This window comes from Pogona vitticeps, chromosome 1, assembly GCF_051106095.1.
Source record: "Pogona vitticeps strain Pit_001003342236 chromosome 1, PviZW2.1, whole genome shotgun sequence".
NCBI classification, from domain to species: domain Eukaryota; kingdom Metazoa; phylum Chordata; class Lepidosauria; order Squamata; family Agamidae; genus Pogona; species Pogona vitticeps.
Window position 1 is genome coordinate 61,849,593 of NC_135783.1, and position 132,339 is coordinate 61,981,931.

Consider the following 132,339-nt stretch of genomic DNA (forward strand, 5'->3'; position numbering starts at 1 on the left):
CGGAATTAAGATTGCCGGAAGAAATATCAACAACCTCCGATATGCAGATGATACCACTCTGATGGCAGAAAGTGAGGAGGAATTAAAGAACCTTGTAATGAGAGTGAAAGAGGAGAGTGCAAAAAATGGTCTGAAACTCAACATCAAAAAAACTAAGATCATGGCCACTGGTCCCATCACCTCCTGGGAAATAGAAGGGGAAGATATGGAGGCAGTGTCAAATTTTATCTTCCTGGGCTCCATGATCACTGCAGATGGAGACAGCAGCCCTGAAATTAAAAGACGCCTTCTTCTTGGGAGGAAAGCGATGACAAATCTTGACAGCATCTTGAAAAGCAGAGACATCACCTTGCCGACAAAAGTCCGAATAGTCAAAGATATGGTTTTTCCTGTCGTGATGTATGGAAGTGAGAGCTGGACCATAAAGAAAGCAGACCGCCGAAGAATTGATGCCTTTGAATTGTGGTGCTGGAGGAGACTCTTGAGAATCCCCTGGACTGCAAGGAGAACAAACCTATCAGTTCTAAAGGAAATCAACCCTGAGTGCTCACTGGAAGGACAGATCTTGAAGCTGAGGCTCCAGTACTTTGGCCATCTCATGAGAAGAAAAGAGTCCTTGGAAAAAACCTTGATGTTAGGAAGATGTGATGGCAAGAGGAGAAGGGGACGACCGAGGATGAGATGGCTGGACAGTGTCTGCGAAGCAACCAACATGAACCTGACACAACTCCGGGAGGCAGTAGAAGACAGAAGGGCCTGGCGTGCTCTGGTCCATGGGGTCACGAAGAGTCGGACACGACTAAACGACTAAACACACATATATTCCAAATAGGTACACAATCCTCTTCATGGATTGCTGCCTTGTCATGGCAAAGGGGCTTGAGTAATTCAGAGAAGCTATGAGCTATGCCGTGAAGGGACACACAAGACGGACAGGTCATAGTGGACAGTTCTGACTAAATGTGATCCACCTGGAGCAGGAACTGGCAAGTCACTCCAGTATCTTTGCCAAGAAAACTCCATGAACAGAAACAAAAGGCTAAAAGACATGATGCTGGAAGATGAGCCCCTCAGGTCGGAAGGCGTCCAACATGCTATTGAGGAAGAGTGGAGGACAAGTACAAGTAGCTCCAGAGCTAATGAAGTGATTGGGCCAAAGCCGAAAGGATGTTCAGCTGTGGACCCACCTGGAAGTGAAAGGAAAGCCCAACGTTGCAAAGAAAAATACTGCATAGGAACCTGGAATGTAAGATTTATGTACCTTGGCAAGCTGGATGTGGTCAAACAGGAGATGGCAAGAATAAACATTGACATCCTGGGCGTCAGTGAACTAAAATGGATGGGAATGGGTAATTCAATTCAGACGATTATCATATCTACTATTGTGGGCAAGAATCCCGTAGAAGAAATGGAGTAGCCCTGATAGTCAACAAAAGAGTGGGAAAAGTTGTACTGGGACTCAATCTCACAAATGATAGAATGATTACAATACGAATGCAAGGCAGACCTTTCAACACCACAGTAATCCAAGTTTATGAATCAACCACCAATGCTGAAGAGGCTGAAATGCACCAATTCTATGAAGAATTACAAGACCTTCTAGAACTGACACCAAAGAAAGATGTTCTTCTTCATTATAGTGGACTGGAATGCTAAAGTAGGGAGTCAAGAGATGAAAGGAACAACAGGTAAGTTTGGCCTTGGAGTTCAAAATGAAGCAGGGCAAAGGCTAATAGAGTTTTGTCAAGAGAACAAGCTGGTCATCACAAACACTTTTTTCCCAGCAACAAAAGAGGCGACTCTATAAATGGACATCACCAGATGGGCAATACCGAAATAGATTGATTACTGTAGTGTCCACCCTCGTGCCCCTTTGCTTGACCTTCAAGCCTCAGAGCACAAGAAGGCAAACAATCTCTCTTTTCACTGCTGCCACCAGGCAATCTCTAAATCATCATTACCTCAGAAAGATTCAGGTCCACACTTCAAAGTCTTTTAAATAAAACTTTGGTTCATTGATTACAGAGATTGATTCATGAATGTCTTCATTAGCTAATCACACCTCAGAAGAATTTCCCAAACTCCACATTCTATCTACTTCTCCCTCTTATCATTGTTCACTCTCTGTTACTCTCTCTCTCTTACTGCCTCTTGCTGACTCAGGCTCCGCCTCTTATAGCATCTCTCTCGGCTCCGCCTCTCAGCAATATGAATGTGCATGAGCTATTACATAATATAAAATGAATCATAGACCTAATAAAATGGGGAACATTACAATTACGTTCTCTGCAACCAAAGATGGAGAAGCTCTATACAGTTGGCAAAAACAAGACCTGGAGCTGATCGTGGCTCTGATCATAGCAAAACTCAAGCTTAAACTGAAGAAAGTAGGAAAAACCACTGGGCTAGGCAGGTATAATCTAAACCAAATCCCTGAAGAATACACAGTGGAAGTGAAGAACAGATTTAAGGAAATAGGTTTGGTGGACAGAGTGCCTGAAGAACTATGGACGGAGGCTCGTAACATTGTACAGGAGGCAACAAAAACCATCCCAAAGAAAAGGAAATGCAAGAAAGCAAAGTGGCTGTCCAATGAGGCCTTACAAATAGCAGAGAGGGGAAACAAAATGCAAGGAAGATAGGGAAAGTTACAGAATATTGAATGCAGATTTCCAAAGAATAGCAAGGAGATACAAGAGAGCCTTAAACGAACAGTGCAAAGAAATAGAGGAAAATAATAGAAAGGGAAAAAACAGAGATCTGTTCAAGAAAATTGGAGATATTAAAAGAACATTTTGTACAAAGATGGACTTGATAAAGGACAAAAATGGTAGGGACCTCCCAGAAGCAGAAGACATCAAGAAGAGGTGGCAAGAGTACACAGAGGAATTATACCAGAAAGATCTGGATGTTTTGAACATCCAGATACTGTGGTAGCCAGACATCCTGGAGAATGAAGTCAAGTGGGCCTTAGAAAGCATGGCTAACAACAAGGCCAGTGGAGGTGATGGCATTCCAGTGGAACTATTTAAAATCTTAAAAGATGACGCTGTTAAAGTGCTACACTCAGTGTGCCAACAAGTTTGGAAAACTCAGCAGTGGCCAGAGGATTGGAAAAGATCAGTCTACATCCCGATCCCAAGAAGGGCAGTGCCAAAGAATGCTCCAACTACTGCACAATTGCACTCACTTCCCACGCTAGCAAGGTTATGCTCAAAGTCCTCCAAGGTAGGCTTCAACAGTAAGTGGACCGAGAACTCCCAGAAGCTGGATTCCGAAAGGGGAAAGGAACTCGAGACCAAATTGCTAACATATGCTGGATTGTGGAGAAAGCCAGAGAGTTCCAGAAAAACATCTACTTCTGCTTCATTGACTATGCAAAAGCCTTTGACTGTGTGGACCATAACAAACTATGGCTGTATATTGTCTCCCTGCTTATGTAACTTATATGCAGAATACATCATGTGAAAGACAGGACTGGAGGAATCCCAAATTGGAATTAAGATTGCCAGAAGAAATATCAACAACCTCCGATATGCAGATGATACTACTCTGATGGCAGAAAGTGAGGAGGAATTAAATAACCTATTAATGAGGGTGAAAGAGGAGACCCCCAAAAATGGTCTGAAGCTCAACATCAAAAAAACTAAGATCATGGCCACTGGCCCCATCACCTCCTGGCAAATAGAAAGGGAAGATATGGAGGCAGTGACAGATTTTACTTTCATGGGCTCCATGATCACTGCAGATGGTGACAGCAGCCACAAAATTAAAAGACAACTGCTTTTGGGGAGGAAAGCAATAACAAACCTCAATAGCATCTTAAAAAGCAGACATCACCTTGCCGACAAAGGTCTGCATAGTCAAAGCTATGATTTTTCCAGTAGTGACGTATGGAAGTGATAGCTGGACCATAAAACTGCCAAAGTATTGATGTTTTTGAATTGTGGTGCTAGAGGAGACTCTTGAGAGTCCCCTGGACTGCAATGAGAACAAACCTATCCATTTTGAAGTAAACCAACCCTGAGTGCTCACTGGAAGGACAGGCTCCAATACTTTGGCCATCTCATGAGAAGAGAAGACTCCCTGGAAAAGACCTTGATGTTGGGAAAGTGTGAAGGCAAGAGGCGAAGAGTCCTGTCTTTCACATGATGTGCAAAGGACGAGGTGGTTGGATAGTATCATTGAAGCTACCAACATGAATTTGACCAAATTCCAAGAGGCAATTGAAGACAGGAGGGCCTGGCATGCTGTGGTCCATGGGGTCACAAAGAATCAGACACGACTTAACAACTAAACAACAATATGTAGGTATATATAAAGTAAACTTAGTTCTTAGAAAAATGGTATAACACAGACCTTCTTTTTCCTTATTTTGTTTGCCAAAAGTGATCCGAGCCATTGCTTCCTTGTTATACAAGTTTGGATAAATTCACAGAAATTTGGATGACCTCCCAATAGTTTTGCTGGCCTGAGTCCCTATTTTTTGTGCATTTCCTGAGCCATGAGGGCTGGTCTGGGATTCCTCAGCTTTGATAAAATTGGACAGAGGATGTTTAAAGAAGAAGACGGCTTCCCTGTCATGAATCTTGTAAAGATTCTTTATTCATGATTGTTGTGGGTTTTTCGGGCTCTTTGGCCGTGTTCTGAAGGTTGTTCTTCCTAACGTTTCGCCAGTCTCTGTGGCCGGCATCTTCAGAGGACAGCACTCTGTGCTCTGGTGTAGTTGGCTATGGGAGTGCAGTATTTATGGCTGTGAGATAGGCTTTTGTCTTTTTCTGTAGATGGGTGATTGGTGTGTCTTGTTGTGGGTGTATTGTTGTGCTAAGGAGAAGAGATTATCTATCACTGTGGTTGATGGGTGTCATTAGCTGGTCTTTTGTGTGTAGTGATCCCCTGTCCTTGTGGCTGGGTAGAGTTCGTTGACCTTTTGCACACTGTATTTTTGAGAGCTGGGAGCCAAGTTTTGTTGAGCTTCACACTTTCCTCTTTTTTGATGAAGTTTTGCTGGTGCTTGTGGATTTCAATGGCTTCCCTGTGCAGTGTGACATAATGATTGCTGGTGTTGTCCAGTATTTTAGTATTTTGGAATAGAATTTCATGTCCAGCTTGTTTCAGGGCATGTTCAGCTACTGCAGATTTTTCTGGTTGTTTTAGTCTGCAGTGTCTCTCATGTTCTTTGATTCTGGTGTGGATGCTTCGTTTTGTGGTTCCAATATACACCTGGCCACAACTGCAAGGTATCTGGTATACTCCTGCAGTGGTGAGGGGGTCCCTTCTGTCCTTTGCTGACCATAGCATTTGTTGTATTTTTTGTGGCAGGCTTGAATACTGGTACAAACAGCCATAAATACTGTACTCCCATAGCCAACTACACCAGAGCACAGAGTGCTGTCCTCTGAAGATGCCGGTCACAGAGACTGGTGAAAAGTTAGGAAGAACAACCTTCAGAACATGGCCAAAGAGCCCGAAAAACCCACAACCATTAGATCCTGGCCGTGAAAGCCTTCGTGAATATATTCTCTATTCACCTCAAAGATGTGGGCCGGCTAGGCAGCTTCTGCCGCAATTCCTTTACAACATCCAGGAGGCACATTGAATATCCATCAGTGAGGATTTTACTGCTGCAGCTGATGTGCTTTTTGAATGGACCACTGGGGCCATAAAAAGGTGGATGCAGACATTTACTCAGAGGTGATGACTAGGTAACATGAATAACTAACCATTTTAAAAAAAAAGGAATGATGGAATTGAAGAGAAGAGGGCAGTCAATGACAGGTAAGTAGATGGTTTTGAAGAAAACCTAAAGAATCAAATGCACTAAGAAAACTCCTGAGAGCTTCTCTCTGTGGCAGCAAAAAGAGAACTGCAGTCAATCAACATGTAGGGTAGGGACCATGCGTGGTGGAGAGGGTATGATGTAACACTTTTTTAGGCTCCAGAAGATTCTGAGGGCATTTGCGCAGGCATGAAATGAAGCTGTATGTGTGATTCACAGAGACCGCAAAGAACTCTTTAAATCAAGCAGTCATTATCAATTCAGTCTTTAATTACTTGACAGCACTGTTTTAAGGCATATCTGGCTGAGGAAATCCTTCAGAAATCATCCTGTAGTTACAGAATGTTGCATTGAGCACCTTTAATAATGCACAATGATCAAGTTGAAAGAACTGCTGATTTCAGAAAGGAAAAAGATGCCAGAAGGTAAAGATGTCACCACACACTTCTGCCCTGGATTTTAAGCAGTGAAGCAGAATTTAACCTTCTGTTACAAGTTCTGGTTTAAGCTCCACAAAGCCACCCATGAGAAGGATTTTTTAAAAAATAGGTCAGTACAAAAGCCCATTTTGTTACTTGTATATAAAGATTAAATCTCCATAGCTGCCTAATACAAACTGCAAATTGATGGCAGACCCAGATAGTGATCTTTTGTGCAATGATTATTCCATGTACTAAACACAGTTTGGCCATATACAATGCATAGAAATAGACAGCTATCTTTACCTCTTTGACATAATGACATTCTGATTCCAGGCAGAACTGTTTTGCCACGTATTTTGAGCTGCATTACGAAAGCCGATGATATAAACTGTAGCAATTTCTCTTTTTCGCTATGAATAGAGCATTTATGGCACATAACATTTTTTTATGTGGAAAAGGCAGTGGCTGCAGTATGTGAACAAGTACATATGTTCTGTGGTGGTACACGCTAATATGTACAGTCAGTGTAGGTTAGAATAAAATGAAGTATGAACCATGTATTTGATATATTACGCTGTGCAAAAAAAAAAAAAAGGAAAAAAAGGAAAAGGAAAGGAAAAGGAAAATGGAAGACCTTACAGTACAATAACCATATATTTGGCCTTTTCCCCATGATGCAACTAATTCCCATAATGCACTCCCTCTGCCAATTAGGTCCAATTAGTGTCATGATGCGACATTCTTGCTGAAGTGAAACAAGTTCAGGTCTGGGTCACTGACGTCAAACTCTGTGCATATTAATTATACCACATTCCATCAGTTCCAGCCAGCATGACAAATACTTTACTTTGTACGTACATACATACATACATACATACATACATACATACATACATACATACATACATACATACATACATACATACATACATACATACATACATACATACATACATACATACATACATACATACATACATACATACATACAAACCTTTATTGGCATTGAAAAGTACAGAATGCTTAGATCAATAGAAAAGCTGTGGAGAGTAATAAAACCATGACCGAATTAAGTTGGGAAAAGTGGTGCAACTATGGACTATGCCTGGGAGATAGCCTCTCTGATTTGAATCGCGGTATGTATGTCACTACATAGGTAGCGACATGGTTAATTTTCCCCTGGACTAAAAAGCAAACCTTGGCCTTATCAGAGCGACCTTGAAAATCAGAGAGCAGTGGATCTAAAAATCTTGCTAGCGGGCTATTATAAAAGGGGCAGTCCGAAAGAACATGAGAAACTGTTTCAATGGCATCTTGACTGCAGGGGCATCATCTGAGATTATGTGGGACTCTACAGTATCTACCAAGTAAAATAGCCGACGGTAGTACATTGAATCTTGCCAGCATGAATGCTCTTCTGTGGTGGGGATCAGTTAAAAAGGAGAGCTAGAAGCCCTGGCTTTGGGGTAGACCCAAATGACTAGGGGAACAAGTTTTCGGAGCTGCATCAGTCAGATGTTGGAATTGGATGTCTAACAGTCTGCGTTTGATTGATTGAAATAATGCCGAAGCAGAGGACAGGAAGAATGCGTCCAGGAAAATTCCTAGGGACATGATTTTCTTCTGAATTATGGTCAACCATTGAGAAGCTTGATGATCCGTCAGCATCAAAAAGGTAAAAGAGTTCTGGTTAGAATTGAATAAAAGGTGGAACTTAAAGGTTGAGAGCCAAGCGCGAATTTCCAACAATAGCAATCCAGTTTCCATGCATATTGCAGCATAGGGGACACAGTTAGGTAATCCAAGTATTTTCCTCAGGAAGATGGATTGTAAGCCTTCGGTGGTGCAATTGAGGGCTTCGATCCATATGGGAGCACCATATAAGAGTTGGGAGCAAGATTTCTCGTTGAACGCTCTTAGGGCCATAGGGCAGTAGCCGAGGCACTAGTTCTTGCCACTGATAGAACACAGTTGCAGTGGGTTGCCCAGCTCCCATTATAGGAGAAATTGATCCCAGGTATTTGATTTGACCTGCTCAATAGCGCTTCCCTGTATTGACCATGAGAGTTGTTTCCATGACTTAGAAAAAACTAAGATCTTTGTTTTCCCGTGATTCAAAGTTAGCTCAACACTGAGGTAAATCATAGTTTGGCGTAATAAACGCTTCAGTCCAACTTGGGAACATGACAATACAACAGCATCATCCGCATATAAAAGGATGGGAATATGGCGGTGAGCAAGTTTCGGGGCGTGCCTGTTGATTGTATGTTAAGCTGGGGCTAGATCATTTAAAAATAGGTTGAAAAGTGCCGGAGTAAGGATACAGCCCTGTGTAAAACCCCAGGCCAGGGCCAGGAGGCTTATGTGGGAGTGCCATCGCTCCCGTCCCGTACTAATGCAACTCAGACCTCCCCTCCACCTTCTCCACCTAGGAAAGAAAGTAAACAGGTGGATACTAAAGAGTTGGAAGAGATGATAGTAAAAGAAGGGCAGAGACACCAAGGGGTTGACACCAGTGACTTGGTACAGGTGATGAGAGGTTTAAATGTATCCGAGAAAACTGAGAGGAATTTGGCGGGAAAGGGGGAGGGGGAGATAGAGGCGGGAGCCGGGGATATAAGGGTGAAGCGGGAAGAGATCCCAGGAGGTTGGGAAATGATATGGGTCCAAGACCTGTGGACAGAAAAATGGGAACAAGTAAAGGTTCCCCATGAGGAAGCAGAAAAAAGGAGACGCCAGGGACAACAACCCCATCTTATTGGGAAGAGACTGAAGCTAAAGAGTGGCGGCGTCGCTTGAGAGAAGAGAGAGAAGCGGTGGTGAGAGAGCTGGAGGCAAAGAAGGAATGGCATCTCGCAGAGCTACAGAAGATGGGGGTCTACCCGGACCGTGGCTGGCCAGCCCAGGAGAGGGCTCCCCATTCTGGGGTTGGAGCGGGGATGAGGAGACCCTTCCACTATTAGAAGCAGAAATAGATGACGGCGAAGAACTGGTCACAGAGAATGTATTATCTGGACCGTGGATAATGGACGAAACCAATCCTTTTGTTAGTAATGTTTGGACTCCCTTGCGGTCGAAGTTTAAACCCCAAGAGAATTTAGAAGCTGTTCCAGGAGATGTTCCAGTTGATGTTGAATTGTTAATAAATGAAGACAAAGTTGAACTGCTGAACAAATCTTGTGCTTTATTGACCGTGACTGACCCCCCCAACACCGAACCCTTACACACCCTGTTTCACGCCCTTGCAAATTGGAATTCCCAGAGTTAAATTCCCCCGAAGAGTATACCTGACTTGGCAACTAGTGTGTGTGTATAGTTTTTTAATCAGGAAGAGCAATCTGGGATCTATATTCAACCTAGCCAATTTAGCCCAAAGCAACTCTCTCGGGATTGAGTCAAATGCTGCCTTGAGGTCCAAAAAGGCAGTGAATAGTTTATTTCGATGTTTCTTACTATATTTGGAAACTAAGTGTGACAATATTGCACAATGGTCAAGGGTAGACTTGCCATGACGAAACCCTATTTGTTCTGGGCCTAGTATGCCACATACTAGGCCTATGGTAAAAGAGAGCAGGCCGGGTAGGTGGGGCTCGTCAGCCCTGGAACGCAGCCCATCTAGGAGAAGGAAAACTCCAAATTTAAACCTCCACTGCCTTGTGGCTATATCCACTTATGGAAAGGGCTTCAGGAGATAACCTCGAGGCAAAATCCGGAGCCGGAGTCCCGGAGGCATTTTCTTTCATTCTGCCAACTCCTGCGACGTTGCTGGAACCAGTTGTATTGGCTCTTGCCTTTCCACTGGACCATTTCAGCGACGTGGAGAGGGGGGATTTGCTGCTTGGGTAACAGCCTATCCTCCATATTATTTTACCCAGGCTTCGTGCTCTGGAGAGGACACTCCAGCTTCACATACAGCATCGAAACAACACGGGAAGTAGCAGTTACCGGTTATAAGTCTCTGCTCAATTGGCGTAGAGCAGGACGCCAGGGGCTACTTCTGACGGTGGGAGAGGTCATTGCACCTCACTAGGTAGATACCGCCCGCCTTAAGCTGGGCAGCCCCCAGCCAGTAAGGTGCTACCTTGCCACGGTCTGTTAACCTCACGGGGTGCGTGGGGTTTAGGGTGAAACCCGACAAGCAGATCGACAACCGTGCACCATGCAACAATCATAAGAAAACTTCTGCCCTAAAGCTGGGCACCTGGAATGTACGGACAATGACCCCTGGCTTTCCTGACTACGGCTTTCCTAACGACCTGCAAGAAATAGACGATGTGCGCAAGACAGCTGTCATTGACATGGAACTGAGTAGACTGCAGATGGACATTGTTGCCCTGCAAGAGACAAGACTGCCAGACTCGGGATCTGTCAAAGAAAAAAACTTCTCATTCTTCTGGCAGGGAAAACCATCGAATGAGACCAGGGAGTATGGTGTTGGCTTTGCAGTCAGAAACACTCTTCTGAGATGCATTGTTCCACCCACTGTGGGGAGTGAAAGAATCCTGTCTCTGCAGCTCCACTCATCAGCAGGACCAGTAACCCTCATTAGTGCATATGCACCAACACTGTCATCCACTACAGAAGTGAAAGACAAATTCTACAACGATCTGGCAGCTACTATCAAAAAAGTCCCTGAAAGAGAGTCACTGTTCATTCTTGGAGACTTTAATGCTAGAGTTGGTGCTGATTACAATTCTTGGCCCACTTGTCTAGGCCGTTTTGGCATTGGAAAGATGAACGAAAATGGCCAACGCTTACTGGAGTTTTGCTGTTATTATGGTCTCTGTGTCAGCAACACATTCTTTAATACGAAGCTGCAACACAGAGTTTCCTGGAGACATCCAAGATCCAAGCATTGGCATCAGCTCGATTTGATCCTCACTAAACGTTCTAGCCTTCCTAGTGTTACGATCACACGCAGCTATCAGAGTGCTGATTGCGATACTGACCACTCCCTGGTGTGTAGTAGAGTAAAACTGCGAACAAAGAAATTGTATCACACGAAAAAGGAAGGAAGACCACGTATTGACATCAACAAGACTCGCGATCAAAGAAAAGTGAAGGAATTTGCCCAAGCACTCGAGGAAACCCTTCCAGGTCCAGCTAATGTAAATGCACCTGAACGATGGGAACACTTCAAGAACACTGTCTACAACACCGCCTTGTCCACCTTTGGCAAGAAGACCAGAAAGATGGCTGACTGGTTCGAAGCCCATTCGGAGGAGTTAATGCCAACCACTGAGGATAAGAGAAGAGCTCTAACAGCATACAAAACCTGTCCTAGCGAGTACAACCTGCAAGCTCTTCGAGCCGCTCGTAGCCAAGTCCAACAGGCTGCCAGGAGATGCTCCAATGACTATTGGCTTCAGCTCTGCTCTCAGATACAGATAGCAGCGGACACAGGTAACATCAAAGGAATGTATGATGGTATCAAGCAGGCCTTAGGTCCATTACAGAAGAAATCTGCTCCCTTGAAGTCTGCTACAGGTGTGATCATCCAGGACCGAGCACAGCAGATGGAACGCTGGGTGCAGCACTACTCCGAGCTATATTCCAGAAAGAATGTAGTAACCGAAGAAGCATTAAATAACATTGAGTGCCTGCCTGTCTTGGAAGAGCTGGACAGCGAACCAACCCTAGCAGAAATAAATGCGGCCTTGGATTCCCTCACCTCCAGAAAGGCACCTGGAAAGGACAACATCCCTGTTGAAGTGCTGAAATGCGGTAAGGAGATCATCATCACCGAACTGTATGAAATCTTTTGTCTCTGCTGGAGGGAAGGTGGAGTACCACAGGACATGAAGGATGCAAACATTGTCACATTGTACAAGAACAAAGGTGACAGGGGTGACTGCAATAACTACCGTGGTATCTCTCTTCTTAGCGTTGTAGGGAAGCTGCTTGCCCATGTTGTGCTGAAGAGGCTCCAGGTGCTTGCAGACAGAGTCTATCCAGAATCACAGTGTGGATTTCGAGCTAATAGATCCACCACTGACATGGTATTCTCCCTCCGACAGTTGCAGGAGAAATGCAGGGAACAACAACAGCCACTCTTTGTGCCCTTCATAGACCTTACAAAAGCATTTGACTTGGTTAGCAGGGATGGCCTTTTCAAAATACTTCCCAAGATTGGATGTCCACCTCGTCTCCTTAACATCATCAGGTCCTTCCACGATGGAATGAAAGGCACTGTAGTTTTTGACGGCTCAACATCAGATCCCTTTGACATCCGAAGCGGAGTGAAACAGGGCTGTGTCCTTGCACCAACACTTTTTGGGATCTTTTTTGCTGTCATGCTGAAGCATGCCTTTGGAACTGCAACAGAAGGTGTCTATCTCCGGACTAGATCAGATGGAAAGCTCTTTAATCTCTCTAGATTGAGAGCGAAGACCAAAGTCCAACTGAAATGCATGCGGGACTTCCTCTTTGCAGACGATGCAGCCATTGTTGCCCACTCTGCTGAAGACCTCCAACAACTCATGAATCGTTTCAGCAAGGCCTGCCAAGACTTTGGACTAACAATCAGCCTGAAGAAAACACAAGTCATGGGCCAGGGTGTGGACTCACCTCTCTCTATTACCATCTCCACACAAGAATTGGAGGTTGTTCATGACTTTGTGTACCTTGGCTCAACCATCTCTGACACCCTCTCTCTAGATGTCGAGCTGGATAAATGCATTGGGAAAGCAGCTACCATGTTCTCTAGACTCACAAAGAGAGTATGGCTCAATAAGAAACTGACAACACATACCAAGATCCAGGTCTATAGAGCCTGTGTCCTGAGCACACTCCTGTACTGCAGTGAGTCCTGGACACTTTGTGCCCGGCAGGAGAGGAAGCTGAACACCTTCCATATGCGTTGCCTCCGACGGATTTTTGGTATCACCTGGCAGGACAGAGTTCCAAATAGAGTAGTCCTAGAACGAGCTGGAATTTTCAGCATGCATACATTACTGAAACAGCGACGTCTACGCTGGCTTGGGCACGTTGTGAGAATGGCTGATGGTCGGATTCCAAAGGATCTCCTATATGGAGAATTAGTGCAGGGAAATCGCCCCAGAGGGAGACCACAGCTGCGATACAAGGATATCTGCAAGCGGGATCTGAAGGCCTTAGGAATAGACCTCAACAGATGGGAAACTCTGACATCTGATCGTTCAGCCTGGAGGCAGGCGGTACATCATGGCCTCTCCCAATTTGAAGAGACCCTTGTCCAGCAGGCCGAGGCAAAGAGGAAGTCACAAAGGAAGCAAAACCAGGGAGCTGGACAGGGGACAGATTGGATTTGTCTTCAGTGTGGAAGAGATTGTAACTCTTGAATTGGCCTCCTCAGCCACACTAGACACTGTTCCAAGTCCTCCATACAGAGCACGCTACCATAGTCTTTCGAGACTGAAGGATGCCTACTATGCAGTATGTTACACGTTGTTAGCCAGTCTTCTAATTTTGCTAGAAGAAGTTTAGCGTAGAGCTTACTAATGATTGATAGAAGACTGATCGGCCGATATTTCTCGGGAAGTGAAGGGTTGCCTTTTTTCTAGATAGGCACTATGATAGCATTGGTCCATGTCATGGGCATTGCATGACAAATACTAGTCAGAAAAGATGGGAGCTATACTCTAAAACTGGTGGAGAACACTAGGGGGTTTAATGCTACTTTGAATGGTAAGCAGTCCTTTCATAACTGGATACACATCACTTATAGAATAATTAAATGTCTGTAAGCCCACTGAGCCCAATCCCCCTGCTCAATGCAGGAATCCAAATCAAAGCAGTTCTGACAGATGGTTATTCTATTTTATCTTGAATGCCTTGAATGCTGGCGCCATCACCACCTCCCAAGGTATCTAACTGGACAGAGATCACCTAACAGTATTTTCAGCTTGTCTGGATTAAGCTTTAGTCCTCACCCTGTCTTCTCAAATTTTATTAAGTGAAGAAATGGAGACAGAACATGACCCCCCCCAAATACAACAAATTCCACCCTCCTTAGCACCATTTTCTAGGAAGGGTCACCCAATTTTCTAGGAAGGGACATCCATGTATAAGAGGAGGCACTGCAAAACACTACCCAGCCTGGCCAGAATATGGTCAATGATATAATTATCTAGGGGACATTCTCCCAATCTTTCTCTACGCAGACCTCATCCCATAGAGGAATCAAGACAATGTCTGTTCCAATATTGGATGTCAAATGGAATCTACATAAACAGTTTCAGAAACAAGGTGGAGATAGGCTGTGCTTCACCAGATAATTAGAGTTGTTCAGGTCTTTCAACACTAGCTCAGTCATTATAATATCCCTGGTTTGGTTTGTTCTACCAGTTTGGTTGGTTTCTTCTGACCCTTAGTCATAGAATATAAGGGTTATTCTGGTACATGCAAACTGGAACAAGAACCAGTTATGGCAGGCAACTGTTTTAGCATAGGAATGTCATACAAAATGAACAGTGGCACAAACATTATCACTAAATTTAGAAACCAACCCTAGAGAAAAGAGCTAATGGCCATACTTGTATTTTGGTTCACAGCATCAACTAATTTTTGAAACAGTGCTTAAGAGCTGCAATTGTGTAAACCCCCTAGACCTCTCACCATCATATATATTGGCTTCAATGTGAAGTCACTGGCTTGCCTTAAGTCAAACGTGCTATATTCCAACTCCCTCTGTTTCTTTCACCATGGGCCTCCATTTTCTTGGTTAACTGATTTATATAAGCCAACATAGTGCATTCCAGATGTTTTCATCTACTGACATTTGCTATTGGGAAATACTTGTTTGAATTACATATCAAACAAATGACGTTTGGTTTCTGTGAAAAAAATCAGAAATAGAAGACCGTTTCAGCATTCTGTTTAAAAAACACCAACATAAGTGATCACCACACTTTATTGTAACAGGTTACACAGCAACTAAAGCCTTTTAAGGCAATGAGATGAGTCTGTACTTAATGCTTCAATCATGTTTCGCAATGTTGGAAAGGATTCTGAAACCAATGGAAGATTCTTGTACGTAGGTGAAATGCTGAGAAGAAAAAAAATGCAAAAGATTAACAGAAAAAAAATGCTCACAGACCTATTTGAAATAGATCTAATACTATGCATTTTAATTAAACATTCTAAGTATTAGTTTTATACATAAATACTCAGCTTGAATTTCATAGCCTAAATTTTTTGTCAAGTGACTTCAAAAGCATTTGACTTCATAATATAAAAAGGGCATTGTTAATCCTTAAGAAGTGTAGGACTATAATCTATTTCAGTTTTTAATATTCCAGTATAATACACGATGTTAAATGTAATGTTATCAGGCACATAAATGGCGGGCTCTGATAAGATAAATAGTTCTATCCAGTGTACCATTAAGCAACATCCAAACCCATGTTACCTTTTCTTTCATTCATATGATCAAAATTCTTCAGAGTAAATTTCAGTGATGTGCCCAAATTCAAATTTTCATTTTTAAATCAATGTTTACCTTTTTTTTTGTCTTTACCACTGAAAAAGGTGCTATAAGATCCACTAGTAAGAATGGCGCTAATTTTACACACTACATTTGAATTCTCTCATTACTAATTTAAGTATATTTACAGACATAGATAGTTGCCATATGTTGGCATTGCATATGCAGATTATAAATTGCCAGGAAAAACACAATTGTGGGAACTGAACATTTCTGGAAGGGGGGGACAACTAATGGGAGACATATTATGGACTTTTCTAGTACACAAAATAGCTTGAGCATAATAAACATAAAAATAATATTATTACCTTTTCAGATTCAACCAATCTTTTGCTATTTTGCTGAAGGCTTCTGCGCTAGGAGCTGTCATGGCTTCAAAATCAACCAACTACAGCAAATAAACAGCTACATTGAAAAACAGCTGAAAAAAACACAGTTGCCAAAGTGTATCCACATATTTAGCACTACCAGAAGGGTGTAGCAATGTGGAATAGAACACCAGCGAAGCTCTATATTTCTATCTCTCTCACAGAAATGAGACACTATTGAATGCACAAAAATAATGGAAATGGTACCTGATACTAAAAGGGAAGTACTATTGGTACTATTCTCACAACAGCTTTCTCTAATCATTTAGTTGGGGTTAGGAGGGATTAAAAAAAAGCAAGGCGAGTTCTTAACTTTCACCATTTATAGTATCAGTTTAGAGGGGACAGGAACATTACTTATGACCTAAAGATATAGTGACCAACGCTAATATATATTTCTGAAATAATGACAGCTGGGTTGCAGAGATTCACAGCACCATCCCATGCATGTTAATTTGAAAATATGTTTCAGTATGTTCATATATGTATGATATAGATGCAGCTTCATTCAACTATGTATGTTGTTGCACCTGTAGATATATGTCCTCAGGACTACTTTTCACTTTGAAACAGTAATCCTTCAAGATCTCAGGTTTGTTTCATTAGGTGGAAAGCACACAATATTTTTTTTTAAATGCCACAGGCATGCCCAAGCAAATTTTAAGAACTTTCCATGATATCTGTCATAACTAGTCCCACATTACATTTAGAGGATAATCTTGGACACAGATGTCTAACACTTGGATGTCACAAATGTAATGTTAGAAGCTGCCTTTATGTCAGTTTCAACATATTTTATGAACGGCATACCTTTCCTTTTGGAATTTTCCCGGATATTTCTTTACCACTTGCCATCAGTGCTCCCATGATTATGGAATATGCTACTACACTGGGAGGGGGAAAAAACAGAATACACTCAAAGCATTCCATGGCATTTTGAAATACAAGAGTATGTTTCAGAGTTTCAAAACATCACAAAAAACAATCAGTCTGACTATGGAAAAAGAGATCACACACTCCCCCCACCCCCATTAACAGACAGTTGTTTTTCTGTGCTAAGTGCTGGACATGGAAAGCCCTTTCTCGGTGCACAGCATGAGGTGATGGAGGAGGGAGGGCACACTCCTCCCACATCACTGGATTACCCCTTACAGCACTGCAGTCCCAAGAAAGAGGGAAACTACTGTGTAGGAGAATGGGAAAGAAAAAAAGTTGGGAGGCAGAGAGAGAGAGAGAGAGAGAGAGCGATTAAGGAAGAAGGAGAAAGTGAAACCAGCTGCTTCTCTTCCGGCTCCTGTTCATGAAGAATCCCAAGGGGATAAATATATATAGCATGATAAAAGAAAAAAAATTTCACAAGCATTACCAGAACTGGCCACTATAGGATGCTAGAGACCATGCAATGTATTCTTTACTAACAAGTAATCGTAGTACAGTCTCTGGCTCCCTCTAATGGCTGGTTCTGGTAACACACGTGAAAATAGGTTTTTTTCCTTTTAGTACTGTATTTTTAATATTTTCAGATCATGGATAAGTGAATCAGTGGATACTGATCCTGTGTATAAGGGGGTCTCACTGTACTTTTGGGCATACTAAAATGACATTCAGGGCTTCATTTAGGTAATATTTAACTAATCATTTCCTCCCGTCATCTGGCTTCAACCACACCCACATTACATAAAAGCCACTTTAGCCCTTGTGCAGGAAAATGTTTCCCACACCCTGGTGTACATGATTACAGACTAAGGATAAATTTTGACATGTGAACTGTAGAATGAGAAATATGTTCATTTATATATATTATAGATTTGAGGTACTCGTTCTCCCATGAAAAGTCCAAACTATGATAAGATTAACAACTTTTATGCAGCGTTGAGAAATTAGAAGGCAGATAGGAAGCCCATGTTTCCTGATAAGCTATGATCTTATGTCACCCAGTGTACAAAATGAGAACAGCCATACTTAGTTACTAAAGAGGAAGAAAGATATTTACCTGGAACCTTTGGACAGAGGCATTAAATTATAGAAGTAATATGCAAGTGACAAGATTAGATTGCACACAGCATCTGATTCCTAGATGGAATAAAACCATGTTACATTGCATTAAAAATATAAAATATTTGTATAAAACTATACATTAGTCCAATGATATTTGATGGACAGAATTTATGGGACTATGGAGCACATTTTCATAGAATCACAGAATCATAGAATAATGGAGTTGGAAGGGACCTGTAAGGTTATCAAACCCCTGCTCAATATAACAATCCAAGTTACAATGTATATGATAGATGGCTGTCTACCTTTCTCTTGAATGCCTCCAGTGTTGGAGAGCTCACCACCCCAACTGGTTCCACTGTCATACAGATCAAACAATTAGGTGGTTTTTCCTGATATTCAGCCAAAATCTGGCCTCCTGTAACTTAATTCTACTACTATATGCCCTGCACTCTGGAACGAGTGAGAACAGATCCTGTCCCTCCTCTGTATGACAATCTTTCAAGTATCTCACCTCCATCCTCTGGTCTCAAGACTAAACATACCCTTATCCTTCAATCTTCCCTCATAGGTTTTGATTTCCAGTTCCCTGATCCTACTTGTTGCCCTCCTCTGAACCTTTGCCAGATTGTGTGCATCCTTCTTAAAGCACTATTCTGGATCCCATCTCATTCTTTATTAAAAAGTATGTAGCACAGCACGGCAAGGAACAACATTTACCCAGATATCATAAAACTTCTGACACATTGAAAGCCAGGTGAAAACGTTTTCATTTGCCCAGCTTACAGCTTTATATCCGATACAGTTGTCTGGTGAGCTGTGCGCAATTTTTTTTGTAACTGTGTTTACTTTTTTCCAAGTTGTGAGCCACTTTATAAAGACCAGACAGAGATTTTTTAATATGAACTCCCTGCAGACTTCTCATAAACAGAGCCCACTCATGGGATGCTCTCACTAGACGAATGCTCATGAATTCCGCCTTCCTTTGGGCAGATCTCAAAGCTGATTTAACTTTTAAGTATTTTGTTTTAGCAGCTGACCCTATGCTGCATCATCAGATGCCCCTGAAATGTCCATTTCCAACACAGTTTGCATGCAGAACAAGAAATGAAACAAAAAGATGTTTCAAGTTCTTTTGAGCTCATTCTACATTATTTGTATGCTGATCTTCAGAATAATTAAGTAACAGAAACCCTCACCCCAGCTTCTGTAGATAAAACAAGTATTTTTCCTTTGGCAGTTAAATCTTTATAAAGAGCATCTATTTCTGCATGATAAAGTTGTGTTCTTTCCTCTGTTGTCTGTGTTTCAACAGAGAATAGTATGTTTCCAATTCTGAAAAAAGATGAGAATGCATGCATAAATTACACATATATGAAAATACAGGGTAAATCCCTAGAAAACCATTTTTCCAACAATTTTTCCAATTTATCTATTTTTTTCCCCTTCAGGCTTCAAACACCAAAATTAAAGAGTAAGGAGGATATTTCATACTGAGGATAACCCTGAGGATATTTCATACTGCACATATTTTGAACTATCTACAGTAGGATCACCGTATCTGCAAGGGTTAAGTTCCAAGCCCCCCTGTCACAGATGCTGAAAATGTGGGTTACAGAAAACACTGTTTTAATAGCGAACACTATACATAGCATGGTCTCTGGTTCCTTCCCTCTAGTGGCCAGTTCTGGTAACTTCATCTTTAGAAATATATATTTCTAGGATTTTTAAAAAATATTCTTAATATATTCAGACCATGGATAAGTGAATCCGTGGATTTTGATCTTGCAGGTACGGGGGGCCCTACTGTACTTTAAAAATGTTGTATTTACAGCTCTAGAAGAACAGACAGAAAATGAAAATATTAAAAAATACCAAGAGTTCAGTTTTATTTCTTGCTTTGTCCTTATCTGTGAAACAGGAATTTGATATCTAGTCAGTTATTAAACAACAAACTTTGGGTAATTTCTCTGGCTTATTGAAGCCAGAGTTTATTTAAGACTGTAATTCCTTGTCCATAATGACAACCTTGAAATTTACTAAAATGAAGCTGAATTCTGACATCTTCCTTCTGCTGATCATATTGAGGGGAGAGCAGCAGGTTAGTATTGTATATTGCGGTTTTTAATGCTTAGTCATTTAGTGCTAAATTGTGGTGTAGTGCTATATGAGAATGACACCTATTATTTTGGGTAGTTTTCTACAGAACAGGAATCTACAATAGACTGGACAGAAGTTGTTACACTACTTTACTCTTAGAAAAAGAGCATTAGGAACAGTGGTTGTTACATGGCACATCCAAATTATCACATTTGAGGAGTTTCCAACATGAGTTAACAAAATCAGACTTTAACAAAATGTTACAGCACTTAACACGGGTGTCTAGGTCGCAAAGTTCTAAAATAATTAATTTAATAACCTCATTAAAGAACAGAAGACACAGCCTTACAGGAAAAAAAAAATTAAGTAAAGTCTGGAGGAGGGAACCCAGAGTCTTTGAAACATGCCTGTCAGCAGGATGCAATGATTCTGGCTCTAATTTCTTTAAAACATTAATTAAAGGTTAAGGCTGATAAGTATCTTTTTGCCTATAGTTACATGAGATGAAATGAAAGCTCTACCTACCGGTCTCCTGTTATGGTAATAGTAAATCCATCATATTCTTTTCCTGGATCTTTGAGGCTTGGAACTTTGGTATTGACAGTGAATCCATCTCTTGTTTTGCTGTTCAGCTGCTTTCACACAAGCACCAACAAATGGAAAACAATTTTGACCTTGACCAATAGTACAAGTATACTGAAGACAGTTTTAACTTTTTTTATACTTCATAACTAGGGTAATAATCCATAAATGACACATTCAATTTCCTTTGAGGGTTCTGAATCACAGTAACATCCAACAGGTACATTCTTTCTCTTAGTCTTGGGACAATTTCACCCATCAGCCTCAAGACTCTGCCATCTTCAGGAGGCAAGGCTTGCCATCTTTGGATTAGTTTCATCCTAGCTGAGAATGGGCAGCTTGTGCCTCTATCTCATTTCAAAAGTTCTCTAGACAGAAAACTGCCTAGATATTGATGTGGCCTACTCCACGTTTCCTGCTCACATTTCTGTTTTGGGTCAGTCGCACTTCCTCCTCACAGAAGTCAGTATCTGTGCAGAGAAATAATCTTATTGGCAGCCATTCTCCAGCCTTCCACAAATAGAAACAGCTCTCTGTAAGTGCTGCATAGGCAGCCTAGGCATGAGATGTGGACATTTTTTGCCTGTTAACGATGAGTGATATATCAAGAATGTCTACCCTCTGATTCTTTCTAACAAATGAAACAAATAAAGGTCAAATGTTTGCTCAGTTATTCATGTCTCTGATCCCATGCTAACTGAATATTTGGATTTATATAGTAATTGTTGAGTGAAATGCTTCTTGTAAGGAGCCCAGGAAAAATTTCTTAACCGTTGCCTAATTTTTTAAAATGATATAAATAATAGTTTGTAGCCCAGTAAGCATTTTCTCTTCAGCTTTGCCAACTAGCAAGCCCTCTTACATACTAGATAGCAGACTCATATATACCAGCTTAAGCTCGTAATTTTGCAAGAAATGTAATGCATTTCAATACCTATCTATATACTATTTTGTGCGTAATAGCTGCACACAACAGACATAAAAATTGCTAATATATCATCATATAATGCAGTCGTTTACAGTGGGGTCTCTACTTAAGAACGTCCCTACTTATGAACAATCCAACTTAAGAACAGCTCCATTTGCTAAATTTTGCTTCTACTTGAGAACAGAAATCCAAGATAAGAACAGGAAAAAAAACCTTTCCTGCTCTTTTTTTAACCTTAGGTCATCTTAGGTTAAAAAAAAATTCTCCCCCTAGTGGTAGAGTACGTATTAACCAACTTTGCATTAGTTCCTATGGGAACTAATGCTTCAATGTACGAACGCACCTCTACATAACAAAAAAACAGCCAGAACGGATTAATTCGTTTCCAGTCCATTCCTATGGGAAATTTTGCTTCAACTTAAGAACGTTTCAACTTAAGAACACCACTCCAAAACGGATTAAGTTCTGAAGTAGAGGTTCCACTGTAGTTTCTATGGACGGAAAAGAGCAGATATGGATTAAATGGTTTTCAATGCATTCCTATGGGAAATGCAGATTCAACATAAGAACTTTTCAACTTGAGAACCACCTTCCAATACGGATTAAGTTCTTAAGTAGAGACCCCACTGTATTAACATGCAAAACAGCTTTTTATGCCATTATTTTAGCTTTGTAATTGAGCCGTCACCCAATAAATAAGAACTACTGCCCATCATAGAAAATAGGAGTGCGGTCCTACACACAATATCCAGGAAATAAACCTCATGAAACTCAACAGGGCTCCTTTCTGGCTATATATGTATATAATTACACCATAAAGAACAGAAGACTCAAGTAAAAGGAGTCCGAATGCTTTCTCTTCATGCTTCCTGTATAACAGAAACAGTAAGCTGCATGACTCTCCACATTCAGAGTTCTAAATTCCTGTCCTCAAATCTGGTAACATCACACTTCACTGCAGGGAGACATTTCTCCCATCAGGGATTAGGCAGGAAATGTAAATAACAGCACTTGCTCTTTCTCTGACTTTGCTCTTGTGAAATCAAAGCCAATATGATTTGTTGGGACATTAGAAAGAGATAACAAGTACCATGTTCCATCAACATCTACAATACAACACTTAATAACACATGTTAAAATGCTACAGAAAGCTTTCCATCTTTCCATTCCTCATCATCTATTATATGCTTGCATGACCTTAGATCCAATGTTATCGGAAATGAGATGGGGAAGATGGGAAATTACCTTCATTATTGGGAGAAGGTCTTCTACTTTATGTACCTGTTCCAGTGCTTCTCGAATTTCTAATAATTCTTTGTGTTTATTAGCACTAAAAAGTTAAACAATAGGGTTTAACACAATTTTAATAAATCATTATAATCTGGTCCTATTTTTATTTTATAAAATAGATTTGGATAAATATGATGGCATATTTAGTAGTGAAATGTATACTCTTTAACTTACTTAAGTTACATTACTTTAATAATGCTTCATTTAAACACAAAGCTAAACCATAGTTTCATGCTGTAAGAACATGCATGTGTGATCTTATCCTTGCGGCCACTCACTCACTCTCCTCTGTGCTGCAACATTGAGTCTTTCCATATTTCTAATTCTTTCTTTTTCAAACTGTGTATGAAATATCCCAGTGACCTTTAAAGACATATAATTTACCCTTTCTGTTTGCTCCTTCCTCCTGTCAAGACAGTACTTTGTATTTATGTCAATAAACATGGGTTATTCTTTGTATGTTAATACATATATTTTGTTTTCTTCTGTCAGCTCTGCTGCTACTCTACCTTCTTATATAATGGTGACAAAACTAGGTTCTTTTCTCGACACTCTTCGGCAGCCTGGATTTTCTCGTCTCTGGTTAACACCTCTCCTTTATTATTTCCTATCATTTTCTCATGCTTCTAAGTACACATAGTACAAGTCTTGGGCTCTTGTTGTCCTTAATCATTTCAATGTTTCTGCTATTTGTGCCCACCCTTCTTCTTTCTTTTCTACTTGCAAACACTTTGCTAGCAGTTTTCTCAGTCCTTCTCATCAAACTCTTGTTTGAATCGTCTTTTAATCTTTTCAATCAGTCAAGATGAAGATATTTACAAAGCTGTTTCCAACTGATCCATAATACTAAAGTGCTCTGGTTGTGTCTTTATGATGATGATAGTCTATTTTCCCATTCCTCTCTAGGCACTTTCAATCTTCCTCATTTGCCTCTTTTTCAGCTTCACTATCTCCTCTTTATTCTTAATTCTTTTGCCTGTTTTTCTTCCAAATATTTGTTTACTTATGTTTCTTCTGAGTTATATACCTTCACTTCCTGTTCAAATAATGAAACATGTTACTCCTTTTGCTTTTAAATATTATTTATTCTTTATTATTCTTTGTCCCTTCTTGTTTATTTTCTCCTTTCTCCAACATCCTGTAGTCTTTACTCAGCCACTGTTTCCTCTTGGCTAATCCTCAGGAGAATTCTTCTGTTTCATGTCTCTGTTTTCTCTGAGACTTGCTGATTCTTGATATGTACATTTCCGTCCTTGTTCAAACTGCCTGAAATTATTCCCCATGTTTTTGACTTCTAAAAACCCTTTCTCCCCCCCCCCGTTTTCCCTCATCATGACCTTATATTTGTTTAGAACATAAACTTGAAAACTTCTTTTTTCTCAGACGAATGTAAAATGCCCAGTTCTTAAAGGGGTTTCTAAGTATTAAACACTACTATTTTAACAATGTAAGAAATGAGAGAATGTATTTACCTGTGATAAGCAAGGATCCTGTCTTTGATGAAACGAAGCATCTTTTCAAAATAATCAATGTATCTCATGTTAATAACCTGTCCCCTGTGGATATGAACATTTTAAAATGAAATACTGAACTCCATAATACATAACTCTAATATAGTAGTGGTTCTCAAGCTTGGATTCCCAGGTGTTCTTGGACTAAAACTCTCAGAAGCCTTCACCACCAGCTGTGTTGACCAGGATTTCTGGGAGCTCTAGTTGAAGAAAACCTGGGCACCCACTGTTGGGAATCCCTGCTATATAGCAAGACACTGGAGCTACGTATTTTGCTAAAGAAACGCCTTCAACACCAATCCTTTTGTTGTACAACTCTTGAGAATGTTCTGGGCATAGCACAGCAATGGTTTTCAGCCTTTGGTCTTCAATTCTTACAAACTCAAGCCTGCATAATATTTGGGAAGGTATTCTGGGAGAGGCACAAACTGTCTTTATACACTGTTGTTAGTTGTAAGCCTTGTGATGATCTTGCACAGCCTGAAAAAAATATAACAGCGGTCAGAGCACTTGCCATTCTTGCTGAGGGGTACAATAAGAGCTGCTGCTCTACTGACAGAGCAGCATTCATGGTGGACAGTGCATCTAACCCAAAGGACCGCATTATACCCATGAAAACCTCCGGCGGTGCAAGAATATCATCAGTGGTGCCACTGTCGGTGGTAAGGCTCAAAATCGTTGTTCTAGGGCCAGCCTTGGATCTACTTGGAGCACGGTCTTTAACAATGCTAGTGTGAGTGTACCATAGTTAATTTCCCTTGCACAGAATTCAATTATAAGGAAATTTAAGAAAGAAAGAACCCCATACAGATCCTAATATAGCCCTCACTTAAAACATCAGAAATCTCATCCTGTCCTATCTCAGCTGCAGAGACCTAGTGGGGAAATGGGAAATGACATATGTCATCTGCATCACTATGATATAGCCCCCTACACACACACACATTATAATGCTGTGTAACACATCCCCTCACACACAGACACTTAAGATGACTCTATAAGGCTCCAGTCTTTAATGTGCTTGCTATGTGGTATGGAACATGGGGAACAATGTAACATACTGAGTAAAGATGCATTGGGGATTGCACTCCTGACTGAACATTTTCCACCTGATCATAACTGAATAACAGAAGGATCCTTGCAACTAGAAACTGCACTCCCTAGATATTATTTTTCTTAATTTGTGTATTTTCCTACATAGATTTTAAAAATTCCAGAAATTCTTCTTAGTATTTAGAAGTAAAAGTACAGAATATATGAAAATGTTTTAAGATCTTCAATATTGAGAATATTTCTACACCAACTGGTGCTGTCCAGATGTTTTTAATCTCAGGTTCCGCCTACCCCAGTCATGGCCAGGCATCCAAGGAGCATCGTTTGAAACAACTGGGGGCATCATGTTGGGGAAACTGGTTTACAGGCAAAGGAGACTTAATTGAAATGTGTGCAATTGTTCTTAGGTCCCGCTTTTATATTGCAATCTCTTTATTCTAAACAGCGTGAACAGTTAAACTATGCAACACTATACATCCATGATAAAAGTGCAGACATTTAAGTATGCATATATGTATCAGCTATCATTTATTTTTGGTTACACTAACTGGCCACAGTTCTTCATATTTTCCCTCTAATGAAGCAAAATTTATTGAAAGTGCATGTACATGTCAATCATTTGAAGAGACAAGGCTGTTGACTTACACTTGCTCATATGCAATTCAAACATATTTCAGCTTCATTATAATACCTAGATATTATAATTAATACTTGCAAACAAATATCAAGATTTTTAGTTTTCCCCATAAAATGTTATTAATGTGACTGTAAATGCTTGAAAATGTAGGAGGAAAACAATGTCTAGACTTCTGTTAGATACACATACACCCAGGGGGGAAACTATATGCCATTAAGGCATTTATTGAAGTAGTTTCTTGTTTCACAGTCTACAAAATAAAATTTTATAGAGCAAACTTTACAACTGCAAATACCTGGTTATAAAACTACTTATCAATCACAGAGCGTTACTAAGGGGCAAGATCCAACACTGCACAAGTGGATTCTGCCCAGGCAAAAGAGCTTTCCTTCCCCTTTGCATCCCCCTCAGCTCAAGAGAGACCCCCCAACCCTGTGAAGCAGATTATACAGGGTGCAGAGGCTGTAGGTGAGGAAGGGTAAATCATATCCCTTCCTGTTCAGTTGACAGAAAAACATACTGTCAATAGTAGTTCTAAATGGATACAGCCACATGTAACTCATCCTGAATTCCATTTGCACTTAACCCTTGCTTGGGTCTGAATAGCAGAGTTTTGATTATACATGGGGTTTCTCCCCAATAAATAAACAATTAAATAAACATTTCATTAAATAAATAAATATTCAATAAATACTGTGCTGCTGTTGGTTTCTAGCAAGTGACTTGAGAAAGGTGGGTCTCAGATTTAGTGAGGCACCTGTTCTTGTTACTGTGGTGGACCCCAGTCTGATGCTGGTGGCACCCTCTCCTAGCATGGTGGCTCTATGTGGTGGTTGGGGAGAATGCTGGGGCATGCCAGGTGGTTGGTGTGGATCAGAGAAGGATGTACGTCTGTGTATGTGTGCGTGTGCGTGTGTATATTAATCAACTGTTTATGCTCTGTAGTGACGTTTTGGGAGCCATAAGACTTATATACGGATTTTGAACTAAACGGGGATCTGGCATCCCTAACCCCAGTGTTGTTGAAGAAAGATGTGTACCTTAACTAAATGTACAGTAGTATATAATGTAGCAGCATATGATAAAGTTCAGCCTGATTACCTTCAGTAAAAGCACAGTTCTAAAACCTGCACACTCTGTTGTGCAAAACCTACATAAATAATATCTATAAGAAGTTGAAAAACAGTGCAACTGATTTATTCATGCACTTTGCCAAAAAATCCAGGATAGCATGGGGGGGGGTAGGAGGGAGGAGAAAAGAAAGCACAGTTCCAATATAATTTTCCACATGTATCACATCTCACCACTGGCTATCAAATACATTCTATCCTGACAATAGGTTTTTTCAAGCTATACTTATGAAGGAATGAAAGCAGAGTGTTGCAAAAACATTACCTGTCACAAGCATTTGGGCTGAGAGCCTAGATGCACAAATTGACATTTTTTTTTCCCTAATGAGAATGAGTTTGACCTATTACTTCTATTTCTGAATGTTATTTAAGTGGTGGGAAGGTAGAAAATTTATAACACCAACAGAAGTAATCTACCCAAATTTTTATTAATTGTTTAATTTGTTTTTTTTTTTAATCTGCAGAATTCCTCAGTTAAATTTATTACATATCTAACAAGAATGTGCTAGGTTATATGTTTGTTTAGTCATTAAGTTGTGCCCGACTCTTCGTGACCCCATGGACCAGAGCACGCCAGGCTCTCCTGTCTTCCACTGCCTCCCAGAGTTGGGTCAAATTCATTCTGGTTGCTTCGGTGACACTGTCCAGCCATCTCATCCTCTGTCATCCCCTTCTCCTCTTGCCTTCACACTTTCCCAGCATCAGGGTCTTTTCCAGGGACTAAGTTATATACAACATATCTAACAACAAGGCTGCAAGCATTCTAGTAGCAGTCCTCTCATCTAATTAAAAAGGTAAAGGTAAAGGTTCCCCTTGACAATTTTTGTCCAGTCGTGTCCGACTCTGGGGGGGCGGCGCTCATCCCGCTCTTCAAGCCATAGAGCCAGCATTTGTCCAAAGACAATCTTTCCGTGGTCACATGGCCAGTGTGATTTAGACACGGAACACTGTTTACCTTCCCACCGAGATGGTACCTATTTATCTACTCGCATTTTGCATGCTTTCGAACCGCTAGGTTGGCGGGAGCTGGGACAAGCGACAGGCGCTCACTCCGTCGCGTGGATTCGATCTTACGACTGCTTGGTCTTCTGACCCTGCAGCATCCAATTATGCCTCCCCAAATATCTACTCCAAAGGCTCTTCCCAACGCTCTTAAGCAAACAAGGGGCGTCAAGGGATTTGTGGGGAAAAGAAATTGCCCTTTTCTGGTTCCTTGAAAGAATGATTCTGATTGATTTTACTCAGATCTGGATGTAAATATAAATAAAAGAAAGAGGAAAGAAGGTCCAAATAATCCATACAATAACATAATCATGTGCAGTCAAGTCAATTCTGATTTATGGCAACCCTTTTTCAGGGTTATCCAGGTAGAGAATACTCAGAAGTGGTTTAATTTTCCCTTCTTCTGGGGTGTGCCCTGGGACTGTGCAGCTTGCCCAAGGCCACACAGGCTGGATCTGCTCACAGGAGGCACAGAGGGGGATTCCACTCCCAACCTCTGGCCCCGTAGCTAGATACCTAAACCACTGAATTAGCCAGACTGAACAGAAATGTAAGGATACCATTTTTCTCTCTGGAAAGGCTGATACTTTTGGTTAAAACTAGGCAGAGAAAACTCTCCTCGTCATCTCCAAAGTAAATTGCCAAAAAACTATACTGTATTACACGTCAAGATTATCAAGAAGAAAGAGGTTGTGTAGTCAGACCAGGTCCGAGAAGCAACAGTCCCACATGTCCTATTAAAACTAATAAGACATCATGCTCTCTGTGTGTGTGTGTGGGAATGTTGCTTCTGGGACCAGGTCTGACTACAGGATAGCATCGGGTGGGTGCAGGGCCATATACATGAAATGTTTTATATATGTGTATAATATAGTTTTATATATATCAAACCCATGTGACTGGAAATGCTTTTTTTGCAATGCTCTTTGCCTTCATTCCACTACAAGTGCTCCATGCATGCAATCCTGTTTCGTAGTAATGAGGAAAAGACTTAAAGCAATGATTGAACTACTCTTTGAAGGTGCTCCTTCCCATGACAGAGAATGAGACAACTGCGGCTTCTCTGTACAGTACTATATGTGTTAGGTTCTGGAAACACCTGCTAATAGTTCAGGAACTGCTGCAGGTTTCTGCATGGCAAAAAACAAGTACTTCAACTGGGAAGAGAAGGCAACGCATCAGGATTTGGAAATTGATCCTCTGATTCTAAACTAACACAGATGCACCATTCCAGCTCTTCAAAGGAGTGGGAAGAGAACTATCTCAATAAGACTACTATTTTGTTACATAGTGGGGAAAAGACAAAACATGTTAAATAATCATTGAAAGAAAAAGAATTTATATAAACAAAGATTTAAAAAATCATTATAAAGAATTCTGATTCTTTATGATGATTGTGGCACAACCTTTGACATTATTGCAGTGTCATACCTGATTAGATTGATGTGATTGTTAAAGCCTCTGTTAAGATTTCGAGCTGGCATTTGGTCTAGCCATAGCACTGGCTGGTCTGGGTCAGCTAGCCTGTAAAAAGGCACTGTGTCAACATCCCCCACAGATTCACTGGGTATACAGAATGAAATTTAACTATACTTTTTAAAGGAAAAAATTATTATTGTTTCTCAACTCCAATGTTCTGCTAACTTTTGGGACTGCCTGCACAAAATTACATTGGAAAAAAAAAAGCAATTGTGTATTTTTGGTGCTCACAGGTATTGAGTCGTAGAAGATATAATCAGCCGCACAAGTAAAAACATAAGAGCTCATCTCTTACATCAGTTCAAGGCCTATCTAATCTAGAATTCTGTTTCCCTAAGCAGCCTATTGGAAGTCCACAAACATGCCACATAATTGAATGTTAGGCAGTACTACAAATAATCTCAGGCTATAGAATGTGCATGTTAAGGCAATTAAGAATGTACTTTTCTATTCTAGTCAGGAGGCAAAACCATAGAAATGATGAATATATGAGCGTTGTCTTGTATGTAAAAAAAAAAGCTTCCAAGTAGAAATTATTAAGAGACAGAGATTAATTTTTATCTAGTGGTAATAATTTTGAGGAGTTGTTCTGGAAACAGAAAAAAATTAGACCAACAGACAACATGTGAAGTGCACTCCTTAGACATCCAAATGGTATTAAAAACTGGGTCTCTGTATGTGGAAATGTACTTTATGAGTTTCAGATAATAAAAACTTGTCACTTTATCTGAGTTAAGAGTTATGGTAAGAAGCAGCAGGGACACTACTAAGAGATTGTATTTTGACATGTTATGCCTCCTCTCCTTATATCTCAATATACTGAGGGTCTTTATACTTAGAGAATTACATTTCCTAATGCTTATTATATATTGCAGATGCTTACTATATACATCAGTAAAGTATTGACTATATCTGTTTTCCACAGTTTCTGCTCTTAATAATTTCTGTTCTTCGTACTTTGTTTGCGTCAACAACCCAATCACAAGTGGGGATTGATTCTGGATTATTTAGACAAACCTCACTTACTGCTCATGTTATGGCTGACTAATGCAGTGGCTTTATTAGAGGAACTAGCAGCTATGCAATTTCCACAACACTTCAATAGATTCCCACTTTTATTACCTTCGCCATTTCACAGCAATGTCAAACATATCTCTCCACTGCATCAGCCTAGTTTTCCCATTCATCCGTACTTTCGAGTTCACCCATGTACGCTGTAGAGCTTGCATTACTTCTAGCGCAGCCAGCCCCATAGCTGAACAAACAAATCACATCTTCAGTTAAGCCCATGCATATTTATTCTTTTTGTCTACGTTTGGGGAAAACCTCAGGAAACAAAACTATCAGTATAATCCCATGCATGTGTCCTCAGTCACAGGACCTGTTCTGTTCAGAGATGCTTACTCCCCAGTTAAGTGTACACAGGATTGTACTTTAAGAAATGCAGTAAAGCAGATAGTATTCTAAAGGCTGGTTATTCAATATCACTGGAAGTGGCTGCCTCTCTGTTTCTACAGATATGATAAATGACAGCTTGCAAAACATTTACATTTTTGTAAAATGAGCTGAACTCCAATTTTACAGAGCAAAAGAAGGCATGCTTACAGCTGCACTGAGAAATAAGAAGTGTAATCATAGCAAGCAACGCTGTATTTTAATTTCCAAATACAGACTATTTTTCCAACATACCTCTGTGTATTCTCTTATTTGGAAGAAATCCAGGTGTCTCATACTGCATTAGTGAACCCAAATGATCAGCTGTACATATCATCTCTTGTATTTCAGGCTTATAGTTTTCAAATTTCTGAAGCAACACATCCCTTAAAATCATGGAAAACAGCTGACATTAAATACTGATAGTACAGTACTCCTATTAAGTCATAGATTTTATATACAGTGGTGCCTCGACTTACAAACTTAATCCGTTCCGGAAGATGGTTGTAACTCGAAATGACTGTAAGTTGAAGTACCATTTCCCATAGGAATGCAGTGAAATGCAATTAATCCGTTCTAGCCACAGAAAAAAATCACCAAAAAAATCACTGCAAGACTCATTGGAAAGGTGATTAATCCCTTCCGGCTGAAGGGGGGGGGGGGAAGAAAAGCAATGAAGACCCATTGCAAATGCAAAGAAAACACAGCAAAAAGTAATCAAGTGTGCAAGATCCATTGCAAATGGAAAAAAGCAAAGCAAAAAGCAATCAAGCATGCAACACCCATTGCAAATGGAAGGAAAGCAAAGCAAAAAGCAATCAAGTGTGCAACACTCATTGCAAATGCAAAGAAAATAAAGCAAAAAGTAATCAAGCATGCAAGATCCATCGCAAATGGAAAGAAAGCAAAGCAAAAAGCAATCGCGTGTGCAAGACCCATTGCAAATGCAAAAAAAACAAAGCAAAAAGCAAGCAGATTGTGCAAGACCCATCAGAAATGGGGGGCCCCAAAAGCAAACAACCCCCCAAGACATCAGAAATGGGGAAAAAACCAAAAAAGCAATCAAACCCTGCAAGACCCATTGGCAATGGGGGGAAAACCAAAAAACAAGGAAACCCCCCAAAACCCATTGGAAATGGGGGGGGAAATACCAAAAAACAAACAAACCCCCCAAGACCCATAAGAAACGGTGGAAAAAAACTCCAAAAAAACAACCAAAGCCACCAAGACCCATTGGAAATTTGGGGGAACCAAAAAGCAACCAAGCCCCCCAAAACCCATCGGAAATGGGGAAAAATACTAAAAAACAAACAACCCCCCCAAAGACCCATCGGAAATGGGGAAAAAACCTCCAAAGAGCAACAACCCCCCCAAGACCCATCAGAAATGGGGGGGACCAAAAAGCAACCAAACTCCCCCAAGACCTATTGGAAATGGAAAAAACAAAAAAACAAAAAAAAAACACCCCCAAGATCCAAAACAGCACAGAAAGATAACCCCCCTAGCCCAAAACCACGCTGCAAAACCCACCCAGAACAGTTTTTTAAAAGCAGAAAGCAACACCTTACCTTACCAAGCAGTCCAAAGCCTCCTCCAAACGCACACTCTCTAGCTGCTGGGGCGAAAGAGCTACAAAGAAGCAGCCTCTTCACCACCAACAGTTAGCAATTTGAATATCCCGCCTTTTCTCCTGCCTTTTTGTGTTCGTAACTGGAAGCTCCGGCTGCAAGTCAAAGTAAAATTTTGCGGCCGGAGCTGGTCGTAACTAAAAATGGTCGTAAGTCGGGACGTTCATAAGTTGAGGCACCACTGTACATACATAACTAGGTTTAAGATACTGATTGCTGTATTAGGAGGTTCAAAAACAATTCATGCTTCTTTAATATATTCATTGTACTCATTTAATATACAGTGGTGCCCCGCATAGCGACGTTAATCCGTTCCAGGATTAACGTCGCTATACGAAAACATCGCTGAACGGAATAAAAAACCCCATAGGAACGAATTAAACCCTGTTTAATTCGTTCCTAGGGGGCAAAAACTCACCGTTCAGCGAAGATCTTCCATAGGGCTGCCATTTTCGCTGCCTCGGTAAGCGAGGCACCAAACGGGCAGCCATTTTGGAACCGCCGATCAGCTGGGCGGCGGGCTCTTGGGGAGGACTGTGGGGACCTCCTCCACCCTCCTTCCCAAGAGCCGGCTGGCCTTTCCCCCCAGCTGGGCGGCGGGCTCAAGCGGCAGCGGCTGCAGGGTGGCTGGGGTGTCTGGAAGGCTTCGGGACACCGCCCCACCCTGCAGCCACTGCTGCCGCTTGAAGCCGCCCACCCCAGCCGTTCTCGGACTTCCAGGCGTCCGAGAACGGCTGGGGTAGGTGGCGCGGGGTGGCTGCCGGCGGCGGGGCCAGCACGTCCGAGCGGCAGTTCCCCCCGAGGCCTCTCGGAAGCGCTGGCTGGGAAAATGCCGGCCAGCGCCTCCGAGCGCCGGTGGCGGAGCCTTCCCCCTCCTCCCGGCTCTGGACGATCCACCCCTCACCCTCATCTCCGCCGCCGCCGCTGGGTTTCAGAAGCCCCTTCCGAAACCCAGCATCGGTGGTGGAGAAGGGAGTGAGGGGTTGAGAGGAGGGCAAGGCTCGGGGAATACCCGAGCCTTTCCCTTCTCGACACACCCCTCACCCTCATCTCCGCCGCCGCCGCCGGGTTTCAGAAGCCCCTTCCGAGACCCAGCATCGGTGGTGGAGAAGGGAGTGAGGGGTTGAGAGGAGGGCAAGGCTCGGGGAATACCCGAGCCTTTCCCTTCTCGACACACCCCTCACCCTCATCTCCGCCGCCGCCGCTGGGTTTCAGAAGCCCCTTCCGAGACCCAGCATCGGTGGTGGAGAAGGGAGTGAGGGGCTGAGAGGAGGGCAAGGCTCGGGGAATACCCGAGCCTTTCCCTTCTCGACACACCCCTCACCCTCATCTCCGCCGCCGCCGCCGGGTTTCAGAAGCCCCTTCCGAGACCCAGCATCGGTGGTGGAGAAGGGAGTGAGGGGCTGAGAGGAGGGCAAGGCTCGGGGAATACCCGAGCCTTTCCCTTCTCGACACACCCCTCACCCTCATCTCCGCCGCCGCCGCCGGGTTTCAGAAGCCCCTTCCGAGACCCAGCATCGGTGGTGGAGAAGGGAGTGAGGGGTTGAGAGGAGGGCAAGGCTCGGGGAATACCCGAGCCTTTCCCTTCTCGACACACCCCTCACCCTCATCTCCGCCGCCGCCACCGGGTTTCAGAAGCCCCTTCCGAGACCCAGCATCGGTGGTGGAGAAGGGAGTGAGGGGCTGAGAGGAGGGCAAGGCTCGGGGAATACCCGAGCCTTTCCCTTCTCGACACACCCCTCACCCTCATCTCCGCCGCTGCCGCTGGGTTTCAGAAGCCCCTTCCGAGACCCAGCATCGGTGGTGGAGAAGGGAGTGAGGGACTGAGAGGAGGGCAAGGCTCGGGGAATACCCGAGCCTTTCCCTTCTCGACACACCCCTCACCCTCATCTCCGCCACCGCCGGGTTTCAGAAGCCCCTTCCGAGACCCAGCATCGGTGGTGGAGAAGGGAGTGAGGGGCTGAGAGGAGGGCAAGGCTCGGGGAATACCCGAGCCTTTCCCGTCTTGACACACCCCTCACCCTCATCTCCGCCGCCGCCGCCGGGTTTCAGAAGCCCCTTCCGAGACCCAGCATCGGTGGTGGAGAAGGGAGTGAGGGGCTGAGAGGAGGGCAAGGCTCGGGGAATACCCGAGCCTTTCCCTTCTCGACACACCCCTCAACCTCATCTCCTCCGCCGCCGCCGCCGGGTTTCAGAAGCCCCTTCCGAGACCCAGCATCGGTGGTGGAGAAGGGAGTGAGGGGCTGAGAGGAGGGCAAGGCTCGGGGAATACCCGAGCCTGGCCCTTCTCGACACACCCCTCACCCTCATCTCCGCCGCTGACGCTGGGCTTGGAAGCGGCTTCCAAAGTCCAGCAGCGGTGTCGGAGAAGGGGGTGAGGGGTTGGGAGGAGGGCGGCCGTGATCCGCGTCGCGGCCGGCTACCCCATCCATGGACGGACTCCAGAGAGTCTGTCCATTGATGGGGAAGCTGGCCGGGGGCGGATCCAAGCCCTGGATGCCTGAAAGGTATCCGGACCCCTCCCATCCTGCCGCCGCCGCTTGGATCAGTCCCTCCCTGGCGAGGGTAGGGATCCCGGCCGCGGGGGCAGGGTGGGAGGATCTGGATGCCTTTCAGGCATCCGCAGGCGAATCCTGGGGGTTGCCTCGGAAGGACCCTTCGGAAGGGTCCTTCCGAGGCTACTGCCTGCATTTCCCCCCCAGCTGAGCGGTGGGAGTGGTCCTTCGAAGGCTCCCGCTGCTCAGCTGTGGGAAAATGGTGCCTATGGGGAAAAATCGCAAAGCGATTTTTCCCCATAGGCAAAATCGTAATGTGATCCGAAAAGCGATGGCAAAAAAGCCATCGCTATACGGATCCATCGTTAAACGGGGCGCTCGTTAAACGAGGCACCACTGTACTCATTATACATACACACACTCAGTAACTATATTTTGGAAATTTACTACTGCATTCACTGGCTATTTCTTTACCAACGGGGCCTAAAAATGACAGGAGAAGGAACGCTGGTCCCCAAACAACCAAGGAAGTATTCAGCTGCTTCTTTCAGCAAGAATGCCAAGATAACTCCTATGTACCCTCTGGGCGAATAACTGATAACAGGCTAATAAAAACAGTCTAATAAAATCTGTTCAAAAGCAAAACAGAGATGCTTTCATTAGTAGGGGGCAGGGTATCAGCATTTTCAGATTCTTTTCTGCTTACCTAATCACAACTGTCAGCATATGTAAGCACTATTAAATAATTGAATCTGCTTTTCTTTAGCCATATGATGAATCTAAATTTACATCACAGCATAATATTTGAAAGACTGTGGAAGTAGTAGTAGCAATGTTAATTTTATTAGTGTTCCTATGTTATTATGGGAATAAGTCGGTGGGTGTGGTACGGTTTTGTTTGCTTGTACACCACTAATTGGGTGGTAGATTTAATTGATTAATTAATTAATTAACAATCAATCAATTCTGTGCACCAGAGAAGATAATATGTGAATCCATATAAGACCTCTGTGCACCAGCTTCTTGTTATTTGGAGCTCTGAAAGTTACTTTGAAATTAGGGATGGCTTAAGCATACAATTATATTCATTTGTCTTAAAAGTAACTTTCCAAACTCTTCCTTTAAGATTCCTGAAGTCATGTATCATCATCCATATAAAAAAAACCAAAATGTATTATAAGAGATAGTTATAACCACTGTTTTTTATTTTAAAATGCTTCCAAAATGGAGCAGAGTTTAAAAGTAAAGTTTGAAGCACTTGTTCCCAGATTTAGGTAAAGAAAAGACTCAATCTGCTATAAATGCATAATATAGGACCATATCACTTATGGGGAACCAATGTGTAGCCTTTATAATTTAAAAAAATTGTAAACTGCCCAGAGAGTGCTTTAAGCACTATGGGGCAGTACATAAGCAGCATACTTTGCTATATGTAGACTGCTCACAATTATGTCTTTAAACATTCCAAACACAGCATGTTCAAGAACTCGTGTTCTGGTCACCCACTTTATGTGTGGTTGTAGGCCTGGCTGTTCTTCATAGTCCTCTATAAGAAAAGGAAGATTTTTTGCCCAGTGATCTTTAAACTTTCCAGGGAGATCTGTATCTATATTGTATTCCGTAAGTGGGGTATCAAGATGCGAATGCAGGTAACGAGAATATTCTGTGAACCAAGAAAAAAAAATAACTAAGCAGCTTTTCTCCTCTAAATCAACTTAAAGGACTATCAAGTTTTTTAAAAAAATCATGTGATTTGCTATAAAATATCATTTGTGTAGATGCACTGCAGTGGCCACATCAAATCCTTATTCATGTGCCATTTCCAATCCTGCCTTCACACCCAGCCAGCAAGTATATAATTTAATTATATTTAATTAGCAAGTCTCTGTCTCCCTAGGTTCTTCCTGGTGACTTTCCCCAATATTTCTGTCACTTCAGTTATGTGAAATAAGGAATTTACACAACTAAAACCATTAAGCAAAGAATGAGGGACCTTTTGCAACTGAACAGTCAAATTTAATTTCAAGTGAATTCTTAGAGGGCACATTCCAATAGATGGTAAGGCCAAAGACTAAAATATGGCATCCAAAGTATCAGCAGACTTTAGCTTGAAACTCTTAGTACCAGTAACTGAGCCAGGTAAGTTGACTTAGGAAAAGCATTTTGAACTTTCATAAGAACTGCTGGATAGCTCAGTGGTTTAAGTATCTGGCTGTGGAGCCAAAGTTTAGGAGTTCGATTCCCCACTGTGCCTCCTTGAGAGGGGCAGGACTCAATGATATCTAGGGTCTTTGGATGCAAAGTTTAATACATGACACTGAATAGTTTATTAACTACAACTTACCTCGGAGGTATTTCACTTTCAGATACTCTGTACTAGCTTTCTGACCAGGCAAAGGATCATTTAGCATAGCTTTAGTCTGAGCTTTTATTCCTTCATAAAACTGGCCCATGGCAACATGGCTGAGTCCTTTCATGTATTGGCACACTTCATTATATGGCTCAAGTTGTAGACATCTCTAGAAAATTGAAAAGGAAATAACTAATACATCAAAGGCATAGTTTAAAGTATTAGATAAAAGGATAAAACTCACAGACCTTTATATTTGCTCTTATTCCTGCATACAGTCATGTGAAAAAGAAAGTACACCCTCTTTGAATTCTATGGTTTTACTTATCAGGACATTTTGCTTATCTCCATTTTGTCTTTATTTCTGTAAAATAAATCATGACATGGTGTAAAATGTCATGTGGTGTTCATCTGAGGTTGCATTTACCTAATTTTCAGACCTGCTAAGGACCAGATGATTTTTCTTATGTCCTGATACATAAAACCATGGAATTCAAAGGGGGTGTATTTTCTTTTTCACATGACTTATGTTTTTCAGGAAAGTGACTCAAGCTCCTTTTTCTCTGTGAAAGCTATTCCAAGCAACCTCCTCTTTAATTACAAGGTAACATCTAATCTTCACAAAATAGTTCATGATTATAACTTCTATAAGCAAATACAGGCTTGCTCAGAGCAAACAAGTTTTAATCCTAGCAGCATAAGAAGAGATGTGCTGGATCAGATGAAGGGTCCTTCTAGGGCAGGTCATCATCCTGTTTGCAACAAATGCAGCACTTGATTTATTGTCATTTATTTTTTAAAGTATACATATCTCAGAATCATCCAGGCTTACTCCTGAAGAGTAATATTTCCAAACTCTGGGAAATATAACCTACAGAAGGCTTCAAAGTACAGCATGAAAACAATGGCTTATCCCCATTTATCCCCAGCCTACTGTCTCTGAGAATGAAAATTTCACCTGTTCATGATAGAATTACAGTGGTGCATCGCATTACGACATTAATTCGTTCCAGCAAAATCGCTGTAGAACGAAAACGTCATAATGCGAAAATAAAAAGCCCATTGAAACGCACTGAAACCCCTTCAATGCATTCCAATGGGCTGGAAACTCACTGTCCAGCGAAGATCCTCCATAGGGCGGCCATTTTCGGTGCCTGTGCAGCAAGGAATCCATCCCAGAAAACAGCGGGGAACCATTTTATTTACCCGGCGGCCATTTTGAAACAGCTAATCAGCTGTAGGAAAATTGTCGTTTTGTGAAGAATCGGTTCCCGAAGCAGGGAACCGATCATCGCAAAGCGAAAAACCCCTATTCAGACCATTGTTTTGCGACCGCAAAAGCGATTGCAAAAATGTCATCGTAATGCGGTTTCGTTGTAATGCGGGGCAATTGTAAAGCGGGGCACGACTGTAATAACCTTATCCTATCATAAAAGTACCTGATTTTCCTTTAAGTCAGTATGATTTGCACCTTATCTTATGGAAGCAAATCCAAAGTTAATTCTGCAGTATATGAAGTAATTTCTTTTGTCTGATTGAAACATATCAAACTATTTTAGTGGCTCATGTATTCTAATTTAAACTGAGGAATCCCAAATCTCAGATAAGGTGTTTCAACAGTTCAGTAATTTTGATTGTCCTTTCCTGAACCTTCACCCAATCTAATGAAACAAGGCAACAAGATGTGTACACAGAATTGCCTACATTTGTACAAAGTTGTTATTGCAACTGACATTGTTATTTTTAACTCATTTCCTTAGCATAGGCTTGGTCCTTCTTCCTACTGAGGATAAAATATAAAGCATATATAAATGGGGCATGCTTTGGAGGCACTCTAGTCAAAAAAGCGTATAACAAAATAAACATGTGGGTCTTTGTAATGCTACCTGACTTTATTGTTTTTTTAGTAGCAACTGACAGGTTCCTCTTTCCAGAAATAGAGAACCTCAGGCACATAACTGAATTCAGGACCTCATTCAGGCTCCAGCTTTCAACGTACATAGCACTTTAGCCATAAGGAACCCAAGGCCTGCAAGGAGGTCACCTAATATCCTTCTAAGGTCTTGGCTTGCCTCCAAGAAAAAACACAAATGGGGTAATGCTCTGCTATACAAGCACAAAGCCAGAAGCTGGAGAGTATGCCAAAGCATACCAAACATGCTGTAGAAAGAAAAAGAATGATTTCCTAACGAACTCACATCTAAGTAGAAGTTATGGCAGAGGAGAGTTTCAAAGTGGCTTGTTTCAAACAAACCATTGTTAACATAAGCCACAGTTTGTCAGTGAGATGACAATAAACTGTGTTAAGAAAGACTTTCTTAACCTCCTGCACTCTGCTGAAGGAAAGAGAAGTGCGAGACCCCAATGCTCCTTTACATCATATAATGAACAGATTACTAAACTGTTATTTAATGTTTTTTAAATCTTTTTTTCCCAAGAGAGTTACAAATTTGTAGATGGGGCATGCTGTTGAGGCGTTCTGTCTTCATTTCAGCAAGGCTTTTGTCAAGGTCCCTAACAATATTCTTTTTGGCCATACTGGTAAAATGTGGGCTAGATGATGCTATTGTTAGGTGGATTTCTAGCTGTCTGATAAGCCACGCCCACAAAATGCTCAAACATTAGGAAGACCTTCCTGACAGTAAAAGCTGTTTGATAGTGGAACTGACTACCTTGGAAGGGGCTGGATTCTCTTTTACTGGAGGTTTTTAAGCACAAACTGGTTGACTATCTATCAGAAATGTTTTATCTACTGATGTCCTGCTTAGAGTTGGATTTGATGACCCTTGGCTTGCCTTCTTCATATTTATTTAGCATATATAATGCAACCTTCATAGTGTACATCAGCTGAATAAATGCTTACCTTAAAGTTCTTCAAAGCTTCATCCAGGTTTCCATGGTGATACAGCAACATTCCCCCAAGCTGTATTGTCTGAACATGATTTTGATTTAGCATTAATGCCTTCTGAAAGTTTTCAGCAGCAGCTTCAAAGTTACCCAACTCTCTAATGAAAGCCAGAAAGTAATAAATGTACAGCAAAAATCAACAATGACATAGAATGTTCATCTGGCAAAGCTGTTTTTAGTTAACCTTATATTGATTAAAGCAAGCTCTAAAATTATGATTTCACAGATAGGTTCAGTCATAAATTTGTGACTCATTATGACTACATTACTATGCACAGTTACTTCTAAGTAGTTCTATGGATGTAATTAGTTCTCAGTTTAACAGGGCTTACTTCTGATTAGACTGCATCAGACTGCAATGCTAATCTTATGAATTTAAAACATTAATAACAAAACAAATGTTAGGAACATGTCTTCAAAACTGCAAAGTAATTTTAACCAAAGGAAGTATATTTACTTCTGAAGCACCTTAGAAATACTTTTCCCCATTAAATTATTGAAATAAGTTGCAATCTCACAATATAAATGTTTTATGTAAAAACTGTGGTGACATCAGAGACATTTAGCAGCCCAGCTGTGAAAACAGCCCTTCTTTATATTGTGAGTGCTTTCTCATATAGTTCCCACCCCCGAATTCATATCTGAGAGCAAATCAGTGGAATAAAAATGTGATGTTGAAGTTGCTTACCGATAGGCTTGCCCAAGGCTTTTATACGCATCTACAAAATCTGCTTTCTGCTTTAGGGTTTCTTTGAATGATTCAATAGCTTCCTACATCAAACATAATAATTAAATATTGTTAATTATTTCTGTTGCAATTAAGTACTCCTGTTGTGTTTCAGGATAACCCTGTGAAAAATTTACAGAAGATCTGGACAACGGCTTGGATGAACGAATGCAGGGCAGCACATCGGTGTGTGTGAAATCTGTAAGAGATATGGGGGCACAGTGGTTAAACTGCTGTGCCGCAGTCAAGCCTTGGCTTATGACCTGAGTTTGATTCTTTTTTTTAACATTTTTTTATTAATTTTCCAATCTATCTACATTGTTTGTGCTTATCAGACATCGTGTTACATACTTGCTTACAATTATTTGTTTTTTACATCTCAGTGTCTTCTCGATTATCCCCCCCAAATTCCGACCTTCTTTCAAACCATTCATATACAGATTTTAGTATATAGTATAGCTACTATCATAATATTACTCTCATATTATATAAAATTCTCAAGATCTTCTAATAACATTCTTATTGAAAGTGGTTCCAGATCCATGACCCAGCTTTATATCTAGTTTAGTTTACCTAAAATAAAAATAAAAAGTCACCATATTACATCTTTACCCTGATTCGGGCTCCCTTATTTCAATTTAGTCCCCCCTTTAATATATAGAATATACCCTTTTACAGATCCAAATGATAAATATAAACATGTTTCCAATATTAAGGGGCCCTTCCTTGTTTTCCCTTTTTTCATCTTTCTAGGTAATTCCCTCTCTGGTTCCTCTTTTTTCATTCCCTGCTATATCTCTAAACATGCTGTCATCTTTCATGTCCTCTAAAACCATTTTGTAGATCTGATTTATGTCTATTTTTTGTACTTGGTCTATCTTCAATGAGTCTTCCAGGCTTTTTTGGTTAATTTTGCTGTTTTTTTCCCTTTGTCTTCCCTTGGTACTCTCCTCTGGTCCAAGACTGATGTTTCTCTTAGATTAACTTTCTCAAGCTGCTGCTTGGTTTGGCATACATCATCTGTGATACTCCCATTTCCTTCCTTGTTTTCAGTTGCTTGTGGACTATAGTCCTTCTGATGTTGATTGGATAATTTTACCTCTTCATAATGAGATGTCACGATCGTTAATATTTGTTGAAGCCTAAATTTTACTTCATTCCAAAATTGTCCTTGTTGTGCCATTCTGTTTCTGCTGCCTAGATGCTTATAAACAGATATTCCAAATTTCCAGAGTCATTTCAGGAGTTCTGCTTTGGCTATGTAGAGTTGAACCAAATTCAACCCAAGGAACAGTTTTTGAAAAGTCCACTTTAGGGTTAATTCCGGTCAAATGCAAAGAGAAGCTCACGAGGAGATAAACAGTTTTTCAGCCTTAAGCAACAACAGAATGTCCAAGGCCACCTCTTCTGGGAATCATTCCAAACACTTTAGATAGACAAAACAATGTCCACACTTAATTTGCAGGAAGGTCTCTTAAGCTTATAACGCCAGGTTGTAAATATTCTTAAAGTGTAATTAAAAAAAGTTACTTTCTTCAGCTATCCCTCTCACCAGATTTTCTGCCGCTTTAAAGAGTTGCTGAGATAAGATAGCAATTCTTTTTTTTCCATATATAGGGGTACGTAGGCAATTAGTTGCAAAAGAATTCTCACCCGATGGAAAAACAGCGATGCCAGGTGCTGTTCCTTGCTTCTCTCAGACTGCTGCCAGCGACTTGGAAGCTAGCCAAAGCTGCTTATTTCTGCCCATTGGCTGATTAGGGAGTTTCCTGGATCGAACCGGGGTGGCCGCCGCCCCCCGTAATCAACAAGCTTTCTCCCCCAGTTCACCACCCCTCCAGGGTGGTTCCGACACCTTGCGGTGTCCCAAAATGGGTCAGAATTCAGCCCAGGGGACAGAGCTCTGTCCTCCTGCTGCTGTCTCGTCGCGACGTCAAGCCGGAAGTCTCTTGACCTGAGTTTGATTCTGATGGGCTCCAGTAGCTAGTTCAGTGCTGACTTAGCCTTCATCCTTTCATGGTTGGTAAAATGAGTACTGAGCTCACTGGAAGGGAGGGGGGAGTTGCTGTTTGTATAATTATGTTATAAACTGCCCAGAAAGTGCATTTGGGCTATGGAGCAGTATACCATTCGAAACAACATCAATAAACTTAATCTGCAAAGATTTCCTTTAAAACTATATAGATAATATCTCAAAGCTTAATTTATTATCACCCATATACACAGAGCATCACCCTAGTGTTGCTTAATAGAGTATCGTACTAGTATCTGCTCTAAAGTGTAAGCAACAAAGAAAGAAAATCAAAGAAAGAAAATCAGACAGGAGAGAAAGAGTGCAGATACCTATAGGGTATCTAGATGATATATCTCAGACACTCAAATAGAGATAAGGTCAACTGTGAAAATATAGAAAATGAATGCTATTAAAAAGCTACCATGAAATACCTCAGGCATGGAATAATTAGTGAAAAAAAATCCTGAAATGGATTATGGAGAGGTTTACAAGGTCTCATTTTCAAGCTGTGTGACACCTAACAGAATCCTCCTAATTACATTGTTGAAACATTTTTTTCACACAAAAAAATGGAATGTAAGTGGTTTGCAAGGAGAAAACCACTGATGGCATTTTACTAAACTCACCAAACAGCTAAAACTCAAATATGGATTATTGAAATAATGAAATGAAAATAAAAATGCCTTGGGAAAGATAAGTGGGAAATGAGAAACAGCAGGAAACACATTACACTTCTTTTCTTAGGCCACTGGCCTCAGCTGGTAAAATCACGAGAACAATCCCTATAGATCAGCGGTTCCCAAACTTTTTGGGGCCACGGAGCAGCTGGGGGAGTGAGCTACATGTGCGGGGGGGGGCAGAGATCCGTTTCCATAGCCCAGTTCCAGCAAGTCCAAGGACCTGCACCGGGCCACAGACCAGAGGTGGACGACCCCTGCTATAGATAGTATGTGAATACAAAACACTGGACAAGGGACACAGTTCAAAGACAGAACATGTGCTTTGCATACAGGAAGGCCTAAGTTCAGGCTCTGCCATCTCCAGTTAGAATGACCTCATGTAGCAAGGCTAGCAAAAGAGCTCTGCCTAGGCTATGGATGAACAGCCTAGGCAGAGCTGTGACAGTCACAACAATCAACACTGAGTGAGATGAAACTGTTAAGTTTGACGGAGAAAAGACTGACGTAGCAAATTCTGTTAGTTGCAATGTTATGCTTTTCTGCAAACATATATGGAGGAAATTCCAGTCATTCAAAATAATTACCTTTAGAAGCCCTCTGTGAAAAAATGTCAAACCTTTGTAAAGCATAGCTATAGGCTGGTTTCTGTTTAGTTCAAGGGAGTTTTGAAAGTCGTCATGGGCTGTTACATAGTCCTATTGCACAAAAACAGCTTCCGTCAGGCAAAGAAAACTAGTAGGTCCAATTTACAGAGGCAAAACAAATCACAGCACAGTTACATATTACTGTTCCTTTCATAAAATTTGAAATTCTCGAGACAAAATGGAAGCCAATTGGACACTAATTTGGCAGACTTTAACCTGCTAAAAGCTTAAGTACTGTATATGTTCACTTGCTAATGAGCCCCAGTGAATATAGTAGTTGTTGCTTCTGAAAAGACACACTTAAAAGGCAGCACCATCAGGCTGCAAGCCTAGATGTTCATGGAGACTGAGACCCCTATCAGCATGCACAGGATGAGACTGCAAAAGAAAGCATGCTCCATCTGTCCTGAAAGAAACTCTAGCCTACAATTATAGCAACTCAATAAACTGGATAGACAAGTTAACACCCATCTCTGTAACTGGCTGCCCTGACAGATACCAGCTACTGTATTCCTTATATTTCTGAAGAAACAATACTTTGAACTAAGCTACAGAGCAGTATCTCTGGAAAATACCACATTTGTGTTTTTTTATGTATATAGCAACAGTTTTATAAACTGCCTAGAACATTTTAATGGAGATATGGAGTATAACAATCATAATTTATTAAACAAATAACAACCTTACTTTTTTGCACAATTATTATGACTTAAATAAATACCTTTTTACACTTTTTCTGTAAAAACAGTCTAAAATATCCCATTTCCTCAAGCAGTCTCCTGCATAACTCCTATGAGCTGGCATCATTTATAAGACAAGAAAAGAATAGGGAAATGGGAAGCCTGTTCTTACACCCAAACTGTGTGTCCTAAATATATATATACTTCAGTAAAATTATGGTACATTTCAAATGTGGCCCATTAGATTGAATGCATTTAAAAAAAGATTGGGAAGGTACCAATCACATAGAGAAGGGAAGAAACCTCCAGCTGCAAAGGTGGGGATCTTGTGTTTCAACACAACTTGCAACAGGGTTTTTATAGCAGTTTGAGAACTAACATTCAAGAGTCCCCTCAAAGGATTTAAACTCACTGGAACATGCATGTGGATGTTTCTTTCCTTCTTTTTCTATGAGAACAGACCCCAGTTCTACCCAGAGCTTGGAAAAGATCCTTCTTTTAACCACAGTTCCCAGAATAACCCACCCAGCACAGCAACTGTATTTAAAAAGGACCACCACCTTTAAGCTCTGGTCTGCCTCACTCACTTGGACTGTCTAACTGAAAACTAACCTCAGATATGAAGTAAAGAGTACCTCTGTACCGGTAAAGTCGAGCTGAGGGCTTCAGCTGAATGGCTTTTGTGAGGTCAGCCAAGGCTTCATTAATGCGACCCAGAGGCGACAGGATCTATACATTCAACATACTATTTCAGTCTAGCAAGTATAAGTAATTAATTTTGCACGACAACTTTAGATGACAATATGTAACATTCACATATTTACTTGAGCTGAGCTCAACAAATGTTCTATTTATTTAGCTTATAGACCACCTGGCTTAGTGAAATCATTACTCGTGGTGGTTTGCAAAATATAAATATAAACATACCATACAATCAAACAAAAAAGAAAAACTCTCATATCCCATTCAAAGTCAAATTAATATAAATAACTGAAATACTGAAATAATGTTTTTCCCTTAAACAGGGAGGAAAATTACCTCTGCTCGCTGTTCAAATACTTCTGGGTGATCTGGTGCCAGACTAATTACTCTGCTTAGCTCAAATAAAGCAAGCTCTGCATTTTTTAAATCCTTAAAAATGAAAAATAACATATGTAAGTGTGGCGATCAACCCTTTGTTGCCCCTATTTCTTTGGGCCTCACAAAGGTACACAGGCCCTTTTCGCTGCCACCAGGTATTCTCCTAATACCAATTTATGTCCCACACAGGTGCTACCAACCCAAAGGGTCATATAACTTAGGAAGCAGGGGTTTTAATTAAGTAGTATTTTATTATTGAACAAATCAAAAGGAAAATCACAATAGAACTGGTTCAGGTGTAATGCATATTAGATCATGTAGTCAATATCTTTTATTCTGAACCGCTGTATGCTTTCAATCAATACCTCTCAGGTAGTGTTTATACATTCATTCCTGCTTGTTCAACGTGTTTTAAACTTCTCAATTTCCTCTCCTAACCCCCTTAGATCTATTCACTAACCCTCTCCTTCGTTCTCCTAACCCTAAATCTCATTCCACATCTTCAGCTGTCCCTAGCACTCTCTAACTCTCTCTAACTCCTACTGTCTAACTGTCCCTCCAACTCCCTAACTGCCTCTCTAGCTCCGCCCCTCGTGCTCTATCCTTGGCTCCTCCCCCTTAGCTGCTGTGATGGACAGGCAGGAATGATGTCACCTTTTTGCAGTCCGCTACAGTAAGCATCAATGCATCTCTTGTCAAAGTGAGGTCAGTGACAGTGTTTGAATGCCACACAGCCAAATGATCAACCCAATTGCTTTCATCTTGTAATATGTTGACGTGCCAAGAGAAATGAGCTTTTGATACCACAAAGATAGTTCAACAACCGATTTGCATAGTGATGGTAAGACTGAAAGTCAGAGACTGCTCTTTATCATCAATTCTCTACAATATTTTGGACACAGTAGCTCTCCAACATTTATCTTGATTTAGTTACTGCTGGTTGTTGGGAGGGAGCAACGAATGGGACTTGCAAGTTGTCTACTCAGAGAGCTACCTTTGCAGCTGTGAATTCCTAAGTTCACAGCTGCCTCCAAGACCGGCACAGTCTTATTTCTTCATCCCCCACCATCCCAATGATGCTATAATCCATTCTCTTCATTCTAGTTGCTCTGAACAGTAAGAGTCTCCTGCTCATCCCTGATCAATCATAATGAAAGAAAGGCAGGTCTCTGTGAAAGGATATGCAACAAGGGAGATGTCGCAAATTGCTTCTTGTCATTTCTATCATATTAATTTTGGATGTGAACTTTTAGCATGTCTCATATCTCTCTCTTCAAACAAGACAAGGCAATCATAAGACTGGGAAGAAATGGTTACTGCAGCTGGGAAGAAGGATAGAAAAAAAACTGCTTACTGTTAGCACCAGTCTTTCCTGATTTTCTCCTGTAGTCAATATGTCTATTAGCTGAAAAGCTAGGGTCCCCCAGTTAACTCTTGCAAAGAGTTCCCATCAGGTTCCCTGGGCCAAGGGAGCATGGATCTGAGGTCAACATATGAAGGGATCAAAAGAGCCAATTGCAAGAAAGCTGGCTGGGAAATCTAGCCAATCAGGCAAGCAGAAAACCCAGCCATTCAGAGACAGGTTGTGTGTGGGGGGGGGGAAGGAACCTCCTGACGGACTGAAAGGAGGCAGACTCCACTCTAGTCCATCAGAGAGGTATATTAGGTGCTCCCCAGCTCTCCTCCAGCCAATCTCCTTGGAGATTTCATCTCCTCTCCCTCCCTCCCCTTTAAAAAATAATCTGTATAGTTTTCAGTTAGCTGCACTGATGTGATGTCATGGGCAAGAGTTAATTATAGCTTATAATGTCAGTAAACCTTTGTTGCAGCCTCTTGGCTGTAGCAGATGGTGGTACTGTGCATAGGAGCCTATCTCTAGTGAGGCGGATGGCCCTATCTGAGGCTTGGGATCTCCCTATAAGGAACCAAGATAGGGGACAAGGGCATGCCCACTCTGGGATGCCCCCTATGGGTGTTGAGGGGTCCCCCTACTGGTTGTGTGCCTGGGAGTATACTCAACTCTGATTACTAATCCTTGATTACCCATCAAGGATGTGCATTGGCCAGCAGGTGGGTCACCTGATGCAGAACTCTGCTTCTCATGCTGCTTCAAGTCTGTTCTACCACAACCAATCGAAGCCAGGGCCCTTCATTTACCCACTGTCTATCCTTCAATTAGATTGTTAAATATTAACAATGATGTGTTTTATTGGCAGGTGAGGAGCACGCACTGGGTTCTCTCTTGTGTCTGTAATGTTCTTTAGAGCTGGTTATGCTAATGAGAATAAAGAGCTGTCCAAAGAACTGTCCAAAGCCATCTAACTTGAATCAATGGAACTTATGGAAGACTTGGTTTACCAGATCCCCATTCATTCAACAGATCCATTCTAGAGCAGTTTACTGCAGAAAGCAACAGGATCTTGGCCACTGTAATCCTTCGTCCTATGACAGCTATCCCAACCCGTTGATAACTTTGATAGCCTTTTTTCATATTTCTTCCAATTCTGCAATACTGTATTGTTTTTGAAGAATGGGAACCACAACTACAAACACGACAACATTCCAACTGTGAGAAAACCAGCAACACAAATTTGCATCAAGACCAAAGATTATGCTTCCATAAAATCTCATTATAACTTTATGCTAACATTTGCATTTCCTCCTGTACCTGCATCAGGCCAGCTATGCAAATAGTGCCACCTAGTTCCCCCCCCCTTTGCTAATTCATGCTACATAAGGCTTGAATATTAATTAGAAGAGTGATGACCAGAATATTTCAACAATATTGTGAACTCCCAAATAGACTTCAAACTATTGTAAATCAAAGACTTTGAGATATGATTTAGATAATACTTTTAATCAACAGAAACACAGAGCTAAATGCTTCATTTGGTCTGGACCTATCTTGAATCTGCTCATACATACAGTACATAGATGCTAGTAATATAACAATTGTATGCAGTTTCAGAAATATTAGATACTTACATGCAGCCCTTTCTTTCCATATGCTATGCCTCGTCCATAAATTGCGCTAATGAGTTCTGGCTGTTCCTATTCAGAGCAAAATGAAAATTATCTTTAGAAGATTCGAGGGAACTAGACTGAATATAGAATGGCACTTTTCCAAAGGCCATCATACCTAATACAAGTCAAAAAACATGCAAACCATTCATGTCTCCAATCAGATGTTTTTTGTACTCTTACTTTTAGCTGTACACATTTAAAAAGTAAGACAAGTTTGCACTGAAGTTGCTTAAAGAGAAACTGCTGTTGGACTGGCTATGGATTTATGTGTTTTAGGTTTTGCATTTTATTTCCCAGCTACCATATTAAGCTGACTATATTTCTTATATGAAGATAACTGCTCATTTCAGGATGTTTCTTTGCTTTGCTACAGCTGAAAGCCTCATGTCTCATATTTAGAACATCATTCTAGCATATTTTAATACATTAATGTGTAGATCGCTGCTACAAAGAACTGCTCTCAGAAGAAGTGTTCAAGCGCAAGGAGAACACACTGGTGTTCAAGTCACGTGGAAGATTATATAGCTCTGCTTTTTAAAAATACTGGGAGAAATGCAACTAACTACATTCATTCATTTTATTTGTACCCCACCTTTCTCCCAAGAAGGGGCTTCAAGAAGGCTTCTAAAGTATTTAAAAAATACATCTAGAAATACAACCAACAACAACATTAAAAGTGATTAGACATGTTTCATATTAAAAATAATAGAATAAAATCATTTAACACAATTTAAAAATGTCCTTTAAAAGGCTAAAAATACAAAATCCTTCCTTAAATGGAATGGAGAGCAATGAGAGTTCCAAAGCCTGGGTGCAACCAATGAAATAGCTTTCTCTCATGTTCTCATTGTACACAGGAGGGGGGCACTGACCAAGAGAAAAGCAAACGGCTTAAAACTGGAGGAAGGGGCTTATATGAGGAGATATGATCCTTCATCTTGTCCAGACCCAAGCTGTATAGAGCTTAAGAGGCAAACCCCAGCATTTTCCATTGTACCCAGAAATAGGACAGTAGCCGTGAAGCTACTGTAACATGGAATTTTGGTTCTTTTCATAACCAGCTCTGATGAATAATTTGGCTGTGGTAGCAGTGGTCCCCAACCTTGGGCCTCCAGATGTTCTTGGATTACAGCTCTCAGAAGCCTACACCACCACCTCTTCTGGCCAGGATTTCTGGGAGATGAAGTCCAGGAACATCTGGAGGCCCAATGTTGAGGACCACTGCTCTAAAGAGATCTTTTTACAATAGAGTTCTGTTTGCAATTCAGAATAAACATGATGGCCTAATTATATTCTGCAATCAACAACTTTTCCAAGAAGCTATATATAAAATTCTGCCAAGTTATATCCACTTAAACTGATAACGTTTGTAACTGTCTTCCTCTCAATCTAACATTTTTGGGAGGGGGATTCTGAACTTCTGAAATCAAGCATGGAAGATGTATTTTAATAGTGGCAGAGAAAATCCCACTACTGTAACTCAATGGCCAAAACTCTGCTGCTTAGCATAAGCCAAACTGAACTTTAGGTCCATTCCTCCCTGGTAAACAGTGTCCTAGCTACAATTCTCAGGGGACACAAGCACACACACCAAGCCAGAATGAGTGCACATCCCAAGTATACTTGCCAGTCAACTCAGCCTTGTATATAAATTCATCAAAGTCTCTAGTCCATAAGAGAAGAGTGTGACAGCTTTCCCTGGCTGGATACTTGGAAGCAGTACTTCCTTGCCACAAGCAATTAGACGGAAAAAATTAAAATGTCAGCTAAATCCCTGAACTCACCACATGGATGAGGATGAATCATTTGTATTAAGGTGTAATCAAGTGTCTCATTGCTTAAAGAAAGTGTTACTATTTAATGGTTGTTGTGGGTTTTTCGGGCTCTTTGGCCGTGTTCTGAAGGTTGTTCTTCCTGACGTTTCGCCAGTCTCTGTGGCCGGCATCTTCAGAGGACAGCAACCTGTACTCTGGTGTAGTTGGTTTGGGAGTGTTACTATTTGCATGATACAAAAATATTTTCCTATTGTTCTCATTAAAGTGAACAATAGGAAAAATTAAGTTAAAAATTCCTTAATTTTTTTCTCAGGCTATTCTTGTTCTATCTACATATGAGCTGTTCCCCCACTCCATCACACAATCTCTCATGGTGGAGAGAATACATCCCTGCTGTCATCAGTGAGTTCTGTCTCCCTTCTATATGTCAAACTGAAGGTCCCATCTGTAATCCTCCTTCTGTGTTTTAGGCAATGCAAGCAGGTAGAAAAATTTGTCCTTTTTGGGACCCTTTTCTAGGAAGACAGGCGTCATGCTTTGGGAAGCACTTTTATAAAATAAATAAAATAAAAAATGGTAAAAAGGAATGACAGCTTACCTGAAGCACTGTTGAGAAGTGTCGTATGGCTTCATCATACAGGCCACTGCTAATCAACACATAAGCGATAGCTGTAAAAACAACACTCTGGGTTACTGAATCGAACTTCCGTGAAGTCAGTTTTTGTCATACATATAAGAATGGTTCAATATCCCCCAAAGACCTGAAAAGGGAATAAGAGTATTGAAAAACCAAGTTTCAAGAAGACATCATTTCATAACTTGTTAAACATTTCTACTACTACTGGGCTTCTCCTAACTTCTCTGGTGTACTCTATCCTCAAGGGTACTGTAAATTAAGGAGAATTTTTAAAATCTACAAAACAAGGCAGGGAGGTGCACACAAGCCATTTGATGACTTCCCTTATTATCCCCACTTGAATAAGAAACTCTGATCTTACCTAATTCTTCATTTGTATTGTCATCATCTGTGGCAAAAGGAAACCTTTTGTGTTCTGCAAGTGATTTTGCCTGGCTCTGTAAAAACATTTAACAAATTAACATGTCAACACAAAAAGTGGCCTTGGCTGCCAGACGGGCAGTATATAAATCAAATAAATAATGATAAATAATAAAATAAAAATTAAGAGATAATCTAGTTAAAGTTAATTTAGTTTCACTGATTTCGATGCAAGAGAACTGATGACGGGATTTTCTCTGTCCACTGAAGTCCATCTGATTTAAAGCTTAACTTTGGCTAGACTGAAAACCCTTACCTTATAAGTACAATATACAATTGGTCACAATGGGAACTGTGCAACCAATTCGGCAATCTGTGTTATCTGCACATAATGCCCAGCAATGTTCCACCTATGTAACTTTTATGTTACACGTTGACAAGCTAGATTCCAATCAAATCCTGTAGAATATATGGTTTCTACGGAATCTGTAAACTGCAAATTTGGGCAATACCTTTCAAAGTAATATTTGTCTTTACAGACAAGTAAAAACACTGTTTACATAGTTTTAGTGACACTCACAAAGCTAAATACCATTCAGTATTGTAACATATTTACTATTGAAAGAGTACAAAAAAATAAAGTACTGTACTGTATTTTAGATTTTCTTACTGTATGTCTGAGGTGGCAAGAATACACAGAGGAATTATATCAGAAAGATCTGGATTTCCTTCAGCCAGACATCCTGGAGAGTGAAGTCAAGTAGGCCTTAGAAACCATGGCTAACAACTAGGCCAGTGGAGGTGATGGCATTCCAGTTGAACTATTCAAAATCTTAAAAGATGACGCTGCTAAGATGTTACACTCAATATGCCAGCAAGTTTGGAAAACTCAGCAGTGGCCAGAGGATTGGAAAAGATCAGTCTACATCCCAATCCCAAAGAAGGGCAGCGCCAAAGAATGCTCCAACTACCGTACAATTGCACTCATTTCACACACTAGGAAGGTTATGCTCAAAATCCTACAAGGTAGGCTTCAGCAGTATGTGGACCGAGAACTCCCAGAAGTACAAGCTGGATTTCGAAGGGGCAGAGGAACTCGAGACCAAATTGCTAACATGCGCTGGATTATGAAGAAAGCCAGAGAGTTCCAGAAAAACATCTACTTCTGCTTCATTGACTATGCAAAAGCCTTTGACTGTGTGGACCACAGCAAACTATAGCAAGTTCTTAAAGAAATGGGAGTGCCTGACCACCTTATCTGTCTCCTGAGAAATCTGTATGTGGGACAGGAAGCAACAGTTAGAACTGGATATGGAACAACTGATTGGTTCAAAATTGGGAAAGGAGTATGACAAGGCTGTATATTGTCCCCCTGCTTATTTAACTTATATGCAGAATATATCATGCGAAAGACAGGACTGGAGAACTCCCAAGCCAGAATTAAGATTGCCGGAAGAAATATCAACAACCTGAGATATGCAGATTATACCACTCTGATGGCAGAAAGTGAGGAGGAATTAAAGAACCTCTTAATGAAGGTGAAAGAGGAGAGCACAAAAATGGTCTGAAGCTCAACATCAAAAAAGACCAAAAAAACCCCACAAAAAAACCTAAGATCATGGCCACTGGCCCCATCAACTTCTGGCAACTTCTGACAGATTCTTGGGTTCCATGATCACTGCAGATGGTGACAGCACCCACGAAATCAAAAGATGCCTGCTTCTTGGGAGGAAAGCAATGATAAACCGTGACAGCATCTTAAAAAGCTCATTGGAAGAAGAGATCCAGAAGCTGAGGCTTCAATACTTTGGACACCTCATGAGAAAATAAATCTCCCTGGAAAAGACCCTGCTGTTGGGAAAGAGTGAAGGCAAGAGGAGAAGGGGATGATGGAAGACGAGATGGTAGGACAGTGTCATCAAAGCTACCGATATGAATTTGATCCAACTCCGGGAGGCAGTGGAAGACAGGAGAGCTTGGCGTGCTCTGGTCCATGGGGTCACAAAGAGTCGGACATGACTTAACAACTAAACAACAACAACTGTATGTCCACGTCTCTAAAATCAAGATCTACTAAAATCGGGGAGTTTTCTGCCAGGAATGCGGAAGAGATTATAAGATTACTTTCCTCAGGTGCCAAAATAACTTGCCTTGCCTTGAGTATCTGACTTGAATGGGTGGAAGTGTCATTTACTGCTCAGGCAGCACAATATCCTGGGCAGGGCATGAATATAATTGGAAAAATTTTAAAATAACTATTTATGAAGCTAATATTCCATTCAATTTTAACAAAGATCTTTAAGGACAATAAATAGATAAACGTACCAGAAGTTTTTCAGTATTGAGAGAAAACAGTGATTCACATGGAGACCCTCGTAGTTCACAGTCTGACTCGTGAAAGTGCAAGAAAGAAGAATCTAAAACAGAAATATTGTCATTATTACCTTTTGGGTTTACTTAGCAATAGCTGTGGAAGAACATGTAAGTGTTGGCATGTAAGCATTGCGTGTGAGGCACAACAGGCAAAATAAAATTTTATTATAAAGAATGTAAAGAGATTAAAGTTTGTTAAATCCTGATCAATTTATTTTAATAATATACCCCAAGTTCTAAAAAGCTTGAGTCACTATAATCGCTATGATGACCATTTTACTCTTAAGTTAATAAGACATTTTTAAAAAGTCTTATACCTGAACTACTGTGAGTTTGAGGCTAGGCAGACCAATTTAAAAATGTGATTTAACAGCAAGTTAGTATGCAGAATGAGAACAGAGTAAAACTGTGATCCATAGCAGCCCTGACCTCACTGGGAGGCATGGAGTGTCAAAAGCCAAAACACTGTAAACCTGGACATTAATTTTTAGAACATGGTCACTTGCATTTTGCAGGAGCAGTGAATCCAGATTTATTCTGGCTTTTACAGGTGCTATCCAAGGTGTTGAAGCCACTTCCCAAAAAAGGTTCAACACTTGCATAACTCCTGTAAAGTCCAGTCTAAAACCCAAAGCAATTCACCAAACCTGCAAAATTGGAGTCACCAACCCCAATGGGATTAACACTGACTTACTGGGATGGGGATCTCAAATGAACAAACAAACTGAATAATATTATACACTGGGTGCTGCTAGGATGTAGGTAAAATGTAGGTAAAGTAGCAGCAATATTTAAAGTCCAAATTGCACTGAAGTAAAACCAACAAAACAATACAAAAATTTAATGGCACCAAGTTTCTCATAATCAACTGAAAAACGTGCCTCTGAAGTAGAAAAATAAAATACCAAAAGCCCAGTGCACACATTTCAGCAGTGCAGCAATGCTTCATACAGAGCACAGAGTGCTGTCCTCTGAAGATGCCGGCCACAGAGACTGGTGAAACGTTAGGAAGAACAACCTTCAGAACACGGCCAAAGAGCCCGAAAACCCACAACAGCTGCTTCATACAGATTTTGTGAACAGACAATAGTGATCAAGTCATCTGGAGAACCACATGGACCCACTCTCAAAAACAACCAGCACCCTTTTCCAGTAGAATTGTTTATCAGACCTCCTGCCCTTTGGGAGCCACATGGCCAAATGGAGACTAGAAATAATTACAAACACTGCCCCTAAGGAAAGGTAATCCTATGAGAAAGAAGGCATTAGTTTCAAAAAAGAGAGAGAGGGAGAGAGAGAGAGAGAACGCCATGCGAAGGATTCCGGTCAATTTGACGGAAGCTCCTGTAGAGGCTGGCTGGCCACTGCCACCAGGGCTGTTGACACGATCGTACCTAAACGTCCTCTCCAGCGCAGAGATTGTCCTTCGCCCCGGTTTAATCCAGAGTTGGGATCAATGAAGCAAAATAGGAGGCTAGAGTGCATATGGAGGCGGAACCCGACGGAAAATAATCAAATAGCTGTCAGGATCATAACTAACCTCTACCAATCTAAGGTGAAGGCTGCTAGTCGATCTTACTTCACTGTCCAGATCAGTGAAGCCTCCAACCAGCAGGCAGAACTTTTCAATACAGTTCACAATCTATCCGGAGTTGGTCATAGTGACTGGCCTCCCACTAGCATCTCACCTGACCAATCTGCAGCATTCTAAAAATCTAAACTGGAGGCCATCCGCCGGGATCTTGCCCCCTATTTGAAAACAGTGGATCGAGCTGAGACATCCAGCGCTTCATCTTGCCCGATGAGACTTAACCACTTTCAGCCTGTGAAGTCAGATACAATGGACAGAGTGCTTGACCACTGCTGTGCCACCACCTCCTTCCTTGACTCTTGCCCGGCATGGCTAATCAAAGCAGCCAGACCTATAACATCTGAATTGGTGGCCAGGCTCTTGCCTGGCTCTGTTCCTTCTTAGAGAACCATCCCCAGAGAGTGCAGATTGGAGAGAGTTTCTCGGCCCCATGGAGTCTCAACTACGGGGTTCTGCAGAGCTCGATTATCTCTCCAATGCTATTTAACATCTATATGAGGCCGCTGGGAGGAGTCATCAGGGGATGTGGGGCTTCGTTTCATCAGCATCCTACTGATACTCAGCTCTACATCTCCTTTTTTCCAACAACAGTGGATGCTAACTTGTCCCATGAGCGCTGCCTGGGGACTGTTCAGCAATGGATGCAGGTGAATGGACTGAGGCTGAATCCGGGCAAGACGGAGGTCCTTCGGGTGTAATGCCACCCAGAGTAGACCTTTGGTCTAGATGGGCGGGGTAGAAATATAATTAATTAATTAAATTTGTAGCAAAACAAAGAGTGAAGTTGTCAGGGTTCCAGGGAGATGGGAAGAGACCACACCACTTTAGACTGCAAACAATGAGTAGTCTACTATGTCAAAAGCTCTCTGCTCCAACAAAAAAACAAGCACAGAAGGTGAAATGGTCTAATCCATTCTTCTGCATGATGTTACCTAGATTCTACTGAGGGGTAGCTTGCAATGAGCTTCAGCTCAGAACTTGGAAACTAAGGATACAGCTACACTAGGAGCAGAGTGAGCTACTGTGGGCTGCTTGGGAATGGTTGAGCTTCATTAGAATGATCTAGTCAAGCCTGAACATTCACATAGAAATAACTCCTGCCTATATCATGAAGAGGCTTAATATGAGCCCGATAGTGGCAAATTAGTCATTTCCCCTGCTCGGCAGAGGACAGTGAAAGTATGGTTGTTGTTTAAATTGTATATAGACTATTTCTGATAGGATTACCTTTCCATCAGTTATTTTAAAAAACTAAAAAAATATTTTCTTTGCCTTCTCTTAAAGGCATGATTGAGAAACTGCCTACATCAAAAGCCACCACCATGGGTTGGACGGCAGGTGGTTTCTTGGCCAGCCCTTTAAGATAAAGCACAGAAAAAAAAATTAGAAAATATTTTATATCTCATATAGTGCGTTAGCAATAGTCTATATACAATAAAAATATTTCACTTCCTCTGCTCTCTGCTGAGGGGAAGTTATGAAATTGCCAATAACCTGAAATGGCTTGTTTATTAAGCTATTTCGAGATATTGGCAAATTAAAAGAGGAAGGCTTGCTTTGGATCAGTTCCCGTGGTCACGTGCTGGAATCGAGTCAAACCACTACGATCCAACTGGTACCAAAAAAAAGCATAAGCCCAGAAAAGTGTGAGTACAGTAATAGGAATGCTCTGGGGTCGGGCGAGTGCGCTCTAGCAAAGACCTCGTCTGATCGCCCTCTTTAGGAGCGCACCAGCCCATCCCGGCCGTGCTCCCGACAGCCCGCCTTTGTGAAAAGACCATATACTGTACTGTATAATAGCATACTGGAGTCATGTGTAAGGAGGTTTTCTGGGTCCCACCGGTCTCATCCGATCACTCTAACATCGATTGCTTCAACAATACATCAGCATACTCACTCTTCTCAAAGACAAGGGGTTCCCTTCCCCCCCCCCAACTTCTTTCTGTAAAGGAGAACTGAAAAATGCCACTTCTGCAACCGGAGTTTAAAACAATCTAGCCCGATCCATCATCCCCCTCACCCAGTATTGGCAGGAGGCGAGGTGCCCCTTTCCCCCCTCCATCACTCACCACAGTCACCGGCAGCTACGCCGGCATATTGTTCCCCGCCCCAGTCAGCCGCCAGCAGATCCGGGCAGCCTCTGTCCCCCTGGACCTGCTGACGGTGCAGCTCCTGCCTAAACAAGGACAGGGACGGGTACTGCTCCGTCAGGGCGACCACCGGCCGGGCGATCACCGCCAACCTCAGCCACAGCGTCAAAAGCGGCAGCGGCGCAGCGATACTCAGCCCATAGCGCTCCGAGGCAGCCGCTGAGGCTGCCATCTTCCCACCACGCCTGCGCAAAGTAGTTTACCTTTTTTTTTCCTGTTCCTTCCCTCCATGGGTCTCGCTCAGGAAGGGGTGAGCGAGGTGCTTCCTGGGAATGGTAGTTCCTAGACGGGCACTTCGTTCAACAATCTGGGGCTCCGAAAACTACAAAGACCGGGACGCTCTAGGGCCTTGTCCTCCGCTGGCGGAAGTCGGGTGTGAAGAACGCGGAAGTCTTGAAAGCGAAAGGCGCGTTTCTGTGGCAACGGAGGGTTTTTTTTTCCCCCTCGCCAACCTGCGAAGAAAATGGAAGAGCCCGGTGTCTACAGGTGCATTGAGTGCAACCGGAAAGCTGCTGAACTGTACAAGGACTACCAGCGCGGTGTGCTGCGCATCTCTATCTGCGTGAGTTACGCGATTAGATAAGGGGAAAGAGAGCATCGGGTCAGGACCCACGGAGTCTGACTGAAGAGAGGACTGCAAGGGGGCAAGCCGAGATTTGCTCAGGGATGAGAGGGGCTCCGGAGTAGCATTTATACAACCATTATTCCACAAGCTATAGGGTAAAATACTTATGAGAAGAAGAACGTGGAAATAATATGTACGGTCTCCTTCTGGCTTTTATTTTTATCTTTTTTCTGTTAGGGTTGCCACTTACTTCTCCGTGGAAGAAACTGTACCAACAAATGAAAGCCACGTGGGGATGTGTTAGGGGCAGTACGGGCTCTGACTCCAGGTATCTATCCGCCTGGGTCAACTAGGGAGGGTCACCTCAGGCAGCAAATTATGGTTTAATTTATTTTGCTTTCGCGGATGGCAAAAATAAGGATGTTCCAGAATCACTTGGCTATTCTGGTCATTTTGACTTGCAGGGTAGAGATTCCGTTTGGCCCAAAATGGCTTGAGCTGGTCCAGGTGTTATGATGGTTTCTTGAAGGCTTTCATGGCTAGGATCTGATGCAGGTTTTTCGGGTGTACATGGCCGAACAGCTCGAAAAACCGACAACAACCATGTTTCAATGGTTCTAGATATGTGTGCAACTGATGATGAGCTTTCATTTGAAAGGGCAAAGGGAACTTCCTGCTTTAACAAAGGCAGGAATGTATTTTTAGCCCTTGTGATGTGCAGAAAAGGGGAGAAAATCTTCTGGGCTGTTTTTTTGTGCTGTGGTCAATCATATTAGATGGGCTAAATGTAGAACAGGAACTTCTATAAGTTATTCTTTCAAGGTGACAAGCATCAACAAACCCTAGTGCTCAGTTGCCTACTGTGGCAACTAATGAAGTAATGTAAAATAATGTGTGACAACCTCTTCCTATGCACAATGCATTTGGATTCCTTCTAGGTCTAGACCAGACTTCTACATGGTGTATTTATTTATTTAAATTTAATTTAATTTAATTCAATTTATACTCCACACCATCTGGCAACCAGGCCACTCTGGGTGGCTAACAATAATGTGAGCAACAATATTAAAACACAATAAGAAAAAAAATTTAGGATTAGGCATCCTTCAGTCTCGAGAGACTATGGTAATGTGCTCTGAATAGAGGACTTGGAACAGCATCTAGTGTGGCTGAGAAGGCCAATTCGAGAGTGACAATCCATTCCACACTGAAGACAAATCCAATCTGTCCCCTGTCCAGCTCCCTGATTTTGCTGCTTTCATGACTGCCACTTTGCCTTGGCCTGCTGGACAAGTGTCTCTTCAAAATGGGAGAAGCAGTGCTGCACGGCCTGCCTCCAGGCTGAAGGTTTCCCATCTGCTGAGGTCCATTCCTAAGGCATTCAGATTCCACTTGCAGATATCCTTGTAGCGCAGCTGGGGTCTCCCTCTGGGGTGATTTCAGTGCACTAATTCTTAAATAGGGTAAATTAAGTAGACTAACAACTGAACACACTGCTAAGCTTGTGTTTATTTTGCAAAAATCTCTCACTTCTGTCAGAAGTACAGATAAGTGAGAATAAGTGAGAATGTGTCTGTGCTGCAGAATGCAATTCATTTTTTTACTAAACAGAATGATCAAGTAGTTGCATTGAATCAGATTTTCTTAACATTAAATGAAGCTGAAAAGTAATGCAGAAAGTTGAGTAAGTAAAACTGAAGGTACTACATTTATACTTCAGTAAAAGAAAAGTAAACTGCTGATATAATATATATCAGGTGCAGCTGTCTTTAAGTATGTATCCCCTAGAAAAGTGTTCTTTCAGATATACAGTGGTGCCTCGCATAGCGAGGTTAATCCGTTCCGGATTAACCTTCGCTATAGCGAAACATCGCTAAACGGAATAAAAAAAGCCATAGAAATGCATTGAACTTTGTTCAATGCGTTCCTATGGCTTGAAAACTCACCGTTAAGCGAGGTTCTGCCATAGCGCCGCCATTTTCGCGCCCTCGGTAAGCGAGGGCAGGGCACGAAAATGCGGCGCGGACCTTCCGGCGGCCATTTTGGAACCGCCGATCAGCTGTTCTCCCCCGCTTCGTTATGCGATATTCGCTAAGCGAATCGCTTAGTGAATATCGCAAAGCGAAAAATCCCCATAGGGGCCATCGCTGAGCGAATGCTGCAGCGATGGCCCAGAGCGCCTCGTTAAGCGATTTCATCGCTCAGCGAGGTGCTCGTTAAGCGAGGCACCACTGTAGTTGTTTTTTTGTTAAATGTAAGGGAAGCATATTCTATTATCTTCACCATATATAAGTATTCTAATAAAATAATTTCCACATAAAGTATTGAATGTTTTTGAATATAATCTATACTTGAACAAAACATGCTAAATCAGATAACATTATTTAGAATCAATTACCTCAAGAGCTGGTGAGTACTCCAACACTTGAGGTATTCAAGAGAAATTTAAACAACCACCGGGCAGATATCCTTTGATGTGGATTCCTGCACTCAACGGGGGTGTGTGTGTGTGTGGACTTGATAGGCCTTATAGGCCCTTTTCAACTTCATGATTCTATGATCTCATCATCTGCTTTCAAACACTTTAAAGGAAGGACTGAGGAAGGGAGCAAATGCTTTCATGCTATCATTATCAGAGGACATATTAAAGCAGCCCTACCCAAACTCTAAACTTATCTGTAACCCCTGACTCAGCCTGCTATGTTCCCAGAGAGTAAACTGGGGCAATGGGAACAGCATCAAGTCAAGAAGCTGCCTTTTGTCCTGACAGAACATGTAAGGGCTTTATTTATTTATTTACAGTATTGGATTTATACCCCGTACCATCTGGCAACCAGGCCACTCTGGGCTGCTAACAAGAGATGTAATAGGCAATATGTCTGTAAATTGCTCATTTATTTGTATAAAAGGGAATTGGGGGAATTGGTTAGTTAGGCTGGCTATCTCTGTGAAGAGAGATGCCTCACCTGCTGCCTGAAATGACTTGATTTGACTTGCAAGTACTGTAGATTCAGAATCCATTTGCCATCTTACAAAGCTGTGCCAGGATTCTGCACATGCCCAGAAATGATCAGGTAGGAGTATAGTAGCTACAGTAGGTTAGTGTTTATTGCTTTGGTATGTTTTCTGCCTGTGCCCACTTTTGCTCCTTGTTTGGAAAATTTGTTTCTTGTAACCATTTGGTACTTTTAACTCTTTTAACCTTTTGGATTGGTTTATCCCTCCTCCCTTCCTCCCTTTTTTCCTTTTGTTAAATAAATTATAAGCATTTCAAGGAAGTTGTCTGGATTTGACTGAGAGGGTGGAAGGTACTAAACCAGTCCTAGCCTCATCCAGCTAATGGATGAGGCTAGGACTCATCCATTATTTATCCCCCCATATTTGTGGGAGTTGTAGCAGCCTTGCTTTGCCTTGAGAAATTTTTATTTTTTGTATTATGCTCTCCAGGGCATCTCAATGTCTGGGAGACTGAACAGGTCTCAGAGTTTCAGTCAAAAGTCCACAATTTCTACTACATCTGACTCTCTCTGAGGATTCCCACCCCAGGATGAGCAAGAGCAGAGTGGCTGAATGACTGTAAGAAGTGGGCTTAACCAGGGAACCACAGCACTGGTTCTGCCTAAAGTGCAGATTTTTTTTCCAGTCAGAGTGCATCATTGCTGCTAAATTGGCCCAGTCCTGTATAGGTAGCTGCCTGTTCTGTGTAAAGGCAGTAGACTTCATTCCATAGCATCCAGTTTTGTATATGGATCTTGTTTGGTATGTAACTGTTGAGATATAAGCTGGGGTGCTGTAGGGTCACTATGAAGCCTTGTAGAGTTGCAGCAGTACAGCTCTACTGTTGCACTGCAAAAATATAGTTGTATAATCTGCTTTGTTCCTACGGTTTCAGGGTGGTAAACTAGCATTCACCACAACTCTTATTACAGAATTTTACGATTTGATTTAGTGATGCTCCAGTAAGTTCCCAGTATGGTGTACTGGATAGCATGGCAAACTAGGACTCTGGAGAACAGTATTTGTTTGTTTGTTTGTTTGTTTGTTTGTTTGTTTGTTTGTTTGTTTAATTTATACCCCACCTATCTAGTCATTTCAACCACTCTAGGCGGCTTACAACATAAGGATAACAAGTTCTAAAAAATTTATAACAATTAATTAATTAAATGATTCTATAAGAATTCAAATCCCCACTTGGCCATGGAAACTTATTGGGGGAGTGGAACTGGTAAAACCACTCTTTAAATATTTTACTTACCTTGAAAGCCCTATTAGGGTCACTATAAGTCGGTTCCAACTGGACAGCATAGAACACATGTGCTTCATTGTACCTGTATTTGCTTATATGCCCCACAGTTCGATTCTGTAACTGCATTTCTTGGGCTGCTTGGTTTTTTTGGGTGTTTTTTTTTTTTTTTTTACTGATTGCCATGAACTTGCTTTTCTTAGTATTCATTTTTAGACTGCACTCAGTGCTTGTGGTGATATGGCATCGGACTCCCCACCACCGTTCCAAGGCTCCCAATGGCTTTCCCAGGGCAAAAGGGAGCTCAATGAGCCTTGGAACCTGAAATGAGGGGATAAGAAGCTTTTAATTTATTTAAACTAAATATTGTTAGTGGCAGATGGTATCAGCTGCCTCTATAACATAAGTTTACATAAACAGAATTTTGCTTGGTATTTGGTGAAACAGATTATAGTATATAGACAGGAACTCAAATCGAGAAAAATCCCATCAATTATTACCTTGAAGTTAATTGCAAATGTACATTTACATTATTTGTATACATTATATATGGTTAATCAGTTATATTTTTCCCAGTTTTCATGAAGGAGGGCATCTTTTGTCTGGGACATAGACATGGTTTCTGTATCTTGTAATGGTGATATAATGCATCATAGTGGAAGAACAGCCTAATTGATGTTTTGAAATAGGCATTGCCTGCTTTCCTTTTCTGGTGTATTTTTAATGAATATGTTGTTCTTGTCATGGGTAACACTGGAAGCTTGCTGGTGGAGAACAGATTTCATTCTGGTATCCTTGACTGTATTTGTGATTACAGTTAATCATTTTCAGGAACTATATAACAGCACAGTGGTGTCTTGACTTACAAACGCGTTGACCCACGAACATTTTGAGTTATGAACAGCTCCATTCACATAATTTTGCTTTGACCTACGAACAGAAAAAAGGCAGGGGAAAAGGGCAGGAAATTCAAATAGCTAATTGTAGGTGGCGACGAGGCTGCTGCTTTGTAGCTCTTTCGCCCCGGGAGTTAAGAGAGTGTGAAATCCGAGGAGGCTGCCTACTAAGGTAAGGTGCTGCTTTGTACTTTTAAAAAACTGTGCTGGGTATTTTTGCTGGTTTTCAGCTGGGGGTTATGTTTCTGTGCTGTGATGGGTCTTGGGTGGTCTGCTTTTTGGGTTCCCCCATTTCCAATGGGGGGTTGGTTGCTTTTTGGAGTGTTTTTCCCCATTTCTAATGGGTTTTGGGGGGTTTGTTTGCTTTTTGGGGGTTTTCCCCCATTTTCAATGTGTCTTGCATGCTTCCCTTGCTTTCTTGCTTCATTCTCTTCGCATTTCTGATCTGCTCCATTTGTTTTCTGTGCTTTTGCAATGGCTCCTGCATGCTTCCCTTGCAAATCAGAAAAGGTTTTGCAAGAGTCTGTGCTGGCTCGGTTTAAAATGTGTTGGTGTAAAATGTGTGGGTTTACCATGTGTTTTAAACTCCATACTCTCTCCCTCCCCCATTGTCTTCTCTTCCACTGTCTCCCTCCTTTCCTGCCCTTTTTTAAACCTAAGTCATCTTAGGTTTAAACACTGATTGGTTCAAAATTGGGAAAGGAGTACGACAAGGCTGTATATTGTCCCCCTGCTTATTTAACTTATATGCAGAATACATCATGCGAAAGGCTAGACTGGAGGAAGCCCAAGACAGAATTAAGATTGCCGGAAGAAATATCAACAACCTCTGATATGCAGATGATACCACTCTGATGGCAGAAAGTGAGGAGGAATTAAAGAACCTCTTAATGAGGGTGAAAGAGGAGAGTGCCAAAAATGGTCTGAAGCTCAACATCAAAAAAACTAAGATCATGGCCACTGGTCCCATCACGTCCTGGCAAATAGAAGGGGAGGATATGGAGGTAGTGACAGATTTTACTTTCTTGGGCTCCATGATCACTGCAGATGGGGACAGCAGCCACGAAATTAAAAGAGGCCTGCTTTTTGGGAGGAAAGCGATGACAAACCTCGACAGCATCTTAAAAAGCAGAGACATCACCTTGCCGGCAAAAGTCCAAATAGTCAAAGCTATGGTTTTTCCTGTAGTGATGTACGGAAGTGAGAGCTGGACCATAAGGAAGGCTGACCGCCGAAGAATTGATGCTTTTGAATTCTGGTGCTGGAGGAGACTCTTGAGAGTCCCCTGGACTGCAAGGAGAACAAACCTCTCCATTCTAAAGGAAATCAACCCTGAGTGCTCCCTGGAAGGACAGATCCTGAAGCTGAGGCTCCAGTACTTTGGCCATCTCATGAGAAGAGAAGACTCCCTGGAAAAGACCCTGATGTTAGGAAAGTTTGAGGGCAAGAGGAGAAGGGGACGACAGAGGATGAGATGGTTGGATAGTGCCATCGAAGCGACCAACATGAATTTGGCCCAGCTCCGGGGGGGCAGTGGAAGAAAGGAAGGCCTGGCGTGCTCTGGTCCATGGGGTCACGAAGAGTCGGACACGACTAAACGACTAAACAACAACATCTTAGGTTTAAAAAATTCTCCCCCTAGTGGTAGAGGGCGGATTAACCGGTTCTGCATGAGTTCCTACGGGAACTAATGCTTTGACTTACAAACTGTGCCTTGAACAAAAAACAGCCAGAACGAATTAATCGGGTTTCAGTGCATTCCTATGGGAAACACTGATTTGACTTACAAACATTTTGACTTACAAACACCATTCCGGAATGGATTAAGTTCGTAAGTCAAGGCACCACTGTATTCCAAAGATGGGTGTACTATAGTCTTATATAAGGCAGTACAAGATTTGCTTTAAAAAAAAAAACAGAAACAAAAGCTTGAAAAAACCCTTTATTTTAATACAGGGCTTGCAATTTCCATTACAGCAAAATACAGTTTTCCAATAAGCTGTTACTTGTATACATCTGGAATATATCTGTGCTTCCTGGTCCCCAGGGTTGAATTACATTTTTATGTTCCTTGCAGGCTAAATTATATTTTTATGGGCCATGCAGGCTTCTTATAAATCACATTGTTCTGTTTTTGTTTAATGAGTAAAGTAGAATTAATAGGAAAATGGCTATCTTTGGACAGCGTACAATGAAAAACATGTTTAAATTCAGCTTGTTCTGGTGGCTAAACATTTACAACCTTAGTAGATTTTATAAGCATCTAATGTATCTGGCGGTTTACTGTATAGCTCTATGTATTGTGGCATGTGTGTGTGTGTGTGTGTGTGTGTGTGTGTGTGAGAGAGAGAGAGAGAGAGAGAGAGAGAGAGAGAGAGAGAGAACTTGTGGTGAAAACTACCGTACTAGGTGAATTTGGGGCATAGAACATTTTTTGGTTTTCTGGCCTCCTCAACAACTTCAGTGTGTCGTTTTAATATTAATGGGTTTTCTGACCTGTTTTTATTCTCTTACTTTCAGAAATCTTGTCAGAAACCAGTGGACAAATATATAGAATATGATCCTGTTATCATCTTAATTAATGCTATATTATGCAAAGCACAGGTTTATAGACATATTCTGTTCAACACAAAAATAAACGTAAGTTGCTGAGTTTTTTCCCCTTCTGGTCTTAATTTACTGTAAAATATGTATGTCTGGTCATAAGTTCATGAAATGTTATGAAAATATGGTGTCTGGAAATGATTGTTCCATCTTTCTTTCCATGTAATAACAAGAATAAGTTTAGCTGACTTTCTTTTCTGGTAATAAAAATTGCTCTTATATCTGAAGTGAAATCCTGTTGCACAGCTTTATGTGATCAACATTGTTTGTTTGTGTATTTATTTATTTATATCCCAGCCATCTAGACCGAAGTCTATTCTGGGCAGCCAACAACTCAACAACAACAACAACAACAAACAACAATTGAAAATAGCAAATAAATTAGGCATTGACAGGAGGGAAGGCCTGGCTAAAGAGCCAGGTCTTGAGTTGGCTCTTAAAACACCCAGTGAGGGAGCCAAACAAATTTCTGGGGGGAGATTGTTCCAGAGGCGAGGGGCCACTGCTGAGAAGGCCTGGTTTCTTGTTCTTTCTCTTTGGGCCTCCCTCAACATTAGGCCCCTCAGCCACCCATCTTGACTAAAGCAAGTGATTTGGGTAGATCTAGGTGGGAGGAGGCGTTCCGCCAGATATTGAGGTCCTAAACCATTTAGGGCTTTATATTTCATCATTAGTACTGTACTTTGAAATCAGTACAGAAACGAATGGGCAGCCAATTAGTGCAATGCACTATACCGATCTATTAGTGCAGTGCACTATTCTAAGTAGTTTATAACATGAAAAAATAGAACACAACATGAAACTATAACTAAAAACAGTTAGAGAAATAAAGTAAATTCCTGTAAGAGATGTATTATCAGTAGAAGGGAATATGAGTCATGGAATCAGGCCTCTCTGAAAGCTGATTTCAAAGAGTTGGTGCCACAATGAAGAAGGCCCAGTCACCCAGAGGAGCATTGCCTGGGAGGATCTGATGAAGCTGGTAGATGACTTTGGAGAAAGATGCTCCAATAATTGCAGCAGCAGCAAATTGCTGTTTATTAGATACTTCCTTCAATGATTTTGGAGTACACACTACTCAAACAGAATATGACAAAGTTGCCTGAACCTCAAAATCACCAAAGGAAGCCTTTAAGCAGCAGTGATTTCCTCATGATGGTGTTCTTCCTGTTGCATAGATGGAACTTAGTGATAGCACACATGTTTTTGTATGCAAAATGAATCCCCACCATCTCCTGGTAAGGCTGGAAAAACTCCTGCCTGAAACCATAGAAAGTTGTTGCCAGTTGGACCAAGAGTACCATGCAGTTTAATGCAGCTTTTTAAATTCCTTTCTAGGTTTTAAAGTGGCTTTAGCTTGAAAATTAGAGTGATAAGTTTGTGATGCTCAAATTCATGGTCTTCGCGCTGACAAAAACTTTAAAATGAAGTTTGCTTCTGATGCTGATGTTCTTTCATAATATAGATTCATGGGAAGCTCTGTATATTCTGTTTGCTTTGTGAAGCTTATCTCAGATGGCTGCAGCTACAGGATTCAAGCCAGAATCCTGATCCCGATGACTTCATTAGATATGCTAAAGAATGGGATTTTTATCGAATGTTTGGAATAGCATCTCTGGGTAAGATCAAATAAAAATTGTTGCTGCAATTTTTTTCTGTTCTTCTGAAACCATCACTTAAATATTTTTAAATGAATTGAGTATTTTGTAACTGGTAGTGAAAAGCAGATGTGTTATATTGTTCAGCTCATTTGTCTATTTTCTCTCCCTTGACTTCACTGCATATACTTGAAGGATGCCCAATGTTCAAAAGATCACAGCATTCCATCATTTGGATGGACAAGTCATTTATGAAAATAATACAGCAGGACACTTATGAAAACAATTATTTTCAACCAGATATTTGTGGTTGGTAGAGCTGAGTCCAAAACTCCTCTTGAGCCATAAGCCCTTTGATTGCAAAAATTACTCTTGCAACAGTTTTCCTAGGTTGAAAGAGAGAGGAAAAAAGGAGGTTTGTGGTGGTCTGCAAAATGCTTGCTTCCTTGTCTACATGCCCCATTGAGCATTAACCTAATTTGGAATATGTTCTTGACAATAGGTGTGAAGGAAATACAGTGGTGCCTTGCTTAACGAGCGCTTTGTTTAACGATGAATTCGCTTAGCGATGACTTTTTCGGAGCATTTTTGTGCTCCATTTAACAATGTTTCCTATGGGCGATTTTCACTTAGCGATTTCGGGACCATGCTTTGCATAACGATTAGGTTTTTGGGTCCCCTATTTCACTTAACGATGATTTAAACAGCCTCATGTTTGCTGTTTTTTAAATGTTATAAAGTTAAAGTTTACTGTTTAAAATGTTTGAAATCATAAAGTGCACTTAATAAACCCTTTGTTAACCAAATTTGACTTTGTTCTGACTCTTTTTTAATTTGTTGTTGAATTTTTTCCCCCATTGAGATGCACTGAATGGGTTTCAATGCATTTCAATTGGGGAACCGCGTTACGCTTAGCGATGTTTCCTATGGCAATTTTTGCTTAAGGACGGCAATTTATTCCTATTGGAACGGATTATCCGGTTTTCAATGCATTTCAATGGGAAACCGCGTTTCGCTTAGCAATGTTTTCCCATAGCGATGATTTTTTTGGAACCAATTAAATTGTTAAGCGAGGCACCACTGTGTTAGGATTCTGTTGATATTCCAAGTAGCTCTTCCACTTTCCAGTCTTGCTGCCTGAAAACTATTCCTTGATGTTGGAATATCTCTGATTACTGGGGTATTTTAATAGGCAGGCCAAGTCTTGGGGGAAAGACTGAGGGCATTGGTTGACACAATTGTTCCTCAGTGCCGTCCTTTATGCCAGGGATCCCCAGCCCCCAGAAAGGTCTCCCACCATCCCTGCATGCACTCCTGCTGCACAGTACCTTTGTGCATGTGCACAAGTGTGCACACACACCCATGAGTGCTGCATGAGTGTGAGTGTGCACACACACGCCTGAAGCATGCCTGCCCCACGTGCATGCTTGAGTGTGCACATGCACGCCCTGAGCGCTCCTGCCCCTGCGCACATTCACGCAAGTGCGTGCACCCATGTAAGTGCACCCCGTACATGTGCCTGTGTGAGCACCCCCCCTTTGTGCATGTGCAAGAGCATGGGGGATACCCTGCCTTCCCTGCAGACGGACCCTATCCTTCCCCAACCGGTCTGTGGTGTCAAAAAGGTTGGGGACCACTGCTTTATGCCATAGAGCTTATGAAAATGAAACGATTGCTAGGAGATGACTAGAGTGTTGTTGATGATAGATCCAACTAGATGTAGGCCACGTTTATGAATAGGTACTTAAAGAACACTTCATGATTTAGTTATTTTTCAAAATGGTTTGTTTCTACTTATTTATTTCTTTCAGAACAAACTGCCTTTTTGATTGGCATATTCATTATTCTGTGGTCAGCAAAACCTGTAGATCTAAGAACCAAAGCAGACTTCACCTTTCTTCTGAAAGCATTACTACTGTCCAGCTATGGAAAGCTTCTCCTCATTCCAGCTGTTATTTGGGAACATGACTATACTCATTTATGCCTCAAGCTCATTAAAGTGTTTGTGTTGATATCAAACTATCAAGCAATTAGAGGTATTTTTCTGATTTTATTTTAATTGTTTAACACGGCTCTGAAGTAGGTTAGGACTGGGCTCAGTCCACATACAGCTGCTCAACATTTCAGGGCTTCAGCTGTGTGAAACAGAACAGAGCTCTATCAGTTAGGCTTAGCACATTATTGAAAGCAACTTGATTCAGAGAGAGGAAATTCTGATAGAAGAGAGAAACGAGTGTATCTGATAGAAGTCTTAAGTACATGTGAAATTAAACAATAGACAAAAAAAAGACAACAAAGACCAACTGTTTGGCTCTGGCATTGTAGCAGTGGTTGTGATTTGATCCAGAGGAATACCAGGTCTTGTTTCTAAGATGTTCATCTTAACTGTAACCATACACATGGGCATAATAGGTCCATTTATCCATATGTATTATGTTCCAGGTTTCCCTACAAGACTGTGTTGCCCTTGAATTTGTTTATTTTTTCATTTCTTTCATGGGAATATCAATACATTTCAGATCTAGTCTTAATGTTCTCCATTTGCTGAGTTTTTAAAAATCCATACAAAATTATTTCTGGTTCAAAAGGGATTCCGTAGCAGTGCTCAGTTTTTTTCACTGAATATTCATTTGTTTATAATACAACAAATGTATGAGAAATTTACATTACCTCACCAACACATGTGCCTGTATTTTAGACACCAGTGGCTTGTGATAGCCTACCTCTAGCAAATGTACAAAGAAATGATATACCACAGTTATATCAACTGTGTTTTAAAGGTATTTGTTTTTAATTAATGGCAACAGTTGTGCCACATCTTGCAACTGAACTACTGTTCTTCATTAGCCGAATTTAGAGAGAGAGTGTGTGTGTGTTGGAGTGATAATTTGTAGATCCTACAGATCCACAATCTCTTTTTAAGCCATTAACACTGGCAGAACACTGGTGGCAGAGCCTGCTACTGCTGCACTGTGGAAGGGGCCTCCAGTGGTGAATGGGTGGGGGTGGACTTCTCTCCCCTCATGGAGTAGCCCTTCCACAACATCCAGTGGCCTCTAGGATGCTAATGTCACAAAAATTGCTGCTTGTTTTTAGAGTAGTGCGCCAGGAAAAAAGATAGCTTTGAAAAAGAAACAAGTATATCCTTCACCTCACAGATTAGGATTAGGGTCCTACCAATTAAAGTTTAAATTGACTGGTATATGGAAATAGAGTTTGCAGCTCAAGTTCAGTGTTGCTTGTTGTTTAACAAGCTGTTCTCATCAAAGCAGCCTTAGTCATAGCCATTACTTATCATCCAGAAAAAAGTATTCATTTATTGTCACTATAGAGAATACTTTGGAAACACATCCTAGCTAAGTTTTTCTTTCTTTTGCAGTTACTTTGAACACAAGCCGGAAACTTTGTCTGGTGGCCATTTTGAACGGATTAATTTTGGAAAATAGTGTCTTCTATTTGTTCCAGAGGATAGGATGGAATGTTTTGGATAATCTTGTTCAATTAAACTAATGGTCAAAAGAATCTGAAAATGTAAGGAAAGGTGTACCTTTGAAGTCATTTACTTTCCACAGTTCACTACAAGTTATAAAGACAATCATGGAGAAATATCAAATGTAAATAAAATTATCCATATTGAACCAAGGACGATAACATACAGAACAAGAATCAAACCCAGGAAATTCAGGTATGATGCACTTGTATTTAATTTTGAAATCATACTTCAGTGTTTTTAGTTTTTTCAAAAGGTTCTCAGTGCTGCACTATCTTGGATAGTTAAAATCCATTTATGCTCCATTTTCCTACTACACTATTTTGTATTTTGCACTGAAAAAAATGAAGCTCCATTAACTGTTTCATTACAAAGACAGAAATCAGCTGACTGAAAGGAAACATAAACATTGTCCTGAGAAAACATGTGACTTCATTAGGCCTTCTCAAGTCTTTAGGTTGCCATCCTATATTTGTGTAATATTGAAGTAAGTCCCACTGCATTTCATGGAATTTCTTCTGAGCCCGTCTAGAATTGTAAGATCAGTATAGGCTGTTTTGTTGCAGCGAAAATGATCTTGGCAACAAGGTTTTATAATTTTCACTTTGAATTAAACATCATTTTCAATTTATTTGTGAGTAAGCAGGTGTAGAATTGCATATGAAATGTAATTTCATTAAGAGCTTTGCTTATATGCCATCTAACAATTCAAGTATCTAGAGAGGAAAATCTCAGTTTTTCCCATTTCTAGAAACCACATCTGTTACCTGGTACCTCACCTGTATTTTGCCAAAGTATTGCACTTCTAGAGGCAACTGCCATGTGAATAACGCTCTACCAGGCCAAAGTGAGAAACCTGATGGTTAGCTGAGCATCTCTTGAAGATTGTTTGCGGTTTTTAATGCTTTTGAACATTAGGAAAGTAGCTCAAAAACCATTGTTTTCAAAGTAAATTGTATCTGTTGCTGCACTATGCAACACAGATGAGTTGTACTGCAGAGAGAAACAAATTTTAATATATTACCTCAGCATGAGAGAATTGATGTATTAATAACATCTGATTTCTATGAGCAAGAGTACTCAGATACTTCTTACTCTTGATTTTTTTCAGCTAATATTTTATTTAGCAGGGCAATAAATAGATAGTGGCAAGGATAAACATTATTACAACTTAGGGAAACTATTAGCTGCTGCTTGAAAATTAATTGCTATTAATCTCTTTTTCCATATTTTACACATTGGAGAGGGTGCAAGGTAAAGCCCAGAAGAAAGGGTTCTTTCGACTTTGCTGTCATTTTCCATGGAAATGTGTTCACAGACATTACAGTAGTGTAAACAGTTGAGTCACAGAACTTTCAGCTACTAAATTAACAACATTGTGGTTTTGCAACATTTTATCAGAGATGGTCCACATCTATGAGGTGAAGAGTCACCTCAATCAGGATCAAGAGTGTACCATCTGACTCTCAAACAAAGACAGAAGAGCAAGAGATGGGAGTTATAGAAAGGGAATTAAGTAAATTAGAAATAAAGGAAGAGACTGAAGGGGGTGCAAATCAGGCTGGAAAAGAGGAAGATTTAAAGGGGGAAGAAGGAAGGGGTGAGGTAGAAGCATGTTAGAGGAGAGAGGGAAAAGAAGAGCTTGTAGAGTTGATCCAAGAAGACCTTTGGACAGGAGAGTCCAGGATGGAATTCTAAGTGGCCCATGCGTATGCTGAAAGGGAATGGAGACAACAATGTATAGAAAACCACCTTACTGGGGGGAGATGGAGGAGAGAAAGCAAAAGAAAGAGTACAAAGCATGGGTAAAGAGGGAAGAACAGAGAAGAGAAAGGCAGAGATGTATAGTGAGTCCGGAGAAATCCTGTGGGTCCAACCCCTTCAGAGCCCGACGGAGAACAGTTCATGGCTCAATAAAGGGAGGATGCCAAGAAGGTTCGACGTTCAATCCACAGGGGGGCAGAGGACATGCCTAAGTTAATGAGTGCCAAACCCAAATGGGCTCACAATATTACCAGTTACTCCCCGTTGTCATACCATGAAGAGATACCCAATTTTAATAATGTTAAGGCTCATGATTTATTGTTGAATTTGGATAATGATAGACAAGACTCAAAAACTGATGAAGACGAGGTAAATAATAAACCAGTTTTATTGGAAGAATTGAGTGTGACAATTGCTTCTTTGGACAAAGTTAGGAAAAAGGAGGTAGATGACAGGCGGCAAGATCACAGTATCTAATCATCATGGATTCTGGTGATTAATAATTAATCAACCAATATTTCCCAAGTTGATTTTTGATCTAGAATTGCAACTGGTGACTAAACAAGTGGGAGGTTTGTCTTTGGGTTGCCCCAAATGGTAAGGTGGTATGTGGCACCTGTGTTAGTGGCTATTGCATATCCCTGTTATGTTACATATTGTTTTAAAGTTTTATTCATTTTCAAAAGTTGCTTTGATTAGGATGAGTGGTTTTCTGCTTTTTAGGCAGAATTCTTGAACAGTTCTCTCCACCTAGAAAAGTAGATAGTGGGTCAAAGATTCTAGTTCAACTTTCTTCTGATTGTCTTCAATATGCAGGACAATTTTTGTGTGGAGGAACATTTAGTTATGCAAGTCCCCATCAGCCATGAAATTGACAACACTGCAGATCTGAAACCACATGTTAAGTAAGTTACTGTATGGTCATCTGGACCCCACATCAGAATCCATATTTACTCTGAAACAAATCACAGTAAACTCAGATGGACTTCCTTTTGATTAAGTGTGCACATGATTGCAATCTAAACTATATAGCACAGGGGGTGGACTAACAATGAAGACTTTGTTATTGACTCTTCTTCTTACTGCACCATCTTAGGATAATTTGTATGAATTGATTTACTCCAGCAGAGACACTTCCATGGACATGAAAGAAGATATTGATTTCCTCCTCCCTAGGTATCTTTTAAATATGCTGTTCAAGCATGTGCTTTCAGTTTCTCTACAGACCAGGTTGTCCAATAAGAGGTCTTGAAGCTCTTGCTCTTCATTTTGACATTTCAGCATGGTAGCTTTTTATATACAGTGATTCTCCAAAGGCTCTCTTCTCTTTAACTGCTCAAAACAATTTAAGCAATAGCTTACGCAATTCAGATGACATAGTTACTGTTTGTGTTATAGCCTTGGTAAGTGATAGATCTCAGGTTATTTTAGATTAGCTCTGGAAGCCTAAAGTGAAATTTTTGAACATTAAACTTTTCTTTCTGGAATGGGAAAATAACTTAGTTGTAGATAGATCTTCCAAATGTCCCCAGCCATATTGTAAAGGCATACTGGCTCCTTAATACTTTAAAGAACTGGAAACAGAGGAAGGATTGGGCTATCAATTTAGACCAAATGTGCGCAACTGTGGCCTTACAGATGTGTTTTACCTACAATTTCCCACACACCCTAGCCAGCTGAGCTGAATATGATGGACTGTGGGAACTGCCATCTGGAGGGTCACAGTTATCTACTCCTGTCTTTAAGATTATACTAGCATTAAATGATAGATTTTTCCCTACCGTATTCTTGCTTGAGGGAGTGGGGAGATCTCAAATATCGCCTTCTTTGTTTTAAACTGCAAACATCTTAACAATTCCGATTGTTCAAATTTGTTGGAGAAGACCATTAAATATAGTAAGTTATATGTAGTTTGTCCCAAAGAAATTTACACTGACTTTTGAAATGTTAACATAAGAGAGAATCACATTTTTGACATAAGAGGGAAGTCCACAGCAGGAGGACATTTTCTTCCCTGAAATGCTGCTGTCTTTGCGAATTTCCAAAGAATGCCAAATGAATGTAGAAACAGCTCCAAGCAACATGTTGTGCAATCTGAACTTTGAGTTGTTTCACAGGAATGTGTTTTCAGCATCAGGATTTGCATTTTACAGATAAGTTGGTATGTTATTAAGGAAGCTAATTCTCTTGCTTTCTTTGGCAATGTATAAGCTCCTCAGTAGTTCAGGGCTGCTGAATAAACAATTTCGTAACACAGCCTTAAAACGTTTACTCAGAGCAGAAAGGCTATACTGTCCTATGTTGGTTCATTGAATAAACAACTATAGTACAACATATTTTCATCTCCATCAATCCTAGGGAAAAATGAGTATTTTTTAAATTGGTAGCTATTTTAGGGTTGAGTTAGGCATAGTTTCCTGTAAGCAAGCAGAAAATCTCTTCCCATATGTCCTTTGTATATCCAGAAAGCTTAGCTAAATTGGATCAAGACTGTCCCACCATGACCAGAGCTCAAAATGCTGCTTTTTAAAAGGAACTCATTATGTTACTACTTTGGGCCATCAGGAGTTTGCTACTGTTAGTTATCCCTATCTGCAAAAGTATGGTTCCAAATGTTAACTCTTTTGGCCTCCTTACATATCACCATTTTAACATCCTGGACTATGAGGAGTGAGTTGGACAAATAGCTGTTTTGTGGGAGATACATTCTGACATATGGAGGTGCTAAACCATTAAGGGCTTCATAGGTCATGACCATTACCTCGAATTGGACACAAAAATTAAAAGGGAGCCAATGAAGGCATCCCAAGACAGGAGATATGTGTTTGTATCTGCTATTATCAATGTTTAGTCCAGTTACCACATTTTGGTAAATGTGGTATTTTCTCTGCTGAATTTTCCCTACCAGCATCAAGGGCAGCCCTACATAGAGAGTGTTACAGTAGTCTTAGAGATTACCAGTGTGTGAACCACTGTAGGTGCTGTAAAAAAAGATGTGGAGTATTTAAAGCTTGATATTTAAAGCCCTGTAGTTTGTTTATTGTTTTAAGAGATAACGATGACGAAGAGTTTGTGGGCTGTCCAACTGAGGTATCAAATTGAGCTTATTACTATTTCACCCTGACTGGCATCTAAGGTTTCCTCAGAAGAACAACACTTTAATTCCCCATTTTAAAAATACAGCTATTCCTTCTTGAAAGCTCAGATTGTCTTTATCCAATGCAAAGCTCATACACTCTTTATAAATAAACACTAGAGCCTTACTCACAGTCTTTCAGGTGATAAGGCTGGCGATTATATAAAGCCAGTAAAAGCCAAACAGGTACCTACCTTTACTGGAGATGAACTCTCAGAAAATGAAATCTTGGTTCCTGGTGGTATGAAATCCTTTGCTCCATTCCTCTGGGGATGGTGTTATGGAATAACAGTAGTGTTTTTAGGACTATTTGCATGATGTGTCTAACCCCACCCCTTGTTCCCACTTTATATAATTGTAGGGTTAGGCTGGCCATGAAAGAAAACACAGCTATTACAGAATATTGCTGCACTGCCAGTACTACATCTTCTCTAAGGCATATGACTTTTAGGATTTACTTGAGTGACCTTTATGTATCTGGAGTTTTCTATTGTTATTTAACAGATGAAATCATCTCCTGAATTTTTGTTTTATTACAATTCACTGTTATGTAGTATAGTTTGCTGCTTGTAAACTCCTTCATAAAACAAAGCAGCCAATATAGTAAATGCTTCATTTGAGACGGTCAAACCGAGCCTGAGAGCTCATCCATGCTATTTTTTTCCTAAGAGGGGGTTAGTTGCCCATTGTATTTGAACTAGTTAAACTTTGACAGATCCATATGACACTACAGCAGATTCAAATCAAACCTTCCTATTTCCATTTCAGGTTATTTTCCCTTGCTTGGGATTTTTTTGACGTTTGTGTGTATTTTGTTTTCTTTTAGCAGTTATTCTGCCAAAACACAACAATGCAGGAATTGCATTATTCCAAATCTATTATCTCCTTTGTTTTGGAGAAGCTTAGTTCCTGTGGGAGCATGTATAATTAGAACTCCTCTAACATCAGCAGTAATGTTATCTGTGGGAGCGTCCTCAACACAGAGCCTGTTGCCTTTTGCTGACTAAATGGGAGAAGGGGTTTTCTCCCCAGCACTGCTGCCTCTCATCTTCTGCTTCATGCCTGACAGGATCAATATAAACAGGATGGTGTTTTATCCTGCAGAGAAAAACAAAGAGCTAACAAACTTTTCTATGAAAAAACTGGATTATGCTCAAGGAAGAAGTGAAAAAGCTGTAGAAGCTTGAGTGACTGATACCAGATGTATGGGGGGGGGGGGAGAGAGACCATGGTTCCAACCAACATAAATTTGAGCTATGTATCTGTCTGGATGGACCTTAATTTAACTAAAAAAAGAAAGAAATTAGTGGAACTAATGACTATCAGTCACTACTAATAGTCTACTGATTTCCAGGACTAGAGCTCAGCTGACCTACAGAGCAATTATATACACAAATTATACTATCTGAGAGGCCCCGACATTTGGCAGAAACCCTGATATTCAAGTAGAATGCAAAATATATGAGCATGAAAGATATACCAGTGGAACACCATTGGCATATCTGTTTTAGCTTTAAAGAGAATGGTGGATGGATCAAGAGTCAAGATAAGTCTTGGATGGGCCAGCTGAATGGGTTCAGAGCTAGTAACCTATTTCTTCCTACTTGTTTATATTCTCTGAACTGTGAAGATGCACAGCCGTAGGGCCATTTAGTATTGGCAAGGTGTATTGGACAGAGTGTCTTACCCATTTACCAGATTGAAGGGGATCAGAAGGGCTGGAGTCATGGAGTTGGTTCTTCAAGTCCTCCTGATTGGTTCAGTTGTGGCTGCTTGTGTCCTCCTTCCACTTTGGTGGAGTTTAAACTAATATATCATGTTTCCCAAACCTATACAGCCAGTCACTGTAGATTATGCTGCCAATGTACCTTCCTTGCATGTCCTGGTCCTTTCCTTTGTTTAGCTAGCAAAAAGGTCTTTCTCTGGTTCTTGTCCTAAGAGATTTATATCTGCTCTTTTACAGCATTCTGCCCAAGCAGCAATGCTGTGCTTCTTTACAGTGTTTGTGAAATGACTAATGCAGGGGCATCACTGCCTGAGCCCTAGGGCAGATAGACTGGGAGCACAGCAACCCTAATCACCTGAACATGTGAAAAAGAAAACAGGCTAGCCCCATGCCTTCTGTTATTACTCTCTTCACTTGCAGGATGATAGTCAGAGGGAAAATAGTGCCCTTCTATACATGGAGCCTCTCTGCACAAGCAAAAATTCTGATTTTTCAGGGTTCTGTATCACGCCAGGGTTCTCTGGTGGACTTAGGCAGTGTTTTGAAGGACATGGGGTAGGTAGACCTACTATCCTAAGCTGCCCAGAGACCTTTGGGTAGAGTGGGCAGCATGATAGATAGATAGATAGATAGATAGATAGATAGATAGATAGATAGATAGATAGATAGATAGATAGATAGATAGATAGATAGATAGATAGATAGATAGGCCCATTTTGAGTGTTGAGCGTTTTCTCTTATTCCATACCATCTAAGCTGTTAATATATTGCGTGTGCTGGCCATTCTGTGGACCAGTCCTTTGCCCTTTCACACCTGGCAATCCTTCCTAACATTGGCTTCCTTGTTTACAAAGCATTCTTAAGTAATAAAGCTGAACAGGGTTTGCAGATATTTTCTTGTAAAAGTATGGCACAGATTCCAACGTAAATGTTCAGTGAATTTTAGCATGAAGAGTCAGTAGAAAAAGAAGTTACTTACTGTAACTCTGGTTCTTCAAATGATCATCTGTGAATTCACATTAATGGGTTTAGTGTGCCTGCACAGAGAAACCTAGGAATATTCTAGAGTTTAAGCACATGGTGCCTATAACTTAAGCACATGGCTGCCTATAACCCCGCTCCAGCACCGAGTGCCTCAGTTCCATAGAACAGTCTGCCGCTGCCCAGCATGCAAAAGGCATATGTGACAGACAGTGGGGCAGATGGGCAGGAAGTGTGAATTCAAAGATGACCATTTGAAGAACCAGAGTTACAGGTACGTAACCTCTTTTTCTTCTTTGTGGTCTCTGTGAATGCACACTAATGGGTGACTAGCAAGCTGACTTACCCGAAGGAGGGACGTCACAAGAGCACAGAGGCCAGGATGGCACGACGTACAGCGGTGTCAGCCTTGGCCCGGATGTCCAGTTGATAATGGGTTGCAAAGGTAGATGGGGTAGCCCATGTGGCTACTTTGCAGATGTCAGAGAGGCCCACCCCTCTGAGGAACCGCCATGGAGGAAGCCACAGCCCTGGTCGAATGGGCCTTCAGGGTGTATGGCAGGAACATCTGGGCCAGCTCATACGGCAGTCGGATATAGAAACAATCCACCTAGAGATCATCTGGGATGTAACTGGTGCTTCCCTGGAATGACCTTGATAGCTGACAAACAGCCTGGTTGAAGTGCAGAAGGATGAGGAGTGAGAGACGTAGTAGGAGTGTGCCCACTTGACATCCACGGAGTGCAAAGAATGTTCCAGAAGTGAAGTTGGTGCAGAGGAAAAATGTACGTAGTACAATAGGTTGGCTTAAATGAAAATAGGTGGCCACCTTAGGCACAAAGGAAAGGTCCAGACAGAGTGTCACCTTGTCCGGGTAGAACTGAAGGAGTGTCCACTCTAAGAGCAGCCAGCTCTCTTGCCTGACGTCCAGAGATTATGGCCAGGAGGAAGGCAGTCTTCAGAGTGAGCAGCCGTTCAGATGCTGTAGCCAGGGGTTCAAACAGAGGCCTCATGAAGTGATTGAAGACTAGCTGAAGGGACCACTGCGGGGTAGGAGGTTTATAAGTTGGATGCATGTTCTTCAAGCCATGTAAGAACCATTCAAGAGCGGGATGGCGGAACAAAGTTGCTGCTTCTGAAGAGTGCGGCTGATAAGCCACTACTGCCGGCATACTGTATAAACTTTCAGTGTGGAATGAGAAAGGCCACACTGGAAAATATGGCGGAGGAACTGGAGGACCATATCAAGAGAGGTCGGTTGTACAGGTAAGTGGTGTGAGGATGCAAACATACAAAAGACTTGCCATTTGTAGGAGTATATCCATGTAGTAGAGCGCTTCTGCGCATTGGTTTAAGATGTCCCCTACAGTGGGGGAAGGCTCCACGCCATTAGGTGAAGGCAGTCTAAATCTGGATGAAATGTCCTGCCGTGATGCAGGGATAGCAAGTGGGGAATTGCTGGGAGATGGAGATGGTCCACTGCTCTCTGCTGCAGGGCAGAAAACTATGGCTGGAAGTCCCTTGTTGTCGAGTGCCCACTCGTGGCTGCCAGACTGGAGCCTGCTGAGATGACCCGCTAGGGCATTTCCCTCTGACACCACATGGACTGCCACTCCCAGAGTAGGACGACCAGATAAAGAAGGGAGAGTGCTCCCGTTTATTGATATAGAACATGGTCATCATGTTGTCCGAAGCCACCTGAAGCACACGGCCTACAATTAGCTGTTTCAATGCTTGGAAAGTCTTGATGACTGTGAGCAGCTATAGGAGACTGATGTGATGTCGAACCTCGCTCAGGGACCATAGGCCGCGAACCTACAGTGTTTCATGTTTCCACAGTGCATGCCCCAGCCTATTGGGCTAGCATCCATGATTAGTTGGATCAATGGAGCATGAAGGACAAATGACCTCCCCACCAGGAGATTTGAGGGACGTCACCAACAGGCCAACTGGTGGACGCCAGCTCAATGGTGACTTCGAGTGGTTCGGATGGGGGACTCGACTACTGTGTCCTGGACCCATTTCAGCCGGGCTTCAGGCCACGTTATGGTATGGAAACGGCAATGGTCGCACTGCTGGATGACCTGTTGAGGAAGGCTGATAGGGGCAATATGTCCTTGTTGGTCCTCCTTGACATCTCAGCTGCCTTTGATACCGTTGACCACGGTATCCTCCTGGGGAGGCTCTGAGTTGGGAATCAGTGGCCTGGCGCTTGCCTGGCTCCGTTCCTTCTTGGAAGACCGTCCCCAGAGAGTACAGCTTGGGGAGAGTGTTTTGGCCCCGTGGAATCTCAACTGTGGGGTTCCGTAGGTGTCAATCATCTCTCCAATGCTGTTCAACATCTACATGAGGCCACAGCTCTACATCTCCTTTTCATCTACCTCAGTGGATGCCGTTCTGTCCTTCCAGCACTGTCTGGAGAATGTACTGGAATGGATGCAGTTGAATGGGTTGAGGCTGAACCCAGACAAGACGCAGGTCTTGAGGGTGGGTGGTCCTTCCATCAGTGGCGTGGGTGACTCCCTCTTTTGGGGGGTCGACCCTCACCGCAAAGAGTGACGTTCACAGCTTGGGGATACAACTGGACCCGGCGCTTACCATGGAAATCCAGGTAGCATATGTGTCCATTCTGCCTATTTTCACCTGTGGTGAATTGCCCAGCTGTGACCATACCTTGATGGGGGGGCTCACTACTCTTGTCCACGTGCTCGTAATCTTGAGATTAAACCACTGTAATGCGTTCTACGTGGGGCTGCCTTTGGGATTGATGCAGAAACTTCAAATGGTGCAAAATGCGGGAGCCAGGCCCCTTAGTGGGGTGAGGAAATATCAGCATATCTCCCCTACCCTGGCTGCTCTGCATTGGTTGCCCATTCATTTCGGCATTGATTTCAAAGTTTTAATCATGATGTATAAAGCCCTAAACGGTTTGGGACCTTGATACCTGGCAGATCACTTTCTCCCACCCAGGTCTACTCGAATCACCCAACAAAGCCAGCAGGGACGGCTGAGAGGCATTATGCTGAGAGGGGCCCGGAAAGAAAGAACAAGAAACTGGGCCTTCTCGGCAGTGGCCCCTTGGCTGTGGAATAATCGACAGCTTGTAAGAACCTCCCCTAAGCAAAACAAACAGTGGGAATGCCCATTCAAGAGGGTGATTTTGTTGGAGCAGGTCTCACACCTCTTGAAGAGGCCTGGAGTGGCCATAAACAAAATTATGGCTCTTTCACACCAACAAATAACAGTCCATTGTTGTTTTTAAACTCACAGAATAATTGTTGAACGGTTCAAGTCAGAAATCCGGGAGGTCCAAGAAAAGGGTAAAGGTGTTTTGTTTTGTTTTTTGAGAGAGAAACAGAAAGCTCCTAACTGAGATGCTGCTGCAGCGGCGGCAAGAAAGGAACTGAGGCACTCGGTGCCAGGTTATAGGTAGCATGGGGAAGGTTCCAGAACAATGTGCTTAAGCTCTAGAGTACTGTATTCCGAGGTTTCTCTGTGCAGGCACACTAAACCCATTAGTGTGCATTCACAGACACCATGAAGAAGAACCAAACATTCTCATATTCTTGCATGGAAAAACACATCCCTATGGTATATGTAACTTTGTATCTATTTGCGGAGAAACCAAAGTTTTTCACAGCTTCCAATCACCTATACAGTATCTGTAACAAAATCATCTCATAAATTCCCATCCTTTGTGAGGTTTCCTGAATGTTTCTGTGTGGAAATATCTTCTGTGCAGAAGTTTGACAACATGGACTTGCTTCTCACTTTGTGTCTTTATTTTAATCTACAGGACAAGCACATGAGTGCATGTCATTTGATATTTCCAAGCACTGATTCACACTTACAAATTAAGTTTTATTAAAAATTTTAATAAATTATAGTTTGCTTGAATTTTCAGTCACGGTAGTATAAAAACAAAGCCTCCTACAATACCCTACAAATTCTTTGCAGGTGCTCTGATTGATATAAAACAAGTTCACAGTTTATCATCCAAACATTAAAAATAGTATAAAATACTGCTGGGTTGATCTCCATTATGAAACTTCCTCATGTTTCTTGAACAAGTCACTAAGTTAATTGTATGAGCTTGTGATAGTGCAAGCCAACAGTGAGGCAGACTGATTTGCTTTTACTGGATTAAAAATATATAGTGTTTTAAAAAAATGAACTTGGATTATATTGGTTTAAATAGCTACAACATATACTAACACATGGTAACAAAATGGAAAGTGAGCTGAATCATAGATGGGAAAAGTTAAACTCACTGATGTCTGAAAGCCTTAGGACAAGAAAACAGGAAAGAGTATTTTTGAATGATACAAGACATTGCAAAACCTATCCAGTGTGGTAGTGTGGTAGACATATATCTGTGCCATACATCTAGATTTCTAACATGTTTTAAAAAAACAGAACAGGTATAATGTTTATGAATACATGCACTCTCTAGTTATAGCTACCATTCTATCAGTATACGCCAGATGCTCTGGCTTCCTTGTGTGAGCCAAAGTTACTGTGGATAGAGTGCTCTTTGCCAGTCTGTGCAACCTGGAAACACCCAATGCACAAATCATACTGACAGGGTCTGTCATATGAACTAGAGGGTACTTTAAAATTTGTTGTAGAATGCTTTTCTAAAGCAGGAGTCAGACAGTGTGTAACGTGGGTTGACAGCATGCCAGAAATAAATGGGTTGCAAAGCAGCAGAGCATCCTTTCTTTAGCACAAAGTAGGAATGCACTTAGAGGTCCAATTAGACTCTGATGATCTCACAGCTCCAAGCCCCATCCATGCTCTGCTCCTGGGAAGAGTTCTGTGTTCTTAGAAATATTCCTCCTCTTCATCAAAAAAGCCGTTTTCCAGTGCATATGCACAGTCTGCACTTGATACAGCTTGACAGGCACCTTTATATTCTTGAATTGATTCATAAAGGGAGTACAGTTGACACAATAATGACATATCTAGCTGCCGGAGACCAACCTTGAAGAAAAGAAAGCCCATTAGTATTTATGACTTAATTTTATTCCTAAAACACAACCCTTGCACATTTTTCCTTTGCACAATACAGTGGTGCCTCGCTTAACAGGCGCCCCGTTTAACGACGAATCCGCATAGCGATTAAGTTTTTGCGATCGTTTTTGCGATCGCATTGCGATGTTTCAAATGGTAAAAAATCGCTTTGCGATGATCGGTAAGCTGTTTCGCTTACTGATTTTCGCATAGCAATGTTTTTCTAACAGCTGATCGGCAGTTCCAAAATGGCCACCGGTAAAAAAAATGGCCACCCGCTGTGTTTTCACGCTGATTCCTCGCTTACCGGGCAGCGAAAATGGCGGCTGTATGGAGGATTTTCGCATAACTGTGAGTTTTTTGCCCATAGGAACACATTAAACGGGTTTTAATGCATTCCTATGGGCTTTTTTATTTTGCATAGCGACGATTTTTCCGGAACGGATTATCATCGCTATGCGGAGCACCACTGTAATTTAATGTGGTCAGTTTCGTATCTGACAATTACCTAATACAGCAAGATAATCACTTTGGAAATTCTACCCTACTGAAACAAGAAACAATAGCAGTGAGGAGTAAACTATGCAGTGTGGCAAGGCATTCCTGATGCTTAAGTCACAAGGCTAAGGCCTCTTTAAGGGCAAAACAGCTACATAAACCTCAGCTGCTGACTAGATGTGTCCAGAAAAGACTTAGAACTGAGTCATTGCCAAACTCCTGTAAAGCAGGCAAATGTGTGTGATCTATAGGTTAGCATCAGTTGGCAGGACTACTGGATCTCTGGCCCCTATGTTTCTGCTCCGTAACCATATTTTTCCTGATGGGAGTCCCAATCATAGGGACACACTAAGACAGAAAGCAGCTTCATGGGAGAAAATGAATAAGCAAAAGAACAACATTCAGCACTCTCCTTCCAACCATCTTGTGCTTGGAATTCTATCCCCCAGGTGACAGAAAATCAGTGCAACCTGATTCTGACAAAATAGGGAGGCCTGTCACATCTAACTCTCTCCTCAGAGAGCACTCATTTTGATACATTTCTCATAAACTGCCTATGGAAACCAGCCAGCTATCACAACATTTCTGTCCCTTTCACTCCATCCTTCCTCATAGGCATTTAAGGGAAATATATGCAGCTTTTTGATTTTTTAAAAAGTACATAGGAAGTACATTATTAAAATGTTCTAATGCAAACATTTATATTATTGAACTGAATTAAATACAGCAAAGAGAAAAGCAAAACTAAGCAGATCCCTTCTGAAACATAAATCCCTGTACCACAGCAATACATTGCTTGATTCAATTTTTGCAAAAAAGAAGACGCATTATTACCAGACATTAAGTCTGCTTTTTCCCCTTTCAGTGTGAATCTAATGACTTCATTTGCTCATCAAAACAAATCACCTGCTTCCTGCTAATGGGTAAAATTAACTTGCAAGGTTGGCCTTGCAGCAGAACAGCTGGTGTTATAATACAGCTAGGTACATATCAAGCAACGCAAATGGTAATGCATCTATAAGAAGTAAACAACTACTATTGGCATGGGAGTGGCAGAGTTAAGAATGAGAAGATGCTTAAATGTAAGGTAAACATGTAAGTCCGTCTGGCAAGATGGCAAAACAGACAATAAAGGTAGGTATCTCTCAATATACAACTTCATTTTACATCTGAAAGATCCAAGGAAGATAGATGGCAAAGGATGTTCTCCCATCTACTTGCCACTCAGATATAATCTCTGCATTAGTCACAAATTACAGCCTTCAGAAGACTGTAATTTGTATATATATATTACTTTGGCTATCAGGACTAGTGTCGAAGTACCAATTGTCTACAACCCACTTTGGATGAAAATTCAAGTGAACTAGCAATAGTAGCTATTGGGACCTGCTGATGTGGACAGTAGAGTGATTGAAAGGAGAATTAAGCAAAATGTCTTCTCTTCATTGGGACTATTATTTGCCCTGGGAGCACCATTACCCCGTACTTATGGTAGTCACTGTGTCTGCTTTGAAGATAGAAAATACCTTCACATAAACATTTAATCACCCACGTAGTTTGGTCTGAATCCTAACTTTGCAGCCAATCAAGGCAGCCTCACCTGTGATACACTTTAAAGCTTTTTCAAGGAGGCTACCTTAGACAATACCTTAATTATCTAGAGGTCTATTTTTGGCGATAATTTAAAGTAGCCTTAATGACCTATAGAACTTGGGACCAATCAATTCAAAAGAACAAATTCTTCCACACAAGTTTGCCTATTTTTCAAGATCTCTGGTCTTGGGGGTGGGGGAGCATTTCTTTTGCTCCTGCAGCCACTGGAGCCATATCAAGCACTGGGCACAAGAGACCTCTTTTTGGAGGCCATTCCCAGGTTCTGGAACGCCTGCTAAGGGCTGATTGAGTGTATCTAGATTTGAAACTAGGACCTCCGTGTGTCAAACTTATATGATCCACCGGGTTACAATTTCATTTCCAACCTCATTGGTCCCTATACAAGTGGCTGGCTCTGTGGTCATTCGTAGATCTTTTGATTAGAAGTGGCCCATGAAGACCCTCTCTTTATTTATGTTTATGGAATTAGATGTCTGCCCTGTGGAGCCTGTTCTACCAGTTCTATGCCTCTCTTTCTCTCCTGCCCACACTTTTTGGTTGGCTGACATCCCAAAGGTGAGTGTCGCCATCTAAGTCCTGTTTCCTGTTCAGTAACCAGGGAGGTCAGAGGAGTAGTTCCTGATGAAATGTGCAGCTGTGGTTTCACTCTTGCATGTCCTCGAGGGTGCCTGTCTGTATCTGACCCTCTCATGCACAAGAACTGTTTCCTCTCAGAGGGGTTGTTAAACAAGACTTAAAATTCTTGTCCAGAGGAGGCCAGGGGGGTCACCATGCACACCTTCCCCCTTGTGATATGAGTGACATTCCAGGAATGCCCATCCTTCCTGACCTGGCCTTCCTGATATGTGACTATATGTGAAGAAGAAGGACATTTGAACACCCCTCATAGTTATCCCCACAGTGTTGCTTACAGAATGTTCATATATCTGTCCAATTTACACTTTATCTGAGGGGTAAAGCAGTGATGCCATAGACATATTCCACCATCACTACACGGATACTGTTTCTCCACCACCACAGGTGACTAATCTAAAAGTAGCCCTGTGACAGTGAATGTTAGCAATGTTTTAATGAATGGTAGTGTGGGCAGGGAGACAATCTCTTAATAAAATTGTTATTAACTTGCAAGGCTGACCTTGCAACAGAACAGCTGGTGTTATACTACTACTCTGTGCTTTTAAGTCATGTCATTTTGATATTTATTTTGCTGGTGGAAGCACACAGGACCCTAACTAAAACCTCTACATCCTCTCTCCATCTGTAAAAACCACATATGGCAGGGATAAGAAATGTGTGTCCCATCAGATGTCAAATGACAATGCCCATCATTCCTCGGAATTTGCAGTGCTTGTTAAGGAGCATTGTGGCGTTGCAATCTAACAAGATGTAGAGGGATAGATGTAATCCACCTCTGGTGTTCAGGATACTAGAACCACCCCGGAAATACTTCAGAGATAGAATAAACTTTAGTCACCTATTCAACTATGACATGCTTGGAATGATTCCATGCTAGGCACCTACATAAGCTGAAACATCAATTTTAGGGAATCTTATCAATTGCTACAACTTCCTTTCATTAGAAGAACACAGAAAGAAGACTATTCCAGTTAATCAAGGTGTGTCAAACAGTGTAAATCACTGTTGTTTTTTTGGAATTTTATATCACAGATGCTATGTACCTAATAATTAAATCTTGTTTCACTGTGAGCAAAATAGCTTGTTTACCTTGATACTATACTTGTTTCTTCACTAAAGACATGTATGCCTTTCCAAACAAGAAAACTTTTTAGACTGTAGATTTTTAAAAAATTTTAGTGGAAAATGAAATAACTTGCTGCCAACCAGAGCACTGTTTAAGACAAAGGAAAATTCATGCTGAATATTCAAAATGAGTTTTGTGACTTCTTTATTTGCTTACATTGGAACTATATCTTATAGTTCAGTTTTCATTAAAGGTTACAAGCCAATATAAATCCACTGCTGTAAGCAGACTTGTATATAACCTTAGAAACAACCCTAGCAAAGCAAAGCCCATTAAGCCAATTAACCCTCATTTCAGAAGAGAAGCCAAGTCAAAGATGGGAAAGAAAGAGCTTGCCTGCTTCAAATCACGTTCTTTTAAAAGAAGAATAAAACAATTCAGACCCAAATTCTAAAGACAGATTTTGTGTCTGTGGGCACAGACTAGGAGAGGAGTGGGAGGGCAGATGAAAAAGGTGAAAATATCTCCCAGCTTTAATAGAATTTCTAGAGAAGCTGAAAGTTTAAGCTATATCTATTTATTTTAAGAGGAAAACAGTTTTTTTAAGAGGATAAAAGAAATGAGGATATAACTAAGAAAAAATAATAGGCTGACTGCACATTTTCAAAACATAATTCCGCATTTCTCAGCAAACAAACAGCTTGTGGCTTATTGAACTTTTTTTAATTTATGTTGCATTTTTCTTTCTTCCACATGAGGAGTATTTCAGCTGCAATCCTAGATTTGAATTAGATTAAGCAACAGCTCTGGCACACAAAAAGTCCAGGGAACAGCATAGCTGCTTCCATCTGAAGCAGCTTTGAGCTTTCTAGAATGATAATCCCCCTCACAGCTTGGCAAATTCCTTTTAAAACTAAAGTGAGTTTTTAAAACTGTTTGTGACAGAACATTGCTATCTGCTTTTCATGTGATATTTTTTCCCAAACATTCTACTGAATATGCTCAAGGTCTTCAATACAGAGGTTTGGGGGACCCGCCCTAGCCATAAGGATTCATTCTCATTAAGAAATGCAGCTCATTCTCCTTTCACTTATGAAATAAAAGGAGGTTTATATACTGCCTTTGAAGCCTACTAAGGGCCCACAAGTCAGTTCAAAATTTAAACCTTACAATTAAAAGACAGCATGAAAACAGATCAACGGAAGATCTGAAAAATGAGCCCAAAATAGACTAAAAGATTGGCAGAGAAGATTACTATGAAGAGGCGAATTTTACCTTGGATAGGTATTGAACTATCAAGGTGCTTCCTGTTATGTCTGTATTGCCTCCTCAGAACTGTGAGGCCATGGTGATGCAGCATGGCAGTATTTTCCTCTATTAGGCAGGGCAGGATAAGCATCTCTCAAGCGCAAATGTGGTTTTGGAACTTAAAGAAAGACAGCAGCTTGTCTTCAGACATCTATTGAGGTCATGCCTGATGTGAGATTTGAACACGAAACTTCCCTACTCATGGCTCATGCTTTGAGTCACAGTGCTATTCAGTACGCAGGAGAGGCACAATAAATGGGGAACAAAAAAACAAAACCTGAAAGTATTGTGACACTGTTGAGGCTAACCAGTTTATTTCATTGTGAGCTTCTAGGTATCACTGTCTACTTCTGCAAGTACAGAAGAAGGTACTGAGTGCGAAGAGGTGGAGTGCAATCTGCAAAAGCTTGCAATGAAAGAAATGCCCTAACCTTAAAGGTACTGCAACGCTTTTTTCCTGGGTGATGGTTTTTGTTTGTTTGTTTTGGTTGCTTCCTCTTTGAAAACTGGAGAATTGAAGCCAATTTTAAAAAATCTGTGAAGATTCTCAGCCATCCAGGTGAGGTTACCTGGAAGTTGAGCCATGGCAACTGGACTTCTTTCTTACTCGGTTGAAACGTCTGGCTACTCAGACTGAAGAAGCTACTTGGATGAGTAGCGAAACGTTTCAACCGAATAAGAAAGAAGTCCAAGACTCAACTTCCAGATACTTTTTTTTAAAAAAAGTCTATCTCAAACTTCCTCAACTATTTTCACACCCAGGCAACCTGCCATCTCCGACCCCACCGCAAACGAAATGCCAGAAAAGTTTCCAGCCATCCTTTTCTAGATGCGGCCACCGTTTTAGCTTGGAAATCTAGTACTTAGAGCTGGACGCCCTCGTATTGCCGTTACTGAAAAATGCCATATTTTGGTGCTACGTGTCTGCTTTGGTCAGCACAGTTTTAAAACGAGAAAGCAGCTAACGTAGCCATGATATATAGACTGCCGAGCCGACATTTTCAAGAGCTGCCCGCCTCACACGGTGGCTCCTCTGCAAGGTGTGAAGAAGCCCTCAGCACTGAAGGAACGGCACTCTTCGCATGTTCAGAGGCGCTCCTCCTCCAGCCCTGTGCTGGGCTCGCCGTCAGGTCTCCAACTGAGCAGCGTAACAAAACAGTTACACGGACGAGGGGAAACGGGAAGGCCATATAAAAATTGCCACCTCGGGGCCCAGAAGGCTCCGGTTTCTCGCCGCGGTGCGCCCGAAGAGTTCCCGGCCCCTCCACCCAGCCTCCGCGGGTGACTTACCATCTCTTTTCGGAGCAGAGCCAAAGCGGCGTCGAGGTTGGGGGGCTTGGGCGGCCGGGGGGAGCCTCGGCCCCCTCCGCCTCCTCCGTTCCGGCTCAGCTCGTCTTGGATGCGGGACTTCTGGGCGTAGAGGCGCTCCAGGTCACGCCAGCGGCCCCCGGCGCCCCCCGGGCCGCCCCCGCTGGAGGACGAATTCAGCAGCCCGCTGAGGCTCTTGGGCAGGGGAGGCAAGCCCGACCCGACGCCGCTCCCGGGCAGCCCCGAGGCGCTCATGCTCCTCCTCAAGCGGGGGGACGGGACCGGCTGCCCGACCGACCGACCGACCAGCAGCCGTTCGCCTGAGGGGAACCAAGCAAATCCGGAGCGAGAGCAGCTCCGTCTCGCCTCCCTGCCAGCGCCGAGGACAGAGGCAGCCTCCCCTTTCGGTCGGGCTTTACGCGGGGCCCGCCTCCTCCAGCCGGCCTCGCCCCGCCTTCTCCAGGCCTTCGCCGCGGGACGGCCATGAAAGGAAACGGGGAGGGGTTACACGAGGGCGAGCGGAGGGGAGGGGAGGGGAGGGGAGAGGAGAGGCGCCGGCCCTCAGGGGGTCCCGGGAGGAGGCGGGAAGGAGGGCGCGGCGAGCACTCTCCAGCTGCCCGCGCCGGAGTTACACGGAAATATATCTGTAAGTAGTGGTACAGCCCCCGAGGGCAGCAAATCAAGGAAAACTTTTTTTCTTACGATTTTTTCTCTCTCACGGACTCCTTTTTCCTTCCAGTGGAAAGCTTGGAAATAAAGGGGGAGAGGCGGAGGGGAGAGTGCTATGAAATATTTCCTCTTTTGGAGGAAAAACAGCCCACTTGTATTAGTGTAATACCCGTGTTCACCAAAACGTCACGCGCCCACAAGCGCACGAAATGTCTCAAAAGCTCGCACCCTTTTAAGGACGGTTGGCCTTTGTCTGGAGTGAGCGTGCTTAGAACTACTTTGCAAATTACCAGATGGTACCATTTATCCACGAGGTCTTTCATGCTCTTAAAGAACTATTGCACTTAAAAAAAAAGGTCTGCTGTTAATTTTTGCCCTCTATTTGCAGGGGGCTGAGGCAGTGTTTTGATCCTCTACAGGGAAACATTGTAACAAACTGTTGGTTTTTGTGGTCCCAGAGTTTCCAGAAATGTTATGTGCATCATCCTTGGCACTTGGCATCTGACCAGGATGCTAGCAATCAACATAGCAGGAGAGATCAATAAGGTATGTGCAGGTATGTCTGAAGTAAAAGAGGAGAGGCATCAGTGGGAAGGGAGAGTTTGGGGTGTTTAGCACAGGAAGATAATGTTTGTCCTGATAGCTGCATATGTGCAACTGGGGGAAGTCAAAGGATCACACAGGTGAGGCACATGATCAGTGAAGCAGAAGTTTTAACCTTGGCTACACCACAAGCTTTGGCCAAACTCCAGGAGGCAGTGGAAGACAGGAAGGCCTGGCGTGCTCTGGTCCATGGGGTCACGAAGAGTCGGACACAACTAAACAACAACACCCCAAGCAATACTTACCAAGATCTGAAGGGAAACTGCTCCTGGCAAGGCGAATGATCTCCGATGCTTTGAGGTTGCTAAGAAAGGGCCAAGGCTAAAGCCTTTTAACCCACAATGTTACTTTCTTTCACTCCAGCTCTGCACAGCTGCAGAAAAGTAACTCTTTTTCTTGTCTTCCAGAAACAATCTGTGTGACTTCATATCATTTTTCTTTTACCTAAGCTATGGCACTGGAAGAAAGTTGTCGTTGGCTATCCATTTTCCCAGCTGAAGAAAGTTCTTGCACTGATATTATGGATGCACAACTTGCAAATAAATATACAGGATGATAGCAGGAGAAAGGGCCATTCAACAGGCTGCTAGAAAAAGAGTCATGTATACATCGCTGACTCTTTTTATATCACGCTGTATAAATGTTCTTGTTATATACCATCACACCCAACTGATAGCAACCCTAGTAGGGTTGCCATGGGTATGTGAAATATTTAAGGAGTGGTTTATCAGTGTTGCTGATTAGTTTCCATGGCCAAGCAGGGATTTGAAGCCAGGTCTCCTGAGTTGTAACCTTCCCTCTGATCACTACATCACCTTGGCATTCACAAGTAAACTCGGTGTCTAAATTTGTCACCAATGTTATTGAAGGCAAAATACAGTACCATGGCATTCGCCAATGAAAATTCAGGAAAATAAAACCTTGTTATTGTTTTCAGGAAAAGAAGGGGCAAGTGCTGTTTTTGTTCTTTTCAGAACCAATTTTCAGTCTTAAATTGTAGCCAGATTTAAACAGATTGCACATTCTTCTAAGTCCTGCAACACCAGCAGTTTTAAAATCTGCCACTGGATAAATGTGGAGTTTGTACTGGCCCCCTTGCTCATGAGTCATGGTCAGAACACTACATTCTTAAAAGTGGTGTCTCCCCAGATTTCTGAGAAAAAATTGTAGTCTGGAAGATAACGCCACAAAAATATTACTGTTCACAGCTGTTACAGTCGACAGAATATGTTACTCGATAGACAGATGGTTTTTTGAAGCAAAATTAAAATCATTCCAGAAAGAATTAAGCATGTTAGAACTGCTCATATTCAGAAACTAATGTGATATAATATAATGAATGTGTAATCTGGTACCATCAGACTCTGGCTTTGGTTTTTGTCTTGCAGAATTTGTCTTCCCATACATACACACACATCTATGAATTAATAAATCGAAGGCCAAAATTCAGTTGAACAATTAACCTGTGTGAAGTCCACCAGTGCAAATTTAAGCAGTAAATTTCTGCTACTTAGGAAGTTGCATTTACATTTCTTTCTTTGTGACTGGTGTGCAACATGAAAAACAACTGCTAACAGGTGACAATTTGTTATGTACTGAGATTATGCCTATTGATCTACTCTGGTAGGCATAAGTAACTAACCACATTGTTTTAGCTGTGTAAGATGAATAAGTAGTGCTACAAGTCAATTCCTTCTCCTTTTTTTCAGATGTCTTTGTAAATTCTGATATCGTCTCCATAATAATATTAAAACATCATTGTGTCTCACTTTACTGGAAAGGCATTCTGAGTGATGTACAAAATTATAGCCAAAAATACCTTATAGACACAGTCCATAATAGAAAAACAGAAACATTAAAAACATAACTTAAAATGTTTTTAAAAGCTGATCATACTATCGATAAAACATTAAATATTTGCTGAAATAGTAAAGATGCTAAGCACAAACTATGGAACAAAAACAAAGGCAGCTAGGCAAGTCCCCTCACCCTGGTTAGTCCTACATCAGAAAAGGTATCTTTTAAACAGCAGCTATAATTTTATCTACTATTTCATTTTTCCATATACAGTAATTAATTTAAAGATCACTCTTTCATTGTGGGTTGTTTCTACCTGTTTTTTCTTAGTAGTCGTCATAGTCAATAATGTACTAAGGGACTGAGGATAATTTTCTATCAATTTACTGCTGCAGACTTTCAGAGTTAAAAAGGCAAGGATAGCCTGATTTAATTTAACAATATGCTAGACGTGTTTTACAATCAATGATTTTGAAAGGAGCCTTAGAGAAATAGTGTCAGTATCGAGTCACAAGGAGGCAAAGGAAACAGGTCTACAGTGACATACAGGGAACCCAGAGATTTATCTCAGAAAATAGAAAAGAATTCAGAAAACGTTTTTTCTAGATAGTTGAAAAACATTTACCTTGCAACTTAAATCATTCAGAATGGGCATATATTTCAGTACACTTAAATGAGAAGACAGATTTAATTACTATTGTGATGACACCAGAAAGTATATGAGAACACTAGCAACAGGAAATGGATGCTGTTGTGATGAAGAGAGAGAGAGAGATGAAGGCATATGAGCAGAGAAACATGATCAACTCTTGATATATTTTTATGGATTTATTTACTTACCAGCTGACGTACTGAGGGTGATCTGTGTGCAAAAGCAGCCCCATTTCCTCTATCGCCAATGCTCAAAGGAAGGTGCAGGCTCAAAGAAACGCTTCAGCATGAATACAGGGTGTCTACATTGTGCAGGCATTGATAAAGAAATGTTCAACATTATTCTTCTTCCCTAGAACATACTGTAGCAGCAGAGACAGACAGAATCTCAAGAGAAAGGGTGCCCTGCATAACCCCAGATCCCATTTATTTCCCTTCTGCTTCATCCACAAGTTCACCCAATACAGGATTTTGAACTGTTACTTCTTGGGGGCTAGAAATTCTAGAAACCTCAGCCAGGAAGTCATTGGGCCTTCTACTGCTGTTATATTATCTCTATTTATTATCTCTCGTAGTTCTTCAAATGCGTCTGTCTGAGATGGACTGCCTTACCCTACCTCATCCAGATACTGTTGGACTGCCACCATTCGTCACATTGTCTTTGCTGTCTAGAATTTATGGGAGTTGTAGTCCAGCTATATCTGGATGGATACACTTTATAAACTTGTGCCCTGGGTAGCTGCCAAGTGTGAAATTAGTTACTTTCTAAGACTATAATTCCCAGAATGCCTTAGTCAGAAAGGCCACCCTGCTGTCTGTGAGATTCTGGGAATTATAGTTCAGAAGGGGTAAGTTTTCCAATGTGAATGAGTGTGCTTGGGCACTCATGAAGGGTGAGCCTCCTTGTCCCACTGACCCTTCATACATCCCTGCCAAGGGTATCTGTTAGGCATGGGATGGATCACTTTTCCCCCAGGTATTACCCAAGAGTGGACTCTCAATTGGAATCTGTAAACGAGTCAGACCCAGAGAAGCAGGAAGGTGGGGAAAAGCCCATCAAGGGGATTTCCTTCCAGGTGGAGAATATAAAGGAGGCAGAGGAAGAGATGGACAGAGTCAGTGGGAAAGAGGAGAAAGACAGTGAGGTGGAAGGCTAGGCAGATGTTTCAAAGTGACATGGCATGAGATGAATTGTGCTGTGTATGCTGGCTTGCAACCTCCAAAGGTAATCCTCATCTGGTCCCTCTCCCGCTACTGGCTAAGAGGGCTTATTACAGAGGACACTGATAGGCTTCCTATCACGCTGTTCTCCACAGTGGACTAGCCACTCTCCTACCTAGCAGAGAGGCTTGTTATCCAGCCTCCTGCCAGGACTGGGTAATCGATTGTGGACAATGGTGTGATAGGAAGCCTCCACGGATCCAACAGATCCGGTGAAATCGTGGGTGGACAGTCTGGCCCCGTGGGACCGGACCCTTGTTATTTCCACCTGTGCGGGGATATTCGTATTTGTATACAAACCTCCCCATCTCTATTTGAAAGCCTTGAACTGTTGTCTGGACTGTCTGGAGGAGAGGTATGGTGAAGGCAGCCCTCCTCTGCCCCTGAAGAGAGACTCTCTGGGCTAATAATTTCTCTATGGATAACTCAGTGAAAATAACTGCATGTTGGAAATGTAGCATAACTAGTTCGTACTAAATATATATTGCATGACACTGGGATGTTGTTTGTTGTTCCCATCCTTCAAACGAAGCACACCACTCTACATCTGGTCTCTGATGGATTTTGACAAAATTCACTTTTCTCTGTCTGGTGTCATAGTCACAACAAAACTCTGTGTTTGCAGGGACATCTTGTTCTGTTATGTGTACCTGAAATATGATCCTGCAAGGCAAAAGGGGTAAGAGGGTTCTCCTTTATGTGCAATAGAAATTTGTTGCACCAGATTAGGGACTGACCTAAAGTTGCTATAACCCTTGTCACAATTTTAAATTGGAGGTGATTATATCGAGACTCCAAACAGCATCTTCAATGTATTGGCCTCCCATTGTTTTCCCACCAGTTCTTTGATTAATTTTCTTGGAAAGAAAGAACTATCAAGAAGAAAAGACAGAATAGCTGCATGGATACATAGCTAGTTAAATCCTTGAGTGGATTCAATGAAAATAATAAATTTCTCTCTCATTTTTTTCTGTTGGCCATTTCTGGGTAAGACAAACAAGTCTGAAAACACAGCCAACAAATAATGTAGAGGGCTCCAAACCTTGGGCTTTCCTTGAGGATAAATGCAAGGTTACAGTGTTTTGAGGGTGTAATGAGGGTGAAAGAGGAGAGTGCAAAAAACGGTCTGAAGCTCAACATCAAAAAGACTAAATCCACCTGGAGTAGGAAATGGCAATGCCACTCCAGTATCTTTACCAAGAATGCCCCATGATCAGAAACAAAAGGCTAAAAGATATGACGCTGGAAGATGGGCCCCTCAGGTCGGAAGGCGTCCAACATGCTACTGAGGAAGAGCGGAGGACAAGTACAAGTAGCTCCAGAGCTAATGAAATGGTTGGGCCAAAGCCGAAAGGACGCTCAGCTGTGGACGCGCCTGGAAGTGAAAGGAAAATCCAATGCTGCAAAGAAAAATACTGCATAGGAACCTGGAATGTAAGATCTATGAACCTTGGGAAGCTGGAGGTTGTCAAACAGGAGATGGCAAGAATAAACATCGACATCCTGGGCATCAGTGAACTAAGATGGACGGGAATGGGCGAATTCAGCTCAGATGATTATCATGTCTACTATTGTGGGCAAGAATCCCGTAGAAGGAATGGAGTGGCCCTCATAGTCAACAAAAGAGTGGGAAAAGCTGTAATGGGATATAATCTCAAAAATGATAGAATGATGTCAATATGAATCCAAGGCAGACCTTTCAACATCACAATAATCCAAGTTTATGCACCAACCACCAATGCTAAGGATACTGAAATTGAACAATTTTATGAAGATTTACAACACCTTCTAGAACTGACACCAAAGAAAGATGTTCTTCTCATTCTAGGGGACTGGAATGCTAAAGTAGGGAGCCAAGAGATAAAAGGAACAACAGGGAAGTTTGGCCTTGGAGTTCAGAACAAAGCAGGACAAAGGCTAATAGAGTTTTGTCAAGAGAATAAGCTGGTCATCACAAACTCTCTTTTCCAACAACACAAGAGGTGACTCTATACATGGAAATCACCAGATGGGCAATATCGAAATCAGATTGATTATATTCTCTGCAGCCAAAGATGGAGAAGCTCTATACAGTCAGCAAAAAAAGAGACCTGGAGCTGACTGCGGCTCTGATCATCAGCTTCTCATAGCAAAATTCAAGCTTAAACTGAAGAGAGTAGGAAAAACCACTGGGCCACTCAGGTATCATCTAAACCCAATGCCCTATGAGTACACAGTGGAAGTAAAGAACAGATTTAAGGAATTAGATTTGGTGGACAGAGTGCCTGAAGAACTTTGGATAGAGGCTCGTAACATTGTCCAGGAGGCAGCAACAAAAACCATCCCAAAGAAAAGGAAATGCAAGAAAGCAAAATGGCTGTCCAACGAAGCCTTCGAAATAGCAGAGAGGAGAAGGGACGCAAAATGCAAGGGAGATAGGGAAAGTTACAGAAAGTTGAATGCAGACTTCCAAAGAATAGCAAGGAGAGACAAGAGGGCCTTCTTAAATGAAGAATGCAAAGAAATAGAGGAAAATAACAGAAAAGGAAAAACCAGAGATCTGTTCAGGAAAATTGGAGATATTAGAGGAACATTTCGCGCAAAGATGGACATGATAAAGGACAAAAGTGGGAGGGACCTAACAGAAGCAGAAGACATCAAGAAGAGGTGGCAAGAATACACAGAGGAATTATATCAGAAAGATGTGGATATCCCGGACAACCCAGACAATGTAGCTGCTGACCTTGAGCCAGACATCCTGGAGAGTGAAGTCAAGTGGGCCTTAGAAAGCCTGGCTAACAACAAGGCCAGTGGAGGTGATGGCATTCCAGTTGAACTATTTAAAATCTTGAAAAATGATGCTGTTAAGGTGCTACATTCAATATGCCAGCAAGTTTGGAAAACCCAACAGTGGCCAGAGGATTGGAAAAGATCAGTCTACATCCCAATCCCAAAGAAAGGCAGTGCCAAAGAATGCTCCAACTACTGCACAATTGCACTCATTTCACACGCTAGCAAGGTTATGCTCAAAATCCTCCAAGGTAGGCTTCAGCAGTATGTGAACCGAGAACTCCCAGAAGTGCAAGCTGGATTCCGAAGAGGCAGAGGCACTAGAGACCAAGTTGCTAACTTGCGCTGGATTATGGAGAAAGCCAGAGAGTTCCAGAAAAATATCTACTACTGCTTCATTGACTATGCAAAAGCCTTTGACTGTGTGGACCACAACAAACTATGGCAAGTTCTTAAAGAAATGGGAGTGCCTGACCACCTTATCTATCTCCTGAGAAACCTATATGTGGGACAGGAAGCAACAGTTAGAACTGGATATGGAACAACTGATTGGTTCAAAATTGGGAAAGGAGTACGACAAGGCTGTATATTGTCCCCCAGCTTATTCAACTTAAATGCAGAATACATCATGTGGAAGGCTGGAATGGAGGAATCCCAAGCCGGAATTAAGATTGCCGGAAGAAGTATCAACAACCTCCGATATGCAGATGACACCACTCTGATGGCAGAAAGTGAGGAGGAATTAAAGAACCTTGTAATGAGGGTGAAAGAGGAGAGTGCAAAAAACGGTCTGAAACTGAACATCAAAAAAACTAAGATCATGGCCACTGGTCCCATTACCTCCTGGGAAATAGAAGGGGAAGATATGGAGGCAGTGACAGATTTTATTTTCCTGGGCTCCATGATCACTGCAGATGGAGACAGCAGCCACGAAATTAAAAGACGCCTGCTTCTTGGGAGGAAAGTGATGACAAATCTTGACAGCATCTTAAAAAGCAGAGACGTCACCTTGCCAACAAAAGTCAGAATAGTCAAAGCTATGGTTTTTCGTGTAGTGATGTATGGAAGTGAGAGCTGGACTATAAAGAAAGCAGACCGCCGAAGAATTGATGCCTTTGAATTGTGGTGCTGGAGGAGGCTCTTGAGAGTCCCCTGGACTGCAAGGAGAATAAACCTATCAATTCTAAAGGAAATCAACCCTGAGTGCTCACTGGAAGGGCAGATCCTGACGCTGAGGCTCCAGTACTTTGGCCATCTCATGAGAAGAAAAGACTCCCTGGAAAAGACCCTGATGTTGGGAAAGTGTGATGGCAAGAGGAGAAGGGGACGACCGAGGATGAGATGGCTGGACAGTGTCTGCGAAACAACCAACATAAATCTGACACAACTCCGGGAGGCAGTGGAGGATAGGAGGGCCTGGCGTGCTCTGGTCCATGGGGTCACGAAGAGTCGGACACGACTAAACGACGACGAATACATGAATGTTTACAGAAAATTCTGCTACATACTATACTATTTAAAACAAAGTTATTCTTATTAAATACTGTATGTTGCCAGAGAGTTTGGATAGGAGAGAGAGCCATTTGGTGATGTATATAATAACTGCAGCCAGAATACTATATGTATAGAAATGGAAGAAAACCAAAATACCAAATCGTGAAGAACTTGTGGGAAAGATTATGGAAATGGCTAAGATGGACATATTAACAGAAGCTTTGAAAGACAATCCAATCCAAGAAGCAACTGAAAAATTGGACCCTATATATAACTGGATCCGTTCTATAACCTGAAAGCCAAATATGATAATTTTAATACAAAATAGTCAAATAACTCTATTTGGAATTATATAGGCAACTAACAGACATAAAAGCCTTTAATGTAATGATATCTTTAAGTACAGATAATATGTGATAATGTATAGCATGATATATTCCCTGTTATCCTGAGCTATTTCCCCTTACCCTTGAAATAAAATAATTAAACAATAACAACAACAAAGTCTCCCTCCAGCCTCCTCTCTCATGGCAGAAGCAGAGTGGCCATTGGTCTCACAAAACTGTACTTGTTATCTGCATACATATTTATTTCATTTGCAAGATTATAATTTCCCCTGCCATATTTTATTTACATTAGTTAATTGCAAATTCTATAGGCACTCTAAGGCCATCCAAGTTAACTATGCATTGACCAAAGCAACAGGGAAAAAGGAACGTTTACCCATAATTCCTTCAGCTTCAGTCCTGTGAGACAAAGGACTGCCTGGGAGTGATTGGTCTAGACCATAATAATAAACCGGATTGGACTGCCTGGGCAAATGAGAGGGCAGTAATTGCAAACTGCAAAAAGTGTATCTGTAGTGCCACCCAAGAATGAGCCTTTTTTATGGGTGCCATCTAGTTGGGGCGAAGATCTGGAGATGTGGACAATATTGCTGTGCCAATGCAATACTCTGTTTCTCTCTTTTTAAGTCTGCTAAGTGAGCATCTTTTGCTATACAGTTTTTGATGACAGGTCTCATCCCTGTACTGTTCATGCTTTATGCTGTCTTTTCTCCTGTACACATACAGGACTGCTCCATGTTGTGTCTGCTGAGCCAGCTGGTAGGAGTTTTAATGATTGCTAACTGCTAGAATGAAAAGCAAGTACAGCTTCCTTTCAAAGGACCTAGTTAAAGGACTGAGAGACTGAATGATCAAAACTCCCCAGGGGATGTTAGCAAATCTGTATCCTTCCTGCCTTTTTCCTGTCTCTTCCTGCCTACTTCCCCCAAGGAAGTGAGGATTCAATGCATTCTTTACCTAAAATATACTTGCTCATCACAAGAGCCAAACAAAGCATTGTTGCAGCACAACCAACTTTGGCGATGCCAGATCATACACAGTGGAAATGGGATTGATTTAAAGTGCAAATATGAGGATACAGAAAGGAGGTGCTGGAGCCTCCTCCCTCCTTTCTCCCCATTCCTCTGAAAACTATTTCAAGCACTGACAGTGCTCTGTTAAATAAATGGTAAAGCAGTTGACACATGTTTATTCTTTTAATCTTTCTGATGCCATAATTCTATGCCAGGACACTTGTTTAATTATTACCAAGTTTGTTTCTCCTGAAACAACATTTGCTTGTTTAGAATTAGTTTTATTCTCTCCCTTCTCTCCCCCCCCCCCTTTGTCTTAAAGCTGCTGCAGTTGCAATAGCACTGTAATCAATACAGTTTTTAAGTGTAAGTGTCAACAGTGGGGTAGTTTCAGGGAGGCTATATGATCACCTCATTGAAAGTCAACAGTACACTTTCAACTCGTATGGGTGTCTGTCTTTCCTGGTTTAATAGGAAGCAGCAGTTTTGCCAAAATCCAAGGGGTTTACATATCAATCCTATATGCATTAAACAAATGTGCTCCAACACGGGAGACATTAAAGAAAAACTTAGATAATCACCTGGCAGAAATGCTGTGATTGTATTCCTGCACTGAACAGGGGGCTGGACGTGATGGCCTTGTAGCCCCCTTCCAACTTCACTTTTTTATGATCCTATGAAATGGGATTACTGAATGGTGATGCATAGACTGCAGTGTTAACTTTTGTATACGGATATCACAGTGTAATCCTATGCATGTTTTCTCAGAGGTCTCCCAGGACTAAATCCACTTGTTGGACCCAAACAGAGTAGACCCACTGAATCTATTGCACTATGATAAAGTCCCATTTTGGGAATCACAGTTGCATTTAACTCCCTGTGTTCAATGCTCCTGAAGGTATCTTAAGGGGGCCAATAGGCACTCTCTCAATCTAATTTTTAGTTTGTTGTAAAACACGCACACACACACACACAGAGAGAGACAGGCACATATAAGCACAGATTCAGATAATTAGCAAGTGGATTAGAGTGATCTCCAATAGTCAAACTGAGCGGATACAGAGGAGAGCAACCCTAGGGGAGCAGGCAGCTCAGATGATTGTTGCTTGTTCATATGTAATGGTGCTTGTTTCTGTAAATTTTACAACCCAGCTATGAAAACCTGTTTGATATAGGTTTCCATAAATGATTTTAATTCATGTATGGTTTAATACTAAACAAATGGTCTGCCGTAGGCTACAGTCCTGTAATATATTTACCCTTTTTAGGTTCTTGAAGAAGCAGAGGAAACCTATTTCAATGAGGGCTTTCACATGCCACCTTAAAGATCTACACAGCCGCCATTGTAGCCCACCAACCTCCATCTTCTCAAGCAGCCATGCTCTTTAGACATCCTACCTTGAAGCAGTTCCTATGAGGGCTGAAAAATATGCGCTCTGCCTACAAACCCCATATGCCACAGTAGTTGCTCCAACTAGTTCTTTGACAACTCATGAGGCCTCCCTTTGAAACCTTGGCTTCTACTTTGCTCCACTTGTCGTCATTCAAAACTGCATTCCTCCTGGCAATAACCTCAGCGCGGAGGGCTGGAGAACTAGCTGCATTGAGGGCAGACCCTCCATTCCTGCAGTTTCACCCAGGCAAGGTGACTCTGCATCCGGACCTTACCTTTCTCCCCAAAGCTTCATCTTTTTTCCCCTTGAGTCAGCCAATTCTGCTTCCTGCTTTCTTTCCCTCACCAACCTCACCACTTGAAAAAGCTCTACACTCCCTTGATGTCAAGCAAGCTCTCTCATATTATATTCACCGCATGACCACTTTCCATACATCACAACTCTTTGTCACCTTTGGTGGTCCCTCTATGGGAGCACCAGCTTCCTCTCAGACCATTTCTAGATGGATTGTCCAGACCATCCGCCTCGCCTATGATTTAGCTGAGACTCCTCTCCCAGGCCCAGTCAGAGCTCACTCTACAAAGGGCTATAGCGTCCTCAGCAGCCTTTCTGCACATGGTAGACATTGCAGACATCTGCCGAGCTGCCACATGGGCCACTCTGTCTACCTTCATCTCCCATTACCATCTAGATATCTGGGCTAAGGCTGAGGCTGTGGTGGGCTGAGCTGTCCTGGCTTCTGCATTTTCATGACGTCCCTCCTCCAGGTAAGTGAGCTTCCAATCACCCATTAGTGTGCATTCACAGGGACCATAAAGAAGTAAAAGAGGTTACCTACCTGTAACTCTGGTTCTTTGAGTGGTCATCTGTGAATTCACACTCCCCGCCCTTCCTTCCCACTGTCCATCACGTGTGCCATTGCATGCTGTGCAGTGGCAGTCGGTTCCATGGAACTGAGGCACTCGGTGCCGGGGGTGGAGATATAGCCAGTGTGAGGGAGGTCCCAGCACCATGTGCTTGAGTTAGAAAGTTCCGAGGCTGCTCCACGCAAGCGCGGATTAACCCATTAGTGTGAATTCAAAGATGACCACTCGAAGAACCAGAGTTACAGGTAGGTAACCTCTTTTTCTCATCCCACTCCTACCATCTGCAGCATGGGTTCATAAACTGACATATTTTCCCCCTGAGGGAGCATTTAGAAATTCAAGGCAGGGATACAAAATGGTGAGATTTGCCAAAATATCTTTTTCCACTTCAAACAATACTGTATATGCAACAGACATTTGTATTTAAAATAATTGGTTACTGTAGTTTCACTAAGTTGTGCTTTTTTTGTTTCTACATTATGAGATGATATTTGTTGTTCATTGTCTCTGTGTTTGTTCATCTGCCTTCTTAGGGGTTTTCCCTTTAATATCTATCACAGCACATAAAATTTTGATGGAGTTCATGATACCTCTTATGTTCTACATTATTGTCACTAGATTCATGAGTTCTGAGGATTTTTCTCCCACTGTTCTCAGGTATCTACATGTCACGCAGTGTGATGCTAAAGACCAAACAATGGAGGAATACACATGGAAAATCCATAGGCATGCTGTGCATATGAATTATGGTCATGAAAATATTCTGCACAACTCCAGGGAGAGTGTGCATTGGTTTTCAGCAGTCCACTCCATAATCATATGAATTGGAGAGATATAACTTGGACATCTCTGGAGAGGTAAGAGGACACTCATGGGTATCTCTGGAGAGACCTGTGATCACTGGTTATTGATAACAGATGAAAAAAATGTTTTCTTCAAGTTAAAATTAAGTATAAAGATATTAACATTCTGAGTTTAATTTGGTTTCTCTTGTTTTAGCTGCTTTAGATATCCTGATGTAAATATTCTGATATTTTGACCATTTCAATTTATGGTTTTGATTAGTTTACATGTGGCTCAGTGATTGTTCTTTTTTAAAACAAGAAAAGCTGTCTGTGTACTCAAAAAAGCACATACCTAAGGAAAAGAGGGCTATCTAATCACAGAAAACAATGTAGCAGAAGACTTTACCAAAATCTCAAAACAGTCTCAGAAGGAAGCCAAACAGACCCATATCTTTAGCATCAGAAGATGAAGGGGGTGATTACACAGGCAATTAGGCCACTGCCAGGATGATCTGGTTTGCTTGTTTTGCCACCAACTAGACAATGTGAGGGCCTGTGCAAATCAGTCTGTCCCCAGAGAGTTCATATCCGTACATTTCTGGTTCCTTGACTGTACAGTATTTTAGATGTGGTTACAGTTGCTCTGTTTTCATTTCCAGCATGTACAATCACTGGGATCGAATCAAAGCAGAACTTGCTGCTTTAAATTTTCCATCCAGTTTCAGTTTTCCAATACTCTTAATCTTTTCCACTTAAAACTGATGTTGGGAAATTAAAAACTTCCTCTGCTTTCCTAGTATCATTAAGTAACTATGCTCAACAATATTGATAAATCCTAAATGTAATTCAGGATTACATTGTAACATGTAAACCAGCTGAAGCAGAGGGATGAAACTAAGTTTTCTTTAAAAGACTGCTAGGGCAGTGCTGATGTGCTGTATCTTTTAAGGGAAAAAAATAAAAACTGAAATCTTCCTCCCAGAAGGAGGAAGAGACAGGATAAAATAAATTATTTTTTTCTTTGTTTTCTTCTTTTCTTAAGAGAAATGAGCCAAATAGGGTCACTTGAGCTCTGTATGCTACGTTGGCACAAGGATCACACCAAATGGCATACCAGGTCGCTACACAACATAAAGCAAACATACAGTACTTAAGCATCTCCCATCAAGCCATCTAGCCAAACCCTGAATATAAGTGCTAGTCCAACTAGAGTTGATTCATCAAATCAGTGGGACTTAATAAAAGAGTTTACATAGCAAATCCCATTCATTCAATGGATCTGTCCTATTTGGGGCTAACAATTGCATTCAGGCCCAGTTGCTTGCTTGGTTGTTTTTCCACACTGTTCCTGACACAGTAGTCCATTTTCTTAAAAGTCTTACTTGACCGTTCTTTCTGCTATTCTGGAAATGCAAATGTAAGGGATTTTAGAACTTTGTAAGATGATTTTCCCTTCCATAGGTTTTGGATAAAAAGCACTCATTTGCCTCTCCTAAACAATATCTAGTGGAGATCTTCAGAATTTGTTGCAACGTAGGGCCTAGTGCAGCAAGATGTTTCTTTGCTGTCAACAGTGCAGGTGGATTTAACAGTAGCACTGGCTCTGGAGAATGAATCAGATTACTGAAAGCAGATAAGCAACAAGAGACGAGCTGCAGGCTTTAGAAAGGTATTGGTCTCATTATCCCAGTGACACTGAGCAGACCTTTCTCTTAAAGGAAGCCTCGTGTGACGGCCAGACCTCCGGGCCTAGCAGAGGTTATCTGAGGTAGACACTTAATCTCTAAATCTGTCAATAAATTACATGCCAGAAATTAAATTCTACCAAACAAGGTAACTGCTGCTGACCCATAAAGGAATTGTGATGATGATTTGTGCCCCAAATAAAGAGAGGCTCTGATCCACAATCCAGTTATAATGAAGAGCACTTGATTTTCATTGGTTTCTGTTCATTGTCTGCTGTGAGACTAAGTTTTCTCAAGATGTTTCTTTTCACATAGCAGTGAATACCAATTATTAATTCACGTTGCTTCAGCTGAAAACAGCATCATATATTTAGGGAATAAAATATGCATGGGGTTCTGCCATCCTTGAAGATCCATGAACCTGACCCAAATGAAGCTCTTTCTAGCTTAAGTGATTTTATTGGGTTGGGCTTTAGTGGGTGCTTAACACGACAACGGAAATGTCAAGGCCTTCAGAGGACACAGCTTTAGCTGGAAGATGCTTGTTACACTGATTGATTAATACACTAGCAGAGAATTGTTAGGGTTCAAGAGCAGACCGTCCAACCCCTATCCATCTCAGCACTAAAGAAAGACTATTAATGTCTTTATGGTGAGGGGAAGTGCTCACTGTTCTGACTGTAAGCCTACATTGGTGATAATCCTTATGCCTTCTATTATTATTTATTTACATTAATTTTCCTCTCTTCTAGAACAGGCATGGGCGATCTCAAGAGGAGCATGAGCCAAAAACACTTTGGACCTTGAAAGGCCACTCACATGCCCTGTCCACCCTCCCAAAAATATTTTTAAATTTTTTTTAACTGAAAAAGCCCTGATGCCCTCTAGTGGTTAATTCTAAAAATAAGAAAATTATTGAAGGGTGTGGGTGCAGAGGTTCTAATCTAGAAAGAGCAGAAACATAACAGTATTGCCTCTCACGCCACTTAGAAGTCAGAAGGGGTTTTTCTGAGGTGGATTATTAAAAAAAACAGGATGTGAAGCTATGCTGCATGGGCCTCAGAGAGCTGTTTGTGGCCTTCTGGCCACGTTCTACTGATCCCATTTTAAAATCATGCCATAGTGAAATCACATACAGTGGTGCCTCGCTAGACAGTTACCCCACATGACAATTTTTTTGCTAGACATTGACTTTTTGCGATCGCTATAGTGATTCGCAAAACAGTGATTCCTATGGGGGAATTTCGCTGGACAATGTTTGGTCCCTGCTTCACAAACCAATTTTCGCTAGACAACAATTTTGACAGCTCCGTCCGCGTTCGCAAAAACAGGTGTTTTCGGAATCTAAGCTTCGCAAGACAGCAATTTAAACAGCTGATCGGCAGTTCGCAAAGCAGCTTTCCTATGGCCAATTTTCGCTAGACAACGATGATTCTTCCCCTTTGAAACACAGTAAACAGGTTTCAATACATTCCAATAGGGAAATGCTTTTTGCTAGACAATATTTCGCTAAACAGCGATTTCAGTGGAACAGATTATCATCGTCTAGTGAGGCACCACTGTAGATTTGAAAGAGCATACTGTCAGATGGATTGGGCCTATGTGTTTTAGCCACAAGGCTGATAGAATCTTGTGGATGTTTCCTTTAACAGGTATAGGAAGTTGGCGTTCTTTTACCTATTTATCAACAAATAATTAAATTAAGAAAACATTTTTTAAAAAATCAAGAACTCACAAATTTAAAAAAACATCTCTTTAGAAATCCTCCAGATATCAGTCATGGAACACATTCTCTGATATTCTGATTTAAAATACATTTCACAAAATCAGAAAACCCTTTTTTTAAAAAAAAAAAGTGCTATATTCACGACCTCTCCTAGAACATTTATGTATAGAAATCTCAGTTCATTCAGGGTCAGATCTTTTTTCTCCCTACACACAGGCTTGGTTGCTGTTACTGGACTGTGAGTTTTGGAAGTGCGCCAGCGTTTGAACCATGCCACAGCTGTGCCTTTCACATCACAGGGGAAGCAACGAGCTAAAGAGCATTTGCATAGGCAGCCTTTTAATATATTATGTCTTAGTAGCTGCATTTGTCTCAAAGAACTAAAGAAGTAAAAGCTGCTTAGTCCGACTTTTTAATGTGTGCTCATAAACACACACACAAAACCCTTCCATGCATATGTATTAAAAAGTTAATCGTGCTCAACTAAAACTTCCTCCTGTATGTACATTTAGTGATAAACATTTTGCCTCTGATCATGTAAATATGAGACAAGGGCAAGCGGAAAAGAGACAACTGGTTTCTAAAGAAGTGTGGCCTTCCCATTTAGCTGTATGCCCTGTTCTGCATAAAATATTGAAGTTCTTAGGTAGAGATCAGGTTTCTCTACACTGGCTAGTGAGTTATGGGGACTGTGATCATAGCTATCTGAAGTATGCCAGGTTGGGAAAAGCTGGAACAAATCAATTCCCTAGAAAGTAGCTGATCACTTTATTTGTACCAATTAGCAACTGGAATGGTGAATGTAGAACTCCAAATAAATGGGCAACAATAAAGTCAGATGATTTTAAACTCTTGCTGCAATGGTTTTACAGGGCATATCTTTTTCAATATGACATAGATATGACTTAACTTTAAAATGTACAAACCAGCCCTTGTTCAAGTCTCTTCTGCTCATAATACTGCTATACAAAAGCTGGTGGTTCCAGTATCAGTTATGTTATGAATCCACTCTGGGTTTTAGTCTGAACCTTACAGGAGCTGGTGGCGGGGGATTTCCACCCACCCACCCATCCACCCCGAGTTTGGTTTCAAGTGTATCAGGGTCAAAATCCTATTTGCAATTTATACATGGCTAAGTGGGGCAAATTGTCACTAAATAACAAGGTGCTGGTTGCATTCCTTGTTGTGCATCTTACTAATTAACAGCAATTTGCTGTTGCAATTTATTCAGTTCCACTCTCACACACGTAAATTGCCAACAAAAGTCTAGGTCTGTCTTTAGGCCTGTCTGATCTTTGGATCAGAAACTACCAAAGTAGCTTATTAGGACAAGTCAACCCCACCATAAGGTAAAGTTTTAGGGTTTCAGCTCATTTATTTGCAGTTCAACATTCTCATTCTACTATTGGAATGATTTCACAAAGCAAAACCAGGAGGGATAATTCTCCCCTCCAATCCAAAGCCTCCTGTACATCCCCGAAATCTGCTACGGAGGCTTTGGAAACTCTCTGGAGCAGATTTTGAGACAAGACAAGGAGCTACCAGGAGAAGGGGAGAGGAGGAGGAGGAGAAAGCCCCACTGTTCTAGTGAATGTCCATTGGATTTAAATTGTTATGGCCTAGTTGCAGTTGATACTCCCAACCAGAGTAGACTAGAGATGGGAACAGATCTGAAAAATGGTAGTTTGTGATGGTTCATAGTTCATGGTTAGCCGCAAACCACAAACCACTACAAACCAACCCCAAAACCGAAGCAGTTCACAATTCAGGTTTTGATTTGTCCCCTTTAGGGGAGGCTACCAGCTCCTGTTGCACTGCTGCTGTCACACTGCCGCCGCCACCTCCTCCTCCCTGGGTGCCATGCGCCAAGGCAGTGACCCGGGCTGCTTGCAGGGAAGTTGGGCCACTGCCCCAACGCATGCACCTGCCTCCCAGCTGATCACTGAGATCAGCTCATGGCACAGTGGTTAAACTGTTGTACTACAGCTAAAACTGTGCTCACGACCTGGGGTTCAGTCCCAGGTAGCTGGCTCAAGGTTGACTCAGCCTTCTATCCTTTCGAGGTCAGTAAAAGGAGTACCCAGCTCGCTGGGGGGGGGAGGGGGAATGTGTAGCCTGCATAATTAACTTGTAAACCGCCCAGATAGTGCTTGAAGTGCTATGGGGCGGTATATAAGCAGCACGCTTTGCTTTTGCTTTTATTATGTGCATTAGCACTTTGACTTTCTGCATCCAGCTCTCAATGTCTAAGGGCAATGTTCTGACAGATCCAAATAAAAATCCACAAGTGACCTTTCTAAGAAGTATGTGAGGTGTCATACCGCTGTTGGAGCTGTATCGCTCACCACTTTATTAAGCAATGAATTTTGAAATGGCAATATCTACCTGCCTACTTAGATACCAGCGTAAACAGTCATCCCTCGATCTATCTGCCCACTCCATGACATTCCAAGATACTAAGGAAAAGGGTCAATTGTAATATGATCTCCCTTGAGGCCAACCATTGGCCTGTTCTTTGGCAATATCTATTACCTGAAATCTGGATGTAATGACAATCTGCCTCATAAGTTGATGGAAGTCCACTCTGCTTTTCATGATAAAAGGGTTGCATCAATTGTAATTCATCCACTATGTTAAATTTATAAATTTACTTTGAGCAGGTTCATCGGGACATCTAAAGAACCATTTTTTAAATGCATTTTATGTGTCTAGCAATACCTTGTGGTTTTTGGTTTGGGAAAAGCAAATAAAGCCAACCCCATAAGCATCACACTACAGAGTAAAATTAAGAGTCCTCAACCCCTTGAAGGGACCATGATGGTCAATAGGAAAGCAAGGTCAGGAGAAGAGGGAGAAAGAAATGTGCATGCAATGTATCTGCTTGCGGAGTTTTCTTCTGCCTCTTTTTTGCCCCTCAGCCCCCACTCTTGCTCTCGCCATCTGCACTAACATGGCACGAGAGGGGACAGCTTGGACTGGAAAAGCCCTCCAGTCCTTCTGGCGGTCTTTCTCAGAGATGGCTCTGTTGGCTCACTTTGGCATTGCTCCCTTGCATCCTTTGCTTCTCAGGTCCTCATACACAGCAGCAACAACAGAATGTCTTAGCTAATTTTCAATTCCCTTTAGGCAGCTCCTCTCATTTCAATTTGCAATAGCGTTATGGACTGATTGCCTCAGCCGAGTTCCCATGTGTTACCTCTCCCAGGAAGAATGTGTTTTGTGCCCTTTGTTACTGATGTCAAAACCAATAAGTGGGGAAATGAAGGGAATAAGCCACAGCGAAAGCGCTAGATTTTAATATTACTGATGAAACAATGTGTATACAGAAAAAAAAAGAGCGAGCATGGTGAAGTTGTATTTTTTTATTTGTGGTAATCTGGCAGCTACAAAGCTCAGCTTTCATAACGAGTCCAATTATTTTTCACAGCTGATATCTGTTTAATGGTTGATCTTCTTTAACTATCTAAACATGCACAAGATTAAAACACTATAGCGTGATTGAAGAAACATGCATGTATAAAAATAAAAAAGATATAATTATACCTGAACAGGATTTTTTTAAAAAAATAACATTTTTGAAATGCTGAATATATCAAATTTATTTTTACATATATCTTATGGAAGCCATATGTATTCCCCAGTTTGAAACGAGTATGTAAGGAAAAAATACTGAAGACCAGGAAAAATGTAGAAAGTTGTGCATGACTCACTAGCATTCTTAAGTAAATAGATTAAGAATCTGTGCTCAATGTATTTTACTAGGTTTAATAGGAATAAAATGGTGATTTGTATTCCACTCTTGGTTTTCGGAGGACAGATTTGTGCCAGGCTAGCCACCCACTGACACGAGACATTGACCTAACTAAAGGAAATACCTTTACTTAGGTGGCTGCACATGTTTTTGGTTAATTTCTCCAGAATAATAACATTGTCTTGAGTCATAATAGGAGAAACTGCATATGGTGGAATTTTTCCTTTTAGTAAAGATACACAAGCTATCTGGATAGTTCTGTGATTTGATTGGAGCACAGCACATGGCTGAGAGCCCGGGCTTGGGAGTTTGATCCCAGGGAGAAAAGACTCCCTGTGTAACTTTGGGCAAGGTACACAGTCTCAGAGCAGCCCCAGAAGAAGCATCTGGTAAGCCATTTCTGAGCACTTCATCCCTAGTTTGAAGTTGGAGTCAATGTTACAGCACACAGTTAGTATAAGGGTCTGGATTAAGGTGCCATATAGTGTTAGACATATACTCACTGTAGTTGAGCCCTCCAATAGCTTGGTTTGCTTTACCAGTGGCTCTGCAACCAACTGTTGAGTTTGCAAAGATCTTTTGTGAAGCTTTTGTAAAGATAAGGCGTTCTTGAGAAATGGAAATCAATGAAATGCTCAGATACTCGGGAAGTATCCTTAGTACTCCCTGCATTTTTATTGTCAGACCTTAATTGAAAGCCCTATCCAAACTGCATGCTGGTTCTGCTAATCAATTTGGGCTGGAAAAGGCAGTATATATCACTTCAGAACCATGTGTGCTAAAATAACACTAAGATACCTTAATAGCCACCAAATACCTGCACCACTAACCAAAAGCTGTGTCACTGTATGTTGTGTGATACTGCAAGGGATTCTGAAATAACATAACTCGCTGAATTTTCCTAATTTTGGAAGCTAAGCAGGGTTGTGCCTAGTAAGTACTTGGATGGGAGTCTGTCAGGCATACCAGGACTTTTCCCATAGGGCTTTTCCTTCTCTGAAATTGTCTGAGTTGACAATGCTGGACTAATTGAACTAAGAATCCGACTCAGCATAAAGCAGCTTTTCATGTCCTAACACAATCTTTTAATACTATACTCCCAGGAATACTGTACTGTTTTCCTAGGCAATTACAGGGGTTACTGATTTAGCCAGATCACTCTTGGACAAAAATGTTTTAGCATTCACTTGCACTTTGATTGTTAATACCATACTTGAAATCTATAGCCTTTGGCAATTATGTCATCTAGAGATGGGGTTGGGTTGTTTCAGACTCCTTTTAATTATTCGTACTCTGCCACTTTGATTTCCATTATTGCCTTTGACATAATGATTTGATTCTTCAGTTCCTGGAACATAACCCACTGCCACAGGAGCCTTTCTAATTCTTATTATCTCCACAGGAATCCATGTAGAGTTTTGTCTCCACAAGATTCCCTGTGGCTTACCATAGGAAACCATGGGATGGCAACATTTAGACAATCTTTGTGTTCTCTCTCCTTCCACCACAGAGAGGGGGGAGGGGAGAGAGAGAGAGACAGACAGACAGATGTTCATTAAACTTATACTTTTCCAAAGGTTCTGGAGCCTAACTGAATAAGTTCTATGCTTTAAAAAATGTTGCTGATATTTGGTCACAACAGTGAAAGGACCGTGTACAAAAAGCACTATTTGAAACACACAAGATGAGCACATCTTTGATCAGATCACACGGAATGCAGTCTGGAAGGATAAAACTCAGCCAGCTATACACTCGTATGTACATGCTTTTTGTTCCCTCAAAGAGCCTCTGTAAAGGAATAAGGCTGGCCAGATTTCCTTCGCCAGGGTGGGTTATCTTGCTTTCCAATCTAGATTGGAGAAGCAAACAGACACAGCACAGCTGTGTTTTGTCTCTCTTCCGGGCGAATACCAAGATCAATCTTATGCAAATTGAACTCCGAAACTGGACAGTCACTGCACAATACTTTTTTCCTATCACCTTGGAAGTCTCCTTTTCATGCAACCTTGTAACCTCTTTGCAAGATAATAAATTGCTTTCCTGTCAGAACAATATAACAATGTACAGTAACTATGTATTTCCATAATTGCTGCCTATAGACCACCCTGTTGACACATCCTGTTGTAAAATTCTCTCCCTTCTATGATTGCCACTCCGATAAAGTTTGGATTCCTTTGTAATCCCATCCCTTCTGCCAAGAAGTCATAAACCACCCGTTTCTCCATTTCTCCTCCCATCTCCTTGTACCATGAACCACCAATTTCTCCTCTCATTCCCTTGTGTAGCCAATGTTATAAAAGTCGTGGTCTTCCTGTGCATGACATGGTTGGTTTTGCTTACGCTTGGAGGCATGAATTCAGTCTGCCTTTTATTTAGCTAAATAAAACAGCAACCATTTGAATTCTCTCTCATGTCAAGGTTATTAAAACTTTGACTCGCTATTGCAGTAGACTAGCTTCTGGTTTCAACAACAGTTTGTTTCCTGTTTGTATTTGATTGTTTCTCTTCACAGTTTGCTTTAAAATCCTCCTGTCATTTGCCATCTTACAGGTCCTTAAACAGATAAAAAAGTGGCACATTTAAAAATAATAATAATTTAAAGGCTCCTATCCTCAAAATGTTGTAAAATACAGCTGCTATGAACCTCTGCCCACTAATTTCCCAAGGAACATAGAGGAGAGGAATCATTCAAACAAACAGAATGTTTTCTGTGCTCAGCTACCTACTTTCTTCCACCCTACACCTCCCCATTCATCAATCACATCCACACAGTAGCAATCTCCTTGCCCAGCTAATTCAGCACCGAGCACGCCTACAGATACACATGAACGTATAAGGAGTTCCATTTTCTCTCCCAAACAAAATTTCCAGCATACCTTGGAATTCCCTATCTCAACCTTCTGAATTGATTAGACTCCCATTATTTTATTGGTACAAAACCATTGCCTTCTTCCTGACATCGAAAGCAGGATTTCTGTCTTGAAAGCAGCTATTGTTCTTTTTAAACATGAAAACAATTTAGGAATGTGGAAGCTTGCATTTGGCTAGGCCTGGCCCTGGAGGATGTCTTTGCTCTTGTCCCACAGCTCCAAGCTCCTTTGTGTAGAGGATTTATAGCCCTAAGGCAGAAGCCCATCTGCAGGCTGGAGAGGGCACCCATTGTTTCTTCCCCACCCCACCCTGCCCTGCCTGGCCCCACATGTGTGTAGATCCCCCCAACTTTATTCTGTCTCTAACTTTTAAAAAAATGAGTCCAGCTACAGATGGGCAGTAAAAGGCAAGCAGCTAGAAATCCAGAGCAGACAACAGCAGAAAGGTGGGAGAGAAAGGAGGAGGCAGCAGAAGGAGATGTCTGTTGAAGGCACAACAGCTGGGGGTTGAGGAATAGCAAGATCCATGAACTGAAATCACTGCTGCAGCATAACATTAATAGGCCTCAACAGCATGCCGCATGTGATGCAGACAGCACGCCAGAGATGAAAAGGAGGAGTCAAGCAGGCCTGCCAGGTCTCCTGGCATCAGCTGAATTCTTGTGCTTCTCCAGATATCCAGACAGGGAGACAAAATTTAGGGCAAATGGGACTGTGGGAGAAAACAGATTGGATTTTGGGGTGTAAAAAAAGTTTTAGAGCAGTCTGGGCACGTCCCTCTGAGCATTTTTAAGCCCCCCCCCCATGAAAAATATCTCTTAAAAAAAATTCCTCTTTGTAAGTTTGCAATGCTCATATAAAGTGGAAAGTCCCGTAGAATGCAGAGGGTGGTACACATACATCCATTAACTCTCCCCTCAGTTCCTTCCCCTTACTCCCAGCTTCTTGGTAAGCTGATGTTGAGACCAGTGTGCCCTTGGGATCATGGCAGAGAGTGAGCACCAGCGTTATATTCCATGAGCTTAATAAGCTGCACTCGTCAACACAGCCATGGCAAAAGTGTGGAGAAGAACTCACTCTGAACTCTTACCTTCTCTCATGACTGTGATGTAGCAAGGACCTATCCCATAATATCATAAAAGATTGCCCTGTTGTTAGTAAAGGGGCTCTTGCTGTTTTGCCAGCCTAGGATCAAGCAGCCAGCACAGCTGGAAATATAAATGTGGTGTAAGGAAGACCAGATTTTCTCCTGTTATTGAGCAAGTGTGGGGGTGCAAGTTCCTCCATCCATCATTTTAAGTAGCAAACTGTGCAGTTCTGTAAGGGTCTACTCAGAAATTACTCCTTTTGAGTTCAATGGGCCTTATTTTCATGTAGGTTTAGCTGGGATTTCAGCTACAGTCTGTTTTCTGTTTTATTAACTCTTCATATGGATTTTTGTCATAATCAAATTGGACATTAAGAGGATTGTGTATTTCCTCCAACTGAAGTCTTTTAACTCCAGTAACCACAGTTAATAACAATAACAACATCAAAACCTTATTTGCCTCTTCTGTTTCCTCTTTCCGGAAGGAAGCTTTCAATTTATTTATTTTGACTGAAAAGCACAGTGGATCAGTGCTGCTGTCATAAGCTTTAAAAACATGGAGGAGCAGAGGAAGTTTTAAATTTCACAATATCCTTAGGTGGCTGAGCTCTCTTACTAAGCCATATGACAATACTGGAAGATTGGATGCAGAATAGATATTGACAGCAAGTCATCTGCTTTTGGTTTGATCCCAGCAATTGCATGTGCTGGAATCAAACCAAAAAAGAGCACCTAAAATAATGCCCCCAACAGGAACTCAAAATGGATGTGGGTAGGAATGCTCTGGAGATGGGCTGGTTCACACCAGCACTACTTTGTATGGTCACTAGGAAAAGGAGTGAATGAGCTCGTTCCCAGAGCAGACTAAACAGCAGGACAAAGGCCTATGTAGTCACAGATTCTTTCCCCTTTTTCCCCCAAGACAGGCAAGTATTTTTGTATGTCATTGAATAAGTGTGGCGGGGGGGTGTAATTGAATTCTTCTAGTATTATCTGCTGCTGCAGTGGTAGTCCAGTGGAAAGAACACTGCTCTGTATTCTCCAAGCAGAATGGGGTTGGGGAGAGAATAATGATTGAATTCAAAGGGACAAGATGTAGAGGAGGATAAAAGCTATGACTGTTGGAAAGGGAAATTAGGAGAAAATGAGCATTCGACAGACCAGAAAGGTTAAGTTGCAGGAAAAAAATAGTGAGATGGCACAGGAGAGTCAGCACCCAATTAAAATCACAGGGTCACCTTTCGTAGCAACCAAAACAGTGGACTGTTAGGGCCCAACTAGACAAAATGATGCAGATCCAAATTTGTGTATTGTACCTCTTTATATTTCAATAAATAGACATGGGGGCTCTGAGTTGACTGCAGCTGATGAAAAGTGCCTTTGCCTGGTGCTAGTTGCCTCATTAGGAGAATGCAACATGTGTACACAGCCCCAGGGACTCTTGTTTCTATAAAGGGCTAAGAGATGAGAGATCTTATTGTGAAACTCATCTATATAAGCATAAAGTAATAGAGGCCAGAAGGTAACCGGACTACGGCTACGTAGAGAAAAATAATTCATTAAAAGCATGTCTTAGACCACTGGTTCTTAACCTTGGGTTACTCAGGAGTTTTGGACTGCAACTCCCAGAAGCCTCCACCACCAACTGTGCTGGCTGGGGTTTCTGGGAGTTGCAGTTCAAAAACATCCGAGTAACAAAGGTTAAGAACCACTGTCTTAGACTACTGAATCTATTCTACTGGAAAAAGATGGATTAAAAGCAAAATGGTCCATCTTCTGTTTTATGAAAGAGCATAAACTTACTTTGTTTGATGGACATGAATTCCATGCTCAGAATAAATAACACACAAACACATTTGCAGGTTACTGTGTATAATTTTTCAGCTTGAAAGGATCACGGTTTCAAGGAAGCCTTTACTTTTTTTTATTCTCTCCTGATTTCAACTCACCCCACCCACCCCACAAGAGATAGCTGTTTTAGTCTGTTGCAGCAAAAGCAAGCTTTATTTGGCTTCAGCTTTTATGGACTCTGGGCCACTTCTTCCAACATCTATCTGTGGTAGTAGGGAGAACAGAAGGTGAAATGTGAAGAAAATATAGGAGGCCCTGAGTACTGAGGGTCAATGCATGGCCATAAAGCATAGCTACTGCATTGAGGGCAACAAGAGAAATGAAGATAGCAGGTGTAAAGCATAATTCATAGATCAAGGATGCAGGACAGGTGCATCCAAGCAAATATAAGCAGATTAACACCCCCCTATGGGTGAAGTAGTCTTGGTTTCAGTACAGCATAATGGAAGAATAGAATCCCAGTTTGACAGATTTATGTGCATGCTCGTTTATGTATGAGGATAGGCCAAAATGAAGTAAAACCTAGCAGTAGGGTTATAATATGTCCAAATATGCATGGATGAGCTGATTTACATAAATACTGAGATAAGAAACCCCTATCTTTATTTAAGCCAGAAAGATGGGGTTGAACTTCTTGATGTATCCTTATTCAGCTGTTTCCCTTTGAAATCTGTTCCTAAAACTCTTTTGTTTATGGATAATAGTCGTGAGATTCAGAGACAGTGTCCAGTGAAATTGAAGGTATTCTCCCACTCATTTCTGAGTGCTTCTGTTTTGTCTTCATGTATTCATTTTCCTAGAGAGAGGCCCATATGTCCAAAATAAAATATTGTGAAACACTGCTGGCAAAAGATGGCATGTACAGCACTGGGAGATAATAGAGTGTACAAACGCGGGATGTTGTGGATGATATTATTAAGTCCTTTAAGAGTGTTTCCTGTGTAATTATGGGGGCAAGTTGGCATCTGTGTCTGCAGCACAATCTGGTTCCTGTGTCAGTCTCTCTAGTCCAAGATCTGTTGTTGATCCTTGTGAGTCTTTTTTTTCCTCCCCAGGTTGGGTACCAAGTATGCTTCCCACTCATAAAGACAAGGGAAGTATTCCTGTCTTGGACTGGCTGTAGATTGCTGATGCATCTGAGTGGTTGTAGCTGGGAACTGTAGTTTACAACCTATTGTGTTTTGGTGTCTTGAGTTTTTCCAGCAGACAATTGTTCCTGGGTGATCCCTGTTGATCTGTTTTGGGGTTTGTTTGTTTGTTACTTCATCAGTCTGGCATTGCAGTATGAGAAATGCCTTGTGTTGTGTTTAGTCGTTTAGTCGTGTCCGACTCTTCGTGACCCCATGGACCAGAGCACGCCAGGCCCTCCTGTCTTCTACTGCCTCCCGGAGTTGTGTCAGGTTCATGTTGGTTGCTTCGCAGACACTGTCCAGCCATCTCATCCTCGGTCGTCCCCTTCTCCTCTTGCCATCACACTTTCCCAACATCAGGGTCTTTTCCAGGGAGTCTTTTCTTCTCATTAGATGGCCAAAGTACTGGAGCCTCAGCTTCAGGATCTGTCCTTCCAGTGAGCACTCAGGGTTGATTTCCTTTAGAACTGATAGGTTTGTTCTCCTTGCAGTCCAGGGGATTCTCAAGAGCCTCCTCCAGCACCACAGTTCAAAGGCATCAATTCTTCGGCGGTCTGCTTTCTTTATGGTCCAGCTCTCACTTCCATACATCACTACTCGAAAAACCATAGCTTTGACCATTTGGACTTTTGTTGGCAAGGTGATGTCTCTGCTCTTTAAGATGCTGTCAAGGATTGCCATCGCTTTCCTCCCAAGAAGAAGGCGCCTTTTAATTTCAGGGCTGCTGTCTCCATCTGCAGTGATCATGGAGCCCAGGAAGATAAAATTTGACACTGCCTCCATATCTTCCCCTTCTATTTCCCAGGAGGTGATGGGACCAGTGGCCATGATCTTAGTTTTTTTGATGTTGAGTTTCAGACCGTTTTTTGCACTCTCCTCTTTCACTCTCATTACAAGGTTCTTTAATTCCTCCTCACTTTCTGCCATCAGAGTGGTATCATCTGCATATCGGAGGTTGTTGATATTTCTTCCGGCAATCTTAATTCCGGCTTGGGTTTCTTCCAGTCCAGCCTTGCCGTACTCCTTTCCCAATTTTGAACCACTCAGTTGTTCCATGACCAGTTCTAACTGTTGCTTCCTGTCCCACATATAGGTTTCTCAGGAGATGGATAAAGTGGTCAGGCACTCCCATTTCTTCAAGAACTTGCCATAGTTTGCTGTGGTCCACACAGTCAAAGGCTTTCGCATAGTCAATGAAGCAGAAGTAGATATTTTTCTGGAACTCTCTGGCTTTCTCCATAATCCAGCGCAAGTTAGCAATTTGGTCTCGAGTTCCTCTGCCTCTTCAGAATCCAGCTTGTACTTCTGGGAGTTCTCGGTCCACATACTGCTGAAGCCTACCTTGGAGGATTTTGAGCATAACCTTGCTAGCGTGCGAAATGAGTGCAATTGTACGGTAGTTGGAGCATTCTTTGGCACTGCCTTTCTTTGGGATTGGGATGTAGACTGATCTTTTCCAATCCTCTGGCCACTGTTGAGTTTTCCAAACTTGCTGGCATATTGAATGTAGCACCTTAACAGCATCATCTTTCAAGATTTTAAATAGTTCAACTGGAATGCCATCACCTCCACTGGCCTTGTTGTTAGCCAGGCTTTCTAAGGCCCACTTGACTTCGCTCTCCAGGATGTCTGGCTCAAGGTCAGCAACTACATTGTCTGGGTTGTCCGGGATATCCACATCTTTCTGATATAATTCCTCTGTGTATTCTTGCCACCTCTTCTTGACGTCTTCTGCTTCTGTTAGGTCCCTCCCATTTTTGTCTTTTATCATGTTCATCTTTGCGCAAAATGTTCCTCTAATATGTCCAATTTTCCTGAACAGATCTCTGGTCTTTCCTTTTCTGTTATCTTCCTCTATTTCTTTGCATTGTTCATTTAAGAAGGCCCTCTTGTCTCTCCTTGCTATTCTTTGGAAGTCTGAATTCAAGTTTCTGTAACTTTCCCTATCTCCCTTGCATTTTGCTTCCCTTCTCCTCTCTGCTATTTCTAAGGCCTCGTTGGACAGCCACTTTGCTTTCTTGCATTTCCTTTTCTTTGGGATGGTTTTCGTTGCTGCCTCCTGGACAATGTTACGAGCCTCTATCCAAAGTTCTTCAGGCACTCTGTCCACCAAATCTAGTTCCTTAAATCTGTTCTTTACTTCCACTGTGTATTCATAAGGGATTTGGTTTAGATTATACCTGAGTGGCCCAGTGGTTTTTCCTAATCTCTTCAGTCTAAGCTTGAATTTTGCTATGAGAAGCTGATGATCAGAACCGCAGTCAGCTCCAGGTCTTGTTTTTGCTGACTGTATAGAGCTTCTCCATCTTTGGCTGCAGAGAATATAATCAATCTGATTTCGATATTGCCCATCTGGTGATTTCCATGTATAGAGTTGCCTCTTGTGTTGTTGGAAAAGAGTGTTTGTGATGACCAGCTTATTCTCTTGACAAAACTCTATTAGCCTTTGTCCTGCTTCGTTCTGAACTCCAAGGCCAAACTTCCCTGTTGTTCCTTTTATCTCTTGGCTCCCTACTTTAGCATTCCAGTCCCCTAGAATGAGAAGAACATCTTTCTTTGGTGTCAGTTCTAGAAGGTGTTGTAAATCTTCATAGAATTGTTCAATTTCAGTCTCCTCAGCAATGCTGGTTGGTGCATAAACTTGGATTATTGTGATGTTGAAAGGTCTGCCTTGGATTCGTATTGACATCATTCTATCATTTTTGAGATTGTATCCCATTACAGCTTTTCCCACTCTTTTGTTGACTATGAGGGCTACTCCATTCCTTCTACGGGATTCTTGTCCACAATAGTAGATATGATAATCATCTGAGCTGAATTCGCCCATTCCTGTCCATTTTAGTTCACTGATGCCCAGGATGTCGATGTTTATTCTTGCCATCTCCTGTTTGACCACCTCCAGCTTCCCAATGTTCATAGATCTTACATTCCAGGTTCCTGTGCAGTATTTTTCTTTGCAGCATTGGATTTTCCTTTCACTTCCAGGCACGTCCACAGCTGAGCGTCCTTTCGGCTTTGGCCCAACCACTTCATTAGCTCTGGAGCTACTTGTACTTGTCCTCCACTCTTCCTCAGTAGCATGTTGGACGCCTTCCGACCTGAGGGGCCCATCTTCCAGCGTCATATCTTTTAGTCTTTTGTTTCTGATCATGGGGCGTTCTTGGCAAAGATACTGGAGTGGCTTGCCATTTCCTACTCCAGGTGGATTGCGTTTAGTCGGAACTCTCCACTATGTCCTGTCCGTCTTGGGTGTCCCTGCACGGCATAGCCCATAGTTTCTCTGAGTTACTCAAGCCCCTTCGCCACGACAAGGCAGCAATCCATGAAGAAGGAGAAATGCCTTGGTTCAGTAGAAAGTTTCTGTTTTTTGAATTTTGAGTGCTGCCACCCCTACCAAGTGCCAAAAAGCCGAGCAAAATCTCCTTGGTCATTGAATCCACAGGCTCCAGAATAAGTGAGTTCAATCAGCTTTTATTGGCTCTTGGGAAGGTGACACAGCTCTGGCAACATCAGCACCCACTCCTTCCTGCTTATTTGTTCACTAGGTGGCTGATTTCCAATTATTACACCCTTTCAGATAGTCCTATGTTCTCAGGTCCACTAGATGCCTCCCCTACAGAAATTGAGGACCTGCCAAGGATCTCATTATCTGCCTCCATCAACCTATGCCCCAGAGGAAGCATCTGTATAGTCAAGCTGCTGCTATCCTTTGGGGTTTGCCAATCCCCTCTGCGGGTGCCACTGAACTTCGTGTTGGTGTTGGCACCTCGAGTACTTCTTCTGGGTTGGCATTGGCTTTGGCTGTCTTGTGAGTTGTGGTGGTCTCTAGCAGCAGCTCAGGCATGACAACAGCTGGCAGAGGACCAAGTCAAAACCCCAGTCATCACCCCTTCCCTGGAGCAGACAGAACTGCACCAAGACCCCCCTCCCCTACAAGGGTACTCAACGTAACATAACCATACATACCCCCAACAAAGAAGTCTGGCTTTGGGTTCCTCCACTGCATCACACCAAGCCTCCTTTTTCTCCAAGTCCCCTGTGGCAGTCCCAGGATATTCCTCCTCCTCTGTCACATCTGGTGCAGCCACTTCCCTTTGGGTGGTTGCTTCCACTTCTCCTAGCTTTACCTTCCCCAATGTTTGGCAGGGGCTTGGCCTTGCCTTCTTCCCCAGGTGACTCTCATCACTGGTCTTCTCATATTCCCTACCTCCAACAGGTCTTGCAGGGGCTGCAGGGCAAGAACAGATGGCTCATCAAGGGCACCAGGGGCATATGAGTCCAAGCAGATCTTGTTATATTGGATTTAGACAACGGACCTTGCAGTGTATTGTGGGTGGAGGCATGTAAGTAGGTGTAGCTGTCTGTGGTTTTCTAATATAAGATTGTGTTTTTCTGTCAATTGTGTAGTTGCATAACAGACAGAACAGCTGCCTGTTATGAAGTGGGTGTCGTTGTGGGTTCCCCTTCCATTGTCTCTGTCATATTCAAAACATTTTGCTGTCATCAGATGCAGAACTGAGTGGATGGGCAAGTGCTAACTGAAGGCACAGTGAAGCAGTTACTTCAAGGAGCAGTTGTTAGGAGGCAGAAAAACCAGCCTTGCATTGGAGGACAGAGCTGTGTGCAAAGCAGACAGACCATCCTGCACCCCTGAAGCTAGCCTGCTGCTTTCAGATGCAACAAAGACATTGCCCCATCATCAGCATTGAGAAGATTTCAACTAGCTGGCTTTTAACATGGAGTGGGAGGAAGTACCATCTTGTTCTCTAACTGGAGCAGCCAACTAGGCCTGACATTGTGGCCAGGATGACTCTTGCAACTGACCCTTCTTCCCAACTGCACCTTCCAGTTATACTTCCCACTCCCCCCTTTCATGGGAAAAGTTCTGCTAGTGAAAGGATGCACCAATGGCCACCTTCTGCTGGCCAATAAGGCTTTTTGCTGGTATAGGGTTCTGTTCTGTCACCCCAAAGAAACTCAGGAGCACGTCTGTGCCATTCAACATCTGCAAAACACGGATAAAATTGCTTTGTTAGCATCTTACTGTGTGCCAAATACCCACATTGAAATGAACTGGAATAAGCAACTGCCTTTGCATTATAGTGCTAAAAGAAAATGACTGAACCGACTCCCAGCTCCTGCGCAGCAGAGAAAAGTGGTTCTCACCTTAAAAATCACATTTCTTCCCAGTTCTCCTCCTTAATAAAATACATTTTCCATTTAGCAAAATGCCATATCCAGGGAAGTCTGAAGGAATTATGGGCAGCTTGCCAGCCGACACAGTCTGGGGTGGAATGTTGTCAGGTGGCAATTAAATCTCTTATCTGTTCCCTCCAGCAGTTTGTTTGTTTTCTGCTGCTCCTGGCACACATGCAAGTAAATAAGGCAACACTTGAAGAGGCAGAGCTGTGGTGTAATAAATGCAATATCTTGAAGAAAGAAGATCCAGACTTCAAGACTTCTCTTTGAGGGCAATGTCAGACTTTCAAGGGAGCATTGTAGGGCCGGGACAGTCAGATGGACTGATAGTGCTGCCATTTGTGGAACATGGAATCTCAAATTAAGCAAAGAACGCTTTTTAAAAGTTAAATTTGCACTTAATAGCAACAAGAATGGATGTATCTTCGGTCACATCACTCAGGGCAGGAACAGGTATTACGAGTAAATAGCCCATGACTCTCAGGCTCTTTTGGTGCAGGCTAAAGAGGGTCACTTGGGGCTGAGTAGAGGTCTGGTATGCCATCCAGCCAGTGCAGATGCACTGCATCACTTACACAGAGATTTTTTTAAAATTGAAAAACTTCTCTCAGAAGCAGAAAGAAACAGGAGGGGGCAATAAGGGACATTCCCCCCCCCTTTTCTTTGACGTGTCTTGAAGTGTCAGGAAACTGCCTGTTGCCAAATCTACCACCAGCTGTTGGTGGTCAACAATGTGTACAAGAGTGTGTGTGGGCTTTGACTATTTGTATCCACACCCCCCCCAACAACAACACTCCTTGGGGAGGGACAGTAAAAAAGGACAATAGCCATTTTTGGACTCTCTGGGCTGCTCCTCAAAACAAACAAACAAAAACAGCTCTGGCTTCTAGAAGCCAGCAGAAGCAGCAATTCTTCTTCAAAACAAGTTACGTCCTTCACTGCAATGAACACCTAGTTTTAAGCCCAAAAAGCATTTTAAAAATGTGTTTTGGAGTGGAGTGCGGTGAGACTAGTGTGACAAATCCCAGGGGCCAAAAATTGGCACATGGGCTAGTGAACCTTTCCCACCTCAGTCACCATTGACTACCAGCGTCCGTGCTTATCGCTCTCCACACATAGATGGCAATAAAGTACAATGAATACAAAATACAAAGGATGGAGCAGTCAATAAAACTTGATCAGACTAAAATATCAGGAGATCTTGACACTTGTACGGATTAGATCATGCCCGTCGAAAGAGAAAGCTCTTCTCACAGCAGTTGGAAGGTCATGGATGTGTGAGAGGAGGAAAAAAAAACTCTCGTCCGGAAGAGCCTAGCAATAGCAAAAGCCCTCTGACTTATTTGAGGGGGGGGGGGGTGTCTGTAAATTTGATATCAGCACCCAGGGCCAACCTGGGCCCCTGCTGTTACTTCAGTTACCTGGTCAACAGAGTCAGAGTCTTTAGTATAGCTTCCTTGATTTGAACGTGGTAATTATTTTTAGTGTTTACTAAATCACATTTATGTTCCACTTTCCTCCAGCAAACTCAAGGCAGCATATATGACTGTCCTCTTCCTTACATTGTCCTCCAAACAGTCCTATGAGGTAGATCAGACTGAGAGAGAGCGATAGGCCCGAGGTCACTCAGTCAGTTTCAGAGGCTGATATAAACTAAAACCTGTATCCAGTTCAATTCTCTACCCTGGAGTGTCCAATTTCTGGGGGGCCATTTTCTGACCTCAGGACTCTCTGGGCATCACACAAACTACCAAAGGTTCTTCCCAATGTTGCCTTTGGAAAGATAAATTTGTCCATAGTCTATAGCAGACTATAATAGATAGGCAACCACCAGCCCAAAATAAGAACAGTGGTAGTTTGTAGTACTTTTGCAGTGCAATATCCAGCATCAAGTGGCTGCCTGGATAGCTTAGACGTTTAGGTATCAGGCTGTGGAGCCAGAGGTTGGGAGTTTGATTCCCCAGTGTGCATCCTGGGAGTAGTGTCAGCCTCTCTGGAAAGCTGCACAGTCCCAGGCGCCCCCGGAAGAAGGGATGGTAAATCACTTCTGAGTATTTTCTATATGGAAAATCCTGAAAACAGTCACCATAAATCAGAGTTGACTTGATGGCACATTCTTATTCTTATTCAGCACTAAGCAACCTCGGTGGAGGTATTTCCTGGAAGTGTCACATACGACAGCAAAACATCCAGCAGCTCTCATCCATAATAGTTTAAAGGCTTTTTAGGGCATACATACACATGTATGCATGCACAACCACAGAGTGTCTTCTTAGTATAATAACATTTCACTAAAGCTTAATAACCTAACCTGAGTTAAAGGGAAAATAAAGAGTATATTCGAGAATGCAAATATGCTATCTAAACAGTGATGCAAGACTTTCTCTTTGCCCTACATCTCCTTAAGGTGGCTGGCACAGCATGTCAATCTATTGTATTACTTCTGATCTTTCCTTTCCATTGTTCAAACTGTTAACTGTATTTTAAATCCTACAAATGATTAATGGGATTCAAAAGATGCATAGTGGTATAACTCCACTCTGAGAGTGAACAGCAGCTCCTTTCTCCATCCCACAGTCAGCTGGCACCACATAAATGCCCTTGTACATGCATCTGAGGGTCTATAAAAAGAGAAAGAGTCACAATTGAAATCTAATGTTGTTGTGAGTTGCATATAGGAACTGATTGAAGCTTCTGAGCATGATGAAGTAATAGAAGGGCTAAATCCTTATTTATCCCCTAACAACTACTTAATCTGAGCCAACTCCAAGGATTACATGCTTTCCCTCAGTATGAGGACAGCGGATTCTAGAAGAACTGTACAAAAACAGCAAAAGGGAGATGTTCCTTTTCTAAACCCGTGCTGAAAAGAACTATTCAAAAGTCCGGCTTAAATTAACATACAAATACCTGATTTGATTCAATTATTGCTGTTCCATAAGAGGAAGAACAAATAAACAGTTATGGCTTCTTACAATACATATCATCAGCTGATACATATTTGCCTGTCCCTGAAACCAGTGGTGTTACACAATGATTTTATATCATGGGCACAATTGGACCAAATTTAAGACATTTTGCTATCCGAGATAGAGTAGCAAATACCACCCATACACTCACATCAAGATTTATATATAACCCAAAGCTGGCCAAGTTACTTTGGCATGTACAGCAGAGAATCCAATAAACAGTTTTTCTTCTACTTGGCAGTAAAAATACAATATTAAGAAATTAAATAACTAACAATAATTTGCTCTCCATTCATGGCACCCAAAACCTGCTGTGTGAGATAGTTGCTTAGTCTGGCAAATGGTAGGGCTGGTAGTGGGCACAATCTTGAACTGCACTCTCACACAACTTTCATTTATTTGTGTGAGGCTTGTGTAGTAGAGGTACAGCATCCATTAGTTGTACTTTTAAGCATCATTAAGATGTTTAAAAGAAGAACTTGCTTGAAGTTCTGGTTCCCTAAAGGGTGTGGTTCGTGAAGAAATTGTTCTATCATTGGTTGTTCTGGGTTTTTCGGGCTCTTTGGCCATGTTCTGAAGGTTGTTCTTCCTAACGTTTCGCCAATCTCTGTGGCCGGCATCTTCAGAGGACAGGAGTCTGTCCTCTGAAGTGCTGTCCTCTGAAGGGTGCTGTCCTCTGAAGATTCCAGACACAGAGACTGGCGAAATGTTAGGAAGAACAACCTTCAGAACATGGTCAAAGAGCCCAAAAAACCCACAACAACCATTAGATCCCGGCCGTGAGAGCCTTCGCGAACACATTGTTCTATCATTCTTTTAAAATTTTATCTACGTTCAGTGTAGCATGAAGTGTCTTGCATACACAAAGCATGAGAGAGAAGTACCAAGACATCCATACTGCCATATAGTAGTAGTGTATTTTCAAGAGTATAACCAATTCTAAATTTGTTTGTTTGTTTGTTTTTGTTTAAAATATTGTTACCCTGCTTTTCTCTTTAAGAAGAATCCAGGGTGGCTTACAACAATTAAAAGACAATATTTAAAGCTAAAAACAGTAGGTATACACTTAAAAGGATCAACATATACCATACTAAAAGACAACAAACAAAAGCAACACCAAAACCACATTCAAAGCAGTGAGGCATAACCATTGATTTAAAAGCCCCACTCAGGTAGCCAGACTGGGAGCTCTGATATGTACATGTTAAAACACGTGCATATCAAATGTGCATTTTATACATGCAAACTGAACACACAGCAGCCAACTTTTCAACTGTAGATAAGAAGTCTTTGGCTCTCCAGTTACTTTGACCTACAACTCCCCATCCCCATCCACCATGGCCAATAGCAAAAGACTGATGACGTTATCATCTCTAGAACATCTGAAAATACAACATTTGCCCTTCTCCTCTTTTAGACTTTGAGTTGGTACACAATAAAAATGATAGGCATCTAATTGCTTGAAGACTACTGAGATGTGCTGATTAGCATTAAAGCATGCAAAGTAAAGCCATTGAATTAATACATTAGATTAAAAATTGTTGTGCCACAAATGTAATAAGGCTTAAAATGATTCCTCCAGCAATTATCTATGAAACAGTGGCTACCTGGGGTAGATGCAACTATGACTAAACTAAAAAAAAAGTAGTCAGGTGCTGTATAATTCTGAACCAAGGAAGGAAGGAAGGTACATGTTTGGATGTTTTTATGATCCAGTTATGTTCCATAATTGCATTACTGAAAATGAATGTGATCTGAAGGAGATAATGTGCAGAGATTGAAAGCGGGATTAATATCGAAAGATTGAAAATTACTGCCAAGTAAGGGAAATTTGTAGAGCAGAGGGAGGGGTTTGTAAAACAGAGAATATCTGGCTGGAACAGGGAGAGGAGAAAAGACCTGGCATTTGGCAAGGTTCAGAACTTAGTGGCTATTAGGTAGTTGTTGTTATGCGTTGCCAAGTTGAAACAGATTTATAGGATCCTAATAGGACTTTCTAGGTAAGTGGGATATTTAAGGAAAGACTTTATCAGTTATGCACCTGCAGTGAGTTTCCATAGGTGAGAGAGGATTCAAGTCTAGGCCTCACTCTGTCCACTACACCATATTGAGTCCTATAGCTATTAGGTAGCCAAAAAAGAAGTCCAGCTAGATGAGAGCTGAGCTTGAGAAGGATGGATTCACAATGCAGTCCTTCTGTGCAGCTTGTAAGTGATGATGGCAAGAGCACCCTGTACTGAAGATGGAGAGTCAGTCAAGGGAATCTGGGAACCTTCTAGTGAGGACTTTTGAGATACAGCTGTTTTAAAATCCAGTAGCTTCTAATGCCACCTTTTACGAGATTAATTTCTCTAAATTAACCTTCAATGTCACTGTGATTAAAATAATTAAGTATTTGGAATTGAAAAAAAGTATCAGAGGTAGAGCAAACCTCTAATTTGCTCTAAATACCTAATTAGGTAAAAAAAAAACACCCTGCTTTTTTTAGGCCTAGTGGGCCTAAAAATATATTGCAAGATTTGTGGACTCTCCCGGAAATTGTCATCAGGCAAAACAGTAGGAGTGGGGGGAAAGCTGTGGAAGCCATAGAATCTGCATTTAACCACGTTTAACATTTTCCCGCATATCCTGCATATATATCCTTTTGCTTTGATTCAAGTAGTGCTGGTTGTTGGGGAGGTTTTTGTTGCTGCTGTTGTTGCTATTATTCTGTAATAATGTTTTGAGGAGAATGTGGGAAATGTAGCAGACTTTCGAATTAGGCTTCCCAACGGCTCTGATTGTCTTAGGTTGCCCCAGGACTGTCCTATGCATGGCTAGAAGAAAGAAAGAAACAGGGCTAGATCCCCCATTTTTAAAGCACGATATAAAATCCAGCTGTCACTGTCATTAGATGAAACACTCACATTCCCTTGTAGGTAATAAACAGGGTTCCATTTGAGGGGGGAGGCAGAATCATTCATTGCCATTGTAAATTAACATATATTCTCATCTGGACCTTTGTTGAATGGATCCTGAGGCATATTTTAATTTTTACCAAGTGATATTGAAGGAGAAAGAGTAAGATGGGGCATATTAAGTGAGGAAAGAACAAACAAAGAATTTATCTGTGGAGGATATGGCAACGATCACCTGCTCAAATCTCAAAGACTCTGAAATTTCAGAGGCACGTGGACATACAGGGTAGGGTTTATGCATGTAGACACCAGCACACTATTGGGAATGTATCTCTAGGAACAGTCATAGTCATAGATCCACCATCCTGCTCATCTTATCATATCCTAATGTGTTAAAGGCAACATTACAACAAACAGTCCTGTGTTAAAGATTAACATGTAATACTGTATCGTCTTTTGCAAACTATACTGTATAACGATTCGTAAGATGCACAAAGTATGAGTCAAAATTTCAGATAAAGCTAAAGGTAAAGGTTCCCCTTGACAATTTTTGTCCAACATGGCTGTGAATATGATTGTGGACATTGAGGTCTCCTTGCCCCCCCTCCTTGCCCCCCCATGGATATACATGAAGTCTGGATACTCACTAGCTCTCCAATAGAGAATTGTTCCTTCCAAATTCCAGAGTTTTTGTGCTATATATAAGGTTTTCATTTAAAATCATAAAACCATAGAATAATGGCATTGGATGGAGCTATATGGGCATCAAGTTCAACCCCCTGCTCAGTGCAGGAATCCAAATCAAAGTGTATCTGGCAGATTGCTGTTTAACTTCCTCTTGCATTCCTCCAGTGTTAGAAAGCCCACCATCTCCTGAGGTAATTGGTTCTATTGTTGTACTGTTCTAAAAGTTAGGAAGTTTTTCCTAACATTAAACTGAAATCTGTCTTCTTGTAACTTGAGCCCATTATTTCATGTCCTGCACGCCAGGATGACTGAAAACAAATCCTGCCCCTCCTCTATATGACAATATTTCAAGTATTTGAAAAGTGCAATCTCTCCATACTCTTCTTTTCTCAAGGCTATATATGACCAGTTCTTTCAGTTTTTCCTCCTAGGGCTTGGTTTCCAGTCCCCTGACCATCCTTGTTGCCCTCCTCTGAACTTGTTTCAGTTGTCAATATTCTTCTTAAAGTGTGGTGTCCAAAACTGAACACAGTATTCAATATAAGGCTTAACCTCATTAGTGTCAAATAGAGGGTAACTAGTACTTCATGGCATTTGGAAATTGTACTTCTGTTTATGTTGCCTAAAAAGCATTGGCCTTTCTTTTGCAGCTGCATTGCATTGTTGGCTACTATTCAGCTTGTGATCAACAATAGTTCCAAGATCCTTCTGACATGTAGTATTCCTGAGCCAAGTATCCCCCATCTTGTAACAGTGCATTTGTTGTTGTTTTTCTGCCAGGCATAGAACTTTGCACCCCCCCCCTGTTAAATTTCATATTACTGTTATCAACCCAGTGCTTGAACTATTAAGATGTTTTTGAACTTTGTTCCTGTCTTGATGGTGTTAGCTATTCTGCCCAATTTCATATCATCTTCAAATCTGACAAGCATTCCTTGCACCTCATGACCCAAGTCATTAATAAAAACGTTGAAGAGCACGGGACCCAGGACTGAGCCCTGGGGTAGCCCACTTGTTACCTCCTCCTAGTTTGAGGAGCCATTGTATTATCTGAGTACAATTCTGTAACCAGCTGTTAGATGTTCTATCCAGCCCACACCTAGACCATCTTGTATTTGGTCTTTATCTTTTCCTTTCCCAGCAATATTGCCTTTTCCAGAAAATCTTGCCTTCTCATGATGTGCACAAAGAAGAGGCTTAGGCCATTCCAATTAACAAGACAAAAGCTTTGGAAGGGAAGTGACAGAGACTCTGTATGATCAAAACACACAGCTACACTTACTGTTACTAGAAGCTAAGGAATGAAGATCTGCATGAGAGAACTGAATTTCCATGTCATCATACAGTCTCTTCTCACAAGCCACCTTGGGTCCTTTTAAGAAGAAAAGTGGGGTAAAATATTTTAAATAAATAAATTAAATAAATAAGCATTCTTTCAAGGGTTTAGTAATGCAAATCTGTTCTTTATGTGGACTTTAAATATATCAGGAACATTGTTTAAATTACATTTTGGCACAATGATTATTTTAATATTCTTTTTCAGCTCTTTTCTAATGTTTGAAGTTAGAAGATCATGATCATTACCACAATCTGTTCCTGTTCTTGTTTTGGCTGAGAGAAGATAGCTCCTCCATTTCCTGCTTCCATTTACAAAGTCTGTTCAATTTCTCTATTGACTATCTAGTGATGTCCATGTTCAGTTGCTTGAAGCATACATTTGCAATAAAGAGATTGTTGCCTTCACAGAACATGGAATGAGTCATTTTTCTGATTTGTTTCTTATCCCTATGTCAAATTTTCTAACAACATTTGGTTCTGCTTTGTTTCTTAATTTAGCATTCCAGTCCAGCAAGTCTTGTTTTGGTGTGTGATCAATTTCCTCCTGAATGCTTGCATAAAAGGTTTCCATTTCATCTTCTTCTGTATTTGGGGGAATAGACTTGAATGATGGCTATTTCTATAAGTTCCCTGGAAGTGTTACTGATACTATTCAGTCAGACCTTACTTTATAGCCCCTAACTGTCTTTGCTACATCTTGCCTCAATATTAGAGCCACTTGATTTCTTTAGAGTTTGTCATTTTCAGCCTAGAACACTTTATAGTTTTCTGACTGAAAATATCCCATTCCCAGACATCAAGCA

General features: G+C 41.6%; 3 protein-coding genes and 1 long non-coding RNA gene across 9 annotated transcripts; 2 read left to right on the forward strand and 2 right to left on the reverse strand.

Moving 5' to 3' along the window:
- Positions 1–15,075: 15,075 nt before the first annotated feature.
- On the reverse strand, positions 15,076–58,492 carry TTC13 (tetratricopeptide repeat domain 13). 4 transcript variants are annotated; one of them, XR_012085007.2, is made up of 23 exons: positions 58,211–58,492; positions 54,503–54,594; positions 52,179–52,254; positions 51,779–51,849; positions 49,367–49,432; positions 46,340–46,432; positions 45,914–46,030; positions 44,562–44,672; positions 41,245–41,327; positions 40,513–40,654; positions 37,644–37,818; positions 36,806–36,962; positions 31,432–31,562; positions 30,865–30,997; positions 29,695–29,787; positions 24,403–24,486; positions 22,886–22,970; positions 20,656–20,765; positions 19,230–19,365; positions 18,026–18,105; positions 16,843–16,921; positions 15,973–16,085; positions 15,076–15,226 (listed from the first exon to the last, which is right to left on the reverse strand). XR_012085007.2 is itself a non-coding variant. In XM_020801190.3 (23 exons), the coding sequence occupies exons 1-23, from the start codon at positions 58,461–58,463 to the stop codon at positions 15,115–15,117; spliced, it is 2,559 nt and encodes an 852-aa protein (XP_020656849.3). In that variant the 5' UTR covers positions 58,464–58,491; the 3' UTR covers positions 15,076–15,114. The 4 variants fall into 4 exon arrangements, 2 of the variants coding, with proteins under 2 accessions (XP_020656849.3, XP_020656850.3); XR_013540494.1 differs by having other exon boundaries at positions 20,656–20,762; positions 58,211–58,491; XM_020801190.3 differs by having other exon boundaries at positions 15,973–16,052; positions 58,211–58,491.
- A 142-nt stretch (positions 58,493–58,634) lies between these two features.
- Positions 58,635–73,850, forward strand: ARV1 (ARV1 fatty acid homeostasis modulator). 3 transcript variants are annotated; one of them, XM_020801194.3, is made up of 5 exons: positions 58,635–58,853; positions 66,516–66,635; positions 68,065–68,218; positions 70,009–70,233; positions 71,577–73,850. In XM_020801194.3, exons 1-5 carry the CDS (start codon positions 58,755–58,757, stop codon positions 71,705–71,707), a joined length of 729 nt encoding a protein of 242 aa, XP_020656853.2. In that variant the 5' UTR covers positions 58,635–58,754; the 3' UTR covers positions 71,708–73,850. The 3 variants fall into 3 exon arrangements, with proteins under 3 accessions (XP_020656853.2, XP_072849858.1, XP_072849853.2); XM_072993757.2 differs by lacking the exon at positions 58,635–58,853 and adding an exon at positions 62,412–62,432; XM_072993752.2 differs by lacking the exon at positions 58,635–58,853 and adding an exon at positions 64,721–64,999.
- Positions 73,851–83,148: 9,298 nt separating this feature from the next.
- On the reverse strand, positions 83,149–91,188 carry FAM89A (family with sequence similarity 89 member A). Its single transcript, XM_020801202.3, has 2 exons — positions 90,720–91,188; positions 83,149–84,277 (listed from the first exon to the last, which is right to left on the reverse strand). Exons 1-2 carry the CDS (start codon positions 90,990–90,992, stop codon positions 84,119–84,121), a joined length of 432 nt encoding a protein of 143 aa, XP_020656861.2. The 5' UTR covers positions 90,993–91,188; the 3' UTR covers positions 83,149–84,118.
- A 69-nt stretch (positions 91,189–91,257) lies between these two features.
- LOC110083074 (uncharacterized) lies at positions 91,258–108,603 on the forward strand. Its single transcript, XR_013540496.1, has 4 exons — positions 91,258–91,383; positions 91,795–91,952; positions 104,219–104,418; positions 106,784–108,603. It is a non-coding gene; the product is annotated as an uncharacterized LOC110083074 (long non-coding RNA).
- The last annotated feature ends 23,736 nt before the right edge of the window (positions 108,604–132,339 follow it).

Excerpts from the sequence above, each read along its gene's own strand:
- TTC13 (XM_020801190.3), bottom strand. The coding sequence starts at position 58,463 with ATGGCAGCCTCAGCGGCTGCCTCGGAGCGCTATGGGCTGAGTATCGCT. Across the intron at positions 46,031-46,339 it reads TATTTGAACAGCGAGCAGAG|ATCCTGTCGCCTCTGGGTCG; the intron begins GTAATTTTCCTC and ends TTGAATGTATAG. Across the intron at positions 31,563-36,805 it reads GGCCTACAACCACACATAAA|GGATGTGTTGCTTCAGAAAT; the intron begins GTGGGTGACCAG and ends CATGATTTTAAG.
- ARV1 (XM_072993752.2), top strand. The coding sequence starts at position 64,850 with ATGGCAGAAAGTGAGGAGGAATTAAAGAACCTCTTAATGAGGGTGAAA. Across the intron at positions 68,219-70,008 it reads GTTTGGAATAGCATCTCTGG|AACAAACTGCCTTTTTGATT; the intron begins GTAAGATCAAAT and ends TATTTCTTTCAG. Across the intron at positions 70,234-71,576 it reads AAACTATCAAGCAATTAGAG|TTACTTTGAACACAAGCCGG; the intron begins GTATTTTTCTGA and ends TTTCTTTTGCAG.
- FAM89A (XM_020801202.3), bottom strand. The coding sequence starts at position 90,992 with ATGAGCGCCTCGGGGCTGCCCGGGAGCGGCGTCGGGTCGGGCTTGCCT. Across the intron at positions 84,278-90,719 it reads CTCTGCTCCGAAAAGAGATG|GTTGGTCTCCGGCAGCTAGA; the intron begins GTAAGTCACCCG and ends CTTTTCTTCAAG.